This window comes from Phodopus roborovskii, unplaced genomic scaffold, assembly GCF_943737965.1.
Source record: "Phodopus roborovskii unplaced genomic scaffold, PHOROB, whole genome shotgun sequence".
Lineage (NCBI taxonomy): Eukaryota > Metazoa > Chordata > Mammalia > Rodentia > Cricetidae > Phodopus > Phodopus roborovskii.
Genome location: NW_026126427.1, coordinates 1 through 128,171, shown reverse-complemented (window position 1 = coordinate 128,171; position 128,171 = coordinate 1). Strand labels below are relative to the sequence as shown.

The 128,171-nt window shown below is 41.9% G+C and overlaps 4 protein-coding genes across 4 annotated transcripts; 2 read left to right on the top strand and 2 right to left on the bottom strand.

Annotated features, from left to right (window-relative positions):
• Window positions 1-21,706: 21,706 nt before the first annotated feature.
• On the bottom strand, window positions 21,707-33,828 carry LOC127223141 (all-trans-retinol dehydrogenase [NAD(+)] ADH7-like). The gene is given in 8 exon segments (XM_051185652.1): window positions 21,707-21,874; window positions 23,533-23,724; window positions 25,443-25,659; window positions 25,750-25,837; window positions 26,248-26,293; window positions 26,295-26,387; window positions 27,412-27,513; window positions 33,778-33,828. Coding segments are annotated over 8 exon segments (924 nt in total). The 5' UTR covers window positions 33,796-33,828.
• A 26,355-nt stretch (window positions 33,829-60,183) lies between these two features.
• On the top strand, window positions 60,184-76,684 carry LOC127223140 (uncharacterized protein C4orf17 homolog). Its single transcript, XM_051185651.1, is given in 9 exon segments — window positions 60,184-60,316; window positions 64,272-64,475; window positions 66,514-66,578; window positions 69,893-69,955; window positions 69,957-70,037; window positions 71,814-71,895; window positions 72,947-73,154; window positions 75,096-75,139; window positions 76,426-76,684. Coding segments are annotated over 9 exon segments (1,068 nt in total). The 3' UTR covers window positions 76,614-76,684.
• A 4,111-nt stretch (window positions 76,685-80,795) lies between these two features.
• Window positions 80,796-92,550, bottom strand: LOC127223143 (tRNA methyltransferase 10 homolog A). The gene is made up of 8 exons (XM_051185654.1): window positions 92,387-92,550; window positions 89,189-89,392; window positions 88,203-88,365; window positions 87,138-87,209; window positions 86,089-86,163; window positions 84,041-84,190; window positions 82,317-82,422; window positions 80,796-81,070 (listed from the first exon to the last, which is right to left on the bottom strand). The coding sequence occupies exons 2-8, from the start codon at window positions 89,371-89,373 to the stop codon at window positions 80,811-80,813; spliced, it is 1,011 nt and encodes a 336-aa protein (XP_051041611.1). The 5' UTR covers window positions 89,374-89,392; window positions 92,387-92,550; the 3' UTR covers window positions 80,796-80,810.
• A 12,283-nt stretch (window positions 92,551-104,833) lies between these two features.
• On the top strand, window positions 104,834-127,961 carry LOC127223142 (microsomal triglyceride transfer protein large subunit-like; the record flags this gene model as incomplete). Its single annotated transcript, XM_051185653.1, is given in 13 exon segments — window positions 104,834-104,990; window positions 110,262-110,449; window positions 111,646-111,789; window positions 116,538-116,645; window positions 118,311-118,418; window positions 118,720-118,859; window positions 119,545-119,695; window positions 120,701-120,858; window positions 122,160-122,328; window positions 122,936-123,047; window positions 125,384-125,390; window positions 127,760-127,851; window positions 127,854-127,961. Coding segments are annotated over 13 exon segments (1,546 nt in total), but the record flags the coding sequence as incomplete, so codon positions are not given.
• Between the last annotated feature and the right edge of the window lie 210 nt (window positions 127,962-128,171).

Sequence of the window (128,171 nt, the reverse complement as noted above, 5' to 3'; positions counted from 1 at the left end):
CACAGCTGATGAAACAGCTAGAGGAGGCTGTACTTTCCAATCTGGGCATCTGGTCAGAGGTGTCATAATCTACAGCATAGAACCTTCAGGGGTTAGTATTTAGGCTCTCCATGGAGGGAGAGTAGCTTTGTCTCCTCACAATAAAGCCAGAATCCTGACACAACGCCTGTGGAGTAAAGGCCTTTGGCAAGTTGGTTTTCCACCTGTATTGAAAACACATTCTTTTGAGGCCTTGGAAGTGTACCTTCAGCCTTTGACTGCATGTCTATCTTTAAAATGCCAAGAGAAATGGGGAAGCATTTTGTTTGTTTCTTCTACTCACTCTCTGTGTATCTTTTCAAAGTGAAGGGCACTGCTGGCCAATGAGAAATCTAGTTCTCTCTTACCTGACAATGAGGTATTTTATTCTTTCTGCTCTTCCCCCACAGGCTACTTTTCCTTTCTCCATCCATCACTTTCCATGCATGTAACATTTTGCAGAAAAGGTGTTGGGAAAATGTATATGCCATTATCTTAGAGTTTATTTGGTACTATTAAAAAAACAGAAAACAAACAAAAACAAAAGGCTGTGACCAAAAGCACAGGTGGGGTACTTTCTTCATTTACTCTGATTAACCCCTAGGTCACACTTCATCCCACTGAAGGAAGTTGGCACAGGAACTCACGGTGGAACCTGAAGCAGGGGTCACAGAAGGATGCTGCTCACTGGCTTGTTCCAGTGGCGTGGCTTGCTGAGCTTGCTCAATGCCACAGCCCAGGAGCAGCTGCCTAGAGGGCCTCAAACATCAGTTATCAATCAGAAAAATGTAAGACTTGGCTACAGACCAATCTGATGGAGCATTTACTCAGTGAGTTCCCCTTTCCAAGCTGTGTCAAGTTGACCAAAACAATCAAACAATCAAACAAACAACAAAATGAATATTAAAAATATTAAAAAATCAATGAGTACAGCCATCCAGAGGCATTTGTTGGGCTTAGGAAAGGTAGATTAGGTAGATTCAGAATGTGGTACAGATCCTATCAAAGCCAGTCTTGTGCAACGCATTTTCCAATTAAGGGCAGTATAGAGCATAACGGGTGCTTTCGACAGCAAAAGCAAATTGAGCTAGGACCGTGTTTATGAGTTGGGAAATTCAACCAAGGCAGTGAGCACCCCCATACCATTTGATAACCGAAATTTAGCACAGCTATGACTTTAATTTTAACAATGTTGTTGTTTAGCAGATAAGACTCGTGACCAGAAAAAGATAAGATTTACAGTAAAGACAGATTCACATTAAGAAAAAGCTAAAAGGTTTACAATATGTTCTAAAATATGTAGGCAGGAGAAAGGGGAATAAAATGGTTTAAAAGACAGAGAACAGCTGGGTGTGAGTGGCATCGCAAATAATACTTTTTGGAAGGGGCAGGAGGCAAACAGATCTCTGTGATTTCAAAGTAAACCTGGTATAAAGAGTTAATTCAAGGACAGATAAAAGTTACACAGAGACCCTGTCTCAAAATATGTAAAAATAGAAGTAGAAGAAATAGAGTAATAAAAGCCACGTAAAGATGGAAAGCCCTGAAAGAAACTTTGGATAATATATGATGTTCTGTTATCTTTAAATAGTTTGACTGCTGAGGAAATAGCAACAACTGTTAAAATAAATGCTGCTAAAATTAATTCAATTTATATATTTTAAAAAATGCTTTGACTTCAAAAATTAAGTCTAAGGACAAGGTTACTGGGAAAAATTTCTAGTTTTGTTTCCACATAAAATGAAAGATGTGGATTCCTTCCAGAACTAGTGTGGTTTGATCAAACCACACCCTGCAGCAGAGTCATGGGTGATCGAACATTCAAAACAGCTTGGACTAAGCAGCTATGCAGACTACAGCCAGGATTTCTTCGTCTTCTTAGGATCCCCATGGCAATTTTACCTTCAGGAAGCAGTTTGGAAAGAAACGATGCCCAAATTAAATATTGTTTATAAATGTTTGTTTCATTTAAATGGGGTTGGTTATAAATGGCTAATGACCACAATAAATCTTTTAAAAATAAAACAGGAATTGTGGTATAGATATGAATACTTTGTTTTGGAATGGATTTTCATTTATTGATACAAATTTAAAGGTCAATTTTGTGATATGTATATATTTCTCTTGCTTGTTTAGGTATTGTGTTTATATAGCTTATTTTAAAATGTATAACAGTACAGATTATAGATAGTTCTCTATAATAGCCAAAACTTATAGTTAAGTTACTATATTTCTAGATATACAGAGATGTATTTGAGATAAATTAGGCATTCTTCAAAACTTTCAAAGACCTACAGATCATGGCATTTAAAGTGGTTTTAGGGTTTTCTTAACAGTGAGACATAAATGCTCCTGGCAACACACTATATCAGAAAGGAAGATGGATCTTGAAGAAACATGTTATGGAGTTTAGCAAAGAATATGGCAAGACTAGTCATTTGGACAAGATACTGCTGGGGTCTGGACTGTTTGACTTTATGAGGTATAAACTGGTTATGCAGGACCCACAGAAAAGTTACTACTGATACAAGATGGACATTGATACAGGGTTCCTGCTTCATGGAAGAGTCTGACAGTCTACAAGTTGCAGAGAAAAGTGACTGACAAACTGCCAATACAAGAAGACAGTTTAAAGTTTCCTGCTTTGCTGAAGAGTCTTCCAGACACACCATGACCTATGGGCACGAGATAGAACATTACAGAGAACTTCAGGTGACTGACCAGGCAGTGAGTTGTCTCTGTCATTTTCTAGGATTTATATATTATCCTTCTGTGGTCTTTGATGGGTGAAGACAGCTAGTTATGGTTATAGTTTTCCTTAGTTGGATTAAAGATAGGATTACATAGACTTTAAGACAAAGATAGGATAGATGATGGAATATATTCTTTACATCTACCCCTATGATGTTAATGGACTAAATGTTGTTAACCATGATTTAACTTATTTGACCAACTGTTGTGTTATATATTTTGCTAATACTAAGAGTTAAAACCCTTCTTTTATTTTTTAGACAAGAAAGAAAGAGGAGATGATGGAAGATGTTATTCTGTAAACATATTTCTCATATTGGTTAATGAATAAAGCACTGTTGGCCAATAGGAAAGCAAGATAGGTGGGACTAGGAGACTAGGAAGAGGGAAGTAGTAGGAGGGTCAGCATGGAGAGACTGGAAAATGGAATACCGGCCTCTCTCTGGTAAGATGAGATCACGTGGAAGTACTTAGATTAATAGAAATGGGTTAATAATTAAGACAGAGCTAGCACGATAAACCTAGTAACTGGCCAGCAGAATTATATCAAATACAGAGTCTCGATTAATATTATTGGGGGCTGATGTGGCAGTGGGACCAGACCAGCAGGCAAGCCTACTAAGATCATCTGAATAGATGTCAGGGAAAATAAATAAGAGCCTAAGTAATATGGAATTTTAAGGATATAAACAGGAAAGACAGTAACCCAGGCAAACAGCAATTTAGAGCGGTTGTGCCATTGGTCTTCGTGAGTGGAGCAATGTATGGTCTTCAAATGGATGTGGCATATTAGGCTAATTTGAGGCTGGGACTCAGGTGATGAACTATGAATGGGCCAAGTTCACAAAGACACATTTAGAATGCAGCTGGAAAAAACACCTCCAACAAAACAAAGAAGCAAAAAGACATGGGATTTTACAACCCCTAAAAATTGAAAGCAGTAAGGACTAGAACAGACACCTTTTATACTAGGGTCTAATCCCTCTAGAGGAAAACAAGATACCAAAGCCTCCCTTGACCCGAGGGCAGGGCTAGGGGAGGGTTGTCAAAACAAAATGACAACACGATTAAAGCAAAAATAGAGGGCAATCCCATTCAATTGCTATTTATCCACATCATATAGTATTTGGAACATATATTAAAGAAAAGTCAAATAAAAACATAAGAGAACCATTCCAGCCTGAAGAGTACTATTCAGGAGGCATGAACCCTGACAAGGAGGGTCATTGATAAGAGAAGATACTGTCTTTGAAAAGTTATTAGAGTTACAGAGAAATGAGAGAAACAAGCAGTAGGCTTTTGGAAATGCCAATCTAACTTATGGGAGAGGAATTGGACGAGAAAGCTAGGCTGCCACTCATTGGGGTGGACAGGCTACAGTTAATATATGACTCAGGTGTGTTTCTGCACTCTGAGTGAGGTTCTGGAGCAACAGGTGGACCTCACCCCACAGCCTACTAGAGATGGTGATGAGCAAAGCCTATGTCATATGATCTATGAGGTACTACATACTTCCCTAACAAGAGCCCCAGTTGATTCATGAAGTTCCTACGTCATGTAGCACTGCGCCTATACAAAAATATTTTGTATTAATAAGGCAAAAGTTACATCCTCTGGTTTGAACATTTATGACTTACAAAATGGGTAACTGGACAATGGCCCACACTCTTTATCTTCAAAAAGGCAACACTGCTCTGAGTCATATGCTCTGAAAACCAGATTAAAGTTGGAATACATTGATTTAAAACAACTAACTAGTTGGCAAGAAGAAAATGCAGTTAAACATGTCTGGAGAAACAATGAAGGACTTCTGGAATAGTATGAGTGAAGCAATTGCTTGGAGAGCTTGAAGACTGAAGTTGGGATCTCCAGATGTCTAGTGAAAGTTGGGTGGTCATGGCCTCCTGTCTGTCATCCCCAGTCAGAGACAGGAGGATTTAGACTAGCCAGAGAAAGCTAGGACCAGCCAGACTAGCTGAACCAGCAGCTCTAGAGATAACAGGGTACCCTCCCTCCGCCCATATATAAGGGGTGAGTGAAGCTGGGAAAGACACCGACGTTGACATTGGGACCCCTAAAAGCTCATGTCTGTACATGTACCACCCCTTATGTGAACATGCTCAGGCACACACATACAAAAAAGAGAAGCAATGAAAACTGAACTTCTTTAGAAAGAAGCTACTTAGCCAGCATCATAAGGAACTTTTGCCTGTGTTCATAAAAAAGCTTAATAAAAAGTATCATAAGCTTTATACTAGAATCAAGGAAGTAGGGAAAACTAAAACTTAACAGGACAGGACACACCAAGATATACACGCCCCAGTGGCAAAACAGGTTCAATGACTTTTTATGCACGTAGCTTATAAACCACACTGTTTAATCAACTGCGGTACTGTTCCCTTACTTTATTCAGGTGCAGACAGAGAGAATTACAGCACAGATGCCAAACACTACACTCGTGCCCAGTCCTTCCTGAAAACCACCTCATTCTCTATCAACAGCCACCAAAACTGAGAGTCAGAGCTCCAATTGCTGCTCACTCTGTATGATGATATAGAAAGCCTCTAGTTTGGAATCCTCATCAGGACACCCGACTTCTCCCCAGGAAGAGAGGGAAAGGCTGCTTTTTCACTCTTCATGTTCCCAGGGCAAGTTAGATAGATCTATAGTGTTCCATCTGACTCAGGATACAAAGTATAAATGTCTTGCTATCCTTTATCAAGCAACTAAAATGTGTGATATTCTAGCCTATTTATGTTTGCTTCTCTTAACTGTCAGAAGGTGCCCAGCCCTTGATGTACTGTATTTTAACAATACAATATAAATTTTTAGCACACCTGTTCCTATAAGGAAATATGAGTTATATGGCTGTGCCAGAGAGTCTGAAGGAAAAATATCCAGAGCAACCAAGAAGTCTGAAGATTCATGAAATCCATATCATAATTCTAAGGAAATGGAATTATATTTTTACAGATAAAGAAAAAATTTACAATATACATGGGAATTTGCAATATTGAATAGCCAAAGCAGTCTTCAGAAAGAAGAAAAAAGTTGGAGACATCACATTTCCTGATTCCAGAATGTGTACTACAAAACTACAGATATCAAAACAGTATGTGAGTGGGGAAATAACTCATCAATGTAGTGGGTCTCCAGAACCCACATTAAAAAACAACAATAACTAAGTGTGCTAGAGATGTGAGAGGGTGTATCACTGGGATATGTTGATCAGACAGTATAGCTTACTGGCAAGTCCCAGTTAGCACAAGACCTTATAAAAGCAAAACAACTCCCCAAACAACAAAAAACAACAAAAGATGGATAGTCCTGAAGACAGGCACCTGAAGTTGTCTTCCGGCCACCATGTACATGCAAACACACATGTGTCCATGCATACATATATGTACCTACACACCCAAATGCTAGCATGCAATTACATGAAAATAGATGTAAAAAAAAATGGAACAGAACAGATATCCTAGAAATCAGCACCCACATTCATGATCAACTAGCCTCCAGCAATAATGCCCTACAATAGGAAGGGAGGGCCGCCACACTCAGTGCAACTGCTACTCATAACAGTAACTACATACAGAAGAGGGAGACACAAGATAGTGCACAGTGGATTGGTATTCAATATAACATGAACCTTTTTCACTTCTTGAGCTTCCTACTTTAGTTAATACTAGTCTTTTTAAATCTTTTTCAGCCTCATAATTCACACTGCCAGAGAAACTAGGATACAAGGAGGAACCCTGGAGATTCATACAAGGTCCCTCACAGAAGGGGAAAGGAGCAAGATCTGCTGAGCATATGGGGAGTGGATGGGCAGAGTGGAGAGGGGGGGCTAGAGGAGAAAGAGAAGGGGAGGGAGGAGAGGAAAGCATGTGGGACCAGGAAGGTTGAGTCTGGGGACGAATAGATGAGAGCAAAAAAGAGAGTGAGAGAGATACCATAATAGAGGGGAGCCATTATAGGTCTGAAGAGAAACTGACCTAGAGAAATGTCCAGAGACCTACAAGGATGACCCCCAACAAACAATCTGCACAACAGTGGAGAGACTACCTTAAATGCCCTTCCCTGATAATGAGATTGATGACTAACTTATCACCATCATGGAGACCTCCATCTAGTAGCTGATGGAAACAGACGAAGACACCCACAGCTAAACACTGAGCCGAACTCCTGGCATCCAGTTGCAGAGAGGGAGGAGTGAGATAAGAAGAAGGGGCCAAGACCAGGCTACAGAAACCCACAGAGACAGCTGACCTGAACAAGGGGAGCTCATGGACCTCAGACTGATAGCTGGGAAAGCAACATAGGACTTACTCAGACCCCCCTGAACATGGGTCTTCAGTTAGAAGGGACTGGGCAGTCTAAGGGACCTCTGACAGTGGAACCAGGATGCATCCCTGGTGCACGAAAAGGACACTGGGAGAACATTCCCCATGGAGGGATACTCCCTTAACCTAGAGGCAGGAGGAGGGCCTAGTCCCACTCCCAAATGACTTTTTGACAGATTTTGATGATCCCTCCTGGAATCCACGCCCTCCCTGTGGAGTGTGTGTGTGTGGGGGGGGGGGGGGGTAATGGGACAGGAGGGGGCATCAGGGTGCATGGGAGAGAGGGAGGAGAGGGAACTGGGATAAATATGTAAAAATAAGAAGACATAATAAATGTATAATTAAAAGAAACTTATTTCCTTAGCCTGGTGTAGGTGGCTCACGCCTTTAGTTCCAGCATTTGGGGAGACAGAGGCAGGTGGATCTCAGGAGTCTGAGGCAGCCTGGGTCTACAGAGCTAGTTCCAGGACAGAGACTCCAAAACAACACAGAGAAACCCTGTGTTGAAAAACCAAAAAAAAAAAAAAAAACCTAATTATTTCCTTTATTATTATTGTTATTGTATGTGCATGCACAAGAGTGCCCCAGTATCGTGTGTGGAGTGTCACATGCGACATGGGGTGGAAGTGAGCTCTTTACTTCCTTATAACCTAGCTCTGAGATCAAATTCGGTTGTTCACGTTTGAATGACAAGCACTTTTACCCACTGGAGTCTACTTTTGACCCTAAATGGAACGTTTTAATCAGAGGGAACTGGCTATGCAACAGGCATTTTTGTCAGCGATTGTCTTGTAACGTCCCTTTAATGTTTTGCAGCCTTGAAGGTTGTTGATTTTTCATTTCTGTGTTTTCTTTCTAACTTACCAGACCTTCTCTCTCTAAAGAGGGGCCATAAGGCCTAAAGGCAGACAGTCTCTGGGGGTGATCTCACATTGGGAGGGTTGGGTTCAGCATCCACAGGCTACTATCCAGTATCCAAGATGGCTCAGTGGGAGGTAAACCAAATTACTTCTTCAGCATTCTTGGTGTGAACAAGAAACGAACCTGGACCTCATCCTAGCCAAGTGAAAAGACAACCCAACATGGAATAAAGTGGGAAAATGTTGACCTATAAAACTACAGGCTCAAAATATAGGCCAATGCTTTTTCTTAGATTTGGCAATTATTTTTTATATGTTTTCAGTTTTTTATTGGTATTTATGTGGTACGCGCGCATGCTCACATGTGTGCGTAGATACATGCCATGGCATGGATGTGAAGGCCGAGGACAGCTTGCAATAATCAGTTCTCTTCTTCTGTTGTGTGGGGTTCCAGGGATCAAACCCAGGCCATCAGGCTTGCAGACCAATACCTTCAAGGTCTCTTGCTGGCCACAACTATTTCTTGACTATGACATCAAACCCATAAGAGATTTAAAAAAAAAAAAAAAACAGCAAGAGACAAATGAGATTCACATGAAACAAAATTTTTTCTGATCCAAGGACATAGGCATCACAATGAAAAAGGAACCTCTGAATGAGGAGAATTACTTCCCAAAATCACAAATTTCATTCATTGAGAGTTAATGTAATTAAGACTGCTATGCCGCGGAGCTAGTCCCAACTGATCTGTCTAGAACACAACTCTCAAACCAAGGCTCAGGGGGTGCTGAAAGAACCAAGGATCAGGGGAGTGTGCTGTGAGACTGTGTCTCCTTAGTAAAGTCACATGCTGTACCCACAGAGTGTCGCCATGGCTGCCTAAACAGCAGCTGAATAAGATAACAGTAGACATGGTAAAGTGGGCAAGGGGAAGTCCATGAGGTCTCCACCCTACACTAAGAACTACAGACCTCAGGAATGCAGGAATGAGAGCAGGGAGAAACAGTCTTCCCCAATACCAAATGACCAGCCCTGAAAACACACCGGGAGGGGTACCGTTACACAGACTGAGCAGGCTGTTTAGGAAGACATGTATATAACGGCAGTTAACACAGAATGAGGCCATGGGTTTGAAGGAGAGCAAGGAAAAGTATATAGAAGGCAGTTTGAGGGAGGAAGGGCAAAGAGGAAATGACACAACTAGATCAGAATCTCCAAAAACAGTGTTTCAGTCTTCCGAGGTATGTTGTAACAATCGTAGGAAAGCGCTTATTACTGAACACCCCATCCAAAATGGTGATTTTTTTGATGTTTTACTATAATAAGAAAAGTATCCAGGTGGGAATTTCCAGATATGTAGATAAAAAATATCCCCCAGTGGAATCAATAGCTTACTAGATGTTACAGAAGGAGAAAATATTTTGAAAGAAAAATAAAATAGAAACTGTCCCCAATTAAATGTAAGAAAATGGCAAAAGCATTACTGAGACATGAGGAAATGCCAAAATGAGCCGTGTGTGTAATCCTAGTATTTAAAAAAAAAAAAAAAAAAAAAGTGTGTAAGTATAATTGGAGATACCTGAGTGACACAAGTATCAAAGAAACTTCGAGCTGTTTATTTTGCATAGAAAGAACCTCAGGGACGATGTAAAGTCACCTTTGGCCTGCAAACAGAGGCTGATGTGGGGCCTAGAAAGAGACTGTTGAGTCTAATGTAATGATCAGCTTCCAAACCTTGCAGAACTGTTTTCTCTCTCCTTGTTGAGGTTGATATTGATCATTCTCCATTGGCTTGGTTTGTTTCTACCATTTTATTACGTCTCTACTTACGTCCTCTATTTACTTATCTTTCTCTGCTATGAGTGTAATTATGGGAAAAACTATTCTTTGTGTGGAGATGCTCTAGCAGAAATTACACAACACTTTGGCAGACCACAGTGGGATGAAGTCCAGCACCGATGGGTGGGGTGAGATCCCAACTGGGTGACTTTTGGGGCTCCTAAGCAGAGATCAGAATTGTTTAGGGAGCTACAGAGCACTCCTGTCCTTCTGGCCTTTTTACACCATCTGAGAACAGCTCCATCTTTCCCAAGGCTTGACAAGGACAAGACACACTGGCTTCTGGAAAGTGAAGTGACAAAACCCCCCTCCCAGAAGGCTCAGAAGAAGCCAAATTCTGAAGCAGCTCTGAGTTTCCAGCTCTGCCTCCGAGTCTGCCGGTCTTCCTTCACCTACCCCTGCACCCACCACATCAAGCAAACGAGGGGGGTTGAATCTGCATGATCCTGGAGATCACTTTGCTCGGCTGTGTTTTGTTTTCTTTTAGCAGTTTGACATCTGCTCACCTTGCATTAGTCATTGGCTTCCCACTGAGAGTTCAGCTTCATTTGGTCTGCTTTGTCCCTCGAGCGAAGCCTTTGGGTAACTCTCTTTCACCCTGGATCACACCTTAGGCCTGGCTCAAGCTTCAGCTTCCTGTGGACACAATGCTACGGAGAAGAGTAGCCACTGGAATGTGGTGGGAGTGTTAGTGGATGCAGAGGTAAAGTGACACAAATTGAGTGAACAGGGGAGTTATTTTGTGTGTTAAGAGGACTATGATACCCTTGCTGAAAACACACTTTCACAAATGAAAATGGTAACCGCTTCATTCCATCCTCACACGCTGTCATCGGATATCAAATGCTACAATGCTCTGCGCATGTACACAGTTGAGCCCCCCGTGAGGTCTCTTTTTTCTCTCTTCACGACAGACTTTTGCTAGGCTCACGGATCTCCATCCTCTTGTCAAACTGAACTGGGCCTTTTCCAAAATCGGAGGTGCCATTGTGAGAGCCCCTTGTTTGTGGAGCCCCTATGGGTCACACCCTCCCCACCCTGCCCTAAAGTTATCCTTTAGCCTCTGGGGTGGGGGCGGGGGGGGGACTGTTGTCTGGCTTCACCACAGGACAGTGTGAGAGTCTACTAGTGTCACAAGGAGCCAAGTTATGCTCCCCGCTCTACTGTTTCCCACACTTCCCAAGCAAGGGGATGGAGCGTGAAATTGTAAATATTCACCCAAGGTGAAGAGCGTAAGTGAATCTGGGCTCCCTCCTTTTCTCCTCATGAGGTCTTTTAAATGCAACCAGTGTCCTGCACACGTCTTTCTAAGTACTCTTAGGCACTTTTACATGGTAAGAGGGTAGCAGGATTCCTTCAGGCTTCTTCATGTCCCACCAAACCCATTAGCGAGTGCCCATCTTCATAGACCAATCCATCTCCCAAAAACGGCATTTCCCTCCTAAAACCATTACTTTGGGGATTAAGGCTTCCAACATATTAATTGTAAGGTGGAAACACACATTCTGAACATAGCCAAATTCTTCACAGGTAGACTTAAGACATATTCGGATATTTATCCTTCCAAAAGGGCCTTCTTGGGATGTGGGTATTCCATGGACCCAACAGTACCAGCCACAGAGACACTAGTCTATAATCCCAATAGCAGTGAGACTGCAGCAGGATTGCCACAAAATTGAAGCCAGTCTGAGCTCATTAGCCCGGAGTTCTAGCCTAGCCAGAGCTACAAAATAGCATGCTGCTACGGTAGGAATTCTAGGCTAGCCAGAGCTACAAAATAGCATGCTGTCTCGGGAAACCAAAGCAAGCAAATAAAAACAAAGCAAAACAACAACAAACCCAACAGAAACAAAGCCAAGTGAAACAATAGCAACAACAGGGTGCTCCGGGAGTGGACGTTTGTAAGTGTGGCTTGACTTGTGATGTTTGCAGCCACTGGACAGACTGCAGGTGGAGACTGGAGCCGCCAGTGTCGGCTGCCGAAGGAGACTTTTTCCAGTGCTCCCACCACTTCACCCTATCCCAGCAGCAGCCCCAGGAATCCCTGAGGAGCCCACCCTTAATCCTCCCTCTTTGGGTGCAAGATGGGCAATACTGAGCCCTGAGCACTGAGTGTGAGCACTGAGCCCTGAGCACTGAACGAGAGCACTGAGTGTGAGCACTGAGAACTGAGTAGTGACTGAGCACTGAGCATGAGCACTGAGTGCTCTGCTGTCATCTCCTCCTGGATGCTACAGTGAGGCACGGGTGGCTTTAGAGTTCACAGCAGAGAAGAAGCCATTGCCCCAATGGCCCGCTGAGAGACATGGCGCATGTCACTGTCCTTTCCGAAGCAGCGTTGATTTCGTAGGGTCCCAAATTCTGGTCTTAAGAAATGTCTCCTTTCTTAGCCAGACCCACATTCCAGCTGGGAGAAAGATGGCAAGAGAAGTCTCTGTAGTCTTAAGGAAACACCCCTCGCAGACTGCTCCACTAGTCTCTTTCCCTGTGTGGTTAAGCAACTCTGGCCGAAGGGTCAAGACAGCCAGCATCCATCCCTGCCAAAAGTTCACTCCACTGTGACCAAGGCAAGGGCTCCTTCGGTTCTTCCAGAGGTGAGCCCGGGTTCATTGAGAAACCTGTCGCTTCCTATCTTCCTTTCACTACTCCTTAACTGAAGTGTGACTTTGTTCCAGGAAAGCATAAAAAGTCTGGCAGGGTTTCCTTCCAAGGCTATCCACTGCACCCCCAAGAGAACTCATGCTTTCCCACAAACACTCCCTGAAATGGAACAAAATATGTCAATGGTGATTTGTATTTTTAAATTATTGGAAGCTGAAAACTGAGAAACTAATCATTTACAGGCCTCCTGTACTTTGAGAGTTAAATTAGATTAGTGATTTAAAAAAAAAAGAAGAGGACTTTATTCTTGCTTTCATTTGCAGTTGTCAGATCGGGGTTCCCACGTAAGAAGAAGAAGAAAAAAAAACAGCCAGTCCTAGATCCAAAATAGACCTCAAGGTCAGTGTTAACTGACATGGAGCCTGTACTAGCTGTAAACCTTTTGGAAATTGAACATAGCTAGCCTTGAGTGGTCTCAGAACCTAAAAGGTGTCATATATAAAATACTTATCTCAAAATAACACTCAAAGTGATTGCCATAAAAATATGTCAAGTTCCAGGGCTGGGGAGATGTTTCCATAGTTTCTTGCTGGAAAGCTGGCGAGCAATTTCAAATTCCCAGGCCCCACCTAAAAGCTAAACATGGCTGCATCTGCGTCTACACCTACACCCGGGAGAAGAAAAAAAATCAGATCCTAGGAGCTTACAGGGCCATCAGCCTAGACCAAAACAGTAACCTTCGGGTTCCGTGAGAGACCCTGCTTCAAAATCCAAGGTGACAAATGATAGAGGGAAATCTAACATCCCTCTCTGAGTCCACATGCATATGCAGGCGTGTCCAAAGCATGGTAGGCTCCAAACTTGTTTTTTTGTCAAAAGACCGAGATTGTTCATTTCCACTTTTCAGAGGAAGAAACTGGGTGCTAGATGGAGAAACTGAAAGATGCTACACAATGGAGAGTGGTGTGGATCTGAGATGAGAGTAAAAACTAATGCCTGCAGGGTAAAGATCCTAGGGGATGTATTTCTTCCATAATGTCTGTGTGTCCTTGGTGGAGAAAATGAGTGTCCTTCCCCCAGGTTACTGTGTCTCCTCAAGACTGCAGACTTATTCATACAGATGCAGTGTTATCAGAGACAGGAAGGCAATGGAAGAGCGTGGCCGACTCCACATGTACCCTAACTTCCCTGTGGAACGAAGCTTATCAACTCAATGCTTACTACCTGGGCTCTTGGTCACCAAGAGTGAGTCTGTTCATCTGCCTGGGGAAAGGAGGGATTGTGAGCTAACTTAGGGCAAGCCTGTGTGTTTTCCTGATAACACTTCCCAGGGTAATAAAGAGATCAAGCTGCTTTTTGCCTGGGCAGCCTGAACTTAACCTAGTAGCTGCTGCATTTGCTGACCAGATTGGAGGGGAAATGCACTGTTTATGATACTGAGGAGAAATAGCCATTTTGGCTGCCATTGACCTGAGGGCCTGAGTTCTTGTCGTGGGTGAAAGGAGAGGTTGTGGTGCAGATCTCCCCACAACTGACAGATCATAGAAACAATGCCTGAAAATACAAATCTTATCATTGAAGGGGAGACCCAGCCAGGTTCATGGAGGCAGATTTTTTTTGAGTGAATGACTGTCGTGGCAATTTTCCCCATTTTGGCCTCTGCTCCTGGTTGGTAACCCTGTTTATGGCTCTGGCACTTTCCAACTGTTGATCATTCTCTTCTCTCCCCTTGTCCTTCGACCTAGGGTAGCAACAGTGTTATTTTATCCATAGGACCGTTTGTCCTTTATCACCCAGTTAGGGTGACTGGCCTTGACTACACATGGGAAAAAACTCACTAATCTATTTTCACTTGAACTTTAGTTTACTCTGGCAGGTGCGCTAGGTACCAATTGAAAACTGCGGTTTTCTAGCTGTCCTTATAGATGTCCACTGGGAGGTGGGGATGGTGAAGGTGTGGGTGGGCAATGAGAATATCAGATGAAAAGCAGCCGTGAGGGCAAATGCCCAGGCATCGTTTCAGCCCAAAGGTTTATTTTAGAACCTAGAGTGAGGGGTTGTGTTGTAGACCAATTAGAACTCTGCGGGGAGCACTGAGCAAGGACAATGTAACTCACTGAGGGAAGGGTGTGGGGTCACAGTACAGGAGTAGACATCTTCCCACAGTAACCCCCTCAGTCTGTGCAATTGTCTGTAGACTAGGCAGTGGTTTATGGGCTGAATGGACCATTCGGGAAGCAGTTTCCAGAAACTACGTGAGCAAAATGGGAGAGTGTGTGTTTCCTAGGGAGCTCCTTTAGTCCAGTCTTTGGGGTATGTTTCATGTTGAGCACAAAATTTTCCTTTATGGCTTTTATTTTCCTAAATTCTACTGGAAAAGAGAAACAAGACTCAGCTGTTAAGTTTATTCTGGAGCATTCATGTGTGTGTGGGGGGGGGGGAAATGGGGGAACGGAGAGGAAGGAGAGAGACAGAGACAGAGAGACAGAGCAAGAGAGCACACAAGTCTGGAAGGTTCTTCCTAGATGAACTGGCTGGCAAGCTTGCTTCTTCCCCAGCCCCAACTGCTATCTTTCCTGGTCTTTTAGACATCTGCAGAAGACGTCAGTCCAAGTTCACCAGTACTTAGGTATATTGGGTGTCAGTTCTTGAAGCCAGCAGCTATCGATCGATGAATAGACCCGCGAAGGAACAGACACACAAACATAAAAATAATGTATGGCCCAGGACACGCAATGACAGAGTCATGCTCAGGTTCTGGGGTGCACATGGGTGGTTGGGGTCAGAGAAGACATACTAAAAAGGACTAAGCCGAATGGTAAAGCGTGAGCAGAGATTAGTGAAGACAGGGAGGGTGAAAGGATCATAGGAGGAGGACGTACAGAAAAGGGCTGGGGGAGGAAGAAGTCCCAGGGAGCCAGGTGCTTCACGCCACAAGCCTCTAATGTAAAGCACCCTGAGAATTCAAGGGTGGCGAAGAGGCGCTGAGAGGTCACCAGCTGGTACAAGGGACTCCAGTTCCGATAAGTTTCCCAGAGTGCAGTCCATGAATGCCTTCTAAGCAAAGGGACAGTGTTCTAAGCAAAGCTTGCCATTGCCTCTCAGACACCTAGTTTGGGCACAGCTGGGAAAGAGACAAGATGCAACCCATGGCATTTCCCTGCGGTGTCCACTGTAGTGTACAGTGAATGAAGATAAACAGGATAGCAACCCATGTGAACAACTTTCTGTGCTGGGGATGACTAATTAGAAGTCCCCCCTGCCAGTCACACCAGCTGACTATCTTGGTGCCTGGGGCTTCCCCTGCTGTTTCTGTTGATGGTGTGTCTAACATGTTTCCTAAGATTTTATTCTTAATGTGTGTATAGGAATATGCTTCTTACCTGCCCTTGTATGTGGGTCCTCTTGGAGAGGGGAGAGAGCATCAAATTCCCTGGAGCTGGAGTTACAGGCAGTTGTGAACCTCCACACACACCTGCCATGGCACACGTGATACACACATGCTTTTCTGACAGGGACAAGAGTCCAAATCAGACCAGGATTCTGCCAGACCAAGCACCCTCCAGATTACAGGAATAAAATGGGGCCTCCAGACAGTGTTAGCACCCTAGCACCCAGAATGCTTGTCATTTTGCCTGAGGGGAGACTTAGTCCTCCATCCCTCTAATCCTCTTGAGCATTTCTTTTGGATTTAGATAAGTGCTTCCCAGAGCTCTCGATGGCTGCTTTAGGAGAGCCTATTTCCGATTCCCATCCCCAGCCTAAGGCTCTAGATTAAAAATGAGGGACTTAAAATTTTAATTCTTTTTTAAAATTTATTCTTCTCTCACACACAGAACATCCTGATAGCACCTCCCTCCTCCCACCACCACCCCTCACAACTCCCCTCTCCCCCGGCACACCCCTCTCTGAGAGGAGGAGCAGGCCTCCAGAGATATCAAGCAAACACAGTATAGCAAGATGCAATAAGATGAGGCACAGACCCCGTTCAAAACCCCCTGAGGACATAATCCTTGATCTCAGCTTAGAAGCAAGGAACTAAGCTTAAGAGCCCTTATTGGAATCACATCCTTGGACACTGAGGACTATGCGCGGGGGGTATGGGTGGGTACAGGAAATAGGTGCTGAGGGGCTCCATTAGAGGCCAAGCTCCTGGGATCCCCATTGCATAAGGTCTGAGTCATAATCTACAGTGCTCGCATGAGCCCATGCTTGTTGTCTGTATGGGAAAGCTTGTGTTACAACAGGTCTTACCGGATGAATAACACTGCATTGGACACGTACCAGATAGTTGTATAAGTCTATGATTCTTTGCCAACACTTGCACTGAAGTTTGTGCTAGCAACATTAAAACACTACCTTTATGGTTTTTCAAATGTGTAATTGCAAAGTCAGGAAACTCCAACTGCTGAGCTCTCTGGCGCCTCATTGAGATTTTTTTTTTTTTGTTCTTCTGGGTCGTTAGGCGTATTGTTGTTAGGCAGTTTTAGTGTGTGTGTATGTAGTTTCCTTTGTCTGCTTTTGCCATCAGAGCAATACTGCAAAACCATTAAAATCTCAACAATTAAATAAAACTGCTCCTTTCAAACAAACTTGTCACTACAAATCATTTTGTGTAGCTTTTGATTTTATTAGGAATTTTCATCCAGGTGTATATGTTGGTGATCCTAGTTTGAGGTTATCCCAGGCTAAATACTAAGCCAATCTGGTACATGTCATAACTAAATTTTAAATGTGTATTATATGTGTGGACATATCCACAGACAGAAGCTGATAAATACATGTTGGTGTAGTTCTACGCAAAAACAAAAACATCTTTGTGTTAAGTAGTTATTACCATGTAAGTAGGGACTTTAAGGACTTGTAATGCTACTTTATTAAACTGAATATTGTGGTAAATATCACAATGTGATTATAGCTATGGTTCATATTTAATATTATTCTAAACTTTTGTCCTTTATAAGATATTAACATATATTGACAAATAGCCCCAGACACTGTTGTGCCTTTGGAATGCTTTCTCACAAAGTTATATAATTCTTAAAGTTAATCATTGAAAAATGTGCCCTTCCCTTAAGTTTCCCAATTTCTTTCTTAATCTAATCAAGTTATGTGTGCAATTTCACAATCTAATTCAAGTTAATTTATAACACATTTTAAAAGTGCTTTTGTTTAAAAAAAAACAGAATGAGGACTTGTAGCGTGTTTGGTGGGTAATGCTCTAAAAATGTGTTTACTGCATCTCTACATGTTCGGTCTAATTTACGTCACAACAACTGTGTAAAATTCTGCAAACAACCCTTATTCTGACACATAGGAATCCAAGTATATGTTTGTAAAAAATATAGACTTATATCCTTAGAAAACAAAAAATAAACCACTTTATGCTACTATTCAGTTTCCTGCTAATCCTAGGCACTTACTAAAATAAAATTGTAAAGGTTTATCAGACCCTATAAAGTGTCTATATCTTCACCAAGTCTACTTCTGCATGTGTTTCTGAGACAGACCCATGATCTCTGAGGGCACTGCCAAGAAGAAGGCTTCAGGTTATGGTCACCCAGAACAGAACACCCACCTCTCAGATCTCAAAATGTCAGGACAGTGCGAATGCTGAAATGGAAAAATGACAGGGTTTAGTTATTTGTGCATATACATGTGTACATACATACATACATACATACATACATACATACATACATATGGAGAAAAACATTCCTTCCTATGATAGAAGCCTTATGGGCAATCCTCTTATGGGAAAGCCATCTGGGTTTGAGGTCCACACCTTCTCTGCACTCCGGTGAGGGAAGCTGAGTGGAGAATGAATTGACTCTGGAAGCACCTGCTTATTGCAATTGTTACCAAGAAAGAGTTTGTCCTGCATATTGGGGAGGCCATATTGGGGAGAACAGGAAAGACAATCCAAGAGGGTGTAGACATCTTGGTGCCCAAGAGATGGTAAAAGCAGGTAAGACTTTTCCTCTATCTCCTCTATCTCCAGAGTTTTGCCAGGGGCTGCAGAAGAGTGAGTGTTGTGTTCTTCCTTATTGAATATTAGATCACTTAATGACTGGAAGTGGGCTGAAGTTCAATAATAAAGCCACTTTGGGACATTGCTATTTGGGGATGACCTGAATACATTTGCTCATAAAGAACCAGCTAGGACTGGAAAGCAGGAAGCAGAAGGCTCACTAAATTTCTGCCAGCATGTCCAGAGAAGCATGTCCATGATCAGACTGGGCCACCACAATGGTCTTGGGCAGGGAAGAGGAGAGATACTGGTAGAGAAGGGGTGGGGAGGGATGAGTGTGGGGGGGTCCTGTCTGCAGGTCTCAGCATCACTTTGGACACACTGGGCAGGAGTCAGGATGAAGATGCAGTGCTCTGGCTCCTACTCTATAAAAGCAGAACAAGCATTGTTCTCTGCTTAGATATAGCAAAGAATTGTTTTTGGTGAAGCTGATGGAAATGGAACATTCTGGGTGTCCAATATAGGAAGTTATGGGAATTTAAGTCCTCATTTGGGAAGTTACTGCATTAGGGAGATAGTAGATGTAAGACTTCTGAAAGTAGTTTTATTTGGAAAACAATTAGTAATTAATTTTCAAACCATATTAAAATATTAGTATTGTGTATGTAAATAAATGAATTTTTACTTTTTTTAGATAGAAATCTACTCATAGTTTACTTGAACAAAAATCCAAATTTAAACATATGTACGATCCTGTAGACTTCATCAGGAATAGAGAGGGCATTGAAAAGAAATGTTAGTTCCTATTACTGGCAGAATCCAAACCTGCTGCACACTGCTGATGCTCAAGGTTTACAGAATCAATGAATGCCATCTATTTTGACCTCATAGGCAGGTCTCAGAAATCCATAAGGGGAGGGTAGCTGAATTTTGACTCCTTCGCACTCCACCTTGCCCTTGCCCAGGCGGGAGAAATGCATGACAGGAACACCCACTGATTTTCTGGCTTATGGGGCTTTAGGTGAGAAGCCTCGCCTATATGGAACAGAGTGCACCCTGACACTGCTCCCATGAAACCAAATATTAATTATTTGCCTTTTGTAACCTCAGTTTCATCAGCTGAATATGGCAAGAATAACATCTGAGGAACAAAACTCAGAAACCAAACAAGTTGCAAAATAGCTTTGGGAGCAGTAAAGAAGTTCACCATGGTATTGCTTGAGAATTCTGGCAGCTTTATAATGTGAGAAACGGCCAATGAGATCCATCTGGCATGAAGAATTAAGTCTAGGAGATTTAAAAGAGCTCTTATAGAACGTTCTAGGAGAGTAGCTATGTTCCTCTGGCTACCTTAAGTAATGTAAAATAAAAAGGGAAAGAAATGGGTATACTTAGAAATACTAAACTTTAAAAGTAGCTTGTGGGAAAAAGTCAAAAGTTACCATAAGAAAACATACCTTTGCCCTGAATAAAGCAATTCAAATCCTTCATTGATCTTTTAAAGGGCAAGGTGTGGGTGATTAACTGGTCCAGGTCAAATTTCTCTTCCAGGAGCTCAGTCACCAGTTTTGGTACATCATCTCTGCTCTTCCAACCTGTGAGTAAACTTGGTAAAGCGTGTGCTCTGCTAAGAAATCCTCACGTTGTATGGCATTATAGAGTGTCCTTTCTCTTATGCATGACCGACCTTCCCAACATACAAACAAGCTGCATTCCTCCCATCCTAAGAAACCAAGGCCAACAAAAGCCTTCTTGATTCCTACCTCCTTCCAGCTGCCCCCACCGCTCCATGTTGGGCAGAACTGCAGACAGAGCTGTCTCCCAGGGACTCTTTCTGGCTCCAGTCCCTGATTTTCTAGTGAGCTCACTACACAGATTCACATTCTAGCACACTGCTGTCTCTGCTCTACTCAAGGTTACCCACCATCATTATGGCACGACAGTGGACTATGAGTCCTTTGGGGAACCTTGGTGGTTGATTTGTCCCTGTCTCACTCTACTCCTTGTTTCTGGTCATATATTCATCCTTGTTCATTATTATCCTATTTCAGCTCGGAAAATGTCTTTACTGAATCCTCCGCATCTCCCAGACTTCTACTGTGTCCCAGGGCTTAGTCCTCATACCTTTCTCCTCTTTGTGTCTCTCAGCGTAATCTCCTCTATGCTAAGGACTTTAAATAAACTATATCTACAACATTTAAGTGTCTGTTTCCAGTGAGACCTTCCCTTGAGCTATAGACTATCTGTGGCATGTGTTCTTCAAAGTATCTGAAAATTAGGAGGCCTAATAACCGACATTCGGTTTTGTTCTGCAAACACACAACTAAAAGTATCATTATCAGCATGGGATCAACACTAAATGATACAGAAAGGGGCATAGCAACAGTCAACATCACCTGACCACTCTTGATTTCCACCACCTTCCCAGAGCCCCCAGCCTGCTCCTTCTGCAGTCTGGGGATCTGAACTTAGGTGTTCATGTTTGTGCAGCAAGCACTTTGCCCCTGAACCATCTCCCCAGCCTTACATGAAGCTTTCAACATATAACAAATGCAAAATGACTCCTCTTATAATGAATCGCATCATATCAATAGCAACATTAACTTTTATATCATTTCATTCATATTTTTGTTTGCATTTTCCAACAAATTACATACTTCTCTAATTCAAGATTATCTTTGTCCTCTTTATACTCCCAGCAGGTACTCAAATGGTTTTTCTTCTCTCACACTGTGTAAGACCAAGTCTAATATGAGAAGTACCTCCTAAATCCCTAGTGATACATGAAGGTACCAGAATAGGATGTCGTAGGGAAGTGATTGGAAGTGTGATTATACTCCTCCGTACTGCAGTAGAGTGATCCTGGCCTCATCCTTACAGGTTCTCAGTTGTTCTAGTCAGAAGCTGACCTGTCCCCCATGGGATATGCATTTCAGCTGTTCATTTATTTGAGCTCTGGGCACAGAATTTTGCCAAGGTCGTCATGAGTAGGGCAACTTCTGTTTCTTAAGTGAGTGCTCTTTGTGTGTATGGAGAGCAACGGATGCCCTCAGAACTTTCTACCACGGAAGTCATCCCTGCGGAGACATGTCTGGTGCCTTTTACTCAGGCCTTTGGTCACAGGAGTTGCAGATACTGACCTAGAGTATGCCCACTGGTGCTAGCCCTGAGTCACTTAAGGAACAGACAGATGCCATTTGTGTGATTGCTATCACAGTTCCATGTGGGGTCATTTACCACTCATCCTTGGAAGATAGAACTTGGAGGGTGAGTAGATGAGAACATAAGCCTCTCTCCCTTGATAGGCAGGAGACACAAAGTTACTAGCTGCTGTCAGGAGGCCCAGCTACCTCACCTCCAAAGATGCAGCCCTTCCATGTCCGGCCAGTGAAAAGCAGCATTGGGTCATAAGTGAGCATCTTGGCTGATGGAGGAGCACCAACCACCACACTGGTCCCGTAGTTCATATGGCAAGATGAGAGGGCATCAACCTGAGTTTAAGAAGAAGGAGATGGTTGCTCCTGGAGATTATGGGCTCAGAAACAACAGGTGGTTGGAGTTCCAGTTGTTAACATGGTTTCCAACTACTAAATCAATTAGGTCCCTAGACTTCAGGTTTCTATTTGATTTAAAAATTGTCAATGCAACTTTAGTTATAATAATTATTATAACTGTATTATAATTATAACTGTATAATTATAATTATGACTGTATAATAATAGCTGTATTATAATTATAATAAGTAATCCCTACAGACACATGCCTCTTAAGATGGAAGTAGCCTTTACTGTGGCCAGTGTAATTGCTATTTTTAGTACATTTGGTTGACCTTCATGGACTAACAACACAAGGGAATCCATGTGATACTTTCACACCAACAGCAACCGTTCAGGTAAGCCTTAAGTTATTTGGGTTGAATGAATTAATCAATTAAGATGTTTAAAATCTTCATTTGAAAATTAAACACAAATACTAAAACATGAGGCAAGGAGTTTCTTCTCCTGGCAATATCTCCAAGGCTAGGTCCACATTTGTGATCACTCACCCTTTCTGTTATTCATTAATTACCCTTTAAATACTCAGGAGGTTGCAACAGCAGACAGCATGCTTCAGACAGCTCTAACTCAAAGTTCCACCTCAGAATCAAGCGACCTCATAATGTTTCTGTCTGACTCGTGGCTCTAGGAAGTACGCCTGGAAGGCCACAGGTGCAACGGAATAAACCCCAGGTGACATCAAAAAAGGGGATGTGACAGTGACGATGAACTGAAAGTTTCTTCTCAATGATGAACTAAAAACGTTTCTTCTCAATTACCGAATGCCTTAGGAGCAAATCTCACCTGTTATGCAATGTGAGCAAAACTGGTTTTGTCCAGGTCTCCAGGTCTCCTAATTCTACCCAAGGCCAGGGCTTCCCTAATCCCAAGGACTCTATAAAGTCTGCCACCAGGGTGCCACAGAGGAGGCTGAACAGCTGAGCTCAGTGAAACGAGAGGGTTTGGAGGAAGGTACCATATATACAACAATGCTCTTCCCCGTTATCGTCTCCTTAGCTCTCTTTAGTTCTCATCACAAAACAAATTCAAGAAATGGAATCACTTTTGCCAAGACCTCCTCCACATATACAAGGAAGGTTATGGGCCACAGGTTGACTTCTTGCCCTCTAGTCACATGAAAATGGCATGACATGATACATGATCAGGTAAAACTGATCTTTGTGATTTTTTTGGCAAAATTGTTATGTGGCTATTATTTTTCATTGCATTTTTATGCATTTATTTGTGTGTGGCCACGAGCACGGGTGAGTACATGCTTTGGAGTGTGTGTGGAGATCAGAGAATGAACTTGTGAGAACTGGTTTTCTTCTCTACGTGTCAGTATTGGGAATCAAACTCAGGCCGTCCATCTTGGAGACAAGCACCTTTACTCACTGAGCCATTATACCAGCCCTGCTCTTTTTGGCCTGAGTCACAGATATTTCCATAGTTGACTGTTAATAAAGCTATGCAAAATGACTTTTAACATGAATGCATCTTGTAGCTTGGGTATTTAGTGGCTCGCTGGAGCTTGAGTCTTACCATGGTTTCAAGACGCCCGATAACTTCAAACGTGTACTGCACGGTGTTCCCCATGTCATGTCTGACAGCACCTCACTGATGGGCTTGGTGAAGTCCTTGGGACTGATACACTCCGTGGCACCTACAGCCAGGGCCTTCTGGAATTTGTCCTTGTTGATGTCAATTCCAATGATCCTGGAGGCTCCAGCTGCCTTACAGCCCATGATGACTGACAGGCCAACTCCTCCCAGGCCAAACACCACACAAGTGGAGCCAGGGGCAACCTGTGGAGAGGAAAGTTCCTCCAAGAGTTAATGATGAAACCTGCCAAGTACCCTCAGTGTCAGGAACACAAAATTCAGAGGATTCATGACTTGCACCAGGACTCCAGGTGACTTATTCTGGTGACAGTGAAACAAAAAGAATTAGAAGGAGAAGAATGCCTAAGAAAGAAAGGGCTGGCCAGAGTAAAGGCAGTGTTTGCCAGGTAAACAGCAGCCCTTCCTAAAGCCTTTGTAGCCTGTGTGGCCCTACTGACAACCCCCTCTGCCCTCAGGAGGGTTAGACAAGCTCCACACCCTCCCTATTGTTGTTCTACAAATCCATGCTGAGTTGGTTTTGGTTTGTTCTGACTAGTAGTGTCTGAAGAATCATGACTCTGAGTCATTTGGAGTTGTATTGTCTTCCCCCACCCTCAGCCAAGTCCAACCTCCATGATACAGCGGTTCAGTGGCTGATGGGTAACTCGAGGAAGGAACCCTACTTAAATCAGCTTTGGGAATTTTATATAGTACTATGCTAGATTAAAGAAGGATTTAGTCCACAGTCACTCTCCTGCTAGAAGAATAACCAAGATCAAAATCCAAATGATCACTTAGAAACTCACTAGGTCTTTGTGTTACGTGGTGGCTGTTCTGGTCTTCCCTGTGTCCTCCAACCCTTCCGTACCCAACACCTGGCCTAACGTGGAGAGTGTCTTTGCAGAGGTGGTCAAGTTACAATGAGGTCATTAGGAAAAGCCTCTCTATGGTTTAGTGTAGTTAGAGCTATCTTTCATGCTCTGTGATCTGGGGACGTTGTACCCAGTGTGACCTTGTACATGGCTATGAAACCTGTGTGGCCTAATGAGAAGTGAGGAGGTGCTTGAAGGTGCTGGCCTCGGCAGGGGTTAATTCTTGGGGCATCTTGGTTAGTTCCCTGTAGCGTGGGCTCTGTGGGGTGGCATGGTGCACTTGACCTCTGGTATGCACTGTTCTCTCCTGCCTCGGGTTTTCTGTGCTGTAGGAAGCTGGAGAGGTCCCTAGCCAGAGGCTGACTAGATGAAGCGTGTGAGTTAGAACTTCTGGTCTTCAAAACCGTGAGCCAAATAAACCTGCTTCCTTTTTATGTAACCATGCTCAGGTATGTTGTCATAGCAACATAAACCTGATTAGTACATCTCCAACCCAACGTGACTACTGGTGTTCTTCTTTTTTTTTTTTTTTTTTTCTTAATTGAAATGTAAATATAAAGATTCAGTAGGGAAGACCATATGAAAAACCTGGGAGATTGACAGCCATGGACGAGGCAGGAAGGGAAGCCTGAAGCAGGCCCTCCCCGCGCAGCCCTCAGTAGGAAGCAACCCCTGCCAGCACTTTGATTGTGAACTTCTGATCTACAGGCCTCTATGACAGTAAACCTTTGTTGCTTAAGCCAGCACTTGGCTACAGTCTTCTGAGCAAACTAACATACCAGCAGCAATAGCGTTTGATGGGAAAAAAGAGAGATTCGTTCTAGGACTGAATACAAACTTCAGTGATTTAACCCGAAGGAGATGCTGCAAAACAAAGATCCGTGTATTTAAAAATAAAATCTCGACCTTGATCCCTGCCGTGCCTTTTCTTCCAGTTCACCTGGAGCATGTATGTTTTCACAACGTTTCATTTCAGATTGCTAAGAAAACCAGCTAAGAAGACTGACAGGCAGGAAGGCAAAAGCTACGCAAGTCAGCCCTGATTCTTACCTTGGCCGTTTTAACAGCAGCCCCATAGCCTGTGGAAAACCCACAGCCAATAAGGCAGGCTTTCTCAGGAGCAGCCGCACGGTCAATCTTAGCTACAGACGACTCGTCTAGCACTGTGTACTCGGTGAAGGTGCTAGTGTTCATGAAATGCTGGACTGGTTTGCCCTTGCACGTGAATCTGGTAGAGCCATCGGCCAGTACTCCACGGCCCGTCAGACTGTTCAACACAGCAAATGCACACATTACTTGATTCAATTCAGAAACTATTATGGGCGACTCAAATGACAGAGTAAACAATAACACCTACTCGCTCCTAATGCAGAGATTGCCTTCTGGGTTAATGCAGGCATTGCATTCTCTGCACTGTGGTAGAAAGAGGGGGATGACCTTGTCACCTAGAAGGAAAGTAGCATTATGTTAAGACGTCACTCATTTGCATTAAAATATGAAGAAAGCTGGCTCCTGCCTGTAATCCTAGCACAGTGGTGACTGACACGCGAATACTTTCAGGCCAGCCTTGAAAACATTAAGATCATTTTTTTTAAGAGCCATTAATAGTTAACATTAATTAACTAATTGATAGAAAACGGGTATGAATTGACCTATGTAATACATAAAAATACCTTTAAAATATTCTAAGGGTTATAAAAATACCACCAAGTGGTGTCAAAGGTTGAGACTTGTCCAGCTGACTTCACTCAGTACAATCCGGTCTCCTTGTGTCTTTAAGTTGGGCTGCACCTTTCTACTGACCCCCAGTGAAGACGGGCTGTTTCCTTCCATACCATGACCAAGGCCTCCATACCTGGTCTCACTGTAGTGACCCCGTCTCCAACACTCTCTACGACCCCCAACTGCTTCATGTCCCACAATCACTGGAAACTTAGACACCATTGCTCCTTTTATCACATGGTCATCCGTGCGACAGATTCCTGTGGCCAAAATCTGTTAAAAACAACAACGACAAACATTGCACCACCAGCAAATGGATCACTTTAGAACAGGGTGGCATTTAACTTGCTCCCTTTGACTCTGTATCATTTCCTTGAATGACAGTGCTGACGCTAAGACAGTCTGAGCCTGAAGCAAGCATCAGGCCACGTTCCTCGCTTCAGGGATGGACAGCATTGCTGCTTCCCCTTCCTGCTTGGATCTTGGTGCTTTTCTACAGTGAAGAAGTCAGACTAGCATCAAAGCCTGTTCTACAGGGGCATCTAACCCGATGGCGACAGAGGGGGCACTGCAGGATAGTATTGCTTCTCAGTCACAATGAGTCCCTAGTGAAAGTCCTATGGGTGGCCCTGGTGGAACAGACCCGTAGCCCCATCTACTTGGGATACAGAGGCAAGGGGATGATCACAAAGTTCATATCTTACCCAGGCTACAAAGTGAGTTCAAGGTCAGCCCATGTGGCTTAGAAGACCCTGTCTCCAAGCAAGAGGTGAAAACATAACTAGAGATATAGTTCCTTGGCTGAACACTTGCCTTGCATGCATGATACCCAGGGTTCTATTCCCTGTACCGTATATGAGTCAATATATATAATGACTCAAAGAAGATTTAAGATAATTCTTGATCATGGTATTGATCATTTTCTATAATACACTTCACCAGTAAAAATTCAATAAAATTTCTGTTTAATAAGCTAGATTGACATTGTCATTCTTAATAGGCAATAAACTGGTGAATTTCACAGCCAGCATGTCAGTTAATAGCAGTGGCTGCTCTCCCAGAGTACCCTGCTTTGATTCCGAGCACACACACGGCACCTTACAACTACAGTTCCAGGGGATGCAGCGCCCTCTTCTGGCCTTCTCTAGCACCAAACATATGTGGTCAGACAAACACCCCACACACATAAAATAATAAATACATAACATTTTAGAGGGAAGCCAGCCTCGCAGCAATGTCTTTCTCAACATAAATGAGATCTCCTTTCAGGATTATGTGTTCCAGGCCCCTTTCTTACCTTAACACGAACTTCCTTAGCCTTTGGTGGGGCCACTTCTATTTCCTCAATAGAGAAGGGCTGGTTCATTCCCCATAGTACAGCTGCTTTGCACTTAATAACCTAAGAAGCCAAGAGTCATAACAGGTGTTAATCACAAATGCAGTCTCCCTGAGTCATAGAAATATCACAGATGATCACAGATGTTTTCCTTCAGTGACAGAATTTGAAGCCTTACAGATTATCTTGTGTGGACCTTTATCTGATGTCATGGCCTGAAAATGAAAGACCCAGAACACATAGCACATAAGGCCATGACTGAAATTCACACGATATTCCGATAAAGTACAATTGGTATGATTTCAAATGTGATAGATGAGTTCTACTGTCATCTGTGTGTTGCTTATTAATGAAGGTCAGGTCTATAAAACAGAGGACACTGCTGATCTGTAAGAATTTAACCAGACTTTAATTACATCCAACCCACTGAGCAATGGTGATGCAATGAGACAACTCGTCATAAGGCATTGGGGTAAGAAAATGGGGAAAGAAAATGGCCTCCAAATGGAGTGGCACTATGGAGGTGTGGCCTGGTTGGAGTAGATGCAGTCTTGTTGGAGGAAGTGTGTCTCTGTGGGGGTGGGCTTTGAGATATCCTACGCTCAAGCTAGTCTTAGTGTGGCACATAGTTGCTTCCTTGTGGTAGATCAAGAGGTAGAATTCTCAGATCCTTCTCCAGTAACACATACTGCCATGAAGATAATAGACTAAACCTCTGAAATTATAAGTCCCCTACCCCCAGTTAAATGTTTTCCTTTATAAGACTTGTTGTGGTCATGGTGTTTCTTCACAGCAATAGAAACTCTAATTAAAACAGAAGTTGGTACCAAGGACTGAGGTATTGCTGTGATAGGCCTGACCATGCTTTTGTTTAGAGGAACATGGACTTTGGCAGTTTGAGTTAGGAAAGCACTGGAACACTTTTAAGCACTGTTTTGTGGGCCACAAAAGTAGGAGCATGGAGGACAGTAGTACTAAGGGTAATTTGAATTGTGGGGGCCTAACTCAAGAGGTTTCAGAGATGAAGAATTTTAGTACGTTGCCTACAGATTATTCTTGTGGTGAAGAATGTCGTTGCTTTTTACCCTTGTCCTAAAAAATCTGCCTGAGACCAGAAACTCTCAAGACAACCTAGTATGGATTCTATTGTGTGGTTACTAATGTTAAATCTAATGAGGATTTATAATGAAAAATGAGCTGAGAAAGGAAAAATACAAAACATACAATTTGAGGAGAAAAGGAGCCCCAGGAAGTGAAATGGGGCTAAGTCCTGAGTTCAAGGATATAAACTGGTTAAGAAATGAAATAAAGGGTGTAATAACATCGGGGCAAGATCCTACATAGCTAAGTTTCCAACTTGTGAAAAGAAATTAAAGAAAAACTTAGACCAGGGTGTGGTGTGTAGGCCTTTAAACCCAGCACTCTGGAGCCTTAAGCAAGCAGGTCTATAAGTTCAAGGCCATCTTTGTTGACAGACTGAGTTCCAGGACAGCCCCCAAGATCAGGCAGTGAAAGAAACCATGGAAAACAGAAAGATGCTAAATATGTAATTGAACAAGGGAGCCATGTCCCAGCCCTACCAAGCAGCAAAACTTGGCAACTTCAGTCACATGGTTCTGGCCTGAGAGTCGATGATAGAAGGAAGGGATTATACAGTCTCCCTCATTACTAAGGAAAGCTACTGAGATCAGGTGTGTGACAGGGGTGTCCCTGCACAGAGGCTCAGACAGGCTATTGTGTGAAGCTGTGAGGTTGAAGCCTGGATTGCCTTGCAGAGTCCAAGATGTTGGAGATGCCGGAGCCATGGGACACCTGCCAAGGAGAGCTGCTAACAGGGAGTGGGACCTGCCCAAGAGGAAGAAGCGTGCTGCAGTCAACAGAGCTGGAAGGAGTTGGAGAGCTGAAGAGTTTTCGACATCAGACATGGAGAGCTTTGGTCCAGTGTTTCGTCACTATTCTCCCCTCCCTGTTTTGGAATGGTAATGCATATCCTGTGCCATCATATGTTGGAAATGTGTATATGCTTTTTTATTTTGATTTTACACGTGATTGCAGCTAAGAGATTATGTGAGTATCGAAAGAGACTTTGAACCTCAGATTTTTAAATAAGTTTGACCGTGGGGACTTCTGAAGTTGGACTGAACGTGCTTTTGCATGATTATATGGTTATAAATCTTTGGGGCCAGAAAGTGAAATGTGATAGTTTGAAACAAAATGGTCCCCAAAGAGAGTGTCGCTATTAGGAGGTGTAGCTTTGTTGTGGTAGATATAGCCTTGTTGGAGGAAGTGTGTCACTGCGGGGGCAGGGGGATGGGCTTTGAGGTCTCCTATGCTCAAGCTACTCTCAGAGCAGCACATAGTTGATTCCTGTTGCCCACAGATGAAGATGTAGAACTCTCAGCTCCTTCTCCAGCACCATATCTGCCTGCACATTGCCATATCCTGCCAGGAAGATAATGAACTAAACCTCTGAGTTTGTAAGCCCCTCCCCCTTTATAAAAATTGCTATGGTCATGACATCTGTTCATAGCACTAGAAACCCTAAATAAGACAAACACGGAAATGTTTGTTACCATCATGTGGATTGTGACTGTGCTTCTGGAGTGTGATCTGTCTGTATCTTCATATCTCTGTATCCCTTTTTGCACTTAACCCAAATCAGAGCTTTTTACTCTGTACAAATAGGACATACCTAGCAACTTACCACTAGGCACTCACATGGTTTTGCTAGAGCTAATCAGCTAACAGGTTTTGGTAACAGTATCAAATTCTCATGAGAGAGGGAGAGAGAGAGAGAGAGAGAGAGAGAGAGAGAGAGAGAGAGAGAGAGAGAGAGAGAGAGAGAGAGAATTTAAGTTTGCTGACCACCTAGCTTGGATATACAGCAGTCACAAGAAACCCTGCTTTAAACAAAGATAGAAGCAGAGGGACAGAGATACCCAAGGTTGTCTTCTGATTTCCACATGTGAGCTATAACATGCAGATACCTATATTCACACACATATATGTGTAACCACACAGAGAGAGACAGAGAGAGAGAGAGAGAGAAAGAGAGAGAGAGAGAGGAGGGGGAGGAGGGGGAGAGAGGGAGGGCATGCAAATTCAAATAAAGTAAAATCTAAAATTCTCATTTGTTATGATTCAACACTGTTGTGTAATATTATTTTAACTAGGCAAAGATGTGTTACATTTGTTTAGAATGCAGAATACTACTTTAATTGTGTAAAAGTGTGTTACATTTGCTTATGCTGCATTTGTTTAATGGTGTAAGGATGTATTTAATTGTGTAACAATGTGTTGCATTTGTTTCACCTTGCCTGCCTAAGGCACCTGATTGTTCTAATCAGGAACAAACAGCTAGGCGGGAGAAAGAATAGGTCCTGCTTCTAGGCAGAGAGAATAAATGGGAGGAGAAACCTAGGCTTGGGAGCTGGTTGGTGACCCCAAAGAAAAGCTTACAAGCTACCGCTCAACTTATTGGCCAACTCATGAAAACTCCTTTAGATTAAATGTGGGGAACATCATTCTAGAGACAGATTAATGACAGAAAACCACCATTGTCTCATTTAACATGTACCCTTTGTCTAGCTAAGAAAAGTATTTCAGTCACAGAATAATCTGGCCAACACTAAACTAGAATTTTCACATCACATTAACGGCAGTGACAGAGAGCATAGAGTAACTTTCGTATTTAACAATGACAGGAGAAAATGTCATAAAGGAAATAATAGCTTATCATAGGCATTTCCCCAGCATCTCATCCAGCTATGTAGCTGAGGCTGCAGACTGGTCCCAAAATCAACAACCCTTCTGTCTCAGCCCCCTGAGTGCTGGGGAAATAGGAATGTGTGATTTTCTGAAAGTGTTGTATGCTGAGAGACAACAGCTTTTCCAAGTAGAACAGAGATGTCCTGGGAGAGGATACTTGAAGCAAAATGGGAAAAGTCGCCTTGTTGGACACACAGAAAGCTTAATCAAATATATAAAGAAGGTATCAAGATCTCCAATCACTGCTCTGACCTCTGAGCTAGTCCTCTGTCCCAGGAGATGTACATAAAGGACCCCAACAGGAAAATACAAATTAATATACTGTGGTATATTTACTATACTTGCTCTTAAGAATATTTTCAAAAGACTAGAAATAACAAGCTATAATTCTTGATTTATCAAATTGATAGTGAATTTGTACTTAACAAGAATACCCAATTTTGTCCAAGCAATAAAATGGGCAGTCCTATTCAGGGTCACCTCTTTGGAAAGTAACTTTCTCAGTACATCAAGATACATAAGCATGTATTGATACTTTTACCCTATAATTCCATTATTACAATCAGCCTCAAGGGAGAAGAAAGTGCAGAAACATCTTAATATGCTTTGGAGGTTATCTCCAGTACTCTAAGGGAAATATGTAAAAAAGAATGGAGGAAACTTAAAACCAGAAATCAATGTAAGATGTTGAAAATGATTGTTAAGTTGGAAAAATAGGTTAAAGATATCCATATCCTATATGAATATAGCCACATAAAATATGGTTGGAGGATGCGGGAGGGGTAGGCGAAAACAAACTCAGTGCTTGTTTGGGAATGCAGGAACATGCTTGTCTCCCCCCTACACACACACACACACACACACACACACACACACACACACACACACACACACACACACATTCTGTTTCTCTAAATTCTCTATGATAAGCACTGTAATAAAGCAAAGCCTCCAAACTCGTGTATTGAAGCCCTAACCCTCAATACCTCAAAATATTATGGCACTTGGATATAGGATCTTTTGCATTGCAATAGAGTTAAGATGTGGTCGGTGAAGTTATTCCAGTCCAATAGGAGTGTTTTATAATGAGGGAAAGCTATGTAGAGATAGCAAGAAGAGCACCTCCTAAGCAAGGATCCTAAAGGAACCCATGTTCTCAACAGTCTGTTCTCAGATCCCAGCTCCAAACGCCTGAGGAAGTACAGCTCTGCTCTTTAAGCATGCGGTCCCTGTACTTGGTTATGGCATCTTTAGCAACATAATATAGTCATCTTAAAAAAAATGAAATCGCAAAAAATGAAGAGAGGAGTGCTGATGTAAGGGAGCCTCTTCCTGAGATGCACAAAAACATCAGGACAAGTTTTGGAGCAAACAACCCGCTGTGGACCACCCTACCGTATAACATCACCAAGTGAAAATGCTAAACTTGCTGTGCTGTTCGTTTTATATGGTGTGTTCTTAATTATAGTTAGGAGATGCTGCCTGGAGCCCCCGAATTCTTCAGGACTGGGGATGTTCTGATAGTGGCTGCGCATTTACTTGATGAAGGACACAGGACAGGTTGTGTGGAGTTGCAAATATTTTAAGATTCATTTCAGCGCTTACATTCCATTTATTTCTATGAGCAAAGTTACTAACTTCCATAGCGCAAGACTAATTTTCCTGATTATCAGTGTTTACGGGATTTCTGACTCAAAATAAGATGTTTTCATTCTTTCTCTGTTCAGTTCTGGGCGAAAAGGTTTTTCAGATTCTAGCATCCTAGGGTAACCTCAGAGACACTAGTGTTACCGAGACTTTTAATGGCATCTCTGCCTTCCTAAAATGTTAAGGTAGACTAAATGCAAAGTTGTTTAAAAATAATACAAACATAAGTGTCTAACATCTTATATAGTTCTGTACCCATGTAAGACCTATCCCAATCTTCAAGCAAGAAAAAAGTCATATTTCTTAAATTACTGTCACCATGTAGGCACTTTTACCTCCTGAAGAAAAAAACCTGCTTTATCTACAGCATAGTCCTATTGTCTAAGAAGATCTACTCTTATATTTGCTACAAAACATCTCCTCAGAAACTTGAAAAGTGAGATTACTTTGTTGTTGACTTTGCATTCCAGAATTAGCATTTTCCATCCTCAACAGCAGGCCACATCTCCTCACCCCAAAGCTGCACAGGAGATCCTGGACCAATTAAACTCCTGAGCATACACTGTTGACCCTACTGAAGTCTCCTCTCCTCGTGGAAAACAGTTTGCTCTCTAGAGCAAGTGACTGGCTAACCTGAAATTAAATTATGAATAATGCCCATATTATAAACCACAATTCTCTTTTTGCCTTTGCTGCCTTCTAGAAGAACCTTTTGTATGTGGTTTTCAATCAAATCCTACTGCTTACTATTGTGGTTCTGTCATAATTGACCCATGTTCCCCCCATGGGTGCTCACACAACAGCCTCAACAAACAGCCTTGAGTATTTAGTCACTCTACTGTATTCAATGCTCTTAGGAGCAGCCCCTATTATTAGCTCTAGAGAATAAGAAAGCTGAAATATTTCCCTTACTTTTCCAGCAGTGCCCATCCTGGCTCCCTTGGGTTTGTGGTCTGCAAACGTTTTTGACTGCTCAGTTCACTCTTCTGTGAGTAACAACATCTGCCACCTTCAATAAATAGCGTGAGTTGGAAGTTCTGCCTGCCTTCAACAACATGATTCACAGCCTTGAAACTTTCCCAACCCCAAAAAGCTCCACCCTCCTGAAAATCAAGTGGTAAAAAGAAATACAATAACTGTTACGATTAGACAACGAATAAGAACCTAACAAAAACTGGATAGTCAACTCTGCTGAGAAGGGCCAGAAAACATCGTTACCCATTTTGTTTTGGATAATATAAAAACAGGTCACATTAATTCAGCTCAGTGTGGTTGATAAAGAATAAATTGTGTGCCTCTAAGTGCAGGCTGTTATGTAGGGCAGCTGATTTTAGGGATTCATTTGAGCATTTGTATTTGCATTCCATTCTGCAGACTTGACATAGCTTGTAGATAGTGTGGCTAAATATAAAGAGGGCTAAGGGCATGACTGTGTGATAGAGCCCATGTCTTACCCCGGGCTCAGTCCTTAGCAACACACACACTCACACACACACAATTATAATGATATGTATGTATGCATGCATGTATGTAATCGATGCAAGAAAATGTGTAAAAATCTGTATCTACCCACAATTGCTTACACACAGGAAGCTAGACTTCTAGGGAATTAGAATCCTGTTATACACAGGGTCCCTTGCATCCCCAAAGGAAATCCCTTGGGCAAGCACTTAGTAGTTTCACCATTTTAAGCCACTACTTTCTAGTATGCAGCCACACACCAGACCCTCCTGAATTTGCTTTCTTCTTTGATAGGAGGATGCCCAAGGTATTTCTTATTGTTGACAGTGGTGAGTTACCATATTGGCAGACCATAGCCTCCAGTAAACTCTCCATTTGTCAGTAAGATGTCACTCTAGTGGAGTGACACAGTGAGGCAGGCTTTCATCTTTAGACAATAAGCTCTTCAGTCCTCTAACACAGAATAATGACTCTTACCAGCATAGAAGACATCTGGCAGAGTTTGTTGTTCAGCTACTTATGTATCAACAAAATCCTTCCCTCTGACAAACGGAAAACATGGCCACAAATCTCTCAGTGTAATGCAATACACGCGGTAAGTCTACTTTAGCGCGTTATCCTAGCTCAGAAGTAGTCATTGTGATCTTTAATTCTAGTGCACGGGCCAAATTAGACCCAGCAGGGAAAGCACTGTCAGTGGATTGGGCTTGTATGTAAGAGCCATTGTTTAGGCAGCAGTGATGGAGAACCCCAGCATACGCTGTAGGCACGGTAGAGGAGAGTTAGGCAGGTATGGACACGGGCAGACTTCTGCGTCTCAACTGGCAAACAGCAAAGAGCAAGGCTCGGCTCAGCAGCAAAAGCCTGTTTACTTCCGAACGAAGAAGGCAAAGAGTACCAACATGGGCGGTGCCTGAACAAAGGCAACAGAACCCAAACAAGGGTGGTACCTGCACAAAGGCAAAATGGCTCAGTTGATAAACTCCTTAAGGGTTTTGCAAAACTTCTTAACGTACTAGTCTAAAAAGTAAAATATTCTCAAATTAATGTACCAGGGGATATTTGATGGCTAAATAAGTTTTTATGTTCTCAAGCCATTTCACCCAGAATTTATTGGCAAAAAAAAAAAAAAAAAAAAAAAAAAAAAAAAAAAATCAAAAGCTGAAAGTTGGAAAGTACCCAAGAAAAATGGCTATTCTGGAGGAGTGGAAACAGGAAGAGTTGAAGGGAAGGAATAGTGGAATGAATATGGTCAAAATACATTGTGTGGATGTGTGAAATTCTCAAAGGACATTGTATTAAAATTAGACTTAAAATGAATGGCTTGAAGTTGCCAGGGTAACACATCAGGTTAGGAGCTTCTTTCATGCAATGTGATGAATAAGAAGAGTCAAATAGCAAAGGACAGAATGCATTGCAAGCAGAGAGAGACAGGAGAGCAGTGACTAGCACCCAGGATTTAACAGGAAAGCTGAAGGTAGGGAGAAACAGCAGAACAGCAGCGAAGGACTGGACAGCTCGTAGCTCAAATGTGGCTCTCTGATGGAGCAGATGCTGCATCCAAAAGATAAACAGTTAAAAAGTTACTGATGGTCCTACCCATGGGACAATCCAACAGTTACCACAGGCCTGAATACAGGAGGGCTTAGGCAGGGCTCCTGCTTGATGGGCAGCTGTGCAGAGGGATTCCATTTTCTCACACCGAGTATCTTAGATAGAGATCAGTGGCCAGGTGCCATCATGAGAGTTAAGCTTCAGAATACATTTAAGATGGTATCTCAGAGTCATTTTGATTTGTATTTCCCTGATGGCTAAGGATGTCGAACAATTCTTTAAGTTTATCTAGACCATTTAAGATTCTTCTATTGAGAATTCTCTGTTTAAATCTGTACCCCATTCTTAAATTGGATTATTTGTTTGTTTTATGTCTAGTTTCTTGAGTTTTTTATGTATTTTGAAATATCAGCCCTCTCAGATGTGGGGTTGGCAAAGAGCTTTTCCCATTCTATAGGCTGCTGTTTTATCTTATTGACAGTGTCCTTTGCCTTACAGTAGCCTTTCAGATTTACGAGGTCAAGTTTGTTAAATGTCAGTCTCAATGTCTGTGCTACTGGTGTTTTATTCAGGAAGTTATCTCCTGTCCCAATGCATGCAAGACTACTTCCCACTTCATCTTCTATCGGGTTCAGTGTAACTGAATGTATATTAAGGTCTTTGAACCATTTGGACTTCAGTCCTGTGCAGAGTGGTAGATATGGATCTATTTGCAGTCTTCTACACTCTAGCATCCTGTTATGCCAGCACCATTTGTTGAAGATGTCAGAATAGCTAAGAGCAAAAATGCTAATGACAGCCTATGTTGGAGTGGATGTGGGGTTAAGGGGAAACACTCCTCCACTGCTGGTGGGAGTGCAAACTTGTACAGCCATTTTGGAGATTAGTATGGCCATTTCTCAGAAAATTGGGAATCAATGTTCCTCAAGACCCAGTTATACCAGTCTTTAGCATATATTCAAAGGATGCTCAATCATACCACAATGACACTAGCTCAACTATATTCATAGCAGCATTATTCATAATAGTCAGAATCTGGAAACAACCTGAAGAATGGATAAAGAAAATGTGATACTTTTACACAATGGAGTATTACTCAATGGTTGGAAAAAAGAAGAACAATGACATCATGAAATCTTTAGGCAAATGGATGGAACTAGAAAAAAATATCCTGTGTGAGATATTCCATACCCAGAAAGACAAACATGGTATGTACTCACTTACAAGTGGATATTAGCTGTAAAGTAAAGGAATCCAGGCTACAATTCCCAGCCCCAGAGAAGCTAGGTACCAAGCAATAGCCAAATATGGATGCATGGATTTCTCTGGGAAGGAGAAATAGGTGAGATCTCTGGGGTAAACTGGGGGTGGGGATGGGAACAGGAGATATCATGTTGGGCATGTTGGGGTGGGGCAGAGGGGAGAGTAATGAAGGAGATATCTTGATGGGGGCATTTGGAGAGAAACCTAGTACCAGGGAAACTCCCAGGAATCCATGAGGATGATCCCAGCGAGGACTCTTGGCAATCAGTGGTGGAGAGGGTGCCTGAACTGGCCTTCTCCTGTGGTCAGGTTGATTAATACCCAAGTTGTCATCAGAGAGCCTTCAACCATTAACTGAAGGAATTAGATGCACAGATCCACAGCCAAGCAATGGGCTGAACTCTGGGAGCCCTGCTGAAGACAGGGTGGAGGGATAGTATGAGCCAAGGGAGTCAAGATCATGATGGGGGGAAACACAGAGACTGCTGACCTGAGCCAGTGGGAGCTCACAGGCTCTGGTCCAACTGGTCGGTACTGACCTCGGCCCTCTGTATGTAGGTGACAGTTGTGTAGCATGGTCTGCTTGTGAGGCCCCTACCAGTGGGATCAGGACCTGTCCCTGTCACTTGAGTAAGACTTTGGGAATCTATTACCCATGCTAGGATACCTTATCCAGCCTTGGTACAAGGTGAGGAGCTTGGTCCTGCCTCAACTTGATGTGATGCTTTGTTGACTCCCATGGAAGGCCTGCCCCTTTCATAATAGAGGAGGACTAGATGTGGGAGTAGATGAGAGCTGGGGTAGAGAAAGACAGGAGAAGAGGGGGGAGACACTGTGGTTGTTATGTAAAACAAATAAAAAAATTAATAAAACAACAACAAAAATAAGTACGTTGATAGCTAAGAATGTACACAAGGAAACAAAAATCTTAAATGATTAGACTAATGGTTCACCTCAAGCATTAGAAAGTAAACCATGGAACTCCTACAGCTGATAAACACCTTCAGCAAACTAGCAGGATACAAGATAAACTCAAAAAAATCAGTAGCTCTACTATATACAAACAATAAAGGGGCTAAGAAAGAAATCAGAGAAACATCACCCTTTACAATAGCCACAAGCAACATAAAGTATCTTGGGGTAACACTTACTAAACAAGTGAAAGACCTATTTAGCAAGAACATTGTGTCTTCAAAGAAAGAAATTAAAGAAGATACCAGAAAATGGAAAGACCTCCCATGCTCTTGGATAGGTAGGATAAACATAGTAAAAATGGTAAACTTGACAAAAGCAATCTACAGATTCAATGCAATCCCCATTAAAATCCCAGTACAATTCTTCACTGACCTTAAAAGGATAATAATCAACTATATATGGAAAAACAAAAAGACCCAAGATAGCCAAAACAACCCTACACAATAAAGGAACTTCAGGAGGCATCACCATCCCTGACTTTAAGCTCTACTACAGAGCTATAGTTCTGAAAACAGCCTGGTATTGGCATAAAAATAGACAGGTAGACCAATGGAATCAAATTGAAAATCCTGATATTAACCCACACACCTATGAACACCTGATTTTTGAGCAAACAGCTAAAAGTATACAATGGGAGGAAGAAATCATCTTCAACAAATGGTGCTGGCACAACTGGATGATGGTGTGTAGAAAACTGAAGATAGACCCATGTCTGTCACCATGCACAAAACTCAAGTCCAAATGGATCAAAGACCTCAACATCAATCCAGCCACATTGAACCTCTTAGAAGAGGAAGTAGGACGTACCCTTGAACAAAATGGTATAGGAGACTGCTTCCTGAACATAACTCCAGGGGCACAGACACTGAGAGAAACAATTAATAAATGGGACCTCCTCAAACTGAGAAGCTTCTGTAAGGCAAAGGACACAGCTGACAAGACCAAACAGCAGCCCACAGACTGGGAAAAAAAATCTTCACCAATCCTACATCTGACAGAGGGCTGATCTCCAAAATACAGAAAGAACTCAAGAAACTAGTCACCAAAATACCAAATAACCCTATTAAAAAATGAGGTACAGAACTGAAGAGAGAAGTCTCAATAGAGGAAATCAAAAGGGGTGAAAGACACTTAAGAAAGTGCTCAACATCCTTAGTTATCAGGGAAATGCAAATCAAATCAACTCTGACATACCATCTTACTCCTGCCAGAATGGCTAAAATTAGGAACAACAATGACAACTTATGCTAGAGAGGATGTGAAGAAAGGGGGACACTCCTCCACTGCTGGTGGGAGTGCAAACTCATACAGCCATTTTGGAGATCAGTGTGGCAGTTCCTCAGGAAAATGGAAATCAGTCTAGCACAGGACCTGGCAATCCCACTCTTAGGCATATACCCAAATGATCCACATCCATGCAACAAAGACATCGGTTCAACTATGTTCATAGCAGCATTATTTGTAATAGCAAGAACCTGGAAGCAACCTAGATGCCCCTCAACTGAAAAATGGATAAAGAAGATGTGGCACATCTACACAATGGAATACTACTCTGTGGGAAAAAAAATGGAATCTTGAAATTCACAGGCAAACGGATGGAACTTAAAGAAACCATCCTGGATGAGGTAACCCAGTGGGGGGGGAGAGGAACATGGTATATATTCACTCATATATGGATTTTAGACCTAGAGCAAAGAATCACCAGCCTATAATTCACATCACCAGAGGAACTAGGATATAAGGAGGATTCTAAGAGTTTCATATAAGGTCCCTCATAGAAGGGGAAAGAGACAAGATCTCCAAAGCATATGGGGAGTTGGGGGGCAGTGAGTGGAGAAGGAACTAGGAGAAAGAGAATGGGAGGAGAGAAAGGTGCATGGGACTAGGAAGATTGAGTCAGGGAAAGAATAGACAAGAGGAGAGAGAGACGAGAGAGACTATAAAAGAGGGAGCCATTATAGGTTTGAAGAGAAAACTGTTTCTAGAGAAATGTCCAGAGACCTACAAGACTGACCCCAACTAACAATTTGAGCAACAGTAGAAAGGCTACCATAAATGCCCTTACCTGGTAATGAGATTGATGACTAACTTATCCACCATCATAGAGCCTTCATCTAGTAGCTGATGGAAACAGAAGCAGACACCCCAGCTAAACACTGAGCTGAACTGGAATCCAGATGCAGAGAGGAAGGACAAGATCAGGCTACAGAAACACATAGAGACAGCTGACCTGAACAAGGAGGAGCTAATAGACCCCCAGACTGATAGCTGGGAAACCAGCATTAGACCAACTCATACCCCTGAACATGGTCTCAGTTAGAAGGGTTGGGCAGTCTAAGGGACCTCTGACAATGGAACCAGGAGGTATCCCTGCTGTACAGAAGGACTTTGAGAACACATTCCCCATGGAGAGATACTCCCTTAGCCTAGAGGCAGGAGGGAGGGCCTAGTCCCTACTCCAAATGACTTGACAGATTTAGATGACCCCCTCCTGTAAGACATCACCCTATTTGTGGAGTTGGGGGGAACGGTATGGGAGGGTGGTCAGTGGAAGAGAGGAGGGAGGGAGGGAGGGAAGGATGGAGGGAAGGATGGAGGGAGGGAGAAAGAGGGAACTGGGATTGATATGTAAAATAAGAAAAATAAATAATAAAAAAAGAGTATTTCACTCACTTTTCAAAAATAAAAAAAAAGAAAGTAAATACAAACCAACCCAGAGAAAGTAGACAAAAAAAAAAAAAAAACCAATGAAATAGAAACTAAAATGACAATAAAAACAATGGATTAAATAAACTTTGAATCTTTGAAAAGTTAAAAAACCAAATACTCCTTAGCCAAAGTAGCCAAGTTAGGAGAAGACCAATTAAATTAGATGAAAATAGAGACAATATAACAGACCCCAAAGGATCATGGGATAACTACTTGAAAAATCTAAATTCAAAGCGGGGGAAAGTCTAGAAGAAACGAATAAATTTAGAGATACCTCTAATCTGTAATCTCTGTATTAAATAGATATAAACAATTTAAAGGTATCCGTAATGAATAAATGATAACAGTCCTCCAAACTGGAAATAGTTAGGACAGGAAGACTTCCTCTTGAATTCTACCACCCTTTAAAAAATGAGCTGGCAGAAGTACTTCTCAAACAATTCCATGAAATGCAAAGCAATACACCAAACTCATCATATGATACCTAAACCAGATAAGGCTAAAATAACAACAAAAACAGTACAGACCAATTTCCCTGATGGAGGCAGATGCAAAAGTCTTTTTAAAAATGCTTGCCGACTTAATTTAACAATGTATTAGAAAAATCATGCACACAAACAAGTTGGTGTCATTCAGGCATGAAAGGAAGGTTCAACATTCGAATCAGTGAGCATAGCACCATGTGTAAGTATATTCAGGGCAGAAATCACATGACTATTTTAATACACAGAGTTTGGTTCTATCCCAAAGTTTGTGGGAGTCTGTTATGAAAAGGGTTTATCTTGAAGGAACCATACAATCCAGAGTGTTACAAGAAGAAAGGCTTGGGGCCCAGTGTACTTGGCCCAGGGCCTGACTTTACACTTGTATGAGTGGAAGAGACAGTAGCCACAATGCTCACATGTCCTGAGGACTCAGGGTGGGGATCACACAACCCCTAGCACACTATTTCCTTCATAACCAGGAGCAGAGGGCAGTAATAACTTGATTCTAGTCATATAGATTCTGATTCTGATTCATTGCTTGAACTTCAAAAATATTTGAGATATAATCACTTCAGGGAAAATGTCTTTATGTCACTTAGCTAATAGAGGTCCCAGAAGCCATCAAGATTTTCCAGAAGTTTGAGTACCAAGACCCCTCTGAACAGAGAATTGCCACTGAAACTCAGAACTAAAGGAGTACACTATGATCCTCACATGAGTTAATCACCCATCAGATTGTTTAGCAGCAGGAAGGTTCCAGAATGCAGAGTTTTCAGTACGCTGAACAGGAGAGGCCAAGGTATATGGAAACCAGTTGATCACCATTATTTTTAAGCTGCCTTGCCTAGAGTATAAGTGCATGAGACCTACCGGGTGGTGTTAGCATGGGCTCATTTGTCCTTCCTTTTCAGGACTCTGATCTCACTGTCCCTTAGAGATAGTGGGAATAGAGAAGAGCCTTTGACTTCAGAAGAGCTAGCTACCATCTACTCCACTAGTGTACTTGGGAAACACAGAGAGAGGCAAGTGTTTCCATTTGGGGCTTCTTGAGGAGTGTCAGTGAGACAGAAGCATAGAGACGCATGTGGAGTGAAAATGGAAACGATGATAGCCATATCTCTAGCTACAAGGGGAGACGGCCATTGCATGAACATGGAAACGGAAATCAATGAGTTAGTCTTCATAGCAGAAAGAGCTGTGGAGCTGTAATTACTAAAGAGCACAGGACTGCTTAGTCACCCAGAATCACAGTGAACGTTCATGAATTTTGATCCACCTTATCAAACACCAAACCTTGAGGGTGGTGTTTTCTTCTAGCCTTTGTTCCTCATATTTTCTCAGCCTGACAATGAAAATGTAAGCTATAAGCAACCAGCTGCAAGCTGAAACTCATCATGCCGTACCTTCTTCAGCTATGCCAGGCCATGTGCGGTTGAGGCATGCCAGGGGCAGGGCAGTAGAGGCATCTCAAGCTCTGCCCTGTGAGGGAGGTTAATCCTCTGCTAGGTGTTGCCCACCAGCTCCCAGGGCTGCCATGGAGATTGTGCTTGGCAGTTTCAGGATATTTGCTTTTGCATGCACACTCCACTCAAGAAAAGAATCCAATGAGGGTTTTCCTTCGAAGCAAGAGAGGGACGTCACTTCTGCTTTGAATAAACATATCTGTCCAGTTTACCAAGAGAATGGTGTTTGATGAGAATTTCAATCAGAGGAGGTCAAGAATTGAGGAGAAAAATAAACCAAAGTTTTTTTTGTTTGTTTGTTTGTTTTTGTTGTTGTTGTTGTTGTTCTGGTCTTATCTCTTTTTAAATATACATGCATACACACACACACACACACACACACACACACACACACGCGGGGGGGGGGGGGCAATAGGTGGTGGTAAATGTTTCCATGTGTCTGTCTAAGACAAGTTATTTCAGAGACTGAGCTTGGAAGCTGCTGCTTGCAGAGAAAAACAGGTTACAATACACATGACAGCTAGGAAAAAGAACCTGCCTAAGAACTCAAAGGAGACATGGTCCAGGAAGAAGTCTTTGGGATCCCTGGGAAATGTCCATAATGACAAGTCAAGTTCATAATGTGTTCTCTCTTTACAGCTGTTTCCAGTGCCCCCTCAGGGCTTGTCTCAATGAAATACTGATTAGGAGCCCAGAATGTTAACAGAGGATCTGTAGACCACATCTTCATTGTAGAGGTTCAAGTCCTACTCAGGTCATTTCCTGAAGGTCCTGGGACTGCAATCGTATGGTAGGTGGTGAGCGTGGATGAGAGCAGTCCACACCCCACCTTAACTCTCTCACTTCTGCTTTAACCTGTTTTATGTTGACAAGTCTTTGATTTAGAAGAGGTTCCTCGGGCTTCTATAAGAAAAGGAAAATACTGCTTTTGCTCTCTGAATAATAGACAGAAATGTGTGTGAAAGTCTAGATATGAATTTTCTCTTGATATAAAGAAGAAATTTCCAGCCCTCAAATTGTGATAATTTTAAAGTGACTGTCACTGAGGACAGAGCCATCTGTAAGTAACAATAAAGAACAATGTCCTGCACTTTGGAGTCATGGGTACTCAGTGTTGCATGGGCCAGTCAAAGGAAGAGGCCACTCCAAGATGAAATTTTCAGGCCTGTGTGCCAGCAGAAAGGTCCATCTCCTGACAAACCAAACCACAAACAGCATTACAAAGTTATATTTATTGATTGAACAATCAATAAATATTTACTTTTTCAAGTAAAGTATTTCCTCATGCCAAGGTCCCTAATCTAATCTATATGTCTCTCTAAAGGAGAGCATCACATACCCTCATGACTTTAGGCCTTTATTATGTATTGTTTGCTATACACAATAAAACAAGAACTTCAGATGTGCCAGAGGTGTATCGTGACCAAAGTCATGTGAAGGCTGCAATGCGTCTTCAAAAAAAAAAAAAAAAAAAAAAAAAAACCCTACACATCATGAAAAACCATCACTGTCTTCTGAAAAGATTCTTCAAAGCACTTCTAGAAAACAACTATTCATTCTAATGTCTACTCTAGATAAAGCAACTCTGCTAAATTCCCACAACATTGTCGGGGGGTTGGACTAATGTTACTATTGTCCTCCTATGAATTGATTACTGGAAATTCCGAAGGGAGGAAGGGCTCTTCACATTTAGACTTAAGCCAACAGAGGTCATTGTGACTGCTTTCATTGACACCAGCGCTGCCATTTCTGGCTATTTGAGGATGCCATCGAAGCCTGACATATCCCAGAAGATAAAGCAGAAGATCCATGAGGGCCCAACTCTTTAAAAAATATGAGGCAGTTTGCAAGGACAATGAACGTGGTGACAGAGAGGAGGAGACACACAGAATTCCACATACTTTATAAAATGCACAAAACCCACACCTCTCACCAACTCATTTGTTTCCTTCCATCTCATTCAAGCTCCATTGCTCTCTGGGACTTCCAAGAGAGCAAGTCACCATGAGTCAGCTATTTCTGCTCTTGCTGCTCTACCCAGCTGTTTCACGTGTTTTACCCTACCAGCTTAGTGGATCTAGGATCTAGGATAGTCACCACCCTAGAGTAACCCCTGCTCTTGTGCCAAATGTTCCCAGCTTTTCTAGTTTAAGAGCTGATTCTGTGGGGAGATTTTGAAGTAAGATCGTGCCTACCATGCTCAGGAAAGACTGATAAACTAGGTTCCAATTTGGCATATTGTATTAATTTATAAAGCCTGGCAGTGTAACTTTGTTTTTCTGGTTCTACAGAAAATACTCATGAACTCAAAAGATGTGGGTACCAATCAGTGAGATCCACAAGGGAATCCTGCGCCCATTATGATAAGTGACAGCTATTGTGACACTTCAGGATGTATTAAGTAGATTCCATCCCTGGAAATGGAAGTCAGAGGAGGTAATATATGAGCAATTCTACTACTGTGTTATGTTCTAGTTTCATTTCTGTGGCTGTGATGAAATATCCTGATAAAGCCACTTAGGGGATCACATTTTTGGTGATGGCAACAGGAACTTGACATAGCTAGTCATTTCACACCCACAGTCAAGAACAGAGAAAAACAAATGCATTCAGGACTGCTCAATTTCTCTTTTCTTACACAGTTCAGGATTCTCCATCTGGGAAATGGTGCCACCCACAGTGGACTGGGTCTTCCTGCATCATCTATCAAGACAGTCTTCTAAAGACATGTCATCAGGACATCTTGATTCAGACAGTTCTTCAATTATGATTCCTTTACCAGGTATTTTCTCAATTGTGTCATGATGATAGTTTAAAAAAAATGATCATTATGTACTAACAAAGTCATAAATAATCAATTTATGGGCTATTTATACATTGAGAACTCACAAGGATTGATCAATCGAAGCAGACACTTAAGAGGCCATAGTTTGAGAGTTTTGATAGCTTCTCATTGGTCTCAAGGACACTACAAGTGCTTGTAAGGAACTGGGGCTCAGCAATTTTAGATAACTTGCATTTGGTCCTATATGTAAAGAAATGAAGAGTTTGGTCTTATAAACATTTCATTTGTGCCAAAATGTGTAATGTACTCTCTCGGTAAATTCATACAGGAAACAAACTTAGATCAGATAACAGCTCTTATTGATACAAAGGCAAAAGCTATAACTGCTTCTTTAAGCATTTCTGCAAAATTTCCTTGTAAATACCAAGATGGTCTCTAAAAAATAAAAACCTTTATTTTGTCTACACTGGGCTGAAATGACTAAATTCTGTTGATGGTTATTGAAGCAGTCTGGCTGTGGAAAGAGATGTCTCAATAAAAATCAATGTATTATATTCTAAAGTAGTATTTCTTACCTTTGATGCACACTAGAAAGACCGGGAAAGCTGTTAGAACACACAAACCCAATTCTCACATACCCTTCTTTCAGTTAAAAACAAATTATGGAAATTTTTTCCAATTGATTTCATGAGAAATCACTATGGAAACAATACTAACCCTAGTCTCACAGTGCTGTGACCACAATCTAAGGTTCCTGTGCTCACTCTGCCAAGAAACTGGGAGATAGAAATCAAGTGGAAGGAAATGAATTTGTTGAAGACTGGCTTTGAGAAAAATAGAAAGAGATATATCTCAAAGATCCCTCTTTGACTGTGTTAGATGGGCCAAGGGCTTCTGTAAGACACACCCATTACAACCAAAGGGTGGGTAGAAAATCCACCCTAGGGGGTGCTTTGATGTGTACACATATGTAGAGGCTGAAAGTTGATCCTGGGGTTTTCTATGATCACTCTCCAGCTATATACTGAGACAAGGTCACTTGCTGAACCCATGGAGCTCATTCCTGGGCTAGCCTTCAAGCTGGCTCCAGGACTCTCCTGTCTCTACTTCCTGCCCTCTAAGCATTTGTGCGGGTGCTGGTAATGCAAACTCCCATACTCACGTCCAGCTTGCAAGGCAAATGCTTTACTGTCTAAACCATCTCTCCAGGCCCTAGTGGGTGGATTTTTCAAGTCCAGAAGTTGGAACAGCCTGATCCACCTTAACCTTCAATAAAATCCTAAATAGTCAAAGACCACATGTTTTTAGTCTATCTCTATTTCCCTTAGTAAGCTATGCCATCCTTTTGCTGGAATTTTATTTTACCAAAGAGCTCTTACCCCTTTCTCTGATGTCTACTTTGTGATTAGGAAAGTTCTCTAACTTAAGTAGTCATCTTGCCAAAGGTGCTCCCCAAGCTTCTTGTGAACGATACAACAGTTTTCACTGAGGATGGGATCTGCTGGAGGCAAGTTGGGACCTGAGGTATAATCCTATTAGAGAGGTCTAGTTGAGCACAAGTCTTTGGTCTGCTCTGGATTATTTCAAAATAGAAAAACTTCAAGTTCAAACAGATATGGTTTAACTGCCTAAGCTGTGTTAAATCTGGTTTTCTCATTAGAAGTGTGTCTGGTGTGGTGGTGCTCACTCACTGTGTTAGTGAGGCAAAGGCAGAAGGCAGGCCTAAAGTTTGAGGCTAGCCTGTTCTCTCATGACTCCGTGCTATCCAGGGCTGCAAACTGAATGGATGGAAGACCAGATGAATGAGATAAAAACAAGGCAATGTACAGTCTGATGAGGGTTAGGGTTTGTCGCTGCTGGTTGAGACAGTTGAGACCTAGTCTTGAAAACATTTATTTGGGCATTCATCTGTAGGGATTTCTGAGATATTTCAACACTTTCTGGAAAAATGGTAAGACAATTTCCTATCAGGGAAACTCTTGAAAGCCAGAGATAGGCCCAAATTTCTGCAGTGTGTAAAGAGGAGAGAGTCCTTACATCTGAAGTAACTTGTTGGAAATAACCTCAGTCAAGCTGAAATTTTCTCTTTATGACTTAGTGAATTTTCCTTCAACCAATTGTATGTAATGCTTATCGGATCATTAAATCATTGTCTAACTTAATCATCAAACCCTTACAAGCCAAGTGATATTGTTGTTTATGTTGAAGGTGAGAGACTGAGACACAACTTCAGAGGTGATCTCAAAAAGGTGTGGGATGTGACCCAAAGCACCCGGGACGGGAGCGGGTGGAAGAAATGTTCATAAAATAGCTAAGCAAAATGGGGGAGGAGAGGAGAAATAAGTAAAATGGAAAGTGGGGAGCTGTGGATAGGTGTTCTAAGCCCTAAGACAAATTCTATCAATGCACAAAGCCCCTGGTGGAAATCCCTGAAACGCCACATCCAAGGAACAGAAATGTGAAGCTGGTGTCCTCCTGGTCATTCATGTTAGAGTCCTATACAGCTAGGCACAGTCAGCCCATCAGGGTTTCACAAGCATGAGCAAACAGGTCATGCCTTTCTCCACAGTACTTTCTCCTCCTCCCCCTCCTCCTGTGAGCTGCTGTACCTTCAAAGGGACAATCACCCTCTTTCCCTCCTATCTTCATTTGGGGCCCTGCTGAGTCAAACTAACAGGTTTCTTGATCTCTACACTTGTTTATCATCTTCAAATGGAGGAGATTCATCTTATTATCCAGTGCTTAGGAGTTCAGTCTTTGACACCCATTTAAAAACACTAATTTTTGATGTATTACCTGATTTCGGCAAGCCTCATTTTCTTCATCTATATAAAGAAGATAATAGCACATAGCTCATAGCGTTGTGAGAAGAACTGAGAAATGTAACCTATGGGACACTTGACATACTCTCTAGCAAATGGTGAACAATCGACAGGTGTTATCTTTGTTACTGCTTTTGGCTCAGGTAACCTCCAAGCATGGGTTTACTGAACATCTCCTGGTGTACTGAATGATTTCTGGTCACATGATTCTTTTTGAACTGTGACTTTAAATGTGTTTACAAGTGATGCAAAGTTAACTTGTCATTCTCTTCTCTCTAGTAAAGATGAGGCTCCAGCACACAGAAGTAGAGGCTCGGAGTATGGACTAAATTAAAAAGAAACAATGTCCTAAAGGTTGAATGCTATCTCATGGTTTTGTTTTGAGAACTCTCGAAAAGAAAGGGTGTGTGCTGGGTAATAAAGTCAACCTTCACATCATACTATCCAAATGCCAGACTGTGATATTGTTAGAAAATATTTTTATACATATGATGTAAGACATTAAGGTGGAGTCATATTTGATCAAACATGGACCTAAATTCAACAATCAGCGTCTTTGTAAGAAGGGTATGTGAGAACTTGCAGGTGCTGCGTGAGGACCTTGTAGGTGCAGGAGCCCCATGTGACTAAGTGAAGGAGAAAGTCAGAACAGGACAAAAGAGAATCTGCCTTGAAGAAAGCAAAAGGGGGAACCTCAAAATACCACAAGGGTGATTGGTGCTGGAGTACTTCATGAAGGCAGAAGTGAGAGAGTTGTGCCTGAATGAGAGCTAAGCCAAGTATCATGGATGCTTAGCCCTGCAGAGGAGCTGCTAATGCGTCCATGTGTGGGTACCAAAGGTGTCCAGATAAACCCCTCGGGATGTACTTTCCAGGAGACACCACGAGAGCAGGTGTCTGTGTCCTATCATGTCAGAAGTGGGTGGCCAGGGACATAGGTGACCTGAAGCACAGTCATGACCAATCATTAGAGATTCGGCTGCCCAAATTCTTCAAGAGTTACTCATGATGGATTTAGTGACTGGGTACTCCACTCACAAACTCTTTAAGTGTATAGCCAAAAGGTGTTCATCACCTTCTAAAAACAACATGGAGTTGAAGTGCCAATCTTAAACAAGAGTGTACCGGCCAGTGTCAAGTCTAATGCCTTGTTTATATGAAGACAGTGTCTCTAACCTTGAATTTTCAACCTTCCTGCCTCACCATCCCTGGCTGGCATTAAAGATGTTCTCCTTCTCCGACGCACCAGCCTTGGGTTCTTACAGTTTTAATCAAGAGATAGCCTACCAGGCAAACTATTCATTCTTTTTTTTTTTCATTTTTATGGCATTGTTTGTTTAAATGCAGCTACTGTACCCTACCAAGACCTCAATTTGGCATTCTCTGAGAAATTTTTTTCTTGCCAAATTTAAATAGATGTACTCAACAGACAGCAAATCTAACAAGCAACCAAAAGTGTGACGCCACTCTGACATGGGATACTTCCCACTGGGTTAGGTCCTGAGAAGTCAGTCCTGGGTTAGTCCTGGATCAGTCCTAGGAAGTCAGTCCTGGGAAGTCTGGCACACAGTCTAACAGGCATGACTTGGGATTCTGGCTAACTATAGTGACTTCCATCTCCCACTTGATTTAAACTACTATAAAGACAATTCCCTAAGTGATCCATTGAGAATAACATGAGATTATGACAGATGCTCAGGAAGACACCGCGCTGGCCCAGAGTGGCAACTAGGTACATTAGCCTATAATCCCTGAAGCACGCAGTTGAGACCTACCTTCAGACGTCCTTTATGTCAGGTAGAAAACTGTTTTCCTACTGCGATACTTAGAACCAAGAATGGCTGTGTATTTTAATCCCACATAGCAAAGCTTGTGGAGGCTGGTGACCAGAGCTTTGGCCAATGGCCAATGGCCGAGGGTGGGGTTACCTGTTGTCCTGCTTCAGCTAGTAAGATGGCTGCCATTGTGAAGCTACCTCATCTTCCCCCAGCACATGAATCAAGAAATGCAGAGTGGTGTAGCTCACCCCTGCTTTCTTTTTAGAAGAAACAGTCCCCCAGGCAGTATCCTAGTCATGTCCCTTTATGACTTTCCATGAGAACAGGGTTACCTGTGCAGCCCTAGACAGCCACTTGTGGGAGACAACCCCCTCCTGTTCAGTAGCCAACGTCCCCATGCAGTTACAGAGGATGGAGGTCACTGGCAGGAAATGCTCCACTGGTGGGCAGTGTATGAACAGGATCACGTTCCATACATAGTTCTTCTTAAGGGGAAAACAAGAGAAGATTGAATATGTAAACATTTTAATATCTGAATATTGTGTTATCAAAATTAACAGTTTATTAAAACATATGAATCCCATTTTTCTTCTCCTTTGTGCTGTCTAAGGCCACTCCCCCACCTGCTCTGGCCCTTAAAATCTTGTCCAGAGACTTGTTAATAAACTATCAATTTCTTAACTAGAAGATACCATCTATTTCCAGCTAAAACTAAACATGGTACAAATCACCACATTGCTGCAGTGGTTCCTAAACTTGTCCGCTTTGCCTTATTAGTAGATTAAGGCTCTTATATTCATTAAATTTGCCTGCGGGCTTTCCACCAGAGTTAACGTGAGCATGGGTTCTGGAGAAGGTATGGCTACACAGGAAGGAGCCTTGGTTTCAAACAGTGCTGGGTGTGGTCCTGACTGCAATCCTCTGTGACTCTGATTACAAACTCCTTACCTGTAAAATAAGGCTACAGTAGTCCCAGGCTGCCCGGATGGCTAGGGTAGGAAAAGGAAATGCATGCGTGCAAACTTCTCAGTTGTCATTACCATTTATAATAATGTTATGCCAAGGAGCTTGAAGGACAACGTGGATAAAATGCTTGCCGGGCAAGTGTAAAGACTTGGGTTTAATGCCCTAGTACCTACACAAAAATCTAAGCCCTGAATGCCAGTCTAGCCAAATTGGTGAGTTCCAAGCCAGTGAAAGACCCTATTTCAAAGAAAAAACTAAACAAGATGAATAGTTTGAGAGAAACAACACACAGTCAACACATATACATACATACATACACATATACACACATATATACATACAAATACACAATACACATACATATACACACATACATATATATACATACACATACATACAAATACACATCTACGTATACATACACACACATATATACACAAACACATACATACAAATACACATATACACATACATATACACACAAGCACACACATACAAATACACACACACACACAGACAGAGGAACATGAGCACAATATTGTTAGGCCAAGAGACAGAAAATAATGCTCATCCAGTTGACCACACATGGACAGCTTTGTTGTGAAATCTGTTTTTACAGGACAGTGTATCCGGCCATGTGGAAACACAGAAAGCTCAAGACATCATATGAGCCCAGCATGAGAAGGGCACAGGCTGGCTGTGGTCAGAGCCATTTGCCTGGGAAGCGAGTCTCTGCTGGAGGCCGGAGCTACAATTACTCTCCTATGCTGCAAATGCGGATGCCACGGGAGCTTTGGGCTCTGCTGCTATTTTGCCTGGGCTAAGCATTGGGCCAAGCACTAAACCCACCCTGGGCCCCGCTCTACCCTGTAACTTTTCTCCAGTCCACGGACCGGAAAGGATCAATCCTATCGATCTTCAAAGACAGAAAATAGCTGGAATCAGTCAACTAACACTCCTCACGGCAGGGCTATCAGCTGCAGCCTGGAAGTGCCCGTAGTGTCTTCCACCTGCTCCCACGTCTCGCCTCCGGGTGTGAATAGCCCATCTCCCATACCGACTCCTGCATGTGGTCTGTAGAGTCGGGACTCAGGGTGGCTACAGCAGCTCCCAGAGCGCTGGATGTGCAGTTTGTCATTGCCTGGAAAAATCCCTGCACCTCATGCCTCTCCCCGTCCCAGGCAGCCTTCCCTGACCCCACCTCACCATTCCACCCTTGTCCTGTGATTCATCCATCTATCCCTCCGTCAGGAAATACAGAGCTCTCACAGGGAAGGAGGTCCACCCAAGATCAGTGGGCTCTCCCATAAAAAGAGCTGTCTCTAAGTGACCCTTGTTATTCCCAGGGCTGATCCTGCTCTTCCCCGGGTTCCCAGTCAGGAGTCAAAAGTCAGCTCAGATTTCTCTAGCACTTCTGGGCCTGTAAGGCATTTTTGTGGGAACTAACTGTTCACTCTGCTCATCCTGAGCCGCAGCAAGTAAACAGTCACTGCTCAACCTCTACGAGAAGGGAACCACACAGTGTGGAGGAAATTTCCATGAAAAGGCCATCCATGTCCCAGATGTCTGTCCACTAATGGAAGGCCATCAACTCCGGCGACCCAGTAGCTTACTGGGAGGCTTGCACATAAGCCCTCATGGATGTCTTCCTCTCTGAGAGGTGTGTTATTTACAGAACTGAACAGCGACAGCAGGATCTGCCTCTGCCTTCTTTCTTTCTTTCTATTTTTTTATTATTTATTTTTCTTATTTTACATATTGATCCCATCTCTCTCCCTCCCTCTCTTCCACCCTCCCATGCTCCCCAACCACCCTCCCATCCCAACCCCCCCCCCAGCCTCTGTTCCACGTGTAGGGTGATGCCTTCCAGGAGGGACCATCTAAATCTGTCATGTCTTTTGGAGTAGGGACTAGGCCTCGCTCCTGTCTCTAGGCTAAGGCAGTATCCCTCCATGGGGAATGTGCTCCCAAAGTCCTTTTGTGCACCAGGAATACATCCTGGTTCCACCGTCTGAGGTCCCTTAGACTGCTCAGTCATTCTAACTGAGACCATGTTCAGGGGGGCCTGAGTCAGTCCCATGCTGGCTTCCCAGCCATCAGTCTGGGGGCCCGTTAGCTCCTCCTTCTTCAGGTCAGCTGTCTCTGTGGGTTTCTGTAGCCTGGTCTTGTCCTCCCTCTCTGCATCTGGATTCCAGTTCAGCTCAGTGTTTAGCTGTGGGTGTCTGCTTCTGTTTCCATCAGCTACTAGATGAGGGCTCTATGGTGGTGGATAAGTTAGTTGTTGATCTCATTATCAAGGAAGGGAATTTATGGTAGCCATTCCACTGTTGCTCAAATTGTTAGTTGGGGTCAGTCTTGCAAGTCTCTGGACATTTCTTTAGAGTCAGTTTTCTCTTCAAACCTATAATGGCTCCCTCTTTTATATTCTCTCTCTCTCTCTCTCTCTCTCTCTCTCTCTCTCTCTCTCTCTCTCTCTCTCTCTCTCTCTCTCTCTCTCTCTCTCTCTCTCTCTCATCTATTCCTCCCCTGACTCAATCTTCCTAGCCCTATGTGCTTTCCTCTCCTCCCCTTGGAAAGGGAGCTAGAAGGAGATCTGCCTCCTTTCTGCTCCAGCCTAGGACCTTGGTGTCTGACATACTATAGCCCCTTGCTGCCATCTAGTGGTATATTTAACACTTACAGGCATGAAGCTAAGAAGGTTGATGACTTTGATTTTTAATAGGCAGTTCACCTTTCTCTAGTCATACACTTCCTCCCTGTGAATGTGTGCACTTCTGTGTGTGCATGAGTGGAAGGGGGCATGTGCACAGGGAGGTGTGCTCATACGTGTTGGGGGCAGAGGTCAATGTTGGGTATCTTCCTCATTGCTGCCCACTGTTTTTAAAAAGTCAGTTATAAAGGTTACTAGACACAGAAAACGAGCAAACAAAAAGATTCCTCTAAGTCAGTTCTTACTAAGTTCCCTGCAAAACCAGGGAGTGAAAATCACTTTGGTCCGAGGGATATGTTTTCCTTTCTTTAGATGGCAGATCCACGCAGCCAAAATGTGTAGCGAATCTACAAATGTGGGTACTCGCTCCAAATACGCAGTCTAAAGACAGAGGGGATGACCAGGAGGCTGATGGCCAATATCTGTGCCGTTACCTGAACCCGCCTTAAGACCTCGCTTCCCTCAGAATATCAACAATATTCTTTATTCACAGTGATGGGGAGGCTTGCCCCTCATCCCCCTCATCCCCTCATCCCCCTCATCCCCCTCATCCCTCTCATCCCCACCCATCCCCACCATTGTGCCATCGTGGCTCACTGAGCTGTTTGTGTCACATAGCATGCATCCGTTAAACAGAACTTCGAGACTTGTTGAGCAGTGTGACTGCGCGCTCTTCCTCTTCTTTTCTTAGGTCCAGAGCACCTCCACCATATGTCTAAAACTGGGAGAGATGTAACCGCGGTAACTAGAGGACCGACCGAGAGCAGTGCTGGGTACAAGGTTCTGGAACTCCCTTTTCCCCCAGAATGCTCTTCGGTTGCTAAGCTGTGGTTATCACCTAGCAACCAGGGAGGTGCTTCGGCTCTTTGGAGTGAGAGTGGGAGAAACTTGGGGGACATAGCTGTGTTCTTTTGAAGGCATTAGACAGACAGCTGTTTCCACCCGCAAAGTCTCCTGAGAGTTAAGGAAATAACAAATATTCGGGCTAGACCCAATATGAGGTTGGAAGGACATCAACAGACCTGATTTATCTGCTTTAAAAACTGTCCTCAGGTATAATTTTCCACTCATCATTAGAATAATTTGCTAACATTTTAGGTACGTCTTACTTATAACCTTCACATATACGTTTTAAGGTGTGTAAAAACTAAGTCGTTCTGAGGAAAAGAATGCTATCTTTTAAAAGTTATTCACTTAGTTTTGAGGGGATGATATTAATAACGCTGCTCTAGTCACAGACTGGAGACATTTATTCTGTGGGAAAGTAGCCAGGTCATTTAATGGCAATTACGGAGTTTATACCGTGTAGCAGGTGTGTGTACACAGAGGGAAACCAAAGATGAAAAACCAGGCTGGATCGAGCACGTCTGGCGATGACAGAGGAGCAGGGAGGGAGTGGCTATTTACGACGAAAGCAGGGTGTGAGGGGTAGGCTCTGTGTCAAATGATTTAAAGAAGAGACAGTGACAGGGGCTGGGGTGACCATGGGAACTACTACAAGGAGGGGGTTGGGACACCTTTTGGTCAAAGTGTGTACCGAGAGAACTCCATCCAGCAAGGGGAGAGGCCATGGGGGCGTGGGTGGTGTGGGTTCCCGGCTAGAAGAGTGGAGTGAGGTGTTCGGTGCCCCAGTAATAGCTGAACAAGATGGCCGCCTCAAGTCTCCTTCTGCTGCTCCTTACTCTGTGCACTCTCTGTAAGCCCATGTTTTATGTATGTGCTGTTTTGAACTTAAGGCTATTAATATTTTATGCAAATTGGCAGGGCATTTTTCTGAATAACATTAACTGTCCCTTCCTATCCATCCCTTTGGAGGATTGGATTTCCCTTATTCCAAATAAAATTCAACAATTTTACTAATATATAGCTGTACTGGACATACTACAAGAAAGGAGAGTTCCTTTCCCTGAGCATCTTTGAAACGTCTTTATTTATTTATCTGGTGTATAAGAGGTTTGTCTGGGTTGAGAGGTATGTAGCACACGCATGCTGCACTGTGGAAGCCAGAGGCTTTAGGTGACATAAAGTTGGAGTTAGAGATGGTTTTGAGGAGACAAACGTGGGTTCTGGGAATAGTCTGTGTCCTCAGCAAGATCAGGGAGAGCTCTAAATCTCTGAGTCACCCCCCCCCATGTAGTTTGTGGAGTGGAGTGCAAAGTGTGGTTAAATTCCTCTTCATGTCTCCTTTTCAAACTGACAACAGCAGGGGCATCAGAAAGTACAGCATAGACAGAACTCGCCTATCTTCTCTCAGGAAGTCTCTTGGGTACAACCACTGTCTTAGTTAGGGCTTCTATTGCTGGGGAGAGACACCGTGACCACGGCAACTCTGATAAAGGGAAACATTTAACTGGCTTACAGTTTCAGAGGTTCGGTCCATTGTCATCACGGAGCCACATGGCGTCGTGTAGGCAGACGTGGAACTGGAGAATGATCTGAGAGTTCCTCATCTTGCACCGACAATAGGAAGTGGACTAAGACACTGGGCATGTTTGGAACATATATGACACCTCAAAGCCTGCCTCCCCAGTGACACCCTTCTTCCAACAAAGCCACACCCACCCCAACAAGGCCACACCTCCTAATAATGCCACTCCCTTTGGGGAGCATTTTTCTTTGAAACCTCCAAGTGGAGAAGTCTTAGGCGGATTTTACAATATATAAATAGTCTAATAAAAATAGCTAAAATTCTTATGTTTACACATTATCTTATTTCAATAGAAATCATTTAAAAGGAGGTTAAGTTCCAGAACACTCTCTTTTGCTTGTGTTAACTTGATTGAACTGGCTGGAGCTACGGCCCATGGATGCCACTTTTGCAAGCAAGCAAGCAAGTCACAGCCACCTAAGTGGAGTTGGTAATTTTCAGTATTTTGCTTCCCAGTGATTTGAGACATGTGCTCCTTTGATGGGATCCCATCTTCCGTATGACCTTCTAACATTTCAGTCACGGTGGGGAAAACAGACTGGGAATTGCTGAACAGAGCATGCAGCAAATTCCTATGAAGTACTGGGAATGCATGTGTGGCTTCTGCTGCTCCCCATTGTGTATCACAAGATTCTATGTTACCTGTTAACTAAATCATGGCTTATGTGTAGAAGTGGGCATTACTTTGCTTATGGATTTCCTCTCCGATACACATCAGTTGATATAGTACTAACAAACCTCTCTAATATTGAGTTCTGCAAGATTTCGTCTCTTTAATGGAAATGTGTCATTTCTGGTCCTCCAGTGAAGATATTTATCCAATAAGTAAATAACTTATTTCTTGCACTCCACTTCTATTAATCTCTTATTTTAAAAAAGTTTGGGGCTGGAAAAAAAATGGCTCAACAGCTAAGTGCCTTGGCAGTTTTTCCAGAGGATCCAGGTTCAGTTTTCACACACACAGCACGCACATGGTGGCTCACAACTGCCTGTAATTCCAGTCCCAGGTGACCTGAGCACCTCTTCTGGCCTCTGAGGCACTGCGTGCACACAGCACACATTTATACCATGCAAGGAAAGCAGCCTTACACATAACGAAAAACATTTAAAATTTAAGTATGCTCTTTTTATATTAATACTTTCATTTCTAATGAGTTTATAATTCTTAAGAAGTTAGTTACCATTCAAACCTGTTATCTATCACAATGTGAATCTTTGTATCACTCCAATTTTAGAATTTGTGCTGCTGGAGCGGAGTGAGCATCATAATGTGAAACTTTAAAAGGAAAATGTTGTCCCAAGCCAATTCACAGACTCTGGGAAGGGATTTAATGAACACAGTAGGCAATGTGGGTAAATGAACATGGTTTTGTTTTGATTCTGGATTAAGATGATTTGATTTTTTTCCCATTAGTTCACTTGCCAAATAATCTGAAGCATAACTTTATTCTAGTACTCAATCAAGTGCATTTCTAAAAAAAAAAAAAAAAAAAAACCCAAAACGTAAAATTAAGTTGAACTTCTAAGAACACTGTCCTAATCCATTTAAGTTGATACAACAAAATATCATAAGCACGGAAGGTTATAAACTACAGAAAATAATTTTGCAATGCTTCTGGAGGCAGAGAAGTCTTCCCTGAAGTGGATTCATGGGCTGGTGAGAGCCAACTCCCCGATTTACAGTCACATATTCTCAGTGTACCCTCACATGATAGGTGGTTCCTGGGACTTTTGTTATAGGATACTAACCTCGTTCTTTAAGAATTACACCTTCTCGACCGACCCTAATGCCTTCCGGAGAGTTCCATCTCCTAATGTTATCATGTTGATGACTAGACATCAACAGAATTATTTTGTGGGGCGCACAGAAAACTTAGATATGCAAAATTTTAGTGATATATCCGAACAAAATATTTATATGCTGTCTTCACTCTCTAAACACTCAGCACATGTAACATGACATCAAGTCAAACGTTCTTACACCAAGTGTACATCTCCTTAGAATGTGTGGGATGAGTCCCAGACCCTTCTAAGGCTCTTCTGAAGAGAAGAAAGGCAGCTGCTTCACCCCCCGGCTGTGATGTCCTAACCCCCCAGATCACATGGCTTCAGGCTTACCTAAGAGGACTCATGTGAGACAGACACATATGCACCCATAGACACATACACAGACACACACACATACATATATATATATATATATATATATATATATATATATATATATATACACTCAAACACACACAAACATACATATACACCCACAGACATACACACACAAACATACATATACACCCACAGACACACACACACACACACACACACACATACACATACACACACACCAACATACATATACACCCACAGACACACACCCCAAAATGACATTCTTAAAAGTCATGTTTTCTGTAACATGGCTGATAATTTATACACCATGCACTCTAAAAATATACCCTGAAAAGCTTGAACAGATTGCCACTATATAAAAACTATCATCATGGACTGGTGAGATGGCTCAGTGGGTAAAAGTACTTACTATATGAGCCTAAAGATGTGAGGTCAATCCTCTAACCCACGGTGGAAGGAAAGAACCCACTTGCAAGCGTTGTACTCTGACCTGCACGTGCACACTGTGGTATGCGTGTGCCTACTCTCATATTACACGCTGTTACTACTAAGTAAGTGAACAAATAAAAGATGTCAGTAAGCTAGAAACACTCAACAACACTCTAAATTCAAGTTCCAGTAGTTGGACACCTTTGGTACTACGTGCTATTCTGACCAGAAAGAAAAGGCAGGGGGTAAAAATGTCCCTTTGCCAGTTCTAGTATGATGAGTAAGGTTTACATACAACATAGAAAATATACTACACCTATCAAAATGTCTTTCTTAGCTTTCAAGAGCGGAATGTCATATCATTTAAAAATCATATTTATTTATTTATTTATTTATTTATTTATTTATTTATTTTATATGTGTGGGTGTTTTCCTTGGGTTTATGTCTGTATGCCATGAGCATGCAGTCCCTGAAGAGTCCTGAAGAGGGCATCTGATCCTCGGGGACTGGAGTGATAGATGGTTTTGAGCTACCATGTAGGTGCCAGGAGTCAAACCCTGGTCCTCTGAAAGAGCTGCTAGTGTTCTTAACCTCTGAACCATCTCTCCAGCTCCAAGAATAGTATGTTATTCTCAGAAGGTTCTAGACTCCCCCCTCCCAGTTTGGTTGTGAGTTAAACAAAAACCATAATGTCTTTAAAGTTCTAGATCTGTGGTGTGTAATTGGTGTTAATTAATGATTGAAAGAACATTTAATAACACTGGATGTTGCAAACAGCTTAGCAAATGCTACCCAGCTCACCAGCTAAATGACTGGTGTCATTCCCTCATCTTTTTATTCTCTTGGGTGTCATCTCTTTGGAGGATGATATAAACCTGAAAATCTAGGTTTCGTAAAGATACAACATGAAAGTTCCTTATATAAGGCTAATTTAATGTATAGCTTTTTTTAAAGATATATTATATTGAAAGCCCAATGTAAATTTACTTCATTAAAAGAAATTATCATGTAAATTATTTGCTCTTAAGACAACAGTGATCTTAATTGAATACAAGAAAAAAGAAAAATATGGGTCCTTTTCACAAGTACTTGGATTTTTTTTTCCCAAAGGAACTTCTGTTCATAAAGTTTATAAAAGTTTGATTTGACAGCAGATCAGCCCCCTTTGTCCCATTTCATTTGTTTGTTTCCTCTTTTAATGCAAAAATGGAAAATACTTGATAGACAATAGGCTGTCTAAGATCTCTTCTCAGGATGACTGTATTCTGTGATTTCAAGGATTCAGCCCATCTGTGAGTGAAGGCAAGCAAGTCAGATCCCAAAAATTCTTGCAGCAACTGTGAAGAAGGAAACTGACAGGCCATGAACCCGACCCTCAAATCCCCAACATCTTCTCTCTACTCGGAGGCCAAGAGCAGCCACGTGTTGACGAGAAATGAGAACTGCTTCCTCGTCAGGCACACGCCTCATCCCAGAAGAGTCTGCCACATCAAAGGTGATGGAACTTCGGCTAGTCAGATAGTTTTCTCCTCTGTGCACAACTGTAATTTTTAAAGTATTTGGCCACTTGTAAAAGCAGGTGCTAAGATACTAGAAGCCAGGTCCTGGTGCTTAATAGACATCTGTGGGTACCTTCTCTGACAGACATTAGCCCATAGATTGCTTGTGTTGGGACAGGGACCAGAGGCCCAAAGTACTCAGAGGTAGGTCATTCGGGGTCCTCAAGGTGGTATTGGCTTAAACATATTTAAAAAATCTTTACTACCTTCACACCTATATTTTCCAGGGTCCTCTAGAGTAACAGAACTTAAAGAATCTACTTGTCTGTCTGTCTATCCATCTAACTAAAGAGGATTTATTACAATGATTTATTAGAATGATTCACAGTCTGTGATCCATCTAATCCAACAAGGGCTCTCTATCAATGGGAGGTCCAAGAGTCCAGTAATTATTCAGTTCATGAGACTGGATTTCTCACCTTCAGTATATGCCAGACTCCCAAAGGCATAAGCTCTAATGCCAGTGGAAGGGTGCACTTGCTAGCAAGGGTGGGAAGAAGCAGGCAAAAAGAGAGAGCTTCCTTCTTCCATATCCTTTATACAGCTTCCAGCGGAAGGCATGGCCCAGATCAGAGGTGGGTCTTCTCACCTCAAAAGACCTGAATTAAAGATATGTCTTCTTACTTCACAGATCCAGATTAGACATGGATCTTCCCACTTCAAATGAGCCAATTAAGTAAAATAAATTCCTTACGGGACTGCCCAGCCATTTTTGAGTTTTAGTTAATTCCAGATGTAGTCAAGTTGAAAAACAAGAATAGCCATCACAAACCCATGCCGGGATATGAACATAAGCCCTAGTGAAGTGTATTTATGTACATATATAGGCATACATGTTGGCTACAGAGCCCAGGGCCCTGCTCATAACAGGCAGCCACTCTCCTACTGACCAAGTCATATATATTTGTAATATATATATATATGTTACCTCCTCCCTTTCCTCCTCTCTTCTCTTCCTCCTTACCTGCCTCCCTCCCTGCCTCTCCTTCCTTTTCCATTTCCTCATCTTTCTGTAGCAACCCCCTTGGATACCAGACATTGCTAGCATATTCTCTCAGCTGAAGAATAAAAGCACATACACTTCCCACATATAGCTGGGCTCCAGAGAGAGATGGTGCTTTAGGAGGTGGATTTCTCAAGATTACAAAGTACATGGAAAACAAACAGAATGTTTAGCACTAGATAGAGTAAACCAGTCAGTTCAGTCCAGATGGGGTAACTGTGGGACACCTCCTCCCACAAAAGCCACCTCAACTGGTGGATTCATCACTAGGTCCTTCAAATCCTTCCCTGAGACTCATATTCCTGTTAGAGCCACCTTCCTGACTTGGAGTGACCATGCAGGCAGAGCTTGGGAAGAAGACTACTGCGTTGTTTGTAGTTAAGTGTATGAACAAGGGAGGGAAGGGGAGGGGAGAGGAGGGGAGGGGAGGAGAGGGGAAGGGAAGGGAGGGGAGGGGAGGGGAGGGGAGGGGAGGGGAGAGCTGCCAACACAGAACAGAGCGCCAGGGCATGGCGCAGAAGGGAGACATGCCAAGTGCAGAGCATGTGGGGAGGAGAGGGGCCACTGGCTACTGAGCAGGTAGTTCTGTGTATCATGCTATGAAACATACATCAAATCACAGCCAAGGGAGATGTGTATACTCAGGATTCTCACACCCTTTCCTCTGAGACATTCTTCAATCTATTGCATTCTGGCTGCCTCAATACCCCAGGCAAATGGTACTTCCTAATGCTACCACTATCCTTATTTTGACAGATGTGACAAACATAATCAGGGTGGCCATGATGCAAAAAAGAAAACAAGCAACAGAATGATTGGTTACCCTCAACCGACCAATCTCCATGAAACTACCACAAAAAATATATTTAAAATGTAAATTTGGTTGTTTAAACATCTTGCTCAGATCCCTCAGAGTCATTGATGATAATATTGTCTAGTCCTGTGATGTGATTGCTCTCTTTTATGACTCATTCCACATATCCACCCATATATGCACACACCTCATGGGCATGCCCAAGTTTCTCAAAGGTGTAACAAGCCCTTTGCAAGTTCTGGGTTTTCACACTTACTTTCTCTATTCAGAAAACACCATTAATTGATATCTCCCAGATACTGGTTTAAACATCATGTCAGTCGCTTCAGAGAGATGCTCTAGGCCCCACACACTCAATCTAGATGCTCATGTGACATTTTGCCACAGTACCCTCTGTTTTCCTCTGGAGAAGTTTTCTTAAATTAGGCTCTGAGGACACTAAGCTAGAAGCTTATGTCAAGAAGCTCTGTTTGGGCATGCCTTGCGCAGTGACACCTACAAAAGAAACGAAGGAAGCAGAATTAAGAGGGAGAAAGCTGAGTGCCACACGGATGTCACAGAGGCCTCAGCCGGGCCCACAAGGAACAGCAGGGCTGGGTGGCCTTGTACAGGGTTCCCAGTTGCAGGTGAAGGCTCAGCCATTGTGACTTCCATCAGGTAGGCATTGGGTGGTGGTGCTCTGCTGTGCATGTGAGCACCCTTCAGCTAAAGGCGAAGTCCCAGACAGAGCTGTAGGTTATCAATAGTCGATGCAGCTATACGTATCAACAGTAGAGACTCGTGTCTGTGGGAGGGACTCCTGCCTCCAGGACCCTTCCTTGAGCTCCTGCTCCAAATCCCCTTCATGATGCACTGTGACAAGGATGTGTCACCCAAACAAACCTCTCCTCCCCCAACTTTCTGGTTATGGCGTTTTACTACAGCCACAGAAAAGCAAACTGGGATAAATAGTAGGCCTTTTCTTAGTTAATCATCTCTGTAATTGTAAACTTCCTAACTGTGAAAGGACAGTCATCTACTAAGGAAACAATTACCCTGGACAAAATGAACACAAAGCAAGCAAGCAAACCAACAACCACTCTCCCATCAAACTGAGGTGGGTTATCAATCAAAGACTGAGAGCCCTGAGGACAGAGCCTTTGGCTCTCAGCAGCAGAAACTCAACTCCCCATAGTGGGCACCGGTCTCTCTGGAGCCCAGCTCCATTCCTGAACCCTTTGCCGGGCTGGAGGATGGGTCTTCTTTCAATGTTAGATTGAATCCACCTTTCATGACAAGTTGTCGGTCATGGATGTCTGACTGGACATTCAAACCACTATCATGCTGTTGTATTTGTTGCTTTACCCCTTTGAAAAGTCATTCTTACCTAACGCTTGAACAGATGGACTCTGAAGTCTTCCCTGTTATTTCTGTCTGGTATGAGATTACCACGTGTACACATTTGTATGTGAATATGGGAAAAGTGTGAAGCAATAATAAGTAAACAAGGTAGGAATGGAGAGATCTGTTCACCTATGAGAACATACCTCCAACATGCACAATACATATACCACACGCTTTCTTTCTAAAAACCTAATTAAAACAGAAATTAGAACTTTCAATACACATATTTGTGTGTAAGGTTACCTATATGTAATTTGCTATGCAATTCTTTGCTATGTACCTGGGCCAATCACTACTCTAGGGTTTAAAGCATAATGATAGCATCTGATAGTATCTTCAAACATCCTCATTCCTATATATAAAGTTACTGTTAGTAAAGTATGAAGTATTTAACCAAATAAAAGCCTTATATTTTGTTGCATTATCCAGCCATTCATTCAATCATCAAAGCTCACTGGCTTTCTGTCAGGCACCGAAGTAGGTACTAGCAATAGACACTAAACAAATGGGCAACACCCCCCATCCACAGGCTCACACCCTAGTACAGCTCTGACAATCCGTTTACAACTATTTAATAAGACTCATGGTAAGTACTGTGGGAAGCCTAAGAGCATTAGGAGACAGTATGTGATGGGTGTGTTCCAGACAGGCTGGTCAACCAACAAGTAAATGGCTATCTGTATTCTTCCAGGTTTGAACAACATCCCGATCTGCACTGTGAATGATGATGAGGTCCCACTTAGAATGTTGTGTGGCCCTGGCTCCTTTAGCCTCTTAGAGGGGAATGAGACACCTTTAGCCAAATTGAGCAATTCACCCACCACCACAGCCCTGGAGAGCCCCGCCCCAGAGCTGTCACCTGTCCAAAACAAAGTTCCTGCAAGACCTCAGTCTGGTGAGTCCCTATAGAGAAATGGAATCTGTCCTTAGGCCTCTTGCAAATAATTGGAAAGAACTCAGTTTGCTTAAATCACTGCAGTGACTGGGAAGGTAGGTTATTCACTATAGACAGCTTGCATTCCTCTAACCACAATTCAGTAAGACACTATTAGCAAACACTATCAATATTTGATGTATTTGCTGTAGTGTCCGATCCGTAGAAAAGTGCGTGTGATGACAGATTTCAAATGTCAACTCCACTGGATCTAAAATAGCCTGGAGATGCACCTCTGGATGTGTTGAGGAAGACGTTTCTGGAGAAGGTGGATGAGCAGGGAATGTGGGTGGCACAATTAACACACTAGCGGTCCCAGACTGAACAAAAACAGGGAAAGAAGAAGCCAGCTAAGCATGGGCACCCATCCCCCCTGCTTCCTGACTCGCAGCCATCTCACTCATTGCCAAGTCCTTCCCCCACAACGATGGGCTGTCTAGCCTCAAACATGAGCGGGGAATGAATCTTCTCCACTCTAACATACTTCTAGCAGGTATTTGTAATGAGAAAACTCACTATCAAACATTGTAAGAGATATCAGATGGGAGTGGCTAGGCAACCGTGATAGGAAGCAACAGACAAAAGGTGGGTCCAGTAGGCACATGGGGGATGGAAATGTGTGCACATCTTTCTAGAAGGGCTCTCACCGCCTTAAGTTCGTGCCCAACGGCATTGCCTTCTGTGCTCACCACACTCTTATTTTTCCCTGTGACCTACATGAAGTGTCTGGTCTTTGGTATCTGACTAAGTAAATGAAGAGATGCTTACTGTCTTCCAAGATCCCACTAGATAGACCCATCAAACTGTTTGCAGCATGCAATTGCCTTTCTAGATCATCAGTATATCAAAAGCTTTCGCATCCTTCCAACAAAGTAGTCCAAAAGTATAAAAGCAACACTCTACTGAAACATTTGTTTTCAGATTTATTTTGTATGTATGAATGCTTTGCTTGCAGGCATGTATGTGCCTCACATGTGTGCTAGGACTGTGTCCACAGAGCCATCATCTCTCTAGCCCCCAACAGAGTTTTGTGACACTAATGACCTCACTCCCTGGGAACCAATTCCTGTCCTAGTTTCATTTTATTGCTGTGAGGAGATTCTCTGATTTAAAAAAAGCAGCTTAGGGGAGAAAGGGCTTGTTTTGGGTCACAATTCTTGGTTACAGTCCATCACTGTGCGGCAATCATGGCAGCAAGAGCTTCGACAGCTGGTCTCATCACACCCAGAGCCAAGAGAAAGTGTAGCTGGTGCTCAGCTAGACTTCTCTACTATGAGAGTTCAGTGACCCAGCAAGGGATGGTTCCTCCACGTTCACACTGGGTCTTTCCACACCGAGGAAGTCAGCCAAGACAGTCCCTCACAGACACATCCACAGGCCAACTTGATTTAGACAACTCCTCAGTGAGGGCCTCTTCCTGGGTGACTCTAAACAAAGCAAAACATACAAATTGTCCACTACGCAGAAGTGACACACATGTCTAAGAAACATACACTAAGATTCTGCTTTTACAATCAGTTTAATTAGATCAAGAAAGCAAAGTAGCCAGGACTGCTGGAAGAGACTCCCAGTCCTACTTACTTGGGAAGCTGAGTCAGGGGGATCACAGGCCAGCCTGAGACTGAGATTGGAGAAGGGGGAGGAGTGGAGGAAGGAAGGACTGAGGGAGGGAGGGGGAGGGGAGGGAGGGCAAGGAGGAAGAGGGAGAAGGGAAGAAAAAGAAGGAACAGGAAGGAAGGAAGGCAGGAAGGAAGGAAGGAAAGCTAGTTTGCAATATGTCTTCATTCTATCATGCTGGGAATAGAACCAATAATTTTAAGAAGCATACATGCACTTGAATAATGTTATTATACTGGTTTTCTGTCACAGGTTTCCACATATGCACACATAGGCCTCAGCTGACCTTAAGTTCAAATAGACTAGTTTATTTCAGCAACTAATACATAAAACATGTATTGAAATTTCTTTAATTTAAATATATTCCCCCAATTTCTTTCAGAGCCATTTAGAAATACCAACAACTGCTTCAAGACTTCCCGAGACAATCCCTTAGTGATTAAGAAGGTAAACAAACAGCTGCCTACAGCTGGCTGAGTGACTTCAAGACTCCTCTTCCTACAGCTGGCTCTTTAACACTTGCTCTGTCTTGCAATCCTTCTGAGAAGTCTCTTTCACAATATTTCTACAGCTTTATTAAAGTGTAGCTTTATGATGTAAGACATCTATATCCCCAGTGCACAATCTGATGGATCTTGACAAGTACATCTGCATCCCCTGGTGAAGCGATACCAAAGCACCGGTCTCCCAGCTCCCCTGGGTTTCCTCGGGAGCCCCGCCCTCCCAAGGACAAAGACTTTTAACTTTTACCCAAACGAGGCCCCATGCAGGGTTCTCTTTCAAAGTCTGCTTTCACTTAGCAGAACAGAGTTATCTAAGATCCACCCCTGTTTCCTGCTCTTCTCACAGTTGTGAACCCAGGCCTCTGGTGAAGAGCATCTGGATCGGCCTTTTCACAGAGCTAGGACGCACACTCACACACAAGTCTTCGTGTGTTTCCACGCTTGCTTCCCTCCCAGGCAACCCTGCACGCACAAAAACTGACGCGTGCAGTGCTTTTGTGTCGACATTTTAGAAGAACGGCCAAGTTGTTTTCCGCTTTCCTTTTCCGAAATGGCAACGATTGGTTTTAGTTTAGAGCTGATCGAAGTGAAGTGTATGCGGCTGCAGTTTGCCATCCTAGCACAAAGGAGGCTGAAGTATGACTGCCGTCTTCAAACAAACGAGGCTAACTAACCCAGGGGCCTGGTGGTGTGTTCCTTGTGTGGTTTTAGTGTTGACTTTTTTCTCACCCCTGATGAAGATGACCACTTTCCTCTTCTTCCCTGTCATCTATGTGACCTTTTATGGGATGTGTTTGTTCAGATCGCTTGCCTGTCTCTGAAGTTGTTTTTGTAATTGTGATGCAAAAGCTTTCTACACAGCATATATAAAGCCTTTGCCACATGTGTTTTGCAGATGTTTAATTTAAATCTGAACCTTGCCTTTTTTGTTTCAAGGTTCCTTCCCCTGCCTTCCAAAAAAAAAAAGTTATTTTTGGTAAGGCTTACATTTCTAATTTTTCTATTATGTTTTCAAATTTGCACACTGCCCATGTCTGCTGTGGTTTCCTGTGAAGGCCAAACCTCTGGTGCAGTGTTAACTACAAACAGGAGAGCTGGCAGCCTTGGCTTGTACTTGATGCTCATAAGAGGGAGCATCCAGACTTTCAGCTTGAAGTACAGGGTTGGTTCTCTCTGTTCAGATGCCCATACAGGACCGAGGCAGCTTCCTTCTCTTTCCAGTGCTTTATCAGGCATGGAGGATGAACTTTGCCAAGCAATTTTTCTGCATTTGAGATGACCCTATTTTTTCAGGTTATTATACAGTGAATAACACAGGTTCATTTTCCAGTATTAAACCATCCTTGCATTCTAAGATTCTACTTAGTAAAGTATGTTATTCTTTTCACCACTACATTTTATAAAATATTGTTTAATATTTGTATGTATTGGTTTATGTGAAACTTTAGTAATACATTAATTATGCTATAATGATAGTGTTTATTAATATAGTAAGTATAATATATGCAATTTTGTTGTTATATTTATATTACATACTTAAATAGCATTACAAAACATTTTCTTATAATATCTTTTTCAGGTTTGTTTTCAGGACAATGTGGGCACGATATAATATGTTGGGAACTCTAGTAGTCTAGAGGATTTTATACAGAATTAAAAGTCATCTAGACTTGAAGTTTCCTCCAGTTAAAAGTTTTAAACTAAGAATTGAACTTTTTTTTTTTTCCCATAGAGAATTGCTTTATATGTTGTTTGTTTCTTCTTTAGTGAGCTTGGGCAGCTTGTATTTTTTTTTTCCCAAGGAATTTATCTATTTCATTTTACTTTTAAGATTTACTGACACATTTGTTTAAAAAATACTTTTTTATGATTTTACATCTGCATAATTGTCTTCTGGCCCCTAACATTGGCACTTTATGCTTTTTCATCCTTGATGTATATCATAGTTAGGGTTATCATTGCTGTGACGAAACACTATGACTAAAAGCTTTGAGATCTGTCTTTCAGACAGTTCCAGGTAGTTAAAAGGAAAAGTTCTTATTTGCCATCATCATACAATGATCTCAAGACAAAAATAGCTACACTTCTGTTTCTTACTTCCCCGTTGCTTTTGTCTTGTTAATTCCTTGTTGTCCTGTGCATTCTGCTTCTTCTATTTATCTTTTAAAATGCCAATCAGGTGTTTCAGTTGTGTTCGGTGAGAGGAGTTGAAGCAAAACAGTTAGTGTATGCATGAGAAGTGTTCACAAGGATTGAGTCTGCATACGATCAGCTTCACTGTCACCACTGCCAACAGTTAGATGCTCTTCTATCACTCTGGTCCCGCCCAGGTGGGCTCATTTCCTCATTAGCTTGGTGTGTGGGTCAAGCTGACAGCTGGGGCTGGCTAGACAGTCTTCCCGGGAACAGGCGCGGAGATCCAAGGCTCCTGTAGCTCTTTGGCCACAAGGTCTCCATACTCTTTTGTTGTTGTTGTTGTTGTTGACACTGATTGAACTGCAGACTGTACCTTCCGCCCATCCCACCACAGGCCTTTCTATTTCCTATTCAGCTAAGAAAGAGAAGAATATTAGTTCCTGATTCCAAATCCCCAGCTTTTAGCAGAGCAAGGAAGCACAGCTCTCACAATGAAGCCTCTTTGCAGCCAAACATGAATCTTCTAACTGCCTTCCTGGTGGTAAAGGGAAATCTTCCCAATGTAACGCAAAGCTCATGTGGTAGAAGTTATTGCTACCTGGAACAACAACACACAGGACCAATTCACATTCAGCATCCAAATTGTTATCTTGAGTTTCATCTAGGGCTTTAAATGATTTCAACCAAAGTCAATAATATGTCACTATCTGCTTTGTCTCCAAATGTTTGGTAGAGTTTAAAGGACACTTTTAACTTGTTAAAAGTATTAATATTGGTTTTGCTTGTATGGTTCTCTTATTAAAGATGAATGTTTCTCTGACCTATGAAATGGGTCTATGTGTAAAGGTACTTGCTGCCAAGCCTGATGACCTGTGGTAGACACCCAGGACTCACATATAAGGCACAAACTGAATTCTGAAAGTTGGCTTGGGACAACACATGTACCATTCTATGCTCATGCACATGCAAACTCTCAAACACACACACACACACACACACACACACACACGGTTTAATAAAAATGTAAGCAAAGGTACATGCTTCTCATTAATTTTACATTTAATTTATATAGAAATTACAAGTGCAAAAATGCATGCCAATCATACTATATCTTTGATTTAGGATGCATTGAAAGACAAAAACATGCCAGTGCCTCCAAGGATGTGCTCTGCTGCTGGCTCCCCAGGCCTCAGAAGTGATGAGCATCAAGCCTGATGAGAATGAAAACACTGTGTGCATACCAAACTATCTGAATCAGGAGATAAAAGTAAGAGGCGGGGTATTAAATAAATAGCTTGGAATAGCAGGTGGGTACATGTACACACACACACACACACACACACACACACACACACGCATGCACGCACACACACACACATGCACACGGGGGGGAACAGTGAGCAGCAATGTCACAGGTGTGTGACACTAATAGATAACAGATGATAATATGATAGATAAACTTAGGATTTATGAATATATGGGTAAGCTATTTTTAGGTATTTGGCAACAGGCTATACAGCTTTATGACTGTGAAACTGGATGATTACTACGTTCAGCTCAGGTTTCTCCTAGGGCACATTCCTAACCCTGGTACAGAGAAGTGACGCCCACAGTGCAGTGGGCTTCACTACAGGGAAGACGGTTTAGTTTGAGGATGCTGAGGCGGCTGTAAAGTAAGAAGCTGAAGAAGACAAATCTGTGTCGAGAACAAGCAAAGGGCCCCACCGAGTCTTTGGTGCAATGCTAACCCTTGCATGCACAGAGCAAGCTGCAGAGGTCCAGGAGCAAAGAGTGAATGAAAGAACAAGTCTCGGGAGCTGCTGGCTGTCACTCACACACAGCAGAGTGCAGAGAGTTGCTTAATACACCAGCAGTTCAGATGAGACCCGAAAATCTCACACCTGAAGAATGGATTACTCTAATCCTACAGCTGGGGACAGTGACTGAGGGAAACATCCAATGTCAACCTCCGGCTTCCACATATGTGCCTGCATGCTTGCATACATACATACATACATACATACATACATACATACATACATACATACATACACACACACCCATATACATAAATATTAACAAATTTAAATCCATACCAATAACAACTACCTAAAGTAGATATAAAAATATAAACAAGCCTATTGACCTATGAGAATATAATGAGTATTCTAATGTTGTAGAACTGGGGTCTCAGAAGCAGTAAAGATTAGAACATAGAAATTATGGGGAGAGATAGCAGTTAACATTTTCTAAAGTGGACAGAAACTTAAAATGTAGAAAGATAAACTCAGGGTAAATTGCTCCTCAGCGTCGACACCCGGCTGCTGGAAACCACAGAAAGAAGGCACATCACACACCTTGCTACTAAGGCTGCTGATTTCTTAGTAGAAACCTGCACATCCAAGGCAGTAGGACACTGCCCGTGAAGTGCTTAAAGGACAAAAGCTCTCATCTTACAGTGGTCCTTCAAAAGGAAGGAAGGACAGTGCCAGAAGGAAAGGCTTTGGGGAAAGGAAAACACACACACACACACACACACACACAAGCGTGCATGTGCGCGCACACACGCATACACTCACACACGCATACGCACACATGCACATGAGTACACACACACACACACAATCCCCTCCCACAACTCAAGTATGGATTCTCACTGACTGAAGGGATTTAGGTCCCTGCCTCACTGTCTCAGTGAAGTCCTTCTTAGCCACACTGAGGAGAGCAGCAGCCAGGTGGGCCGCTTGTGTGACTAGCAGATTCCTCTCTCAGCCCTAGGAAGCCTGCACGAGGGGTCCATCTCCTGAAGTAAGTTGCTCCTAACAGATGTTAAGACTCAACAGGCACAGCATGACAAACAACAAGCATCGCTTGAACTGCTGATGTTTTCATTGATCCCCCTTTGCACTGTTTGAAATGTAGCTCTCAAAGTAGATCCCAACCGACCCAAGCATCATGTACCCAGAGTGACGTTTCTAAAGAAAGGCAAGGAAACCTTATGAGCCCGGTGCCATTTACTGCCTCACTATGTGTCCCCCGTCAGATCCTGGCAAAGCTCTGTGACATTTTACACACCGATTCGCTGGCAGAAGTCCTGCAGTGGCTGCTTCACGCAAGTACCAAAGGTGAGATGGAAATGAGTATTTGCAGGCACTGGACTCGGTTATTGTCAGACACGATGAATGTGCCAAACTGAAGCTTCCTCCCTGGGGTTTTCAAACAAATACTGCAAAATTATTTGCCTAGAGTTGCTTACCAGAGTCCCCTGTAAGGCTGTATTCATTCCTGCCTGCATGGGAGCTGGCCTTCAGATAATCAGTGTAGTGCATCTCACACTGAACTCACTCCAGAAGTAGGAAACATGCTCTCAGCTAAGGCTGGTTTCTGCATCTCCTTGCTTCTTACCCCAAGGGTCTCCATGAACACATCCTCTGGCCTGCCGTGGAATCTGAACATATACTTGCTTCTTTCCTTTGGTGTGGACAGTAGCAGCATGGCCTTCCATGTTTCAGACTCCCAATAGCTATGATGATTTAATCTTAGCTAATGCCTGGTATCTCTTGGGCTGTGCCTGGTATGTGTCATGAAAATACCAATAATACCATTGCAGGGCAATCCATACAGCACTCAGCAGCTGTCCTCAAACTAGCTGATCATCAAACTGATTCAAAACAACCCACACGGGCCCCAAGAATCTGCTTTTGTAACATGATCCCAGGTGATGCTGATGGTCAGGCAACATTGCTCTGGAGAGCACTCTCTAATGGGCAATGGGGAGCACTTTGGAAAACTAGTACCTTGTAACAGAGTTCAAGACTACTCTATAATTGCAAAGTGCTTGGGGGCAATTTTCTAAGGGGGGGGGAGAGGTAAAAGATTGTGACATTTAATAAATTACCCAAGTAATAAGATCTTCTTTTGTAAATGTATATATATGTGTATATTTGTGGGGGGGTGGACACAAGTGCATCAGTGCATAGTGCACAGCGGGCAGCAGAAGGTAGGCCGGAGAGATGGGAGAGAAAGGGGGGTGAACAAGAACAAATTGAAATGCCATAAATGTATGCATTGCCAGAATGAAACCCGTTACTAACTGAAACAGGGACAAAGCTGCACTTCCCGTCAATATGACAGTAGTAACTTTCATGTTCCCAACCTTTTCTTCCCCCAAATCAGAAAAGGAGTGGGTGTCGGCTTTGGTTCATTCTGAACTAGCTGAGATTAACATGTTGACTCGTCACAGAAGAACTACCCCAGCAGAACCAGCGGCAAAGCCCAAGAAGCCATCCTTAGCTGGAACACCCACCACAGCCAAATCGATGCAAACTTCACCTGCAAAATCCAAAGTGCTGACCAGAGCTACAGAGGGGCATCAGCCGCCCAGGTGATTAAATATGGGGGCCGTCCAGGGCTCCCCTGTACATAAAGACGTCACACTTCCCTTGTTTCCTCTTCAAGTCTCAACTCTATAGTGAGTGACTGCACATATGTAAGTGTTTTCTTTCATTTCCACAATTAACAGCAAAGTTGTTCTCGGTTCCACTGTTCAGAACATTTTGGCAGAGGCTGTGTTCTTTAGCTAATAAATAACCTTTCTCTTTTGAAGCAAATCCCCTTTCTACTAATGGCAAAGACTAGACAATTAGAGATCTAAGAAAATATAAGGTTTTTTAGGTTATTTACCCACAGAGGCGAGAGAGAATGAATGAGGTCAATGCATGCAGTACCCACAGCGGCCAGGAGAGGACATCAGATGCCCCTGTAACAGTCACATCAAGTTGTGAGCCTCTTGGTGTTGAGAACCAAAGTTTTCTTAACCATTGAGCCATCTTTCTAGTCCCAAGTGCTTTAAAAAAGTTTAAACATGCAAACCATAAAGGAAACTGAGGCTATTATTAGTGTTACTCATATTTTGTTAAATGCTAGTATTATACAGATATAAATTTTAATGTAAAGCAATGAAGATAAAAATAAATCACTTCAACTGACTTTCACTGATATATTCCTGGGAAGTTTTAGAGAGAAAAATAATCACTAAGCCATCTGGAAATTGTTTTAGAAGCAGTATTCTTTCCTTCCTTCCTTCTTCCTTCCTTTCTTTCTTCCTTTCTTCTTTGAAATCAGGAGGGCAGATCAGTCAATACTGAAATGCCACAAATTTATTTTTCACCACTCATATACCTTAACCAAAAGGGGAACATGGTATCATGTATACGGAACAAACAGACTTTTCTTCCTCCTTACTCTAAGGGTTCAGTAACCACACCTTAGCTTCAACTTCTCGTTCCCTAGCCTTGAGGTCAGGAGTAGCCGCACTTCAGTTCCGTTGTTATTTAGAATAAGGCAGCCAAACACCCTACTATAGCCACACCTTTGGCTTTTAGGTTTTATGACTTGCTGAGACTACTTTTGAACTCTCTGTCCTTGTGCCAAGATGGAGTGCAGCCATCTTTATGGGCACCAATAAATTCCCCTTCTTAATATAATTAAGTAATACCCATGCTTCTGCTACAGGACAGATAGCTGTGTCTATCTTAGGTAGTGTTCTTCTACCTTCCAGCACTACCTGTCATGGGAAGCACACATTCTGTCATTCATGACCTGTCTTAGGTTGCCTGGAGGCAAAAAGACCTTACCCATCTCTGACTACCAGCCTCTGTAGTAAAGAACATTAGGGGATAGATAGTCCACAGCTCGATGCCGCTCACCTCTGAGCCCACTTTTCATCAAGAGTTCACAAGCAAGCTTGATAATGCATATAGAAGCAGTATTTCTTAAACCATGCAATGTTAACAAAACAGCTGGGTGTGGTGGTAAACATCTGTAATCTCAGCACTAAGGAGACTGGAGCAGGAGTTTTACAAATTTAAAGTAAATAATTTAAAATTTAATGCTATCCTGGACTATACAGCAAGACGCTGTCTCAAAAGCAAAACAGTGTATTTATGTATAACATGTTGAAGGAATGAGTGTTAGGCTGGGAGAGAAAATTTTGTTGTTTCAAAATTAAAAGTTGGGTTAAATGCAAAGTCACAGAAATAATGTGATTTAAAAAAAAAAAAAGCCACTTTAAAAAGTATACATTCTAATTGTCTGCACCGTTAAGTTTCTGTGAAGTCAGAAAGTAAGACCTGGTAGGAGCTGACCTCCTCTTCAGTGAGTGGCTTATGGTAGGCCTGCTAGATATTTGCTCAAAGTAAGTAGTCACTGGTAAGTAATTTACGTCAAGGATGGGCTAGCACATTTAAGATAGATGCCATTAGCTTGCTGATGCCCTAGTCTGTTGCTATTGCTCAAATTCTCTTTCTTTCTCCAATTGATTTAGAATGCCAAGTCAAGGATCTGAAGGCAATAAAGCGGTATCACAAGGTTAAGTACAGTTTGTGTTGATTTCAGGTGGTATAAGGAAATCAGTAGGTACTGACTACTTAGGGGTATGGGCGCTAAGGGTCTTGGCTTTCAATGGGCAATCCATGAGGGTTAGGAGGGGCTTTCTGCTCCTCTCTAAAGTGTATCTGCTCAATTCTGTGTAAGATAAATCTGACAAAACTGTCAGACCAAACACTCTGAGAAGCAACACAGTCACACCCAATCACGGTAAAGGATGGCTGACCCACACAGACACAGTGACTTCCCTAGATTACTCTGCTCAGCTTAACTGTCATGGGCCTAAATGATTTTGCTGTGAAGAAAACCAAGCAGAACAGAATACTGCTGAAGCAATCACAAGCAGGTGCCCTATGAGGCAGCTGAAAGTCAGTGTGCACCAATCAGAAGCCCAGGCCAGCCTGCAGTTTAGACCAGAGAGACTCAGTCATTGTAGAAAGCCTACCTGGTCCTGAATAGTCCAACGGTAGCCACTTTGTGGCTTGTAGCTCCCAGCATTAAAACAAGAACTGCATTAGAGACTACAGAGCAACTGTCACAGTCTTGTTTCCCACTTTCCCCTTAACCAGAAATGAGGGGTTCATCACGTGGAATTCTCCTAGACATTGTCACTTTCCCATGGAGTTCACTAAACCCCAAAGTGGCTCCGTCTGTGACCAGTCAGTAAATGTAGCTGAGATTGGAAAGCATACCCTGCCTCTTGCTCCAAGGATGGCCCTTTCCACCTGGCCTCTCCCACCAGATGCTTCACTCTAGGATGACAGTTAGAACAGGATAGTTCTATTCATCCATGAGCCTTACTAACGACCCACACATAGATTTGCCTTGCCAAGATGCACAGACTTTTAAACTGCAATCTCCAGATCACACTGCTTCTCTCCACAGTAGACATTCAGCATCTCCAAACCTGATCCTGGCTGGGAGTGTCTGTGTGGGCTTTGGAAAGGTCTAAGGGATGCAGTTAAATTGTTCTAAGATGCATGTCTGATCTCTTGTTTTCTCTGTCAAGATAACAGATTCTTATTTCACTGGTCCAGTCCCTACCCCAACACCCTCACACATCAACAATTCTAAGGGCAAGAAAACAGACTATATATGCTAGCACAAATATCTCATTGTAGGTGATCACGGTCAAAACGAACCGATTCTGTTATGACTTTTTAGTGCCTGTTTGGCTTTTAATTCCACACCACTTACTGATAAAACAAGGCAGAAGCTATATTCAGTCTCTCGGTTACAGTCTTATTTGCATTCTTTTTCTATTTCAGGGGTTGAGACCCCATTGTATATAAGAAAAAACAAGATGAAAATACCTGTTACAGAGTATTTCAGCAAACCAAAGCCTCCTCTCAGTTTCAGCACCCAGGACAATGGATCAGCAAAGCCAATGTCAGCAAGGAGTGTCCAAGAATACACTCACCAAAGAGCCATCTGTCCTTCAACACACCAAAGGTAGAAATGAACGCGGGCCAGCTCTTTCACAAAGATGAACTTCACACGGACAGAACATCAAAAATACTGTAAAAAAAATAATGGTCCTCTATATGGTGGCCCATGTAAGTCTCAAAACCACATTGTATATAATGCTAGAAATAAATATTAATGAAGACATTATTTCTATTTGTAGTCAGTTTAATACACATGAAAGAAACATGCTTATTTAAATCTCATTTCCTGTCTGTAATAATGATATTAGTACCTGAACATAGAGGATACCAGAAAGGCATCCATAATCAGAATTGAGTGCCGAATCTAAATCCAGTTGGGGAAAACTGCTCAAGAATTTTAACATTTGAGCCAATTTTGGTAACCTATAATGTTTCCAAGTTTTGGGACTGTTAAAGAAAATTTCTCATCTCCTCTCCAAATAAGTAAGTAAGTAAGTAAATAAATAAATAAATGTTATTCTTCATTCACAAGCCACAGAGTTTATTTTCACTCTGCTAGTGGTGCTAATGATGGATGAAAATAATTAATATAGACTTTTTTGTGTTATTTAAATGAAATATTCTTGGGACCCAGCTATTATTCTTTTAGTGTAAGTTTGTAACATATTGTGGGTCAACCATAACAAGGTTTATTTCTTACATAAGAGTTCAGGACTCATGTTCGTACTCAGTGGATACCTTTGCATTGCTTGGTGATTGAGAGGCCCGGGATCCTTCCACCTTGTGGCTCAACTATCATCTAGAGTATCACTGCCAATTGCACCCAGCAGACAGAAGAAAATTAGACCAGAGAAAAGTACATTTTCTACTGTTGCTGCAACAAAGTATTACAACCTTAGTGACTTAATGCCACACAATTTTATTCTGTTACAATTCTGGAGACAAAGAAGGGGAATGGGCTAAAATGAAAATGAAGTCATTTTCTTTTGGGAGGCTCTGGGAAGAGTGGCTTTTCTTCTACAGATGATCCACACCCCTTCATTTGTGGCTGTCTTCTATCTTGAAAGAGAACATTAGCTAGTCAAGTTGTTCACTTGTAACAAAGACTCTCGAGATCACACTGGGCCTGTTCTGTAGACTACTAAAGATCATCCCACTGGGGTCTGGGAGATGGCTTCAAGGGGAAAATGCTTACTTTCAGGGTTGAATTCCTCTTTCCAGCTGCTTAGGTTTTTCTTTTGCATAGTGAGGCTTTTCTCTTATCTCAACAAGTTTTGTTTTATGTGTGTGTATCTGTGTGTGCATGCATACATGCACATATATTTGTATGTACAGCTTATGTGTGTGCATTCATGAGAAATGAGGGAAATGAAGAAAGGCAGAGAGAAAGCCAGTGTGTGAAAGCATCACCACATCCGCATTGCTTACTTATTTCACAGGCAATCTTTTGTTCTTCCCGACAGGATAAACATGGTAACAGTCATTTAAAATATGAACACTGAGTTTGGTACCATGGGCAGTTTCACAATGAAAACATAGGAGTGCCAAGGCTTAAATCTCATGCAATGATCCAATATTCCCAGCAAGGGTCCCATCTCTTGAGCCTGCCACTGACTTTTGGGAATATGTTAAGCTCATTGCACATGCCTCCCAGTGAGCTGGGGAAAGAGGGACAAATGTCTCCATGGGCCCATTCACTGGCAACTCTAGCCCTCTGTGCCCATTAATTCACCTTTACCTATTCTTTTCCCCTTTCATTTTTTACCTCTTGTACAAAAAAAGTTGAAAGAAAACAACACATTAAGAAAAAGGTCTTTAGGTATTATTTTTATAGCCAATCTTCAAATAATCCAGAAATTAGTTATTTGAAAATGAATGGTGACTATTGTCTTCTGGCAACGGCTGAGATACACTCTTTTAAATGTGTATTGTGTGTGCCACTCGTGTGCAGGTACCTTACAATACTGGGAGTTGGTTCTATCATGCTTGATTCTGAACCTGCAATTTCTGAAACTGTAGAAAACAAGTTGTGGTCATATTAGCCCACTCAGTCTATTGTGACTTGTTTCGGCACACCTAGGAAACCAATACAGAGCTTTTGCAAGTAATGAAAATTAAACCATGTGGTAATTTGTAACAAATAATAATAATAATAATAATAAATGACCCAGAAACTGATATTGGGGTTCAAGCTTCAAGCTGAATATTAGAAAGCAAAGCAGCTGGCCACTAGCTCTCACCTCTAGCTCAGGCTGAAAGGGCTGATCCACACACGAGCTCTTCACCAAGTCTCAGACTGCTGCCTCTCCTCAGTGTGGCTGGAGAGGAATACCTCTCAGAGACCTTGCTTCTGTCTTGTATACTTTCCTAATGTTGGAACTAAAGGTGTGAGCTTTAATAATTCCCTTTCAGACTGTATAGATCTGGGTGGCCTTGGACTCAGAGAGATCAGTCTATCTCTTAATCCTGAGTCCTAGGATTAAAGGTGTGTACCTAGCTTCTGACTGCTGGGGTTAAAGGTGTATGCCTGACTTTATGGCTTGTGGCTGACTTTTCTTTTCTGAATCCTCAGGTAAGCTTTAATAAATCATAAATAATATGTCACTACAGTAATTGACATAATTTCCTCCACTTCCATAATTACATAGGGTTCTATTTCATATAAAGTAAGTGGAAGGCACTGTATTAGTTACTTTTCTGTTGCATGGCAGAATGCTTGAGAAAACCCAGGGAAGAGCAGGCCTAACTGGCCTGGCAGTTAGGAAGCACTGATCTCATTCTACCTGCACAAAAGAACCAACAAGGAGCAGAAGTGGCTATAAGCCCTCAAATCCAACGCGCAGTGACATGCTTCACCTCCCAAAGTTCCCACAACCTCCAAAACAGCGCATCAGCTGGAGACCAAGTGCTCACACATAGCACATGGGGAACATCTCACAAAAATCTGAGACTTGGACAAGTACAGCAACATGAACTTTATTCTTTTAGAACTGTAGTGTGGCTGTTTACATCCACTGTTTGTAGACTTTGAAACAACTAGCTACATTAGGTAGCTGAGAATAAAGCAACAGAAAGAGACATTGAACATCAACATTCAATCTAATATCTAAGTGTGATGTTAGCACACACACACAACATAATACACAGGTTGTGTCACAGGGAGCAGGAGCTGCTGGAATCCACTAAACTGGTGACAGGGCATTTGCTCTGTGTGAGCTTCTCTGTAATTACCATGCAGTCTTCCCTTGTAAACCACTGTTCAATTTTGGATTTGGGCATTAGTGCATTCAGCATAATCATTCCACAATAATACACATCAGCCCTGTAACCATGAACTAAAATGTGAGAGCTAAATGAGATGTGGACAGATGTAAACATTATTACATGTACATTTTCCTACATGCCTATGTTATTTACAGAAACACACATTTACATGAGTTGGGATACTAGAGTAGAAGGGAGATGTACAATATTCACATTGAAAGCTAACATATGGAGATATATGTTATATATATATGAAAAATATAGAAAGGATAGATGTTTTTACTTTAAACTGGGGTAAAGACAAATTGATCCTTCAAGAATAACACTGTGAAATAGTCCAGCCAGCAAAACTTTAATTTTGTAATTAAATTATTATTGTCATTAAGGGATTAAGGTTATTCTTGTGATTATTTCAGAAGTATGAGAAGACATCACAAGCGAGGCACAGGAACGGGCTCCACTATCCAAAGGAAATTGCTATGCCCAGCAAACAACTAGTATTCCTTCCAGAAATAAATATTTCTTAGAAAGAACTCTACGGAACACAAAAGCTACAGGTATAAGGGCAGCCTCCCAAGTTCAACATTCTAGTAGACACACAGAACATTCATGAACATCCGGTCCACCAAACAGGATCAGACCAAACAGACAGACACTGATAGGAACATAAAAGAACAAAGCTAAGAGGTCAGAAGGCACATCCTGAAGAATACACTCCAGTGAAGGGAGGAGAATGAAGGCCTGCTAATACGGTAACATTCTCCATGACTCTGACTTGAGGTTTAAAACAATTTTGAAATCATACCTTTAGGCCTTCCTACACAAAACCAAATAATCCTTTCTTGGTGCTTAAAGGGTTTTTCATTATCATTTAACTTTTGACACGATTTAAAACCCCACAACAGAGATGAGAGAAAATCACCTTCCTTGTAGTCTGAGTGTTCTGTGACGAGCCACTGTCTGGGCGCTCCTTCAGTGGAAGGACAGCTAGGGAAGGTTGGTCACTGTGGACGGGACTCACTGAGGACACCGGGCTGGTTGCTCTGCTGGCCCTGCTCTTCTCTCTGTGGTGAGTCGGGGTCATTCTTGGACTGCTCTCCCTCGCTGGAACTGCCCCCCGCTTCTGGCCGGGGCTGCTGGTCCTGAGGAGAGTTTTCACTGGCTTTGTGTGCAGGAACAGCTCCTTTCCGTTGGGGTAAGATGGTAAAGAACGCCTCTTGCCAGTCTCTTGTTTCCAAGAACTCCAGGATAATCTCAAACACTGCGACACAGACAAATGGGTCACCACGATGCTGCATGCTGTCTTAGACTGTGGCCCCTGCCCTGATTTGTCCTAATTACTGCACTGTGGCCCCTGTCCTGATTTGTCCTAATTACTGCAAAGTTCTTACCTCCTCCTCCCCTTGGCTATCAGGGATGAACTGCCCCATGGCTCTCAAGTCTTTATGTTCTTTCCATCTTTTTCTCCTAAGCCCCATGGTTAGCATTCAGCTCACTTCCTCGCCTTCCCTATGAAGAACCACCCGAATGAGCCTTCTGCCTGCTTCTGTCTTCTACTTTCACATTAGCAGAAAGGATATCATACTGTCCCTAGGTCCACCACACTGTGGGAGGGCTATCTCTATAACTTTGTACAAAAGTACAAAAGGTATCAAAGGTTTTTTGAAGATATTTGTTCCTTGAATAAGTAATTTAATTTAATTTCTCTTACCCCATAAAGCCTGCTATACATAAAGAACTTAGGATTACATAAGTTGTTGTGCACTGACTAAAATTGTTCCTTACAGAGGACAGGGGTTCAGTTCCTAATACCCACACAGCTGTTTATAACTGCCTATAACTCCAGTTCCAGGGGATCCAATTCCCTCTTCTGGACTCCACAAGCACCAGACAGGCATTTGGTATAGATACATACATGCAGACGAAACACTCATACACAGAGAATAGAAACAAATCTTACAAAATTTAAAGATGGGTGGCTTGATGACACATGGCTTTTATCTCAATATTCAGGATGGAAGCAGAGGCAGGTGGATTTCTCTAAGACCAGCCTAATCTATACAGTGAAACCCTCTCTCAAAACCTTTCTAATTATAAAGCAGAGTTGTATCACAATGTTATTCATGATGGAAATATACATATACATATATATATACATATATATATATAATGGGGAAATGACTAAATGATTATTTTAGAGGCTGTAATATCACATAGTCACTAATAATCAATCCCATGAAAACTCTGATGAAATGAAGGAGGGTCCCCAGATTCATCACAGGAAAAGAACTGGGAGGAAACACGCCCACAAGTTAGCAAAAAGTCTCTTCGAGTTACGAGATTACAGGAGTTGTCTTTATACGTCTGTAGATTCTCAGAACTGTCTAGAGACTCACTCTTGTTCTAATAAACAAACGGCTTCTCTCTTCTATCTGTCCGAGTCTGAATGTACTGTCTCTTTTGGTGTCCGTCACTCAGGGACACCTTCAGTCACCTCCATAGCTTACCGTGGTTAACTGCCAGGACTTTGCGACTGTTCATCTTCACAAAATCTGCAAGAGGGAGCTGTGCATGCTCAATTCCGTAACTGGATGCTTGCTTAAGTGTGAGACCCTGAAAATAAAGACAACGGGGTTTAGATGTACAGTCGATGAGAGTGTAGGTCTAATGTTATCTGGAACGTGTGCTCTAAGTCAGGCAGGAGAGAACATCCAGCCCTGTGTACACCTCACTTCCCAGAGGTGAAAACTGCCTTCCCAGCAGTTAGGAAGCCTCTAGGTGGCAGAACAAAGAATTGCAGCAGATGTTTTCTGATTATTCTCTTTCCCTCCCCCACCCCATTTCTCATAGTGTTAAACTCTCCAGCTGAATTCAGAGAGAAACCATCACTCTTTCTGTGAGAACGAAATAGACAAAGGCACACAAATGGCAATGGAATGAAATCCAGATTGAAAAGTATTTCAGTGGTCCTTATATTTTATTTTTGGCTTTCCAATAACTACAAATCAGATAAGAATTCTATCTTTTCTCAAACTTAAAATGCTTGAAGTCTATGTCTATCCCAGATAAAAGCACCCAGAAGGCCATCCAGGAAATGTAAACTGAATCTCTCAACAAGTACTTAGTGTATCAGGGAGACAAGAGATGAGAGGAGCTAGGGGCTTTGGGAAAAAACTATTTTATTAGAGAAAGAGACACAACTTGAGCAGACAATATGTTTGTGCATATAAGCTAGAATTTCCCACTGAGAACAACAGAAAGGTTGACGAGAAGGTTCCTTCACTGTCATGAGTTGCTCAGCTCATGGCTAGCCACACCTGGCCCCTTCAAGATCACAGTTTTACAAAAACAAGTCCAGTTTCTCTGCTGTATTGCAGCTTGGTGTGCCACAGCCATGCAGCCACTGCTGGCCAGGCTGATGTGCTCACCTGTGACATGGTAGAAATTCTACGTACATACTGCTGCAGAAGAACACACAACTCCTTCATATACTGTGCTGACAATATTTCTTTACTTAGAAATAATACTTTTTCTTCAGAAAAATAGGATGAACTGAGCATGTTGCAAAGTACACAAAAATGTTTTCTTCATTAAGTGGAGTTCTGTAACGTTTTATACATAAAACATAAGGTGAGAAAAAAATGGAGAGAAAAACTAATTTGATAATCACGTATTTAAAAACTGCTATAGAGCTGGCATGGACTCGGTGGTTAACAGCACCGCTCTTGCAGACCGCTGGGCTCACTTCCCAGCATCCATGTGGCAGGTGGCTCGCAACTGTCTGTAACTCCAGTTCCCGAGGTCCTGACATCACTTTCTGACCTTCAAGGGCACCAGGCAAGCAAAAGCGAAGACACATGCAGGCAAAACACTCATACACATAAAACAAAAATGAAACCTATTTCTTAAAGATTGGTATAAGCTTCAGTGGCTTAGCAATTCCTTAGCATCAGAGCCCTCAGCAACACAGCACACACAGCTTAGGCATATAGACTCTGCAGCAATCTGGTCATTTCCAGAATCTGCTTTGCCAACCAACACGGTTGACTTTAGGTTCAATTTCTTAGTACCCAAAACTGTGTGTGAAGTATAGAAAAAAACTGCCCTGGTCTCTCTCCCAGGGCTGCAGGGAGGGTTACCACCACAGTCACAGGTGCTCAAGAAAGACCATCATCCTGAGGACTTCCTCACTACCCGAAACACAGGTTTAGGCAGGCAGAGAGCACAGTACCTTGTGATGGTTGTGGTCCACTAAGCCTCCAATCACATAGGCCTTTGATTCATCTAAGTCCTTCAGTACATTAGGAGAGTCTGATGTCAGATAAACCAGGTCTTCTTTTTTTATGAGTTCACTATAGTGCTCTGACTGGATGTGGATATCCTTTAAAAACAAAAGGAGGATGCGTATTAATTAGCAGGACACTGTGAACACTAGCTAAACATGATTATCCTCTTTTCCCAAAAGAAACCTCTCTAAAAACCATCTGGAGTAAAGCCTGAGAGGCTATTGTTAGAACAGTGCTTAAAATCCATAACCAATTCCTTCCCTCATAGCTCAGTCACTGACATACTCTACTAACCTTATTTCCTTGGTTGGAGCCTCAGTCCCTAATCTAATTCCACACACGATGACAAGCTAAGTTCCTAAAATCTCACTTGTTGTTATTCAGCCCTTTTCTGGAGGGTTAACACCAAACAAACTCCTTAACTTAGGAACTCTTTCGTGTGAATATGGCACTAGCCTATCTTTCTCATTTTATCTCGGATCCCAAAATAAAAAATAAAAATGTAATTTTCCTGCTGTCTTGATCACACCATTTTCCAGACAAGAAATGCCTTTTCTAATTACATCTCCTATGTCAATCATCAAAACTGCTTGTCAATTTAATTAATTGAATGCGTCTGTTTCTACAAGGAGACAAACTTGGAAGCTTCTTTACCAAAATTGTCAATTCAGAGACACAAGGCTGAGTGAGAGCTGGCAGCCCAGATTTTTCAAGTTACATTAATTGCTTGAATGATGTTACCACTCCCTGACTTTTACACAATAATTTTAAAGAAAATCAAGTGAAGCAGACATTTAACATTGTATGCTACTGATTAATATAATTACTTTTCTGGAAAACAGTATGCTATAAATGTGTTCCTATACTTAGTAGTGGCTTCAAGAGGTATCTGAGTAACCTGAAGTCACTAAATCTGTATTTCTCTAGAAAAGTGAGGGTGTACATAATAAGCTTGGCAAGACTTGAACTATAAAGTATGCTGGTCTAATATAGTCATTATTTCTTAGGAAAAAAGACATGAATCTAAAAGACTTGCTAAGGATAATCTTCTTGCAAATGTCTGTATGACAGGCTTTTATTGAAAGCAGCTATTAGATCAGAAGGTACCAGAAGAGAAAGCTGAAAGCAAACACACACAAGCAGAACATAGCACTCCTCAGAACAGAAGAGTACCCAGCCATCTTTACAAAAACCTAAAATAGGGAAAGTGTACATCACAGATAATTTAAATCTTCTAGAAGCCACACTAAAAATTAAACATGGATAAATTACCTTCAACATATTAACATAACATGTCTATGTTATATCCCACCCCCACTTTCTGATTCTGCATGTACCTCACACTTACAGCACATGTCAACTCACGATCCAGATTTTCACCTCTCAAGAGTTCATGTTTGTCTACTGCTCACAAAATGAGCAGCACGGATTTACATGTAGAGACACTTTTCAAATTCTAGAGAGACTTTTGGGTATTTCTATTATATAGAAGTGGTTTTAATAGCAGACAAGACTTAGGAGAGTAAACGCAAATGAGCAGACATCTCATTCTGTTCTTTAGCTTCTCCCCATGTAACTCTAGACATGGATGTAATGACACACAGGCTTGGTGCACACCTCTAGACGTGGATGTAATGACACACAGGCTTGGTGCACACCTCTAGACATGGATGTAATGACACACAGGCTTGGTGCACACCTCTAGACGTGGATGTAATGACACACAGGCTTGGTGCACACCTCTATAAACATGGGTGCACTGACACACAGGCTTGGTGCACACCTCTAGACATGGATGTAATGACACACAGGCTTGGTGCACACCTCTAGACATGGGTGCACTGACACACAGGCTTGGTGCACACCTCTATAAACATGGGTGCACTGACACACAGGCTTGGTGCACACCATTACTGAGAGCTTAGGTAAAATAAAGAGGCCTTCCAGGAGCTTAGAGGTACTTGAGTGTCACGAGAGTGGACTGCTGTACTACCTTCCAGTTGACCCATCCTTTGTCGTTTTCATTCATGTTCTTCTTCAGCTGACCTCCATGGCTTGTCAAATAAAACTGATGAGCAAGGTAAGCAGAGAAAAAGAAGGAAAACAATCAGTTTATTTCAGTATTTTACTTCCCTCGTCATTCATCTGATGACCAGTGATTAAGAAAAAAGAACTGTTACCAACCCTGAGCAACCCTGTACTAGGTGGTAGAAAGGGCATGTGCTAACCCAGTGGCTGTGGCATCCACCCACATTTTCCTCCCTCTGTCTGCCATTGAAGATCATGCTGCAAACTCACTGCCTTTCCTCGGGTTCTCATCCCCCTCCTGGGAGAAGGGGCCCGCCACTATTAATTATTGTTGCTATTTTTGCTGCTGTGGAGCCTTTCCTGACCCCCACTTTACAGCTGTATCAAGCTGAAGACCTTGAAAAGTGTGTGTGTGTATATATATATGTAAATGTATATGCATATATAATTACATATATGTAATATATATGTAAGGCTATCACTGAAGCAGGTACAGAATTATATGAAAACACAGTCCATACTGCTCCACATGGTAAGACACACATCTAAGCACAGCACATGTGGGAAGTTCTTGGTTCTTCCCGTCTGAGGTAGGAGTCACAGCAGCAGCCAACTAGTCTCCACAATTACTCTCAACTAAATTTAAGAAATCCTTTTCAGAACTGTCAAAAGGAAATGTAAAACAGACCCACAGCTAAGAGGCCTTGTTGTACACATCGGAACAGGGCAGCCTAGAACCCTCCTTTCCCACTTCCCGTGGCTGGAAGGAGTCAGAAGCTGAGACCTGGTGTGAAGATATGCACATGTCCTAAATCAAAGACGCCCATCTACACAGCGGTGGACAGTCACTGAAAATGCACAAGACTCATGTTCAAAATATTTTTGTAGAAAAAAAAAAGATCAAATAAGCATGACACAAGAAACCTCTAAGACTCCCAGCTAAGGACAACAATCCATGCCTCGTCATGGGAGATGGGGAAGAAAGCTGAGTTTCCTCTAACCCTTCACACACACCTGCACAGGGTGTGACGCTCGTCGGTTTTCTGCGTAACATCGTTGAATCTGCTTATGAAGCTTCTTAATATCCTATAAAATAGCACAACTTAAAAAGTTATCAAAGTCACCTAAGGCTATTCTGTGGTGTTACAGGAATAGAACAAAGAGAAGGAATAGCTAGGTAGGCAAAAATATTTCCTTTAAAATGTAAGGACAGCCAGGGAGGTGGTGCATGCCTTTAATTCCAGCACTTGGGAGGCAGAGGCAGGAGGATCTCTGTGAGTCTAAGGCCAGCCTGATCTACAGAGTGAGTTCCAGAACAGCCAGGTTACAAAGAGAAACCCTGTCTCAAACTATGACTGTTGTGATAATATTCACTTGATTTTCCTACATACTGACAGAACAACTGGAAGTTAATGTTCCATAACTCAGCTGTCCTTTTGTCCTTTAAAGTCTATTCAAAATGCTAGCTGACGCTGTCTAAATGGAAAACAACAAAACCTTTTCAGAAAAATGCTATTTCTACACTTTACCCCAGTGGCACTGGTAAAATGCAAGATTTAAAACAACACTTGTGCGTGTTTGCATGCCTGGATATACGTCTGTGCACCATGCTGGGCAGTGCCTCTGGCCACGTGGCTGCTAGGACCCAAACCCGGGTCTCTGGAAGACCAGCAGGTGTTCCTAACTGCTGAGCCATCTCATATCTCCAGTCGTGCTACAGACGTTCTGAAAACAAATTTTGAAAGGGATCTCACTGAGTAGTCCAGGCTTGCCTCAAATGGGCTGGCCTAAAACTCTGAGATCCTCCTGCATCCATTTCCCATGTGATAGGATTACAGACATGTGCCGTCACAGTGACTCCATAGGTCTTTAGGACTAACATGTAGTTACGAAGTTTTACTATCTAATTAATGGTGTCTATCTATGCATATGCAAACATATATGTAAATATGCATATACTTATTATAGGACTTAATTTGGGAGCAGAGATTTTGAAAAACTATATAAATACTATCCATAATACTAGATATGAGAATAAGAGGGATTTAACCTAGTTCACACACAGGGACCTCGTGATACCTTTAACACCATCAAATCGTCAAAACTGCAGTCGATGATAAGGCGGAGGCTGCTATGGACACCATGTCTTCGGATGCGTTTTCTGTCGCTCCCATCTGAACTAGATTCCAGCTGACACTGTCGTTCTAATTTCTTTCTCTTGCGCTTTTCTTTTCGTTTTTCCCTAAAATTAGTAAACAAAACGTTTTGTTATTTCTGTATTTAGACATTCCCAAGATTTCTAATTAAACAAAAGGAAAAAACCAACTATGTTTGTAAACAGTCATGGTTCTATGAAAGCATGTCTCTTCTGTGGATAGAAAAGGGTCAGACAGCAACAACTTTATTTACTCCTGCAATAACTTTACACATAGAGGAAATGACTTTGCAAAGATAATATAAAGCTTTCTTTAATGAATAACTGAATATATTATTCAGTAGTATCATTACTGATACTATACTATGCCTAAGAAAAACTTAAAAGAGTTATAAAGAATTTTACTTTCATAACTCATCCCTTAAATGATTTTCTAGTTCAATAATCATTGACAACACTAAAAAGAAAATTTCACTAAATTTACTAAAAGAACAGAAATAAAAACCCAACGTTTTTCTAACCTCTTCTAAATCTTGGCATTAGACATGGCTGTAGCCTAAATGCTTTCATGAAAACCTGTTTTAGCCACATCCTTGTCAGGGCAATGTTTGACCTTCCTGTGTTGTTGTTTTATCCCGTATCTAGGACACTGATACCAGCTCCCTTGTCTCAGCTGTTGCAACAGGTGTCCTGCTAGTCAGGCAGCGTTAGGGGAGAAAAGATGCTGAGCCTAACATTATTAGTACTGCAAAAAGCAAAGTCACAATTTGTGGTTTTAACAGAAACTCAGTGTTAGCTAATAGCTAATAGCATGCCTAAGCTTATTTTTTCCTAACCAGTTGTAAGGAAGACAGCTATTAAGAGGATATCCCATCCCTGAGTAGGATGTAGCATGCTCTGAAGTACGCACTTCCGAAGTTCTCGCTGTTCTTCCCACTGCTTCTGCTTCATCAGCTTCTTCATCTGCCGCTTAGATATTGGCTCAGTCCCTGCATCTAAGCTTGGCTTCTGCCCATCCTCTTCACCATCACTTACACCTGGCTCTCTTCCCACATTAGGAGTCGCAAGACACACTGGCAGCATCTCAGACGACATGTTGGTTGTTTCTGAAAATCTAGAGAGCAACATTTTTTTTTTACATGAACACATAATTTACAGACACAAAGCAAAATGACCCGAATGGCCAATAGATGCCAACAAATGTTAAACTCTGTCTATAATAAAAATACAAATTTAGACAGTTAATTCCATGTATGGCAAAGATCTTTGACTTTCACTTAACATGAATTAAGGACTAAAGAAATGGTGATTACACATTGTCATACAGTTTTCCAGAAGGCAAGTTATCTTCTGAGAGTTGTAATACACTGATACTGTCCTAATTAGCTTCAGCTGTCACACTGATAGCCAGGGGTTATGTGAGGAAGCTCAATGGAGGAACTGCCCAGATGATGTTAGTCTGGGACCACATCTATGAAGAACTGTCCAGACTGTTTATTGATATGGAAGAGGCCAGCCCACTGTGGGAAGTGCCATCCCTAGGCAAGTGGTCCTGGGCCATATAAAACGCTAACTAAGCGTAAGCATTGGAGTAAGCCAACAATGTCTGCCTGAGTCTGTCATGACTTCCCTCAGTGATGAATTGTGAGCTACAAGCATAAGCCAGTGACTCCTTCCTTAGCTTGCCTTTGGTCAGTGTTTTATCACAGCAAAAACTGGGACACATCTGACCTAGTAATTTATTTTCTTAGAACGAATTCCTGAATCAGAAATATACACTAAAATTTGCATTCATTCTAGCATTACTTTTAACTGTGAAAAGTCAGAATTTACTTGAGTGTCAGCAATGTCAGCAAAGAGAGTCAATAAATTATGATTCCTCTATAACATCAATTATGTATACTCTATAAGGTCAGTTACATATATTAAGCAGCCAGTAAAAATACTATTTCCAAATTACTTATTAATAAAGGGGACTATATTTTAAATCTGAGTATTAAAACAAATACTAATATTCATATTATATCAAATTAATTTTAAAAGTGCACATATACACACATCTTCAACTTTTGTTCATTGAAATTTTATAACTTGAATGATACACACAAATTTTCTTTCTCAACAAATGTCATTGTATATCTGTAAACACTTTAGGTGGATTAGAGCAAAATATAAAAATTAATTCTGTAATCAGTCTGTGAAATTCTTTGGGTTGGCTGAAATAAATCTCCATTTAAGTCTAACCACATGCATCTCTATCCATAGTAGGTAGAACTGAACTTGCTGATCAAAGGAAAGCTGAATACAGTATGGCTCAAACCCAGTTCTAACAGCAACCCTTCCCAGTAACTGAAAACCTTGGGGGTGAGGGATTCTGAAGGGACCGTGCAGATTGCACACTGTTGACAGTCAGCTCTGAAGGTATTAAATAAAAAAATGTATAGGGATAATGGAAGAAACAAGACTCATTAAACATGAAAAGTGAAAAGCAAAACTAGAATACACAAGAAAACATTTTATGAAAGGAATTTCTGTTTATCCGTGGCAATATTTTTCAGTAGTTCTGTGTGTAGTTAAATAAACCTCCACGTGTTGAGCTATACTGTGAGAATTACAAAAGCCACGTTTTACGACTCACCTACACCAGGGGGAGCCTGTCTTTCACATTTAAATGTTTCAAGTTAAATTTAATTTGACCTATCACAGAATAGTGACATTTCTGAACAGCCTATCAAAAATAAAGAAACACGAATTTACTTTAGCGATTCTCAAAACACTGTGCTGGGTGAGTTTTCTACGCTTTAATTAAGTAAGCCAGACATACTGAAGCAAGTATACGTGAAATGCAGATAAAATACTAGCGGGCTATCTTATTTTGGCTAGACTTTACCAAGACAGCTTCCTCCCGACCGTCTACCGTACCATAAACACACTGTACACGAATTTACCGCAGTTATCTGTTATGCAAAACACGGCACTTTTGAGCATACTTTTAGTTTGGGTCATGACGTACGTCTCGATGGCAGAGTCTGGGAACTCCACCCTGACCCGCAGCGATGCTCAGGGTACATTTTCATTCAGTAAGCCCACTCAAGCAAGTATTTAAGAACATTTTTTTTTTTTTAAGAAAATCTAGAACGAACGTGTGGGATTTTACTGTAGCACAATTAAAAAAAAAATGGATGGCTAATTCATGGATATAGGTTATCAGATGGGGTTATAAAACTCAGAACTGAATGATGACTAAGGGTGTGGAGAGAGCATACATCGTCGAAGGCCAAAGACAAAAACCAGAGCTGTCATCACGCCGGCTAAAATAAAACAGCCCTGGTGTGGTTGTAAGGTTTTCTTTTCGGGAACTGCCAAGTGGCAGTGCCTGCAGGAAGGAGCCAATGGCCTGCGGTAACCGGGTCTTTTCTGGGGTGTGTGTGTGTCTGTGTGTGTGTGTGTGTGTGTGTTTCTTTCTTTTCTAACTGTGTTTTAACGCGTTGGTCAGTGCCGCGGTAGCAGGGAAGACTATGCTGCTAGACAAGCGGCCACACTTTAAACACCAAGTGTGTCGGTGACGTCTGGCAGCAGCTGGATCTTAAGACTCGTCCTCGGCTCACCACGAGGCTCAGCCGCAGCTGCAGCAACTGCCCCTCGGCTCCCTCCATCCGACCGCCGGGGGCGCGGGGAAGAGGAAGGCGCCCTGCCCGCTCCCTAACAAAGCAGCAGCACCGCGACGGGCGGCCCTGCGACCCCGCATTCCTCTTCCTGTCACACTTCCGGCCCCGGCCCCCACCAACAACAGAAACCTGGAGAGCCGCGCGGTCCAGGGCACGCGCACGCGCAGACACACGCCCGCCGTGCCCGCCCCGAGCTTGCTGTGCGTCCGAGAACGCGGCCCCAGCTGGCCAATCAGGACGCCGCAAGGAAGGCCGTGGGGGCGGGGCGGGGGACGCGCCACCTGACGTCACTTCCTTGCAGAACAGGCAACTACTTCCCAGGCTCTGCCCTCTCCCCCCGGAAGCCCCGATGGCAGCGGCCGGCGGCACGGTGCGCGTTCCTTTAGCATCCGAAAGGACAGCAAAGAGCAGCCGCGCGACAGCCGCAGTGCCATATTTACCAAGCCGCGGGGCCGATGGGGAACGCCAGGGTGCGGTCAGAAAGCCTTTCTGAAGTGCCCACCGCTCCACGCGTCCGGTCCTCCTCCAGAAACTTCAACTCCCAGAGGCAGAGGCGGTGGTTGCACGCCTGGTTACGGCACTTGCGGATGACGTCATCTAAAGGCGCCGATTACAAACTCCTAGGTTGGGGAGAGGGGCCGGAGCTTTGGGGGCGGGGCCAAGACCTAGATTTTGTTGGGGGAAGTGGCGGCTACCACGAGGTGTTCTCCCCTAGCGAGACCTGAATTTGTACTCACAGGCGTTAATTTACGTATATGCTCGCGTCGCAAGAGAGTAAAGCCCTACGTATAGAAATTAAAATACGAAACAGACGAAGCGCTCTTCTCGGTGTTGAGAACATGACCTATTGCCCAGATGATTTCTGATTTATATAGGCAAAAGCTACTGACATCACATTGTTTTTTTCCTAAGTGAAGTTATTAGTAAAATGCGTTGAAGTTGGGAGTTTTAAGGTTTATATTTTTTTATATCCTTAGTAAAAACATAAGCTGTATAATCCATTCTTTGAGGTTTTTCTATGCTATTTTGCAAAACACCAGTGATATTTCATCGTTTGTAATACTTGACCTTATATAATCTTTTGGCTAAATATAGACCAAGTCAACCGCGGGGGAAAAATTAAGCACTTATGTAGATTGACCTTTTTTAAAATTAATTTGCCGTTTTTTGATTGATGACTATTGTAGAATTTGGAAATTAAAAACTATTTTCAACTTTTTTAATAGAACTCGTCCCCTTTCAATATTGAAAGGTACAAGGTGTGGAGTTTTCTTTATGCTTGATCTTTGGACATGGTTACAGCCTCTTAGATGAACTCAAACGTCTCTGAATTTAGTGGCAAAACTGAAGCCCTTCCTTAAAATCTCCAGTTGTATTTGGGGTGTGGGCCAGGATTCTGTTGTGGATCTCTCAAGTCTAAAAGATTTCTGTTAACTGAGCATTGGCACAAACTGGATCCATTTGTGATCTGTTAGTAGGACATCTTTTTTCAGCTACCTCCATATCAGGGCAGAGAGTAGCTGAGGAAGGATTAGTAATTGGATATGGAGCCCTTCACATGTAGGTCATTAAATTCAGGCTGGCATAGTAGTGTGCCAAATCTTTCAGCAGCTGTTCAGTTGCCCCATGGGATCTGCTTTATAAATAATGATACAGTTTTAGAGGTAGTGCCTAGCACCCTCGATATTTAAAAGAGGTGGTTGTTGTTGTTTTTATTTTGTTTTGTTTAAGTTATGAGAAAGTCCCCATTTTAATGATGGCAAATTTTGACTGAGTTATTTGATCTTGTAGTTGAAGGATCAATCGGAAGTATTTGGAAAAAAAAAAAGAAAAGTACTTGCAGAAAGACAGAAGCATATAAAATGTTTTTAAGGCAAGGTCATGTGGCATGAAGCAGTCATTGATTTATGAGACTCATGTTTAACACATTTAACAGTCATGAATTTGTCCTGGGATTTTATGCAATGATGACTAAATGGTTATTTCTGTCCTAAAGGAATAGGGGCTCCAGAAATGAATACATACTCAAGATGCCTACAGATATAAAGGAACAAGTGAGCACATGGTTTCAGAGATCTTACGATTTTGCTCCATCTTGGAAAGTCAGCAGTTTCGAAATATAAAGAATTTACAACACTGGGAACAGTGAAAAGCAAAGACCAAAACATGATGCTGGTTTTACACAGTGAAAAGCAATGGGTAGAGTAAGGAAGAGAGAAGAAAGCTGACTTTTAAAGATGCTTCTAATTTGAACAATGCTAGAAAGACACTTCCATTAACTGAACCATTTAGAGAACACTAAAAGGAAATTGGACTTTAAAAAAATTAGCAAGCTTGGATTTGAATATTTGTGGAATGCGGGGGATCTGCAGACATCTAAATAGAAACAGACTTAAGACCCAATAGTGCGTGTTTGAACTTTGAGCGGCTAGAAGAAGTTTCTGCAGGTCATGAGCCTACTGTATCTGTAGAATCAGGAATGTAACAAAGGAGAGAAGTCACCTGCAGGGAAGCCTGGGAGGGTGTTTCCTTTTTAATCAGAGTACAAGCTCCAAGTGGCAATATGGCCCCAATGATAGCAGACCTCAAGTTTTGAAAGAGCAGTCAGAAGTTGAATTTGTGTGAAGTCTGGTTTGTAGGTATTGACACTGCTTTGCTTTGTAAAATACTGAGGAACCATGATAGAAAATAGTACAAGGGTTTCTAGAGAAGTTAAAAATAGAATTACATACAGAAAACTGAGAAAATCATATCACTGCCTCTTAGATACATGCACTGCTATGTTCCTTGCAGCAATCCCCATCATCAAAATAGGGAAACTAATATCTGTCTGAGTTAGCAAATGAATGGAGTAAGAAACTGGTAAATATATACAATAAGCTATTAGCCATGGAAAAACAAGATCTTGCCATCTGCCTACTTGTAAATGAGCTTAGAAGACCTTGTGCTATCAAGTAAGCTAAAATATTTTGTTTTCTCACTTATGTGTGGGAAATAATCAAGTATACAGAAATAGGGGATAAAGCAGTACTTAGGAGGAAGGGGAAGCTCAGGGGAGGGGAGGAAGATGTGAGTCAACATGTAAGATAAGCCAGTCTAGAGAGTAAATGTGTAACCTGAGGACTGCTGGTCATAGAGTTGTTCTGTACACTGTTTTCATATTAAGGAAGTGGTTTTAGCTGCTGTCATCACAAAGGAAACAGAAAAAGTTGCTTAACTATGAAATTGTGAATATGTTAATTTGCCTCACCATAGCAACCTTTTTACTATTCATATCTATCCCATAGTATCATGTATGCCTTAAATGTATGCAATAACATTTATGGAAAGAAAGAGTTTATGTGATTTAATCACAAGTAAATATTGAGCAGCCTAAATAAGTCATATCTGTACACCAGTTTCAGACAATTGGCAGGCAGTTTAAGTTGGACCACACATTGTAAAGTAGGAGAAAAAGCTACAGATAGAACAGAATTTTAGGGCACCAAACATGGTAATAAATGTGGTTATGAGCTTCTCCATATGTTTCGCCACATTGGGCATTCACTAAAAATTCCACTAAAAATTTAGTTAGCTTTAAGTCTGAGTACTCTTCAGCAAGTTGGGAGTGATATGTGGGGGGCAGAGTAACACTTGTGAATACTTTAATTTTAGACTGGAGGGCCCAAATGGACTCAATCTAAAACATGACTTGAAAGGTATCTAAAAAGAAGAAATAGCTTCTCCACTATATTTATTTCTACTGGCACTTTGGTTGAATTAGAAAACAGAGGAAAAACTTCAACGATAACTTAAAGTACCTTATAATTCATAAATATTGAAGATGCTGGGAAGATGCATAGGGAGGAACATTTGTGAACCTCCTGAATCTCCTCATAGAAACAAGTGGAGCATCTGGTGTGGCTAGCTGTCTCAGACTGCTGTATCTAAGGCAAAAAAGAATCTGAAAGCCCTGGGAACAGGAGGGCCACTAACTGCTGAGCATTTGCTGCAGAGTAAGGGATACTATGTGACACCAACAAGAAAACTAACAGGTGGTCTAGCAAACTCAAATCCAAGGAGAATGTAAAAGAATGATCAGGAAGCTGTGGAGTTGCCACTGTGGAATTGCTAAAACCTGCATATGGGGGTAATGTTCTAAAGCTAAGCCCAGCACCATGGAGAAACTGCTAGGGTCTAAATTGAACAGGAACAGACAGCAGGAAGAAAAAAGACACAGGTACATGTGTGCTATTTTACTAAAGCAACAGAAGGTATTTGTAGTCTTAAGAGTATAAAAGCGGTACCCCCTCCTTAAAAATACAGATACTGCCCAGCCAGCAAGATGGCTTTAGTGAGTAAGGATGCTTGCTGCCAAGCCTGAGGACCTACATTCAGTCTCCAGGACATTCGTGAGGAAGGTGACTTGACTCCTGGAAGTTGTGCTATTACTCTACCCAGGTCCATGGGTAGGCTCACTCACAGCAAATATTTTTAAGAATACTACACAAAAGGATTATAGTTGGATTTCATTTAAAGGTGCTGCAGTACAAAGTGAACAATGACGGAGATAGAGGAGTAAGACATGAACCCAGTATTTCAGAGATAAAATATGAACAAAACAGAAAATTAAGAAATGGACTGCTTTGAGAAAGGAGAAGTTTGAAGAAAGTAGTGGTTGAGGAAAGAATGAGTATTAAAAAGTGCTTGTGAGCATATGACATGCCCAAAGGCCTAGCTAGTGAAAAGGAAGGAAAAGGAAATTACAGATGGCATGATTGTCTATCTATATAAAAAGACAAAGGTTTCCTAAATCCTCATTTCACTCATTAGCAATTATAGCAGAATTTTAGGACAAAAACGTCAACACACAAAATCCAGTTGGTCTGTGTGTCAGTGATGTAGTCTTATCTTGTAATTAAAACACTTAACCCCATCTTGTGCCATAGATAGAAATCTAATAAATCTGTAAAGAGCTTAAAGAAGGAAATCTGAAAGACTGATGGAAAACTCAAGATCCAAGTAAATTCAGAGATGTTCTCCTGTGCTGGAAATTGAAGACCCTGAGAAAATGGATACCTACCATTCATGTAGCCAATGAATACTGAAAAGAAAAAATCTAAACCTTAACACATCGATGTGGGGCATGTAAGGAACACAAGAGTGAAATTGAAAGAACTCATGATGTGAGTGTGTATGGGACCGGGTGGGGGGTGTATTCACATGAATATGTGAGTGTGGGTGTTTGTGAGTTCTCCAGCATAAGTGTGTGTGTGTGTGTGTGTGTGTGTGTGTGGCAGTTTATATGGGGATGTGAATTCAGGTCTTCATACATTACAGACTAAGCCATCTTCCTAAATCCCTGAAAGAACTCTGATTAAACAAACATTTTACTCTGAGTGAATAAAAAATAAGCAACTATAGCAAGACTAAACACAGTAGTATTAGGCTACAGCTCAAAGTGTAGAGTCTGTGATTCTAATGTAAGGGATTAAGTAAGTAATTGGGCAAGAGAAGACAAAATAGCATGCCAAGGAAACCCTATTAATTCATGTCACTACTCCACTGCTAGAGAGAAATGTCGCTCCCTTTTTAGCATCGTACTTTCTTCCAAAGAGTCCAGAATAAAGAATGAGGATAAAAGTTACGAATAATTGTACACGGAGAACTCTTGACACCACTTGTCAGTCCCCGGACTCAAAGTAACCATACCACTGATAGATCTCTTCAGTCATCTCAAACCATGTGATAAAAACAAATCTTGAACGAAGTGGTCTTCTACTGGAGAAGCCAAAGTTTCCAACTGAAGGACATTTCACAGAGTACCAAAGAGAATTCCCCAATATTGTCACCGCCAAGAAGAGCCGAAGGGGACATGGCAATCAAATATAATGTATCCTGGATAGGACACTGGAACAGGGGAAAAGACTAACCAAAGGCAAGCACACTCTAGGGCCTTGGAGAGATGGCTCAGCATTGGAGAGCATTTTCCACTCTTGCAGAGGACCCAGTTTGGGTTCCCAGCACTTACATGGTACCTCATGACTGTAATTCTAGTTACTTCTGTGTTTCCTGCACAGGTGGTACAGATAATTATACTCAAGCACAGGCATATATACAAAAAGTAAAGATCTAAAATAACAAGTATAATCTGAATAGTATGGCTTTTAGCTAACAACTTGATTATTAATATTAAATCTACTGTATGGATGTAAATCCTTAGCCTTAGATGTAATTAGATATAGCCTATATGAGAAATCTTTAACCTATTGTAGTTATGTTTTATGAATCTAAACACAGTTTTAAATAGACTAGGATATACAGAATGTAAGAAAATATAAGTCAGATATGTAAAACAAATTATGAATAAGTATAACAATTACTAGTTAGTATTGGTTTTGGTGAATAATCTTTTAACCTTTTTGTGTTCACATCTCTGTATTTAAACAAGAAATTGTCTCATTTACCTGTATTAGCTATTTAGTAATCTACTTCCAAAATACAGTAGATCTATGAATGAAGATACTTGCATGGTATTTTAAATGGCTCCATATTGAATTGATGAACCTCAATTTGCTGAATTGATTCTTGTGATTGAATAAACATCTAAACTTTCTTGTACCACAAAATGATGTTGTAGACCCAGTTTCTTTGCCACCTGTTCCCACAGCCATTTAGGCCTAAATAAACACACAGAGGCTTATATTAATCACGAACAATTTGACTATTAGGCTTCTTATTGGCTCGCTCACTTAATTATTAACCCATTTCTATTCATTTATGTATTTTCCACATGGTCTTGGACTTACCAGTGATGCCAGGTCCCCTTTCTTCTTCAGCAGATACATGGAGTCTCCAGCTCCTCTCTGCCTCCTCCTTCCCAGCATTCTCCTTGCCTGGTAGCCCCACCTACACTTCCTGCCTGGCTACTGACAAATCAGCATTTTATTAAACCAATTAGTAGAGAAACATATATTCACAGCATATCGAAGAACATTTCCCCCATCATGACGTGACATATTTTGTTATTTTTGTATACTTTATGATCAGTTCAATTACATAAAATATTAACATTTAAAGAGTGTGTTTCCTCAGAGAGTGGCAATGTCTTTGTTCTTTATCTCAGTTTCCAACTTTGGATTAGGGTCACTATTTTCTGCTGAAGTGGTTTTCTTTTGAGACGGGGTCTTACCATATGTAGCCTTGACTGGCCTAGAGCTTGCCATGTAGACAAGGCTAGCCTTCAAAGCACAGAGAATCCCCTGCTTCTGCCTCCAAGGAGCTGGGATTAAAGGTGGGTGCCACCATACCTTGCCTGAAGTAGAATTTTTAAAGATAACTTTTAGAGGGATCTTTTTCCTTTTTTCTGGAAACATGTTTATTCTGTTTAGGATTTAAATACTTACACAGTATAGAACACTATGCTGATAACTGTGATAGTTGTCAACTGCAGATTAATATTATTCACCCAGCACATTAAAGACATCATTCTAAGACAGTGTTTCTCAACTTTCCTAGTACTGTGAACCTTTAATACGTTTCCTTGTGTTGTGATCCCCCGCCATGAAATTATTTCATTGCTACTTCATAACTGTAATGCTGCTACTGTTATGAATGATAAGTAAATATCTGATATGCAACCCCTGTGAAAGGGCCATTGGACCCTCAAAGGGGTCATTATTCTTTGGTGGTGTCGATAATGACATGATTGTTGGTTCATCTTCCCCTTTTAGGGTGAGCTGCCTTCTTATCTGGCCCATCACATATCACCCTTTCTATTTGTCAGCCTGCAGTTTGATTATGAAGTTCTTGAGCCACTGTGCTCTGTGTGCATGCATGCATGTATTGTACTACTTGGAGTTTGCAGAGCCTCTTAAATCTGTTTGAGGTCTGTATCTATGACAGGAAGAAAAATAGCTCCTCCAAAGTGCTCATGCCTTAATCGGCAGAGAGCATCCATGTTAACTTAGGTCACTAATCAGATGACCGACACCAAGTAAAAAAGACCCTGTTGGGTTATCCACATAGGCCTGATATAATCAACTGTCTACACAGAGGAAGAATCATACAGAAGAGGAAGTCAAGAGTGATCTGAGGCTGAAGGATCCGGCCCTCTCCTGCTGATCTTAAAGGTGTAGAGACTGGGCCCCCGAGACAAAGAACACAGGCAGCTCCCAAAAGCTGGAAGCAGCAAGGGAATAGATTCTCTCCTGAAGTCTTCAGAAAGTGGTACACCATGCCAGCATCTTGATATCAGCCCAGGGGTACTCTTGTAGGAGCTCCTCTGCCTTCCAGGACTGGAGGACAGCAACTATTCACAACAGCTTCAGGGTTAACATGTGCTCTCTAAAGTTCTTGGGGATTCTTCAGGCACTATCCCAAATGCCATCGTTTACCTGCACTCTGTCCTTCCACACTTGACCAATCTTAAGTGTTTTATATCTTAATATACCTTAAGTATTATATACATATTTCTTAAATATTATGTATTGGTGGTTGCTTTAAAACTATCGGCTTCTGATTCTGCTGTAAATCAATTCATTTGTTTACCCTATTGTGCCTAAATGTAATTGAGTTATATTATGTAGACCTTTAAAAGAAATTTGTACTTATGCTCAACATTTAGGCTTGAAGTTTATATTTTAAAAGGGCAATGAAATTGTTTTGTTATTCTTTATTATTTCATCAAAATTAAATTTTTAACTTCTTTATATTCATCTGTTGAAATCTCTTCTACTAGTTCTCTTCTGTCTGATAACCCAGTTCTAAGTGACCAGACATACTATTAGGGTCCTCTCAGATTAGCATGATGCACAAGGGTTTTCTGATTATTGACAAATATATTTATATGTGTTTATGTATGTTTACTTAAGTCTGTTTTGAAAAATGACTTTTTAATCTTAGCTTCCAAATGTCTCATACTTAAGCCTCAATTTTGCTTTCACTGAAGTTAGTAATTTAGTATCTATTTTAACAAAACCTTCAATAATAATTGTTAAAATTATATATATATATATATATATATATATATATATATATATATATACTAACATACCTTAGTATGCAAGTTGCAAGTTCTTAACATAGTATGTTTCTCAGAATTCTGTCAAAATGCTAAGTCCCTTACTAAATTAGAACAGTATGATGTTTTAAGAGTAATTTAAAGTGTCCTAAGTTTTCCTTCCTCCCTTCCTCCCTCTCTCCCTCCCCCGTCCCTCCCTCACTCACTCCAGTGTCACACTCTTTTCTAAGAACAGAGCAAAATGTTCTGATGACACAGATAGACTTCTCTTCTCAGGGCTATCTTACATCCTGACTTGCCACGTCTATATCTAATAGGGTAACTCATTTCCTTTTAACCTTTAATGGGCTAAAGTTCATCTATCTTCTAATCTAGGGAAATAAGTTAACTCCTAACAATCTATGATACTCAACAGAACACAACTGCACTTTGGAACCAGTAATCTGCCTTTAATTTCAAGCATTCCTCACTTGTCAAGGCAACATGGTATTGTGGCAGGGCTGGGTACCACCGAAGGGATTTTAGTGTATTGTCTCCCTCTGTGCTGACTAGGACAGATCAGTGTATTTTCAGCCTGGAGTACCCATCACAAAAACAGTTGTTCTATCAACTTCCACATTAAGTTGTCATATTTAAGAACATCCTCTTTAATTAATAACAATATCAATTGTTCAAAAATTCAATTTCTTATGTAATCCCAACTTTAATGTTTTTTTAAGCAAGCAAAGATTGCTTTTTAAGCAATCAAGTATTGCTATGTTCCTTAAAGTAGTTTTAATCAAGTAACCTGAGCCAAAAGGAAGTGACTGTTGTGATGGCCAAATGTACAGTACAGTATTAAGGCCAACTTTTGTTACTTCGTTCTGTGTTGACATCCTTTCCTGCTTCATGTGCCATGCAAACCAGCTGGTGAGTTTAGGAGATGTCTCTCACATATACTGTACATGGCTTGCTCTGTGTGACAGAGCAATCAAGGCGAGTTCTGTGACTGTGGAAGTGTTTGCCCTTCTTAGTTCATCTCAGCAAAACAATCATGATACATCTTCTCCCATGTCTTTGTAAAAAGAGAACTATATGCCAAATATAAATGGATGATGTTGTGACCAACAGAAGCAGCCTATTGCATGTCTTGTGTTGAATGATTACTGAATGTTGTGCGTCCTAGTGGAAATCAAATGCTCAAATGAAACAGCACTCCCTTGATTAGGTAATAGTGATATGCTCTTTATTGGTTGGACTCTGATACAACCTCCTGACAACGACTAGAACTTTACCCAAAGAGACACGTATCGCACACCACATACTCTACGATAGCTGTAAATGTATGCAACTGTGACTGAGATGAAAATACAAGACAGTTCTTACATTCAAAATAGGTCTTGGCTGAAATACATACGTATGTGAGCATAACATAAGTGACTATGAAGGCCTTTTATATCTACCTATCTAATACTGTGGACACATCTGGAGATCTATTCAAATTAAAGCAAAGCGAGAAAGACCTTGTAGCACATGTGTTTAAATCCAGCACCTGGGAGATAGAGACAGGAGGATCACTGAATGGAAAGCCATTCTGTTTTTCCCCTGGAGGTCCAGGTCAGCCAGGTCTCCACAGTAAAGTGTCATGTTTAAAAATTATGGTAACAAGGTTGCAGAAACACATAGACAGCTGACCTGAACAAGGAGGAGCTAAAGGCCCCCCCAGACTGATAGCTGGGAATCCAGCATGGGACTGACTCAGGCCCCCCTGAATATGGGTCTCAGCCAGAAGGACTGAGCAGTCTAAGGGACCTCAGACACTGGAACCAGGATGTATTCCTGGTGCACAAAAGGACCTTGTAGACACATCCCCCATGGAGGGATAACTGCCTTAACCTAGAGATAGGAGAGAAGTCCCAGTCCCTACTTCAAATGACCTGTCAGATCTACTTGACCCCAACTGGATGGCATTCCCCTACATATGGAGTTGGGGTGGGGGGGAGGGGAGGGGAGGGTGGTCAGGGTGCATGTGAGAGGGCAGAGAGGGTAAGAGGGAGGGAGAGGGAACTGGGATTGACATGTAAAATAAAAATAATTACAAAAAGAAAATAAATATGATTTATTATTTAAAAAAAGAAAAAATATGGTAACAACAGCAACTAAATAAAAAGGAAGTGCCAAGCACTTTCATTGTATATGAATGCCTGGTACCCTGTAAAGCTGTGTGTGTGTGTGAGAGAGAGAGAGAGAGAGAGAGAGAGAGAGAGAGAGAGAGAGAGAGAGAGAAAGAGAGAGAGAGAGAGAGAATGCCTTTTCTGTCTGGCCCCAGGAAAACTGGTAATAATAAATGAAGTCCTACTCTTAAGAGAAGATTAAATTAATTTTCACCTTTCAGTTTTGCATATGAAATGCACATTAAAGGAAAAGTTTCAGTTTGGAGGGTTTTAAATTTTACATTTCCTTTTGCAGCCCTATTGCTTGCTATCTCGTTTACCTAAGTTGTCTAAGAGACCTAAGCTCCAGGTTAGGGGAGAACCCATTTTCTATGTAAAACATGGCCATGAGTCTTTTTCATAGATATTCCAATAACCCTTGGTACCAGAGTTTCTTTGTCTGCCTCCCCTCCACAGACATACCATGCCACTTCATGTTAGAAGTGCGCCTGTTTCTGCCAGGACTCTGGCAGTTACCAGTGGCAAGTGTTGGCTGACTCAGCTAGTGTGCCTTTAACTATACAAAGGCGTTCGCTTTAAAGAGATTTCCTAACAAATATTCTGCTGCAAAAATGGTGAGAACTGGAGCTCATCCTCTGAATCTCTTGGAAGTGCAACTCAGGCAGGCATATCTCTGAGAGTCTGAGGCCAGCCTGGTCTACAAAGTGAGTTCCAAGACAGCCAGAGCTATACAGTGAAACCCTGTCTTGAACACCACCACCACCACCACCCCCCAAAAAAAAGAAAAGAAAGAAGGAAGGAAGGAAGGAAGGAAGAAAGGAAGGAAGGAAGGAAGGAAAAGAAATCCAACTCAGAAAAGACAGGATTCTGGTCCCCAGTCTGGGGACCCGAATAGTGTTCCCTGTTGGTGCAGAGGTCTGCTCTGGTGCCTTCAGTTGTCCTTCTAACACATTCATGGTGGCCTCCCTGGTCTGTTCCAGCCTCTGTAGTTTCACAGTCTTAGAACAGTTAGCCACATTTCCGGCATAGAAGAAGGTCTAATACAATATTATCTTTATCAGTGGTGGTCTGACTTAGTTAAAGTTATAAAGGTAAGAGTGGTTTTTATAATGGTTTGTGACTAGTATAAAAATTAAAAAATAAGTCAGGTTGTGGTAGCCCACCCATTTAATCCCAGCGTACAGGAGGCAGAGGCAGGGCTGATCTCTGTGATTTTGAGTCCAGCCTGGTCTACACAGAGCGAGTTCCAGGACAGCTAAGGCTACAAAAGGGAAACTGTCTCAGAAAAGGCCAATAAATAAATAGATGAATGAGCAGATGATGTGTTCTGGTTCAGTCGGGTTCAGTGGGGTTGGGGCTAACTGGACTTCCCTCTTTTTATTGTAATCAGGGAGATATTCCAACAGGCAGTTAATGTTCTAGTTTTGGTGATTTTGTACTTGAGCAGGAAAGTATCACAACCAGGATTTCTGTTTGCTTTATTTTTGTTTGTTTGTTTGTTTCTTTGGCCCCTCGGTGCTTCTGCATCTGAAGGAGTATGAACTGGTTTAGTTTGTCTCTCAAGACCTCCTTGATTTCCTTTCTTGAATGAAACACATTTCTTAAAAGTGAAAGACCAAAAGCTATAGCCCACCAATGTTTAATCATTAATAGTCAGCCCTTCCATGAACTTAGGTCCTGATTTTGGAGTTTGGAATCTGACCTTTCCCCTATAGATAAACAGTTGTCGCAGATTCTGAGGAGGGTCACTTCCTTGCTGGCTGCCTCCAGAAGAGTCGGCTTCTCAGCGACTCCTGGGGAGTGGATGCAGCAGAGGATAGCCAGGCAGCATGATCCTCCTCGCAATCCTTTTCCTCTGCTTCTTCTCCTCCTACTCTGCCTCTGTTAAAGGTAAGTGTGTGTGCCATCTCCTGAACTTCAGTCGTGTGTGTGTGTGTGTGTGTTTGTGTGTGTGTGTGTGGTGCCTAAGTACACAATTTTTGGAAAGTATATAAGGTTGGAATATTTGGGGGTAAGTGAATAAGTGGAAGTGAAAAAATTTAATTTCTGGCTCTGTTTTACAAGAGTGGAGGCCCCTTTTTGTTTCAGCCCGCCATCCCCTAGACCAGTGTGTTTCTAGCTTGGGTTTGTTATTCCTGGAAAAAGATTTGAGCTATTGTTACCTGCTGCTGACAGACACACAAAATGCAGGGCCTTCATTTGAATTGTAAAATAGGATTTAAAAAACCAGTTCCGAAATTTACATCTAGTTGCTTAGCAATGGACAGCAAGAAGAATCGTACCCAATTTGGGGATGGGTGGGTGGGGGAGAGACATTTGACTGCCAAAGCCTTATGAATGAAATGGTATAACATTCTGGAATTCTGCTGGCATTCAAAGGGCATAGAATAATCCAACTCAGTGAATTAAAGAAAATAAAGCTCTATAATATGGATTTAAGAAATAAGACATCTTTAAAAATAGTGTTACTAGTTAACCGTTTCTGTTTTAAGACAAAAATACCTTTACACACACAAATTGATAATATCAGAAAAAAACAGGAGGAAAGAATTTCACAAGGAATGGTTTCAAATGTATTGATAGGTAATCTATGAGTCCACCAGTTTATAAACTCTTCGGCCTTCAGATTGTTGCCTTGTGTAAAGATGCCACTTTTTTATAGCTCATAAAAAGATATACTGTTAAAACCAATCGATCTGAAGGCACATAAACTTGTAAAGTTTGGGATAAATGTGACTTTTGATCATAAAGTGAAGTTTGCCTTGAGAGTTTTTGTGTGTATGAAATTTCTACATGGAAGAGCTGTTATTACAGCAAGATATAGAGGGCTACAATTCAATTATTTCACCTGAGCAAATATACTCTTAAACTGGAGCAAATGTTCTTAGCATTTTCAAAAATCATTAGAGTCTAAGAGACAACCCTTCCTAAGGCGAAAAACAAAAACTTGTAAATCACATTTGACTTGGAACTGTTAGAAGGCAGTGTTTTACTGTTTGTCTATGATTTAAACAGTATACTATAGAGCCCCACATTATGATTACTTTTGAAAAGTGATGGTGATACAGTAGTTACTGTGGCTTCTTTCTGAATTCCCATTCTGTAAAGGAAACACAGCAAACACGCGCACGTTTGCGCACACACACACACACAGTCATAACACATGCGAGCACACACCAACAGCATGCAGGCATGCCTCCTGCGCATGGGGAAAATGTGGCCTAGAGCATGACAGTTTGTTGTGTACAAGCTCAGTGACAAATCCAGGTTTTCAGAACTGAAAGCTTGTGCAACTGAAAGGCTGTCTCCAATAAAACACTATGAAAATATCTTGTGCTTACAAAGGTTACTGAGAAAAGATAAGGACTGTGTACAGGTGGCTCGGGCCCTCTTCCCTTCCAAAGTCTTACAAGAACCCTGGGCAAGTGAGGGGCCCAGAGCTTCTGCTTCTTCGCAGGAGTTTCTGAATTTCGTTTCAAAGACCTTCTTACACTAAACGTCACAAGATACAATACAGGACTGTTCTTTCCATCCACATGGAGTAGCCTTTGTTTGGTGTTAGAGGAACATGATTTGACTGTAGATTCTTTGCCTCTGCAATTGATATTTAACCAGGAAAGGACATGAGACAACTCTACCTTCCTACTAACCTTAGGATGAAGGTAGCATGGAAGGCAGTCTGATTTATTGAGTGTGAACTTGTAGGCCCAAGTTTCCCCTGGCTGTAATTGACTGCAGGGCAATAATGGAGCTGTTCTCAGTGCTGACCCGGGTTGGTTTTGTTTTGTTTTTTTAATGTAGGGCTTTTACTTTCCATTTGTTTTGTCACCTCTACCCTTCATATTGGCTTCTTCATTTCTGGTCTTCACTGGTCTCTGACCCCACCCTGGTTTCTAGTCCATTTGCATTAATCACATCCCATCTCTCCTATCTGCCTTACACTTTTCTACCAGATTCTTAAACTCCTCCTCTTCCCTTACCTCTGAAGCCTCACTCTTACTTACCTCTGCTTTGCCTCCTTGTTTAAGCCAGTTAGCAGGGCTATTACACTGCCTCGACTTTTCGAACAAAAAATGCATTATGTCTACTCTAAAGAGCAATAGCCTAAAATTGAACCTAAGTCACTCGTATTTCAGATGCTCAGTGTTGCCAGATCCCTGAAAAGAATCAGAGAAAGATCAGGGGTAGAGTCCCAAGTAACACTGAAGCACAGTCCAGCTGTTTGGATCATCTTAAACTTGGAGCATTTGATGGGAAGGACAGACACTTGAGGCCTGTAGACAGAGGTCAGGGAAGCCGAGGGAGAGCAGGGCCCGTCCTGCTCTAGGCTTCACTCACGGTCCCAGTGCAGTCAGGAGCTGATATGTCCCATGCTCCTTGTTCCTGGTAAAGTAAAAGCTAAGAAAACATCAGCACACTAGCTCTGAACGCCTTCATAAAACCTAAACCTCTGAGTCCACACCGTGTGGGGGCTGAATTTAGAGTCAGTCTTTGTCAGCTCTCCTGTACCGCTTATCTTTCACAACCGCTGTGAGGATTTGATAAGACAGCGTGCAGTACTTTTGTGCCCTGTATGGAATCTGATAGATCTCTCTCTCTCTTAACTCCATCTTCCTTCTGTATCTCATGCCCCAGGCTTGGCTGACTTGTTGTTTGCACTTTGTTTTGTGTGATGCCAGCTCACACTCATCTGTCACCTGCCTCTTCTGGATGCCTATTGAAACCCTTGTCCTCCCTTTGAACCTTGGTCAGCTTCCTATCTCAAACTCCAGGCGTCTGGACTTGTCCCTGATGAGTCTCCCGGATGCCCGAGGCACCCATTCAACCTCCTGGTCTTCATCTGTGTTGTTTACTTAGTGAATTCCATTTCTTGCTGCACTTGGATCTGCATGAGCCCTCTCCAGGGCCTTTGCACTTGCCACTCTCTTTGAGAATGGAGTGGGAGGAGCGGAGTGTGACTCTCGCTACAGATGCTCATGTGGCCAGCCTAAAGCTGACCTTGCCTCACAGAGGCATTCCCTTTCCGGTAGATTTGTCTCTATTAGCATGCCTGCCATTCTATGGTATTTCCTCATCCACTTATTTATCTATATTCTATTTTCTAGCTCCTCGTCACATAAATATTAGCTACATAAAAGTAGAAAATTTGTCTTCTTGTTTGTTGACATGGTAGTTGACTCTAGAAACTTGCACATATCCTAGGAGTTTCTCGGAGCATCATTGCTAAAGGAAAGAAGGAATTCCCAGCTCATTTCCTAGGAATGAAAGAGAACTCAGTCTAAAATTTTAAGGGTTTGTAGTAAAGAACATGATCTTTAGGAACAGAGTTGCCACCATGTCACCATTTTTAATTACCTGAGTAATCCTGAGAAAATGGTGTAATCTCATCTAATGAAGAATAGTGATGCCCACCTCAGAGCCAGAAGTCTGGTGCAAAATTCTAATCCAAGCACCTGGAGCAAAGGGCAAGAGAAAGAAGAGTTCTAGGCCAGCCTGGGATACATAAAGAGACCCCGTCTCAAAATGGACTGACCAAGGCTGAGCTTACTAAATTTTTATGAATGTCAGCACATAATCTTGAGGCAACGTGCGTTGGTTTCTTTTTCTTGGAGACTATGCAGTTGTAGCTTGGGGTGGGTGGGCAGAAGCTGATGTAGACTAGGCTGGCCTCAAATTCATAGAGATCTACCTGCTTCTGTTTCCCAAGTGCTGGGATTGGAGGCATACTCCACTACCCCTGGCTATGTGCATACTCCTCAAGGGGAAAGTAAGTTATGACTCTGTGGTAGAGTTCACTGACAAAGTAACTCCAGTGACTCCAAGGAAGAAGAGATACACTGAATCCTTGACTGAATCTAGTGAGCGACACAGGAAATATACAAGGCCAGCTTATGTGATCATAAACATGTTGTTTCTGAGAAAACTGTAATCCTTCCCCTTTCCGTGTCTTGGGAATGGGTTAAATTGAGCTGGAAACTGCGTGAACATCTCCTTTGTAGATTCTTTGGCTCCTAATACTGACTTCCAAGGTATTTGATTAAACCCCCCTGTCCAAATTAAAGCTCATCTTAAAATTTTAGGTAATTCATTGTCTTTTTTTCAGGCACAATTAATTTAAACTTATTTATAGCTGGCTCTTAAATATTTTCTTAAAAATATTACTATACAATAATATACCTGGGTACAGATTTATTTTATTTTTATTTATTTACTTTTGGTTTTTGAGACTTGGTCTCATATTGTAGCCTAGGTTGGCATGGGACTCACTATGTAGTTCAGAGTTGCTGGGAATCATTATATAGCCCAGGCTTCCCTCAAACTCATGGGCATCTTCCCAGCCCTCAAAGTGCTGGGGTTATATATATATATGGGGTTATATATATGAACCACCACAACCACCACTGGAATGTTCTTTGGACAAGTTTGATAATTAAGCTTATAGCGAAAACTACAAAAGAAAAAAATTCTTTAAGAGCAGCAAGTACACAAATGAAAGGATTTTTTTTTTTTTTGTGTGTGTGATAACTAACACTTTTTGACCCTCAGCTGCTGGATTTAAAAATGTATTAATTACAGTGTGGTAAAGATGGACCCGGTGCTTTGATTAAAAGCACTTGTTGCTCTTCCAGAGCTGGGATTGGTTCTCAGCATCTGCATGGTAGCTTACCACTATATTTAGCTACAGTCCCAGCATACCCAATACCCTCTTCTGGCCTCTTTGGGCACCGCATGCATTTAGTGTACATAGATGTAGCCAAACCACCCATGCACATATAATTTTAAATAATTACAAATGATCTCACTGAATTTGCAAAGCAATTCCAGCCAAGACCTCTGCTTGAACTTTTAGTCAGCTGATTGAAAGCAACATGATTGTTGCTTTAAAAACTGTCTTATGTTCAACCAGGGCAATATGAAGATGACTTGATAATGGATATAAACACCAGTTTTCTGAAATGGAAGCTTGTTGTATGCTTGTCAGTTAACTTACTTATTTGTGGTTTTTAAGTCGATGCTTTTAGCAGACGGAGAAGCACACCATCACAGGTGCTTGCTAAGCTCCACTGAGCTGGAAGGATGCGCCCGTGGTAAGACAGTATGTTCTCAGACCTGACAGGTGCCTGGCAATTGAAACTTGACCTGTGCCCCTCTTTAATGTAGGTCACACAACTGGTCTCTCATTAAATAATGAGCGGCTATACAAACTCACCTACTCCACGGAAGTGTTTCTTGATGGGGGTAAAGGAAAAGTGCAAGACAGCGTGGGCTACCGGATCGCATCTGATGTGGATGTTGTGTTACTGTGGAGGAATCCTGATGGCGACGATGACCAACTGATCCAAGTCACGGTGGGCATTTTCTACGAAAATGAAACAAACAAACAGCACTACACTAAGATTAGGTGTCAGAAATACACCACCCAGCAGCACTTGCTCGTGCTACTGGTTATGCTTGGCTTAACAAGTGAGGCATCCACAACTTTGAAGTTGTTGCTCATCAATAGTGAGTTTTCTCCAAATTGTTGAAGTAGGCTGCTCCATGCTGCCGAGTGACTGAAGTCTGACCTCCAGTTCCCTATACCGTCTTAATACGAATAGGGACATTGTCTTGGAATCCATTCAAATGTCCTGGGAGGAAGGGATTTGCAATGGATGTCACACAAAGAACCGTGGAGACTGAAATGGAGATGCATTAGGGGAGGCCTTGTTGAACAGGTTGATGTTAACAGGTCTGATGAGGGGCAGAGCCTCTTATAGAAGGAACCAAACACTCCACAGGATGACAGCCTTTGGTCAGCCATGATGGTTTAGATTTGTAGGACTTTATAATGTTGGTATATTGTAATCCTGCTTTCCAGGAAACTAATAGCAATGGATTGCTTTTAAAGTTACATTCTCTTCTGCAGGTTACTGTTAAATAGGTCCACTGGCCCAAGTACATTGAGCAAATAGCTTTTTATAGTAAGGTTTATTGTTTATTGCAACAGAGTTGACAATTTGTTGCTATTTCTTTGGATGTTTCCAGTGGTTGTTGTATTTTCAAAGTTAGATCAAGACATTACCATGCATTCCTCTGAGTCACTGTCACTAGGACAGCAAGCTTCTCTGCAGAAGACCTTGCCTGCATCTTATTCTGTAACTCAGCTGTTCACCTTTCATTTTATAAACACAAGGAGGCAGAATGGGCAGAAATGTTTTCAGACACATCACAGACAGGGAGACGATGAGGTAGACAACGGCTGTCCAAAATCAGTCCGGAAAGTGACAGTGACACAAAGGGCCAAATTCAAGTCACATATGTTGTAACTCAAGATCCCAGAGTTAAGTGTTGTCACTTTTGACAAGTTAAACCTTCTCCATTTTAAAGGGAATGGCAAGGAGAAGCGCCATAGCTTAGTTAAGGCACTTGTCGAGAAATGTGAGTGACAAGTCCTGTGAATCCACATTTGGAGACATGACAGCCTCGATTGGTTGCCTTTACCACTTTATTTTTAAGAGGCAGTTGTGGGAATTTTTTCCTAATAGTTTCCTTTTCTTGACCTTAGATAACGGCTGTCAATGTTGAAAATGTGAACAAACAGAGAGGAGAGAAGAACATCTTCAAGGGCAAAACTACCCCTAAGATCATAGGAAAGGACAACCTGGATGCTCTGCAGAGACCCATGCTTCTTCATCTAGTCCGGGGGAAGGTAACGTCTGAGCTTCCTTTCAGCAGGCAGGGCTCTAAGGGAACCATTGTGTTGCTGCTTAAACATCTCCAGAGTAAATCAAATCATGCTCTCAATTCTATTTCCTAGCTGCTCTCTCTCTCTCTCTCTCTCTCTCTCTCTCTCTCTCTCTCTCTCTCTGTCTCTCTCTCTCTTTAAAGTCTTGTAACAGAATGAAGTATTGACTTATGGATGAGGAACATTGCTTGGTAAGTGCATCTCTTACTACCTACTAAGTTAGGAAGGATTGCAGAGCTAGTGTAGCATAGAGAATCATTACAGCACATTAGATAAGTTCAGGAAAGGGGGCAGATTAGATCAGAAGGTCAGAGCTTGGGTAAATAATGGAACTTGTGAGGATATCTGTCTGGGCAAAGCACATGTTGCTGTGTCATGTTGAAGACACAGTGGCTTTCAAAACGTTGAGACATTCTTTATAAATATGACTTGGAAAAGCATTAAATTTTGCACGGTGATGGATGAATATTGTAATATCCACCTGGAAGCCCAGTATGGAAATTCTGTAAGTTTTCAGGAATTTTACGTATGATTTAACTCTAGCCTATTTTAAGGTGTTAATATGTTGGAACTGAGAAGCAATTGTCAACAGCCCATTACCAGGCATTCCACGTTGTGGTTTTGGAAAGCTGTGGGTGTTCTATTCACACAGGAAGATGTGAGCTCAAGTGCAGCCATGAAGTAGAAAAACAATAGGGAGATATAGGGAGAGTTACAGTTGTCATTTTGCCTGTCTCCAACGTTCAACTTTCTCCCTCGAAATCATGATGAGAAGTAGTTTAATATAAAAATGCCAGAAACCTCTAATGCAAACCAGGATGCACATTTTGGTTATGAAATCCTGAAAGAACTCAGAGGTGGGCATGTGCTACCCTCACATAAAATTCAAACTCCAGTCTCAGAGTGCCTTTCGCTTTCTCCACCTGACAGAACCTTGCCTTGACTCAAGCTTTGTTCATATAGCCCGCTTCTTGGTGACAGCCACACCCTCTTGGCCAGCTGGAAACAACACCCTTAGTGCTTTGGAACTCAATCATCGCCTCCCCTTTTTTCTTTAGCCATCCATATTCATTGCTAGTTTATAACTTTCAGCAGAGAAAATGCCCAATCCTAATTATATTTCAGCCCTTCTACTCTGGGCTCCATGTCTCTTTTCCCCTCCCCCAGAGTATCTCCACCTTGTGCTGATTGGTGTATCCATAAAGCTTCCCCTAACATCCCCCAAAGCCCACCACCCCTTGAGATGATTTCTATTCAAATGTTCGTCACAGTGCATTACAGTTCTCTGTCTTCTGTCCACAGTAGCAGCAAGTTTCGTGAGCAACAAGCACGTCTTTCTCTTATTGCATTCAGCAACGTGAAAATTCAGTGAATGTTTGTAAAGGGTTAGACACAAAAGTTGATGTGAGGCTAAATGGTCTTGGCGTATGATTCAGTTAGTGGTAAGAACACGGAATGCAGTGCTTAGAGCGTACTGAGCTCTGCCTGAAGACACCAAGAACGTTGTCCCCTGTGCTAGTCACAGACCTAGGAGGTGGCTGCTGTGTTATCCTCCTGTGGCAGACGAGGAACTAGAGTTCTGAGAAGTTAAGAAAGTTTCCAAAGGGCACCGAGCTGACAGGTCATGAAGCTGACATTTCAAGTACAGTCTAGGCCGTAACTTCTATGTTCCGTTGTTCTCTCATTGTCCCCCTGGCTGACTTGAAGAATTCTTTACTTTATTGTTCACCGCGTGTATTTACTTACTTGATTTGCATATGGCTCAACTTTATTAACACAAAACACAGGTATTTTCTTCTCTGCATCTCCAAAGTGGCAAGCTTCTTGAGTCTATTAAATATTGATTGCGTTTATGATCTTAACTTCAACCTGTGAATTTTCAGTGTCTTTGAAAGGAGCTGAGTACAAAGTCTTGTTACACACACACATAAGAACTCGGTGCCCTCACTGATCAAAGGCTGGATAAAGCTGCCACATCACTCTTTCAGTGCCAGTCCAATGGCAACTGTGGTCTGTGATGATTTGCTGTAGCCACGGGTTAAAGTACATTATTATATATCTCTCAATTGTACAACAAAATAGCCAGAGAAGGCTCGACCCTGTAGACTAAGATGTCAAAGGGAATTCCTGGCCACATCGATGTTAGAAAGGTCATTGTCATTTCAGATTACGAGGAGAGAAATTGCAAAGTCTGGGAAACGGCTGAGGGACAACTCTCTTGGAGGATATTTCTGCCCTAGACCAAAGTTAAATTCTACACAAAATCCCTGGGATTTCCAGAGAATCTTTTGATTTTTTTTTAGAGCCCCCTTTCTCCTCTCCCCATCGAAAACTCCCATATTTACGTTATGAAAGAACCTAACAAAACCCTTATATACATATTCATTGCTTATTTTCTTTTTCCCACAATCACTCATTAACCATATGCAAGAGCTTGGGCATGATCTGATTTTGTTCACATGCAACAAATTAAGTTGGGAACATGGCAGTTACACATGAAGTTCATGAACACTGACACACAAAAGGTGCCTATTTAGTTTTGGTTGTCTGTACTGATAAAATTAAGCTGGCCTCTTATTTTACATTGTTTCCTGGTGTGGGTCTGCTATCTAAACCTGGCTCTGAAGCTCCTGCTCACACACTGACCCTGCAAAGGTGCTAGCTGTGGGTGGCACCTGTCAAAATCACCCATGTCTTCATTTTCTTCGGTCCCATACTTCCTACCCATGCTTGGTCTTAGTTAAATATCAAAGATAAAATGGTGAATCCCTGTTTGTCAGGATCAGTTCAACTTGTCTTTTGTTGTTTAGGCAAGGATGTAAATTTGCCTTCTCTGATTGAGTCCATGACTACAAGGGACATCTTTTTCCTAAGGGAAAATACAGTTCCAAGGAAAAATGGCTCCAGATTTGAGCACACGATGCTGGGCGTTCCTGCCAGTCTGTCTGGCCTCACTCTCAGTTTGAGCTCCTTGTGTGGAAAGCTTAGCCTGCTGTTCTCTGAGCTCTGGGGACTGAGGATTCAGACCAGAGGCCTGAGCACTCGGGTATTTAGAATTCATTTCAGAACTAGATGAAGTTATCAGCTTTATGACCTGAACACCATAAAACATACTCAGTTCCTCTTGTGAAACAGTGAATTTAAGATTACTGCTGTGACAGACACACGGGTCAAACTTCAAAGTTCCAGTTTATTAATATTATCACTGTTAAGTGATTTCGATGTTTGATGCATATGAATAAGGATGCTATCTTTACTTGGGTTCACATTGGCCTGTTCTAATAATGAACAGTTTGGCTTCTGAAATAGCAGCCGTACAAATGGCAAAGCAAAAGGCTTGTCTACTTTTCTAGTTGTAGAAAAACAATAGCTACCAGTTGTGTCTCCGAGTTGATGCTTTCCAGATTATTTACTGTTATTACTAAAGGAAGGAAATCCAGTTTATAGTATAGAGCATCGGGGAGCCAACTTGGATTTGAGAAATGGCCAGTGGTTTGTTTGAGAACATGATCCCTGGATTTTCAGACAGTGAGGTCACTGTCACAGTTCCCTTTTAACCAGCACAAACAACACTATTCTAACACTGCAGGGTTATGCAGGGGAGTGACTAAAACTGATCATAGATACAGTAGCCAGAAAACCTGTCCCCAGGCAGAGCATGTCTAGGAAGTAAAAATAGGGATTTGAGGCACCTGGGAGCTTAATTCAGGTACAATATTGTCTTCTAAGAGACTTTTAGGTAGGCTGAATTATTGGGATTGGTAGTAATTAAATTTACCACATTACTGAACTTTCTGTTTTACTTGAGATTCTATGTTTGGGTTTTGAGAATTAGGAAAGCATTGGGAATTTGGGGGCCGGAAGTGTTCTGCCACAGCTTCTGAAGACCGTGATAAGTTTCACAGGGAAGGCGTGCCTGTCCTTTGCGTCTAAACCATGTGATGTGTTTAAAGTCAATCCGAGGAGAAAACAGTAGGCTGCTTTCTAAAACCTTCTCTTGACTTTTTTGTGCTGTTTCTTAAAGATGGGCTGACTCATTAAAATAATAAAAGACACGGTGCCCATAAATGGCAAGGATAAAACAGAGTCACATCATTTCCTACTCCTGCCAAATCGCTCTTCTCATTTCTATCTTCCCCGCCTTCTAAGGAGAACCTTAAACAGTAGCCACGGGCAGGCTGTGTAGTAGACAACCCGGCAGGTCCTCCAGCCTCTCTGTATTTTGCCCAGAGCAGCATCAGCATTCGCTCTCTGTGCAAACACTTTGACTGTCTAGGTTCTGTCTGTGGGCAAACCTGGGCCCTGCTGTAGCCTGCAGACATCAGGCCCTTTCAGGAATCTGCCTTTTGTGGCAATTGTCATTCTCTTCATTGGTCAGTTTGTGTTCCAGGCAGAGTTATAAGAGAAAAGTGTGTGATATGAAGTAAAGGCATGCTCTTAGAGTTCCTCCTTTCACAGCCCTGGTTTTCACAGAAATTCCTGACTCTGTAATAACTGTCATTACGTTCAGATTCTTCATTTTTGGCTCCTACGCCCCGTGTCCTGATGTCCTTCTTAGAAATAAAACCTGCTTCTTTTCACAGAAAGAAATCACAGCTTTGTGCTAACTATCTCACACCTTCAGTAGGGGTGAGAACCTGGCCCTCAGGCCACATGTTTAACCAGATCTGATGAACAATGACCTTTGTTTTATTATTTCTTTTTCCCTTTAGGTCAAAGAGTTCTACTCATATGAAAATGAGCCTGTGGGCATAGAAAATCTCAAGAGAGGCTTGGCTAGCTTGTTCCAGATGCAGTTAAGCTCTGGAACCACCAATGAGGTACTTAGTGCTGATTCTAAGAATTCAGCATCTTGGTGAGGGTAAGCGGAGGGGGGGTCCAACTATAATATCAGCTACTTGGGAGCTAAAGCCAGATTTTAAGCAAAGGTATGCCCAGGCCACATAGTAACTTTGAGACAGCCTGGGTAACTTAGCAAAACCCACCAGATCTCCACCATCCTTACAAAAGCTGGGTGTGGCCACTTGTGTGCTGGTACCCAGTGCAAGAGGCAGAGACAGGTGACTTCCAAGAGTGCACTGGCCAGCCCTGCTGACCCAAGCGGCAAGCTTCAGGTTCAGTGAAAGACCTTTTCTCAAGAGAATAAGGAAAAAGTGATGGAGGAAAACACATTAAGTATGTATACACGCATACACTCAGATGTACACACATGCACACAGGTGTACACACATGCATTTACCACATATACCTTCATAACACACAAATACCTCTCTAGCAATAATAAAATATAAAAATGGGCTGGGGATATGGATCAGTAGTAGTAGAGTTTGTTGAGCATACATGAGGCCTGGTTCAAGCCTCAGTACTACAAAATAAATAAGTAGGCCAATCAATCAATCAATCAACATCTTGTCAAAGGGCATTTCAAAACTGTTTATAAGAATTTCTGCCCATTGAAATTCCACAGAAAAGTACAACCTCTGTACTGTTTTAGAAAAGTTGACTTAGGTTGGGTAGTCATATCTCATTTACATATGAAATTATTTATTGATTAAATACAGAGTTAAAGAATTGAAATCAACTATATTAAAAGGACTTTGAATAATTTTTACATATGCAGAAAACCTTGGGGACCCGATAGTTGTCAGGTGTCTCTGTTCTGCTGCTGTCTTGTGGGGCAGCATATTAGAAATACAGTCCCTGGATTTACCCCAGAGGATGATAAAAATCATGAATAAACAAAAAGCTGAACACCTGCATTTTAGTAATCATAGCTATTTGGAATGCAGTGTCAGTGTGTAGAGTCAATACTTACCCCAAGTCCCCTAATTCAGAAAAGAAATAGAAATGAATTAAGTAGATCTCCAGCTATCAGATTTGAGCCAAGCTGTACACCAGCTTTCCTGGTCTTAAGTCTTCCAGTCCATGAGAGGAGGGATGAGGGAATGAGGGTTAGCCTCATTCCTTACCTCATGCATACCTCATTGCAGCAGGAGATGTGGTACCAGCAGGAGACCCAAAGCAAAAGCTGCGGGAGCAGAGCAGAGTCCATATTCAGGTGTTTTTGTCTAAACTCAATATTTTATTATGAGTAGCAATGGATTTAGTCAGTTCCATGGGTCTCAAGAATAATGATCATGTTTCTATTAAAAATCACACACCATCTTGATACAGCCTGTAAAAATACCTCCCCCTCCCCAGATAATTACCATGTGACCAGAGATTTCAGTTACGCTCAGAGAGAAATAGGATGGTCCATGATTCCTGGGATAGCAGAGGAGGCGTTTTTAAGACTCCATGGAAGAAAGTGAGAAACAGCACCCCAGTAGGAGCCCTTGAGTACTTAAGCTTTTTGTTATGTCACCCTGGGGTGAGGTGGGGTTCTGCCATGGCATATTATGGAGCCCAGGAATGAAGCCTCTTTCCCGAAGAACACAGATGGTCTGCACAACATCCCAAACAGTATGCTCTTACTTCTGTTCCAGGTAGATATCTCTGGGGATTGCAAAGTGACCTACCAGGCTCAGCATGACAAAGTGGTCAAGATTAAGGCCCTGGATACATGCAAAATTGAGAGGGCTGGATTTACAACAGTAAAATCAGGTATGGCAGGTATTGCTTTCTGGGGGCATTCAATAGTGGCATTCTGTAGAGCTTTAAGATAACAGGAGAGAACAAAGCAGTATGACGTGAAGACGTTTATCATTTTTAGTTTAGGTTATATTTTCACATGTGCCAAGTGAGTAGATATTTAAATGTTCTGTGGGTGTGGATGATGGGCAATCCTGTAAAAGAGGCATCTTTTGAAAAATGGAAAGACAGCTGCTGTTTGATTCAATTGAAGATCAAGGATAATTACTTTCTACTCATTCACTTATTTCTTTATTCATGCAGGTATTGGGTGTCAGTTCAAAAGCCAAATCTGTCACCACCTATAAGATAGAGGACAGCTTTGTCACAGCTGTGCATGCAGAAGAGACAAGGGATTTTTCCTTGAATTTCCCACAAACCATTGCAGGAAAAATAGTATCAAAGTAAGACAAAACTTTTATTTCCCTTCATACAGTATTATATTCAACTTTTATACATTATTGTAAATAAGTGTGTGTGTGTGTGTGTGTGTGTGTCCATGTGCATCACACATGGCTTCTTTTAGGAATGAAGTCCTTGAAAAATTTTTGAGTTCAACTTATTCATCTTAATTTTTCATACAATCTATAGTAACATATACTAAGTACTAGGTTTTCCTATCTTCTGATGACAGAAAGACAAAACTCTAGGAAAGTATATCAGAAAAAAGTCACTATTGAGACCATTTTTTTGGTCTCAACAAGCTTTGTTGGCTGTCTTGGTTAATAGATGACATGTGATTGCCTTGAACATGATTTTCAAAAAGCAGGACTAAGCTCAAAAGGGCTGACACCCCATGTCTTGTCCAGCACCCAAGCAAATTTTCTCTTGGCATGATATTTTGAAAGTCTAGACTTAACTTCCAATATTTGAACAAAATAATTACACCAGAGAAATTTTATAATTTTCTTGGGGTTTAAGGTGTTGCTGGGAAATTCTGCAGCTCGGGTATAAATGGAATAAGTTAGTTGGCTTTGTGTTTTCTTAAAGAGTTGCAGTTTCTGTATTTTTCCTCTTTCTCACATACATACATACATACATACATACATACATTCTTATAATATGCTGTTTCCATTTGGTGTTGCACAGGCAGAAACTGGAGCTGAAGACGACTGAGGCAGGCCCAAGGATGGTGCCTGGGAAGCAAGTTGCAGGCGTGATTAAAGCACTTGATTCAAAATACACAGCCATCCCCATAGTGGGGCAGGTCCTCCAGCGTGCCTGCCAAGGATGCCCTTCTGTAAGTGTGAACAAACTCAGGACTAATGATTGTAATTGCTCACCTCCCCTCCTTCCATCCCTCCCTCCCTTCTCCCTCTCTCCATTTCTCCTTCCCTTCCTCCCTCTCTTCTTCTTCCTCCCTCTTTCCCTCCTTCTTCTCCCTCCGTCCCTGTTTCCCTCCCTCCCTTCCTCCCTTCTCCCTCCCTTCCTCCCTTTTTTTTCCTTTCTCTCTTTCTGCAGCAAAAACACCAGCTAATTCGATAAAGGAGTCAATCATTTTAATACAGAAGGCTGGTGATTTACCACACAGCTGAGTTAACACACAGGTAAATCACACAGGTGATTTACCACACAGGCTGATGGGGGTAAGGTTCTAGGCAGTGAGGTACAAAAATGCTGAAGTGGGGCTTGTTTCAAAGCAGAAAGATTCACTGGCTACAATCGTTACTGTTTTTAACACCACTGTATGATAACAGAAGTGGCGAGAAATGGCCTTTTCCTCAATACTGCCCCCTAAGCATAGATACAATCTCTGGACAGTTCAGATCCTAACAACAGCCTGACACTGGATTTCACACAACTGATTCTGTAAGAAAAGTAGGGAGCTCGAACTATTTGGAAAAATTGACTTTCAGCGAGGTTCAAGTAAGTTAGAAAATGTGTGCAGCTCTGAAACAGCTCTCACTTTGCCCTTCACAAATACCAGACACCCTGCTGATAATTAAAATTCCGCACTCTTTCACTAGTGTGCTAAAAGCCCAGGACTCAGATGTAGTCATCACAACAGTCATGGAAGGACCCACACAGCCAAACATCACTTGGCCGCTGTCCAAGGTCCTGCTAGTTCAGCACCCACAGACATGGTACTGCAGAGGTATGGCCCCCAGAGGAGCAGGCCGCTGTATTTGCTTCTAGCTTCACACTGCACATGAAATGAGCTGGGTGACGGCTGCATCTCTGTGGAGAATGGCTGCCTTTGTAAACTGGGAGCTCAGAATGAAGTGCACTGTGCCTGTGTTTGCAGCTGGCGGAGCACTGGCAGTCTATCAGAAAACACCTAGAGCCTGAGAACCTGTCCAATGCCAAGGCCGTCAGCAGCTTCCTGGCCTTCATTCAGCACCTCAGGACTGCAAGGAGAGAAGAGATCCTCCAGATCCTGAAGGCAGAGAAGAAGGAAGTGCTGTAAGCCCCCATTGTTGCTCAGGGTCATCTGTCAAGAGAATGTTTTCACACTGTTACTGTCTTTTAATTTAAAAAAAAAATGATGTACTATATGTGTTTGAACACTGCTACGTCATGTATGTAGCATGCATGCCTGCTGCCCCTGGAGGTCAGAAGAGAGTGTTGGGTCCTCTGGAAGTGGAGTAGCAGGTTGTTGTGAGCTGCCATGTGGGTGCTGGGAATCAAACCTGGTTCTTCCGCAAGAGTAGCAGTGCCCTGAACCACTGAGCTGCCTCTCTAATCCTTTTGTTATGCAACAAGGACCCCTTCCAATCTTCTACCCTACCTCCAAATCTCCAAATCAGAGTCTATAGGTCAGTAACACAATGCTCACCTGGCCGGAAGTACACCCATTTTCACTGATTCTCATGGCTATGGTTCTGTGTCCATGAGTCTAAATTAGTACAGGCTCGGGTTTATACTCACGCTCTGCTGAGGGGGTTGCCTCGCTTCTGTGGAATTGTGTGCTCAAGCTATTAATCAACTTTGTTTGTTTGATATGTTTTGAGATAAAGTTTCACTCTGTAGTCCAGGTTATCTTGAAACTACTATGTAGCCCAGGCTGACCTTGAACCTGAGTTGATTTTCCTGCCTCAGCCTCCTTACTGCTAGGATTACTGGATTGAGCCACTATGAGCATGAGCTCAATATGTAGTATTTATATTCATGTGTTTGTTAGTGTGAAAAATCAGTTAAAAATTTTATCATGCCCAGACTCAACTAACCAAAGATAACTTTTTATGACTAGTTTTTAACTAAAATCTTTCTATGGAAGACAATAACACATTTGTTGTGGATGAAATAGAGCTATAGCATGGTGGTTTTTTTATTTTTAAAGGAAAAAAAAAACTCTTTTACACATGCAGTTAAAATAGTTATGCATTTTCTATCTATAATGGTGCTCTAAATGAGACATTTGAGAAGTGTGTATATTTACATATCTAACTAGAGAAAAGTATTCAGTTTGGGACTTCAGATTCTATGCATTACATAGAAAAATATTTACATAATTTTAACTTATAAATCTTTAAATTGAATTTTGCTTAGGCGAGTATAGTGTAGTAGTTTGTATGTTCTGAGAAAAGAGAAAGAATTAGAGATGTTTAAGTAGAATTAAGATCTCTTTGAGAATGTATTATTCACATTTTTTTGTTCAAAGGAAAAATGTACTTTTGGGAGGAAGTTCAAATTAGTGAGTGAGTGACAAGGTTGTGATAGCTTCATTGTGAACACTAATATCTGAAGTGATGCCTGTCTTACAGACCTCAGCTTGTAGATGCTGTCACCTCTGCTCAGACTCCAGACTCGTTGGAAGCCATCCTGGACTTTTTGGATTTCAAAAGTGACAGCAGCATTGTTCTCCAGGAGAGGTTCCTCTATGCCTGTGGATTTGCCTCCCACCCCGATGAAGAACTCCTTCGAGCCCTCCTTGTAAGTCGGGGATATTGGGAAGATAGGGACCCTGGGCTGCTGAAATTAAAAAGTGATGAACGAAAAACTTCTTAAGTATAAGCAGGCATTAAAGTGGATCCAATGAGAGATGAGGGCAAAGAGAGCTCCCTCCTGGCATTCACATTCAGAGTTCTCTGGCCTCTTTTCTGTGCACCAACAGTGCAGTAAATCTTCTCACTTAGAGTCTTGCAGGTCTAGTGACCAGAACAGCCTGTACTTTATGACAGCCCGAAGATAATGGCCACCTATCTCACCATGTGGCCAAGGGGAAAACCCTGGAGTGGAACATCTATGTGATGCATCAAATCTTCATGCTGTTTCTATGCACATATTGATGTCCCTGGTTCATATAAAGACTAGACTAGCCTGAGCAATCACAGACTACGAGTAAGATCACCTGGGATCTAGTAAGATTTCATGCTAAACTAGACACCATGTTTCTAAGTGCTGCAGAATTGAAATTCTGAGTTTTTTATCTGTAAACACAAAATCATTTGCCGGGAAGTTTGTTCCTTTCTTAACTGAAAGTGTCCCTCTGGAATGCTGAAGTGTTCTGATGATCTGTTTGATCCCTGCTTGGCCACAGAGTAAGTTCAAAGGTTCCTTTGCAAGCAACGACATCAGGGAAACGGTTATGATCATCATTGGAGCCCTTGTCAGGAAGCTGTGTCAGAATGAAGGTTGCAAGCTCAAAGTAAGTGCCACTGGTCTCATGTCACTGCTGTCCAGACTTCCCAATGTAATGCTACGCTGCCAACATGGTCACTTCCCAGTCCCCAACCCCCCTTTTCCTTTTTGCCTAGTGATCATTCCCATCTCTCCTACTTTACAGTTCAGTTGCTCATTAGCTTTCTTGTTTATTTCTGTCTTTCACTGGGATGTAAGTTCTAGTGATGAATCTTTGCTTTTCAACACCAGTTGCTTAAATGATTCCTAGTATATAGATTGTATTCAATAAATACTCTCTCAATAAATATTCTCTAGAAAGCAAATCACCCACCAATCTCCTATTAATACACATTTTTTGATAGTCCTCTATGTATGTACTTGGGCATTTTTTGTCTTTGTTTTTAATTCCTTGGACAATGGTGTGTGTGTGTGTGTGTGTGTGTGTGTGTGTGTGTGTGTACTCCACTACTGAATTTCATCAACGGATTACCTACTTTTGAAATGGGGCCTCACTATGTAGCTCAGGCTTGCCTTGAATTTGTTCAAGCAGGCGTCAAACTCATAATCTACCTCAGACTCCCAGGTGCTGGGAGTAAGGTGAGTACTCGTACTCTGTGCTACCTCTCTGCCCTTGATGCTGTTTTCTAGACATTTTTGCAGTTGCAGATCTCAAGTTTAAATCTATAACTCATTTTGAGGTAATTCTTGTACTGGAGTTATTTCAGGATCCACTTTCATCCTTCTGTATGTGAATGTACATTTTCTTAAAGCCATTATCGAAGACACCATTTTCCCCCTATTGTGTGTTCTTGGCACTTTGTGGGGAAAAATCATTTGACCATTGCTGTGTGGGCTTATGTACCCCAGTCTGATCCCACAGACTGTTGTTTCTATACATTTATGCCAAAACCATGACGTTTTTATGAGTGTTGCTCAGCACTGTATTTTAAAATACAGTACTGTGATGTTTCTAGCTTTGTTCCTTTTGCTCAATTGCTTTGACCATTCAGTATTTTTTTTATTCTGTACAGATTTTAGGACTATAGTTTTTAGTTCTCTAAAGTATGTTATTGATATGTTTATATGGATTGCATTAATTCTGTAGATGGCTTTGGATCATATGTACATTTAATGATATCAGTTATTCCTACATGGCATATCCTTTTACTTATTAGTGGTCTCTTTAGTCATTGCAACCATTTTCTAGTATTCAGTACACAGTGGCTCACTTCCCTGGCTAAGTATTTTTGATACTCTTATAGAAACATTCTTTTCATACCTTCCTTTTAGGATATTACATTATTAACATTTGGGAAAATGTTTGTTGAAATTGTGTTCAGCCACTTTACAGAATCCATTCATTAGTTCCAGTAGTGAGATAGTGGCTTCCCTGTGTTTAAAGCCATCTGGTCATAAACTAGGTGGTTTCACATATTTACTTTCTTACTTTATGGCTTTTATTTCTATTTCTTGGCTAGGACTTAAAGTGTGATGGAGAATAGTAGTGTCTACTAAGCATTCTTGTCTTCTTCCTGGTCATAGAGAAGCCTTCAGCTTTTCACTGTGCAGTATGTTAGTTATGAATTCACCACCTAGGGAGTTTTATCACGTGGGACATTCCTTCTCATACCTAATTTGTAGAGTTATCAGAAGGGTAACATTTTGCCTAGTGTCTCTTCTTCCTCTGTTGAGATGGCCATATTGTTTTGGCCTTCACTCTGCTGGTATGGTCAGTTGCATCTGTTGATTTGCATGTACAAAATCAAGGCTGAATCATCACAGAGATGAATCTCAATCATATAGAATGTGTATGTGGGTATTTTGAGTGTACTCTTGCTGATTTAAAGGTTTATTTTGTGTATATGGGTGCTTTTCCTGGATGTGTGTAATTGTTCTGTTTGTGCCTGGTGCCTGTGAAGACCGAAGAGGGTGTGTGATGCTCTGGAACTGGAGCTACCAATGTTTGGTGAGCCGTCATTTGGATGGGAGAAATGAACCAGGGTCCTCTGCAAGAATATCAAGTGTTTTTCATTGTGGAGCCATCTATCCTTCTCCCAGATGCTGTTACTTTGTTAGAAGTTTGCAGTCTATGTTCAGCAGTGATAGTTTCTAGTCTTCTGTTAGTATCTTGGCTCTGACATGGGGCAATGCTTTGTACAGTGGCCGCAGTGGGTATTTCCTTCTCCTCTGTTGTTTGTGAGACTTTGGGGAGGATTGTCTTTAAATGTAAAGCCATGTGGTCCTGGGCCTCCTTTCCCAGGAGACTTGATTACATAGTCAGTCTTGTTCATTACCAGTGTCGTGTGTGTCATTGTTTAGTCTTGTTTGTACTAAATGTTCCAAGTAGCTGGGCTGTTTCCCTAAGTTGTGCAGTCTCTGTGTAACACTTAGTCCCTTACGGCTAACTCTAGTGACCTGTTGTGTTTGTGTCATCAGTGGGAACTTCATCTTTCATATCTGATTTTGCCTATTTGACTCTTTTGTCTTTTTTCTTTATTCTAGCATAAGGTCTGTTGATTTCCATTATATTTTAAAAATTCACAGTTTTATTCTCATTGATTTTTCTTTTGCCTGATTTTCTACTTCACTTATTTGTCTGGTTTGTTATTTTCTCCCTCCTACTAACTTTGAGTTTCTTTAGTTCTTAGCAATAGTTATTTGAAACGTAACATGATGTTTATTGGAGGTCCCTTTTGATGTCAGCAAGTATGCTCTAAGCTTTGTTCTCAGGGGATGTTTTTACTGTGACCATGAAGCGAGTTGTATTTCCTTTTCATTTACCTGAATGTATATTTTAAGTTTCTCTTTGACCCAACAGTTGTTCAGGAGAATACTGTTTAATTTCTACATATTGGTTAATTTCCCTTTATTTCTTTCTTCTATTTGATTTCTAGTTTTACTTAATTGTGGCTGGAAAATATTTGATATGGTTCCAGTCTTCTTAAATGTGTTAAAACTTACAGTGTACTAGATATAGTGCTGTGTACCCTTAAGTCCCAGCACACGCGGAAATAGTGGATCTAGAGCTCTCTGGTCTACAGAGTGAGCTCCAGGCCACTAAGCCGCCCCCAAGCAACAACAACAAAACCCCTGAAGATATAGTGTAGCCTAATAGATGACACATAGCCGGCAAATTTTCTGTGTGTCCTTGGAGAAGAAAACCACCCTGTGGCACGGATGTATGTTCAGCCTATGACTGGGATATGCTTTTCCCCCATATGGAGTTCAAGTGTTTCCCTCATTGACTTTGTCTGGGTGACCCGTGAAGTCCTGTGTGTTTCTTGGGTGGCAGTGTGTCTCCTTTCATACCTCAGATGCTCTGTTGTTGCATGTGCATATGTCTGTAGTTCTTTCTGTTCTCTTGATGACATTTACCCTTTACCACATTTGAATGATTCTTCTTCATCTCTTTTGAGTGGTGTTCTTGTCCTTGAAGGGTTATGGGACTCCACAACTTCCCTCCTTGATTGGAACGTTTTCTTCATATGTGAGTTTTGGTGCTATGAATTTACTCAGCTGTTAATCACCTACAACTTTGTATCTTGGTCCTATTTGCAAAAATGTCTTTGCTTGCCTGAGTAGGCTATCAACTCTCTCATATGTTCCATTAAAAAAAATAAAAAAAAATTTACTTTGCAAGCATAACTATATACGGAAAACCAAGTGGATTAAAAATCTAGTAAAATCCATTAAAACGCCGAATAGATACAGCCCCTTCCCATTCTTATTATGAGCTGGCATTCAGTTCCTTCTTCTTCTCCTCCTCCTCCTCCTAAATGCTTGTTGTTAAAAACAATACAGAGAGTCATTCTTGAGGCCACAGGTAGCAGTCAGAGATAGAACACATGAGAAAGGACTGTAGCAACAGGGATGTTGAAAATTTCTGTCAAGTTTGACAGAAATCAAAGCTGGTGTTACGTCTAAGATATTAGTGAATGATAAATCTCTGCATGTCCAATTTCAACAATTATTAAATAGCTGGTTTTAGACAAAATCCATACATAAAAGCACCCACTCAGCATTATTTAGTGAGCATCTACTCTGTACTAGGCATGATGCCAACCCTTTAACATAAAGACGCACAGAATATCATACCACCCTCAAGGAATTCCTGTCACGTTCACCAAATGCAGAAATACCAATACAGCGGCGAGTCCTCTGCTTGTGGGGATTCTCCAGCTGAGATTTAACCAGCCTTAGGTTGAAATAGTGAGGGCAAATGCAAGTGCAGTGGCCATGTATTCAACACGCACAGCCATTCACCCAGCAGTCACAATATACTGAGGACAACACATCATGTAGAGATGACTCAGATAGGCACTAGGGTTCATACAGATTACATGCAAATACTGTTTTATTTTATCTAAGAGTCTCAAGCACCCATGAATCATGGTATCACCAAGAGGTCCATGGACACTGTAGTATTAAACCATGAACAAAGATGAACAAAAGGACCTGGGGATATAGACCCACAGTTATCTTTTTGTTTGAGATGCTGAGAAAGTGTCCTCCATAGAGAATAACTGTGCTTCTTCTGTGTTTGGAGTGTATTAAAGACTAAATGGCAACTATTGGTTATGCCAGCTTCTCTACAACATGGAAACAGACATTTGAGACCATTGGGTGCCTTTTTAACAAGCTTTACTTGTAGCTAGAGCAAACGTCCTAAAGTTGACGTTTTTTTTAAGTACGGAGCTGGGCATTTGTCTGAGGTGTGTGATCTTTTAGGCTGTGGTTGTAGGGCTAAGAAGCTAATCCTGAATGGACTGAAAAGCCAGAGAAAAAAGGAGGACACCATGATGTACCTGTTGGCTCTGAAGAATGCCTTGCTTCCCAAGGTATCCCGCTCCTTTTGAAGCACGCTGAGGCTGGAGAAGGGCCCATCAGCCACCTGGCTATCACTCAGCTCAGGAGATATGATGTCTCCTTCATCACCGATGAGTGTAAACACCTCGCAGAAGGAGAGAGAAACACTTCTGCTAAACCAAATGCCATCTTCTCAAGTCACTCTGCTTTTGTTTAGTTTTTTTCTCATAACAGTCACTCCCTTTTGCTCAGAAATAACTCTTGTTGTATTTAAATGCTATCCTAAGCCAGCCTCACATTTTGAACAGATATGTCCTGTATCCTGAAACACATTTTCTTATTTTAAG

Excerpts from the sequence above, each read along its gene's own strand:
- LOC127223143 (XM_051185654.1), bottom strand. The coding sequence starts at position 89,373 with ATGTCGTCTGAGATGCTGCCAGTGTGTCTTGCGACTCCTAATGTGGGA. Across the intron at positions 82,423-84,040 it reads TGGACCACAACCATCACAAG|GGTCTCACACTTAAGCAAGC; the intron begins GTACTGTGCTCT and ends CTTTATTTTCAG. Across the intron at positions 81,071-82,316 it reads AGTCCTGGCAGTTAACCACG|TGTTTGAGATTATCCTGGAG; the intron begins GTAAGCTATGGA and ends TCTGTGTCGCAG.